Genomic DNA, 144,179 nt, shown 5'->3' with positions numbered 1-144,179 from the left:
AGAAATTTTGCATTGAAGATTACTGAATTGATTTTCACCGCTTGCCCCATTAAGGTAGAAGTAGAGTTGTGTTACTGGAATTAGTATAAGTTCTGGGCATCTCAGAAGGCAGATAGGGTTCGAGACAGAAAAACTGTGTCAGCTCTGAACAAGGTGAGCATGTGCAGAAGCCCAGTCTGCTGAGAGATTGTTTGCTAAAGTTCCAAAACTCCCTGCACGAGACTTGGAAATTCCGTTACACTCTCCTACCAAAATGATCTTTCAAACGTTTCATTCATCCCATTCATTCAATGTACAATTCACATTTTTACTTGTATGCAAAAGAAAAACTATTTCATTTAAGGACTCCCTTTGGTTGATTGATTTTAGTTAAGAATGTACATGCACATGAACTAATGAAAAAACGCTAAATTAAAACCCCACCAACCACGTGTAAGCCACTCACGGTAATTTCTACACGTCTCTCATTTCTAAAACTCCATTGAGGCTTACACCCTAATATTTTGATTGATTATTGACTGATGAACACACTCATGACGAGCTGCTTTAATTGATTGACGAACACGCTTATGATGAGCCCCTCTTGATTGATTGATGAACATGCTCATGACAAGCCCCTCTTGATTGATTGATGAACACGCTCATAATGAGCCCCCTCTTGATTGAACCTTGATTGAATATGTTCGTGATAAGCCATTTTAATTAGCACAACAGCAGTGAGTTCTGTAGTAACCCCCCCACAAAAGAGTTACTCCTCTCGCACTGAGTGCCAGAATTGATTGTTCAAGAGTTCTATGGAACACCCCCCCCACACAAGGCACCTCAAAGGGCCTGGGTATTTTGACTGATTGATTAATTGATTGATGATTGATTTAACCTACAACCTCTACACTATAGCCAGTACCGTCTGTGTGCACATTATCCTCGTTCATTGAACAAAACTTGAGCTCTCTGAACACGCACCCTGAGTGCCATTTAAAGAAGTGCCAATGCCTGTGCCTGTGCCTGCACTGTCTAACTCCGAAGCAACATATCGCTCATAGAACACAAATCCATCATGGAGCTTGGGAAGAGTGCAGGGCTAAAGGGAATGAGCTCCACCAGTGGGCTGATGAGCAGCTTAAGCTCCTGAAGGAGGAACAATAACAGAAAATGAAGAAGAAAGAAAGAAAATGGAAGAAAGACAAGCAGGAGAGGAAGAACAAAGACATGACCTTGCCCTCAAAGAGAAGGAACTAAAGATTGAGCAAGCGAAACAAGCTGTGCTGACGCCCAAGTGGGCACTCCCTCGGCCAGTCCAACTCCCTCCATGAGTTACCATTCCTTCCTACCTCTCATCCATCCATTGGTCCCAATGTGGGCTGAGGACGAGCCAGAAGCATGGCTTGATCACATGGAAGACCTCGTAACGACGTACTCCCCTTCTGCTGCTAAAATCGCCTTGCTGCTCACTAAACACCTGGACAGCAAAGCCTTGGCCACATTCCGTGCCTTAGATAGAGGGCACAAGGGCGACGTGAATGAGGTACGGCAAGCCGTGATCAAGGCGTATGAGATTATAAGAGGTGCAAAAGAAACGAGCAGGTAAAAGTGAACTGCTGCTTTATTCAAGGTCCAGGCGGATTATATAGCGGCTGACTGGCGTTGGGCCATGGAAAACATGGAAGCAAGGGTGACCTGAGGTCAATAACAATTTTAATAAATAAATACAGTGAACGAATACAATTTACAATGTAAAAATAGACAGAATTAAAGTTGAGTATAATCCTGATGCCTGCGAAAGAAGAAATACATGGCACATAGTTGATGGACAGATAAATAATTACATACACAGTTTAAACGATTGAATTTTACGTGACCTGGCCCGTCAAGTGTGAGGAATTGTAGGTACAAAGAAAATGGGCCATCATCAAAGAAAACTTGCTTAGCGGGGACTTTATAAAAACAACATGATCAGCAGAGACTGCACAACATGGCTTTACAAATACTCCCCGCCTCCCCCCCCGCAAGACGTAGGTAACGTCTGATTAGTCGGCATATCTGCTGGGGCGTTGAAGGGTGCCCCGGTTGCGTGAGGACAATGGAGGGATGTCCTGTGTGCGAGGGTGGCTGAATGTGGGTGTGGGTGGCCTTTTCTGGGGGCGGCCGCGTTTCCGCTTCTTGCGAGGGCCCGGTTGCGGCAGTGGCTGTGCCGGCGGAGGGTGTGGTGTGCTGACGGCTGTGTCCTCCTCCAGGAGGGCGGGCTTGACCCAGTCGATTGACACCCAATCATTCCTCCAGTGGAGTGCGAGCAGGAATGCCTTGCTGGTCCGCTCCAGCATGCGGAAGGGCCCCCTGTAGGGCCTGGTCAGTGGTGGGCGGATGGCATCATCTCTGACGAAGACGTGGGTAGTGGAGGCCAGCCCGTGCGGCGTGAAGGTGGCCGATGTCGGTATATGTCCTCTTGTAGGGGGCAAACTTGCCGACAATTTCTCGAAGCCTCTGGACCGATGGGTTGTGGCGATCCTCTGTCACTAGTTCGCCCGGGACCACGAGGGGCTCGCTGTAGGTTTTCTTGGCTGCGGAAGGGGCGCCGTCGGCCCTGGGGGCGGTTCTCAACCCGAGGAGGACCCACAGCAGATGGTACTTCCAGTCCTCGGCGGTACAGCGGGCCATAAGGGACCAACCTCAGGGACCTGTGAAAATGCTCGACCAAGCCGTTGGCGGCTGGGTTGTAGGCCGTGGTGGTGTGATGAGCTGTCCCCAGCAGCTGGGCCAGGGCGGACCACACCGGACAGGAAGGCGGGCCCTGTCGGTCGTGATGTGGTCAGGACGCCGGCGCTGATCCAGCTGGAGAGCAGGGCCTCAGCGCAGGTGCTGGCGGTGGCTTCTTGCATTGGCGTGGCTTTGGGCCACCTTGTTGAGCGGTCTGCCACCGTCAGGAGATATCTGGACCCACCTGACTGGGGAAGGGACCCGACGACGTTGATGTGCACATGGCGCGGAACTGCGGGAAGTTAACCCAGGATTTGGTGTACGCCCCACCTTGCTGGTTTGGCAATGCAGGCACTGTCTCGCCCAGGTCCTCGGGTCCTTCTGCACCCGTGCCAGACAAACTTCTCTGACAGCATTGGCCTGTCGTTCTGCCGGAGGGTGTGACAGGCCGTGGATGATGCTGAATACCTTGGCGGCGGGGAGGCTGGCACTAGGGGGGCTGACCAGGTGCTGACGTTGCAGAGGAGATTTGGGCCCCCGGGTTCGAGGGGCACGTCCCTCCACTTTAGGGACGTGATGGCGGTGCGGTAGGCTGGGGTCTCTGGGTCGGCGGCCTGCTCCCTGGCGAGGTCTTCGTAGTTGATTCCCAGCTGCACCGCATTCAGCTCGACTCTGGAGAGGGCGTCCGCTACAGGGTTTTTCCTGCCGGGGAGGTATTTGATGGAGCAAGTGAACTCGGCGATGGCCGAGAGATGCCGTTGCTGCCTGGAGGACCATGCATCCCCTTGCTTGGTGAAGGCGTGGACCAGCGGTTGGTGGTCCGTATAGATTGTGAAGGGCAGGCCCTCCAGGAGGAACTTGAAGTGCCGGACTGCACGGTACACTGTGCAGAGTTCCTGTTGAAGGTGCTTTAGTGGGCCTCAATGGGGTTGAACTTCTTGCTGAAGAAGGCGATGGGCTGGGGGGGCGCTGTTTATGACCTGCTCCAGGACAGCACCACAGGCGACGTTGCTGGCGTCCGTTGTCAGCTGGAGGGGGGCGCTGGGATCCTGGTGGGCCAAGGCGGTTGCCTTGGCGAGGGTGGCCTTTGTCAGGAGAAGGCCTGCTGCTGGCTGGGTCCCCACAACAAGGATTTTGGTCGGCCTTTCAGGGTCTCCATCAAAGGGGCCGTGGTGTGTAATGATTTCGGGGATGAACGCCTCCCAGTAGTTCACCATCCCGTGAAATTCTTGGACGGCCTTGACGGAGGTGGAGATGGGGAACCTGGTGACGGCTGCGACTTTGGATGTGAGCGGACGGACGCCATCTGGGGATACCTTCGTGGCCCAGGAAGTCGGCTTTCTGTACGCCGAAGGTGCATTTGTCAAAACTTATGACAAGGCCGTTCTCCCTGCAGGTGCCTTTGGACTGCCCGGATGTGTTTCTGGTGCCTTGTGGGACCTGGAAAATATAAGGATATCATCTGCCTCCGTAGCAGACAGAACTTTAGGTCCCCAGGATGCTGTCCATGAGCTGTTGGAAAGTCGCCCCAGCGTTCCTCAGGCCGAATGTAGAGAAGGCAGAGCACATAGGACCGGAAAGGCGTGATGATGGCAGTCTTTGCATATCCTCTGGCGTGACTGGTACCTGAAAAATAGGATTTCAAGAGATCCAACTTAGTAAATATTTTGGCCCTGTGGAAGGAGGCCATGAGGTCCTGTCATGTTCGGCAGGGGATAATGGTCAGGTTGCACAGGTTGAGTCGCCTGTAGTCGCCCAGGGTCTCCAGGAACCATCGGTTTCTGCACCATGTGGAGGGGGAGGCCCACGGGCTGGAGGCCTTCTTGCAGATTCCCATCCGTTCCATTTCAGCGAATGCGTCCTTGGCCTCCTGAAGGCGATGAGGGGGAAGCCTCCGGAACTTCGCATGTGCTGGGGGGCCCTTTGTTTTTATGTGGTGATATATGCCATGTTTGGCTGGGGCCCCGGAGTTTTGGCAGAACTCGGGCCTGAACACATCAGGGAACTCCGTCAGCAGCTGCAGTACTGGCGGGGGCGGCAGAGCAGATGGTGGGTGCCTTGGGTCTCGTTGCCAACAGGGGGACTGGCAGAGTCTGTATCTAGGAGGCGTTCCGACCAACGCGACTGCCAGCCCGGCGCGCCAGGAAATCCACATCCAGGAGCAGGGTCCTAACGTCCGCAACGACGAAGTCCCAGGAGTACCTCCAGCCAAGGATGGAGATCGACAGGGGCCTGGTTCCATAGGAGAGGATGGGGGACCCGTTGGCGGCCGTCAGGGTGGCAGCCGGGTCCGGTTCCTGCTTGTGGTCCTCTCTAGATGACGGGAAGATTGATCTAATGGCCCCCGTGTTGACCAGCATCATCCTGCCGGAGACGGTGTCGTGGACGTGAGAAGCCTATTGGTTCTGGGCCCCAGGGTTCTTCTGAACCATGGCGACCTGTCCTGCTGGTTCGCCACCTCCCCCGTTTTTGAAAGGGCGAATGAACAGGGCGGCAGGCAGTTCGGGCGCCCTGCTGAACCGCCTGTGGTAGTGGCTAAGACCCAGGGAATTCCACCTGCTGGGAGGCGCTGGGCGCCTCCCTGGTGACGGTGTTGACCTCTTCTTCTGCGCCCTCCTGCTGGATGGCGCTGACTGGGAGTGTGGGTGCTGGTCTTCAGGGGCATCGAGTGCAGAGCCAGGGCCTGGAATTTGTGTGCGACCTCCGGGAGGAGCTGACGGAGGAGGATCTCCGGCCGACAGGCTTATCTCATGCTTTTTTTTACTGCCGTCGGTGTCTGGGATGGTGAGGAGGTTTTGGATCATGCCCCATGACTCCTGACGCTCTGATCCTGCCGGGTTGATGGCAGGTCTAGGGTACGGGCGCCCGCTCGGCAACCAGCTAGGGGAGCATGTCTGGAGGAGGGTTTTCTTCAGGAGGTGGTAGGTAAGGGGGGCATGCGTCAGACACCCACAGGATGAGCTTTTACTGTAGATCTCTCCGGTGAATTACAGGGCGTTGAGTACTATATCCGCCTGCAGCACCTCATCGTTAAGATCCGCAATCCTGAACTGGCTCTCGACCCAAAAGAACCAGGCCGACGGATTCCCCTGCGTAAACGGGCAGCTTTATGGACAGCCTCTGGCCTGGGGATTGGCCACGCTGGGCTGGGGAGAGTCAGGGGTGCAGGCAGGGGTGTGGAGGGCGCATGAGAGCCCCGCGCCGGGAGGGGGCGTGGGTGATATGGTACTCGGGAGGATAGACCTCCGAATCCGACGAGAGTCAGCATGCCCAAACACTGGTTCAGCGCCGTGATTAGTCCGCTAAGGGCGAGAGTCGCCGTATGGGTCTGCTAATGGCTTGGGAACCACTCCAGGGTCATCACTATAAGAGGTGCAAAAGATCCGAGCAGGTAAAAGTGAACTGCTGCTTTATTCAAGGTCCAGGCGGTTTATATCTTTGACTGGCATCGGTCAGCGGAAGACAATGGAAGCAAAGGGTGACCTGAGGTTGATAACAATTAATAAATAAATACAGCGAACGAGTACAATTTACAATGTAAAAATAGACAGAATTAAAGTTGAGTATAATCTTGATGCCTGTGAAAGAAGAAATACGCGGTACATAGTTGATGGACAGATAAATAATTACATACACAGTTTAAACAATTGAATTTTACGTGACCTGGCCCGTCAAGTGTGACGAATTGTAAGTATAAAGAAAATGGGCCGTCATCAAAGAAAACTTGCTTAGCGGGGACTTTACAGACAACATGATCAGCAAAGACTGTACAACATGGCTTTACAAGATCACATCCAAACACCGGAGACAGCAGTGGCGCCAACTCCTGAAGGAGGCAGGTCAGACCTGGTCTGAATGGGCGTATCATAAGACCAGAGCCTATGATCAATGGTTGGAAGCCCTAGAGTGCAGGGACTTCCAAACCTTGAGAGAATGGATGCAGCTTGAGGACCTCATGCCCTATGCCCCTAACAACCTAGTGACATTCCTGTGTGGGCAGCATCAAGACTCTCAGCACCTACTGCACCTCGTGGACAAGTGGAACACATTCCACCCTGATTTGAGTTCCCTGAACCGAAGATCCACCCACAGAGCAACGCCTAAAGGTTGCAACGCCCAAATAATGGCACCCTCGGATGCCAGCATTGTAAGAAGAGTGGCCATTCCACCGAACGGTACCACTCCAAGGCCAATGTGTCCCTGAAGCAACCCTCCAAGCAAGCTGATGGAACCCCTCCCAACATGAAGTCTGCTCCCAGCACTGCCACATCCTCCTATAAGGTCCGTCCAAAAGCCGCCCTGGGTTCTAGGTCTTATCGCCAAAATCGACGCTCTCTGCATAGACTGTGGTCAGAAGGGCCATCGATCCGCCACCCTCTGAGGATGCAAGTACTCCCCTCCGAAGGCATTTGTAAATCTTGCCCTAGGTGGCCAACCCGTTGAAGGGGCAACCATAACATACGTGCTTATTGCACCCCCTGACAGCTCCTCGCTGCCCCAAGAATGGCTGCAGCTAGTTGACATGGGTGCGTCGGTCAATATCATTTCTAAGGATCAGGTGCCCCTGGATACCATTATCAACGAAGATGAACAATTGAGAGTTGGCTGGATGAATGACGCAATCTGGCCGCAAAAGCGAACACCTGCTCGGGGTGGTTATGTAAAGTCCCGGCTCAACGCGTTCTCTGTAATGAACATCCCGTTTTCTGTGGTGCCTTCACATTCAACTCATTATTATGAGTTGTATATTTTATTGTCTGTTCAATTGACCATGCATTATTATGTATATGCAACAGAGTATTTTTATATTTTTCCAGACACCAGATCATTATGTTTTAATCATTGTGTTGTTTTGTAGAGAAATAAGTTTGGACTCAGGTCACATGTAAATCTTTTGTACCCTGCGGTCTCTGTGTTATACACAGACGTCTGCACGCCGCTTTATAAGTGGGTTGCTTCATCAATAAAACCAGCAGTACTTGTCTTCCTGCTCATTATTTCGAGATCTCTCTCACAGTGGTGACTCCTGAGTGGTTCCCGGAACCCATTAACGGACCCAAACGGCGACTTAGTCTTGGCCCGATGAACCAACCCACTCCCCTAACGGACCAACTGAGGCGCTCTAACAAAGCATTCGGGCATTACCGACCCTCGTTGGCAAGTCACCGGTGTCACTAGTGGACTCACACAGCACGCTCCCAAGTGTGTATTGTCGCGAGTATTCCCTCACACTCCAAGTGAGAGCGCAGAATGAGCATGGACACAGACATTCTCAACCACATACAAATTACCGCGAACTTCTCGGAGGCAGACGTCTCCCTTGCGTAACCCCCTCCCACGCGCTCCTCCACGCCGGTACCTGCACCCCGTGGGATGATCCCCCTGACAGACCAACCAAAGGCGGCCCTCAGCATAAGGCTGCTGTCATTCACCCATCAAAATGCAGCGTCCTGGTTGTACAGGGTCAAGGGGCAATTCAGGGTAGCAGGCCTAACCGACGATGTGTTGAAGGCGGATATCGCCATCAACGCCCTCCCGGAGGAGATATACAAGAAGATCGCCCGTGGTTAATGAGGACGCCGAGCCCTGCCACCTTCCAGGAGTTAAACCACTCGCCGAGACCTGCTCCCTGCCGGTCTCCAGAGAGCTGCCCCCTGCCCTCGACCTCGCCCTCAACCCCAGCAGGAGGAAACCTCTTGAAATGCGGCATGCCCTCCAGACCTCCTCCTCCCCCGAGACTGACAGCAGCGGCAGGCGCAAAGAGATCAGCCTGTCGAGGGAGATCTTCCTGCGACAGCTACTACCAGAGGTCCGTGGGCAGATCACAGAGGCGTACACCCGGCTGGTCGAGGACCTGATCAACACCTCGTCAGTTAGGCCTGCTACCCTGAATTGCCTCTCAACCCTGTAGAACCAGGACGCTGCATTTTGATTGGTGAATGGTGGCAGTCTTATGCTGAGGGCCGCCTTTGGTTGGTCCGTTGGGGGGGGGTCATTGTGTGGGGTGCAGGTACCGGCATGGAGGAGCACGCAGGAGGGGGTTGCGCGAGGAAGGCGTCTGCCTCCAAGAAGTTCGCGGTAATTTGTACGTGGTTTGGAATGTCTGTGTCCATGCTCATTCCGCGCTCTCGCTTGGAGTGTGAGGGAACACTCGTGTCAATACACACTTGGGAGCGTGCCGTGTGGGTCCGGTAATGATGCTGGTGACCTGTCGACGAGGGTAGGTAATGCCCCAACGTTTTGTTAGAATGCTGTAGTTAGTCCGTTAGGGGCATGGGCTGGTTCATCAGGCCAAGACTTAGTCGCCGTTTGGGTCTGTTAATGGCTTCCGGGAACCACTCCGGGGATCACCAATGTGAGAGAGGTGCAGAAATAATGAGCAGGAAGACAAGTACTGCTAGTTTATTGATGAAGTGATCTGCTTATAAAGCTGCATGCGGACGTCTCTGTACTTCACAGAGACTGCGGGTACAAAGATTTACAGGTGACCTGAGGTCAAACTATTTCTCTACAAAAACAGGACAGGTACATACAGAAAACATAATAATTAATAACGTCTGTTGTGTTACAAAAATACTCCGTTACATATACATAATGCATGGTCACTTGCACAAACAATAAAATATACAATTCACAATAACAATAATATCGTGTTCGGTCGACCCTAGGTCGAATGTGAAGGCACTGCAGAAAACGGGATGTTCATTACAGAGAACGCGTTGAGCGGGGACTTTACAGGCTCTGCCAACCCGCCTGCGGCATCCACCTCCTAGTCACAGGGTAGGAACTGATAAGGGCACAGAAGGAAGACCCTCACATACGAGGCCTCCGAACTGACGCTCACATGACAAAGGAGGAACTTATGGGTCCAGAAGTTTTAGAAATGAGACATAAGAAATTATTGTGAGTGGTTACACATCGTTGGTGGGGCTTTAATTTAGAATTTTTCCAGTAGGTCGTATGCATGTACTTTCTTAACTAAAATGTGCAGAACATGGAGTTCCCTACATGAAACAGTTTTTCTTTTGTGTACAAAGTAAAATGTGACCTGTATAATGAATGAATGAGATGAATGAAATGTGTGAAAGATCATTTTGGTAGGAGAGCGTAACAGAATTTCCAAGTCTCATGTTGGGAGTTTTGGAACTTTAGCGAACAATATGACACTTTTCATTCAATCTTTCAGCAGACTGGGCTTCTGCGCAGGCTTGCCTCGTTCAGAGCTTACACAGTTTTTCTGTCTCAACCCGTATCCACCTTTTGAGATGCCCAGAGACTTATACTAATTTCGGAACAAGACTCCCGCTACCTCAATGGGTTGCACATATGCAAAATCAATTCTGTGATATTCAAGGCAAAATTTCTACTCGTGTAAATGAACTGGGGAATTCCATATTAGCAAGACCGAGTGTTTCTAACTCCCTAACTGGTTACTTACAGTATGATCAAACCTAGATATCCTGTTGTTCCTAACTGTGGTTACCAGATTTGGTGTTCCTATCTATTCAGACTCCAAATTCTCCAGAAACACTTATGAGGGAATCATTCGCACTTTCCCTTCTGTTAAAACTTCACTGCACTGCCTAGCTAAGTCCTATCACTTAAGAAATGCAAAGTCGCTAACATGCAATAGCAGCAAACTCGTGTGATTGGCAACTCTTTGTCTGGTGGCTGATAGCACTTCGTACTCTTTCTGTTTCATTAATGGTCCTATCAATGGTATGACGTGAAATTAAATACTTACGCCGTGTACCTTTCTGTCCGATTATATGCATATGATGGCTCTTCGATCAAAAATCAGGTTTGTCTCAGTCTTGCAATATTCCTCTAGCAAATGCTAATTAGGACATTGCAAATACAATCTTTTGCACTATATACAACGTGCAAATACTATCTTTTGCACTATATGCAACGTGCAAGATATATGTTAGGCCAAGTCGCCAGGAGTTACATGTGAATGCGGGCTCTTGAGTTCATTGGCACAAGGAGAGAGGAAGAGAGAGCAAGAATCACAGTTTTGAAGAAAAAGAGGTTTAAGATCATGCTTGGGGGGCAGGGGGTTATTAGACAAGGAATAGGTAAACTCCAAATTTGGAGGGTCTAGTTGACCTGACAGACAAAATCTCTGTGCTCCTTGGTTATTCGTTTTATTCTAATTTTAGGCTTTGTACGAGATATGCAAGTGCAATCATGCCGTCTGCATCATCTTGTAGCATAGCTTCCAAAACAAGTAGCCATATTACGCCTTTAATTGGTCGAGCATGTCTGCCTAAGCAGGTCACTTGCATCAAATTACTCCTCGTCTTACTCTGTTCCTCTGATGTCTTATTCAGTTAAATAAAGTTTACAAACTTCTGCACTGGACATTAATGGCAATGGAATTACGTTAAATGTAGAAAGGGTTGACTATTACTCAAAGTCATATGATCAGTTGTTTTTACAGAGCAGCAGTTGCAAAGTATTTAATTCTAACATCTTTATGAATTTACACTATATGTTAAGTGCCACTGGTAATGGCTCGATCAATCACCAAATACACAATTATGTGATGAGTCTTAATCATACAGTCTAAACTAACGTTAGTTGGTTAAGAAAATTTATTCATTATTTTGTTAGTTCAGTTACATCAAGATTGCAAAAATCATGCTGTTAGTTTTGCCTTGAGGAGGCATCAATTTGGGTATACTGTGTGGGCTTATGTTAGGGGATGCCACGGTACTCAATGTACCTGGCACTGTGCCACGTGGCATGAGTGCCTGGGAGCTGAAGGCTCAACAGTGTTCACGATTGCAATTTCATTAGCATCAAGGAAGGAAGTAATCTCAGGGGTTATGTTCAGAAATGGGAGGCCTGGGCACTGCTCTCTGGAAGTAGGGCAGGCTACTCCATGGCTCTGGGTTGTCACTTTTTTTGTCTGGATAGAACATTGCCAAACTTTTTGTCAGGGTCTTTGATATGCTCTGTTTTCCAGTTATAGTCTTGCAAATCTAGGCACCAGCACATTAAGCACTTGGCTTCAAGGTAGTGGGCGAACCTGTCAATATGGTTAGGCAATAGGCATTGCCACTTTTGCTCTTGATGTATTTGACGTATAATATTCGATGACAATGTCCTTATAGGGGACGCTAACGGAGGGTATGTTTCTCATAGGAGATGAAAGCCCTCACCGACTTTCTCATGTCAGGCAAGAAAAACTTCCCCGTCATGGCCTTAAGAATATGGGTGGCCCAGAAGTGTCCGATCCTGTCATGAGCCAGTTGGAAGAGCTTTGGCTGCAGGGCATGAAGTACTACCACCAACCAATGAATCACTTGGGCTGGCTCGTGCCATCCCCGGATTACCTGGTAGAGTATGTCGTCATCTATCACAGGACCCTGGTGTTGGGATTAGTGGATTAATGCCCACCAGCATAGCCAGACACCATTAGCGAGTTGAAAGTTGATGCGAGAACTGACCGGACTTTCCAAGGCTTGGAGCCAGAAATTAAGGTGTGACGCCATATGGGAATCGCATGGCCCCAACTCCCATCATGCATTTATGACCCATGGGTCAGACCCCATAAAAGGGAGCCGCTGACTGTGCCTGAGAGAGACCAACTAGAGATTCCGAGAGGGAGACAGCCTATCTCCTTCGCCCCTTGACCTAGCATCTGCCAGTCATACCTTTGCCTGCTCCCCTCCTCCAAGCTCCACAGTCCAACATCAGTAGCCCACAGAGACATCCTTGAGGACAAGACAATGTTAGACATTGAGATTGTAGGTCACCTTTCCTTCTTCTATTACTAATTTCCATCATAACTTCCTTTTCCATACCTGGAGTGATATTCGTGACCTGTTGTTGATTTATTATTTTGCATTGATGATAGAAGTGTTATTTTTGTGCTTTTATTTGAGCATCCTTTGTTAATATTTATGAGAGGAATCCTTTATCTTCAGCAGAACCTCTTCAGTGCCAAGATCCATTCATCAGGCAACCTCTTGACCAAACCTGACGCTGTGAACTGATTCTGCCCCCATTGTATGCTGTCATCACGCCCACTAAGACAGGCGTGTTCTTGTGGAATCTTTCTGCATCGAGTGCCAAGAAGGCCCTCTCACCCATAGAAGTAATTCAATATTGTAGACCCACATTCAGCTTGCGTTTTGTCCCCTTTTAAAAGTAATTTTAGTCAAGTATTTTCTCAAGTATCACCCATTGCTGTAATGTATCAGGACCCTAGTGGGCCACCACAACCTTGAATTTATTGTCAATATATTACGGTCATTATCTTGAGATTTTCTCCTACAATTACCTGTAGAATTGATTGATTGAATGATGTTGCTGCATGCGGAAGCATGGTCAGATGCGACCATCCCCCACTCCTTGTGCCAATGAACTCAAGAGCTGCATTCACATAGCAATATATATATATATATATATATATATATATATATATATATATATATATATATATATATATATATATATATATATATATTTATATATATATATATATATATATATATATATATATATATATATATATATATATATATATATAATATATATATATATATATATATATATTATATATATATATATATATATATATATATATATATATATATATATATATATATATATATATATATATATATATATATATATATATTATATATATATATATATGCTGTAAAATATATATATATATATATATATATATATATATATATATATAATATATATATATATATATATATATATATATATATATATATATATATATATATATATATATCCTGTATATATATATATATATATATATATAGTATATATATATATAATATATATATATATATATATATATATATATATATATATATATATATATATATATATATATATATATATATATATATAATATATATATATATATATATATATATATATATATATATATATATATATATATATATATATATATATATATATATATATATATATATATATATATATATATAAATATATATATATATATATATATATATATATATATATATATATATATATATATATATATATATATATATATATATATATAAATATATATATATATATATATATATATATATATATATATATATATATATATATATATATATATATATATATATATATATATATATATTGCTACATGTGAATGCAGCTCTTGAGTTCACAAGAGTTAGGATGGTCGTGATCTGACCATGCTTCTCCATCATGTAGCAACATCATTCAATCAATATATGTGTGTATATGTATATGTATTTATATATATATATATATATATATATATATATATATATATATATATATATATATATATTATATATATATACATATACACACATATACACAGGCAGTCCCCGATTATTGGTGGGCTCGGTTGTCGGTGATCCAGTTTTACAGCGCTTGTTTAGCGACAAGATTTTTGGTGCCGATTTTAGCTTATCGGCGCCAATAATCAGGTATTGACACCGATACCTGGTATCGTTGATCTTCACTCATCGTCATGCCTTCAGAACAGAACCCAGCCGATAACTGGGGACTGCCTGTATGTATGTATGTGTATAACATATTCTGTGACCAAGCTCATAACTCAATTTGCTAGTAAATCTAATCAAATTTCCCTATTAAAATGAATGGAAATATTATTAATCCATTCCAGCCCCACAAAAACACACCAATTTTTGTTGTTACATGTTTTTATATAAGAAAAATGTACTTTATAAATAACAAGTATCTAAAAAAATAATACATAATAAAAGTGAATGTAAAGAAATAAATTGGTTCTATTAAGTTTACTTTACCTTGAAGATCACACGAAGTCCATAACACGCAAACCTTGATCGTGTTTTTCTGTGATTTCACGATTCATATCCAAGGTAATCAATCTTTTCTTCTTCTCAGTACTGGTCTTAACACTCACTTCCTTAGGACCCACGGTGAAAACTAAGAAATGTTCTAAAATACAGGAGCACAGTGAGAAAACAGAGCAAGAAATGCTACGAGATGCTGTGGAGATGCTCGCACAGTAACATAACCACATGAATTGAATGAGATCACTCGGCTAGAATCTCGGTGCTGGAATGGCAGATGCATTGGGAGATGTCTCCCAGGCTCTCTGGCTCGTAACTCAAATCTCGGCTCATTTCTTACAGTAAAAAATTACTCGTGCACCGGCTTGTATCTCGGAAAACTTAGTACGTTGGTTCAATTGTAAGTCAAGGTTTGACTGTGTATATATATATATATTATATAATTTAATGTATTTATAAAGGTGTAAACTAATTTATACCATCACACCCCATTACTATTAGTAAGTAGTTTAACCAGATCCACCTACATTAAGTGCTACTGTTCATGTGTAGACAAATTACATTGAAAAGTTTCCTTGCGACCCATCTCACTAACTACAATGACTCTCTCCAGTCATGGACAAGTCCTCCCTAATTATATCTACCTTATATTTCTTCACACTTTCTCTGGATTTTGACTGTCATCCATTGTTTAAAAATGCCCCAACCAAGAAGTCTCCTCCCATCTGAATTAAACATAAATCACATCAGATTTGGCTTACTCACAATCTCAAATCTGCTACTGGGAGACCACTGTATCCCAGTGGTCGTTCTCAAACAGAGGTAAAGAGAGCTCCACTTCCAGTGTTGGGGGTAGCACCCCGGGGATTAATCAATTCCTGTGGGTGGACTATTAGTTATGACATTTCTTATATTTACTTGATTTGATTTATGAACTGTGCTGTCATATTGGGTACTGGGACACTTTCAGCCATCCAACGCTTGACAGCGATATGAGGAGGTTGAAATGGACAAAGTAAGACTAAAGAGATGCAGGTAGAGGGAAAGGGACAATGCACCCTTTGTAAAGCCTATACTGTGCCGAGTGAGGTCCATTGACAGCACTACGTCTCTACGGGAACATTTTCTGATGCATGGCACTGTATTTATAAACTGACAATTAGGAAAAGGTCAGTTTCTCACAACTCTCATCTGAGTCACTGGGATTTTAGATTAGCTATAAACCTTTATTATTTATTTCAACAGCCTTTGAGGATTCTTGTTTTTAAGAGTATTCTATAATCTTTAGAAGTTGAAAGTATCAGACACAAGGCAAAAGAAAATGAGACAAATAGACTTTAGATTGATTTATTGGTTGCCATCATTAGAACATGTTACATGGATCATCAAAACTAAAGTCGGCATATGAGTCTAAATATATTAAAATATATCTCAGCCAGTTTAAAATGAATTTTAACTCTGTAAAAGAAGATTTTAAGAGATTAAAATGCTTAGTTCTTAATAATATTATTATTCTGGAACTGCCACAAAAAATCACATTTTTCCCTCTGCACAAGTACAGTACTGCTTGAATTTGTTTAGAATATTCAAGCTTCTTGTTTTAACTTAACGTAGAATATCTTTTCCCAAGTTTGTGCAAAAATAGAGATTTCAAAAAGCCCAGAACTGGCAACCAGAACCAGAACCAGGGTTTTAAAGGATGGTGCGGACAATGGACTCCGCCTTGTGTTGCCCCTCGTTTCATTGGCGGGCGAAGCAAAACTTTTCTTGCAAAGAGTTTCACTCTGCTGATATTATTATTTGGTGTTTTATTATCTATGTAGTTGTACTTATCAGATAACAAAAAATTTGTAAGTAAATAAAATATATAAAATATAAAACTGTCTACCATAGAATAATGAAATAAAATAACAGTTGAACTAGCTACGTCAAAAAATTTTCATATCTTGGATATCAGTCAACACTTTCTTCATCAAAGTCCATTTATAAACTAATCACTGGTATAAAGTATATACTGCAGGTCACTTATGTCCTAATTGCCAAGAAATAGTTACAAAAATTCCTCCTTATCACTACATTAATAGTCTTATCACACTTTAAATACTTCATACTTCTCATTCAACCAATCACATGACAACATGAGGCGGAGTCCCTCGCAGTGTCTCCAACGTCCTCCTCGACGACTACTGCGGGTTCGGGTCTCTCGCAAAAACACATCTCTTTTGAGAAAGGAACAAACGGAGAAATCTCATTGTTAACAGAAAGCTAAATTCTGTCACACAGAGCCTGAGGATGAAGCCGCAGTGCAGAATAAAGGCAATAATTCAAGGACAATATGCTTAATACATTACACAGGACACACAACACGAGATTAAAACACAATAAATAAAAAAATAAACCTGGGGCCTTCCGAAATACCCTAAACAAATGTTACGGTCATTTACAAACACACTATTTCCCAATTACCAGTAGAGTACAGAGCAACAACAGAACCTCAGATAATCATACTAGACCTCCAGAGACTACTCCAAGAATAACCAGACAACCGCACTTACATTGTAGCAGCATCTGCTCGAGGATCCGCTACATCCTCCCTAGCTACATGGAATTCAAAGGTCTAAAAGATAACATGCACATATCCTTTGGGAAGAATCTTAATAAAGCTCAGCAACATAGTAGTTTAATGTGTGCAACTCTTCTTAAGTTATCACTTTTGTTTTGTGTGTGTGTGTGTGTGTGTGGTGTGTATGCTATAGTGTAAATACATACAATACGTAAAACATTAAGAGACTCAAGGGTGACAATTTGTTCTAAACTGAAAAAACAATGTCTTTCTGAAAGCAAACCACAGGAAACAAAGAAAACAGGAGACACTACAAATGCTCTCTTGTTACTGCAAGTCTACGTCTAATGGGCAATACCTAGGTAAAATGCTTGTCAGATACAACAATATACTTGCCATATCTAGTGTAGTTGTTACAAGCATGAACTGTTCTAGCTATACCGCATGATGTATTCTTTTGTCAACTATTGTTCAAGTTATGGAGAAAGGAAATAAACTAGTACCATTTAATCTGTGACCATCTTGGTAGATTTAGCATTAGTATGTAGATAATTCTTCATTTGTACACCTATCAAAGGCAGGTCAGTACTAGATTACTGCATTTTCTAATTGCAGGTCTTATAAAAAGGCCTGTAATCTTAATAAATCAAACTTTGATAAACACCAAAAACTAACAAAGTGAATACCATAACATTCTTGACTATTTATTTTCTCAAGACAATAAAATGTTCCAAACATGGTTCACACTAAGTGCTTCATTATATTTAATTATCACACGCGTGCAGCCTGATATGCCTAACCTCGTTTGATGCCAGAGGACATTGATCGCCAGTCACAGGACTGAAAACTTCATGTCTGTTCCAGCCATCATCGAGTCAACATCTCATAAAGCAGACCTCTCCTCTCATGAAGCGTCTTCAAAGTTATAACTATTGCACTGCGTTTTACCCAAAGAAAAGTAGTGTTTCTCAGTTTTATCACAAACATCGTCGTCGATGATTTAAGGATTATAATAATATATGAATTATGTACTTCAGTAAACTTAATGCTAAAATATGTAAAGTCAAATAAATATGATGCTATTGTCTGCACGCATCCCCTCATTTAATATTCTTAATCTTTTGCTTGTTATTTTCATATTGATAGCCCTACCTATAATTTTTTGGTAGCATTGTCATCCATGACATTTAAGCTACGATATGCACTGTTAAATGCTAAATGCACTGTGATGTCATGTAAGGAATGAAAGCATAAATTTAAATTTAAAATTTCATGTTTATTACACTATACATATTTTAGCATAAAGTTTACTAAAGTACATTATTCATATATCATTATAATACTTAAATCATTGCTTGATGATGTTTAGTGATGAAATTGTGAAAAACTACTTTTCTTCGGGTAAAACCGAGGTGTAATGAAAGTCAAAACTTTTGAAAGACATATTTTATGAGGAGAGGACACAGCGTAGATGTCAACTCGGTGACGGCTGGAACAGACTGACGAGTTTCCAGTCCTGTGACTGGCTGATCAATGGCCAATCAGGAGCATCGTAAAAGACGGGGTTAGATATGAGATGCACAGGTACTGTGAATTGATAATAGTAAAATACCAAGAAGCCTATAGCTTTTTGGGCAGTCATGTGAACTTTTTAACTCGACTGCACCTGCAAGCATTTTAGTTGGTAGCTGCTCAAATCAACATTTCATTTACCCTTAGATTTCTTTGATGTTGGGAAGCTATACTTGACCGTTCAGTGCCACTGATCTTCAAACATCAGATGTCCTATCCTATAAAACTGATACGAATTACTATCCTAAGTTGTTATGTATCACAGTAATGACATTATCAGTTTTATTCTTTCACATCACTGTCAAGTTATAAATTTCCTTCAATTTATATGTATCAAGATTAAGTAAATGCCATTGTGGGATCATCAATCTTAGGATGGTTCTAATAAAAATGCACCTACGTGAACTAAGTGATCTTCAAATTTCTTTTCCAAAAACTATTTAACAAAAATCATAATTTCACTCCTTCAGCTTTTCAACAACTGGATTTTAAGCAAAAATGCCACTAAACATTCTTGGGATGCTGCAATAACCACAACTAAACAACAATTTCCTGAAAGTAATTCACAAGAAATAAACTCTGAAATAATGGGAAGTGGTCACAATGCTACCATTTTGTGTTCAATAGCAGACACAATTAAAACTTAGCTTGAAAGAACACAAAACATATAACCATCCATACACGTACAAATTTCTTGGTCACTGCTATCACAATGGGTTCAAAATAGTTTCTAAAAAGGTAAAAAGTCAAAGACCTGCATCAACAAACAGTAAACTATTTTCTGACATCATAAAAATAGCAAAAAACTCTTTGCTATGTTAGCCTTAGAAAATCCTTTTCCATGGTTACACATGAAATTTAGAAACCGATGGGTATACAAACAAATTACAGGTAGAGCTTGCAAGGTGGAAATTTGGTACACAAGACCAGTAAACACTATGGGTCTTGCAACATCACTGCCTCTTCACCAGCTCAATGACAGCTTTGGTTTAAGCTTAATGGTCTAATTAAATAATGATTAAAAAATTTTAACAATTTAGAAGAGACCTACAACAGCTCAAGTTTGAGAGTGCAACAAGATTTTCAGGAAATACCAGATGCCAATGTATCTACCAATAAGTTTACAATAAAATGACTTAAACAAGTGCAAATAACCTTCTCCAACATCCTTGACGCTAAGATTATCATTTTTGCTGTAAAACTTTGGAAAATGCATTTTGCATATATCTTTGCTACTAAGACTGAAATTATGCCTTATAAATAAACTACATTGTACTTCACTAACTTTCATTCTGCACTGAGAGGTTTCAAGTATATCAAATATCTCTACATTGTAGGTAAACTGTAAAATCCTAAAATGTACATGACAAATATTTTTCAATGATTCTAAAAAAGATATTTCAGTGATCCCAATATTTATCTAGAGATAAAAAATATCTGACAATAACAGACCAGGCAAAGTTAATTCTCAAATGCAAGAGCACAATAGGAAGTAACTTGGCAAAGGTCACTAAAAAACGGTTATTCCCTATGAATATAAATATTCATTCAGCATCTACAGAAGTTTTTGATTACAATCAATAAAAAAGCTCAAATATCTGACAAAAAAAACCCTAAACTATTAACAGCATTATGACACTGGAAACAGTATTGCCAGAGCTTTTGAAATATGCCACTAGTACACCATAACCAAGTGGATTCAAACCTTGCCAATATTACTACACATACATAAAACACCTCTCGTAAGCTAAAGCAAACCGACTTTTTACAATATAATAGTCATTTGTTATACTGTATATGATGATAGTTACACAGCACTTGTATACTGCATAATTTTAAAATATATCCTCTAACAAAAATGCTTCCTTGGTCAAACTTGGTCCACCTTCACTCTGTCAGAGGGAAGGCAAGATCAAGAAACATTTTTCTGAAATTGTGAAGAGCCTTTTGTATTGTGGGACCAGCAGAGAACAACACTCATACCATGGCTCATTTTGAAGTCAGTATGACATCTCAGCTCATAACAGAAAGGAAGGGGGAGGTCCATCTCATACTGCAAGTTGAGAGGGCAAGAATAATGACTGATGAAACTCAACAGATGATCAAGGTAAGACTGGGGAGGTTAAAGCTCATCATCTGTTGAATTAGCTCGTAAGTTGGAAAAAAAAAAATTTTTTTTGCAATCTTCTGTTACAAAAAGATGACTGAAACTGTAATGAAAGCTGATGAAAGAAATTAATTACATTTACTTTTAGTTTCTGTGGTCAAAATTTTTGTGGTCACAACACTACTGTCAAATTTATTATAATCTATATTTTACAAACAAACTGTTATGCAGCCCTATGAGAGTTACTTAGCTCAGTGATCTAGTTAAGCTATTAATAATAATTGTATAATAATGTGCAACTTGAATATTCCCCCAAATGTTCTCATAACATCTGCCTCAGCGCTGAAGTAAAATAGATGATTTAAGAATTCCCTGCATCATTCTCCCCCCAAATTCTTCTTCTATCAGGGAAACGTAGTCCTACGATCCCTTAATAACTTAAGCAGCCAACCTGCTAAAACTTGCAGAGTTAGTAAAGGGACATAACCATTAATACCACAACATGGTTTCGCAGTATTTCTTCCAGATGCAATCAAAACATGGTTATTCTGCTTTATTCAGTATCCTTGGCAAAAAGCATTAAAGTTATGCAGTCACATCCACTAGTAGTTTACGAAGCACTAGTAAGCTACCAACAACAATGGTCACAAAAGTTTGAGGAGACCACTGAGCTACACTACTTGGCTCATAGGGCTCGCTTGAAGGGTATGCTCTTGAATAAGGGTGGAAATTGGAGAAAGGTAAGGTAAAAGTGGGAAAGGACAAACAGAAATAGATGAACATTAAAAGGTTGAGAGCAATGCAGTGAGAACCAGGAAGGGATGCTGCATAGAAGAACCTGTAGTACTGAGTGCACTTCACAAAACTCACTGTACTGTAAGTGGTACTCTGCCTCTAGCATAATGCTCTTCAGATAAAAAATAATGTTCATATGAAAATAATTACCAATCACTTAAATAACAAATTTACAATGATAGTAACATCCTAGTGGCAAACTTCAAAAAAAAAAAACAACTAAACTGTAATATTCTTTTTTGTAATTATCTATATTAAAACACTACCAAAACAGCATACAGTACTAAGAAAGACAAAAAAAAAGGGGAAGATATGCATTTCAGAATAAAAACAACAAAAAAATTCAAGCAAAAGCCATACATATAATCATGAAATTTTCCTTTTGAACGTACATAATGAACAGATTATACATTAAGTAACTTAAGACAAACTCAGAGCCTCAAGAAAATGCTTCATATCTCGATCTCTGGCAATACTGTGGCCCATATCACAGATGACACAGCAGAACACTTAAGAAGTACATACAACACTACACTAATAATATAATTATGATAATAAAAATGCATCAATCATCCTACCCTACTGAGACTTTCATTGTTGCATTCTTTGTACTGTATTCGCCATCATTTAAAGGTACTCAGCAGAAACAATCCACCTTCCAGCAATAATGATCTGGCAGTGATGAGGAGCCTTTACCAAATTCTTTTGACATACACACTCGTAGTAGTAGCTTTTGGTCAAGAAGTACACTATATTTATTACTGTTTAGCCCCAACTAGCATTCATGCACAAAAACATGCTTTCTTTTCATGAAAAACCTGCTGAGTCCTTCAAATGATACTGAATTAAGATTCCTTTTATGGTAACCTAATGATCAGACATCACCTTCACTATGTGGCTCCCTGCAATACATTAACACATTCTCATAAGACGAGACTTCTGACAACTCCAGCAAATGTCACCTGACTTTTCCTTGTATTTCTTGAGCTAATAACATTAGCCCAGACATTCACAAGACAATCAAATTCTCATCACATACACATAAATCTTCCTTGCACTTGACTAAAAGAACAAAGGTCAATACTTGAGGAAAAAAATCAAATACTGGGCAAGACACACTTATGGGGGGATCTCTTGATGAAGGAATATCATCAGTAAGCGTCCATAATGAGGTGACACTGATAGCGCAGCATTAAATAACAAATGTTCTCTCAAAGGCCCCTTATCCAATGCAAGTAAATTAACTAAATATTTCAGTACATATCTTAACAAACCATCAGTAAAAAGTATTCACATGTTGATATTCATCATGCTATAAATGTAAATTTTATAATGGAACTAATGAAAAAATGGCCATCCAAAAAATAAGCACCACACTGATTTGAGGATGTTTCAGTAAGACCTTACATATATATTCAAAATTGTTTAGTAAAGTAGACTTGTAAATTCTTACAAAGATTTCATTTGGACCCACTGACAAATGAATATTAACAAATAAAAACCAAAATAATAAAAAATCTTTCTCAATGGTAGAATCTGGACATAATCCTTTATATAACTTCTTAAAAATGCTCTTAACTTAAGCTTGTAAACATTACAATACATGCAATTCTTGCTTTTATTAAGCACTCTTCTTCCACCTCAAGATCTGGTAATGTATTTTTGGAAGACACACACTAATGGTGTTTATCTAATGTCTTGCCATAAAAAATATGCTTTTTTCAAGCTTAAAGCCTGTTTATCTTCTATCTTTAAATTAAGTGTGTAGTGAGCATTGCCTTTCGGCCAAACAAATAGTGTAAGGCCTCCAAAATAAAGACTACATTAAAAGCTAATTAATGTATTATCAAAATGACCCTAGGCCATAAGCTATGTTATAAACTTTCATACTCTTGACCTGTTACATTTCATGAGCTTCCTAGCTTAGCTCATATATACTGTTAACTGGTATATATATTTAAAGTAAAGAGGCAATAGCTCTTACAACACCAATACGTAGCTTTCCTTACACACAATCTTTTTAAAAATCTATTAAAAGAACACATTCAAGTATTAAGAAGTTTGTCCCAAAATACCTGAAGAACATGTAGTTATTTGCAGCAGCTTTTTTCACTTTGTACCTGACTTCTAATAAATACCACGGAAATGTTAACACTTAGAAATAACCCTCAAGCCATTCTCTGTTCATCTAAATTTTGAGAATCACTCTCCTGGATTATTCACCAGCGATGGCATATGCAATATGAAAGATATCATTAACGTAACCATGAAACATTACGTCTTCTCTACAAAATTCTACATAAAAGAACCTCCTCAAATTCACTTTGTAATACTGCCTTGATGAACGAAGTTTGCCAAGCAATCTTTACCATACTAAACACAACTGAGGGATAAATGTTTAGGTCTAAGTAATAATAAAATCTTTTAAAAACCTCGATTTAAATGGGTCTTAATCTGATTTCCAAACACACTGAAAACCATAACACAACAATTATTAGAAGTTTTTACCTCTTAGATACCATTACTTCATATTACCTTAAAAATAAAATGCCTAACGATACACTTTAAAAAGAATTATATGTCTAATGATACACTTTAAAAAGAATTGCAATGGAACTCCAACGAAGGTCATAGCACTAATGTTTCTATTTTAACTGATTGAGACACCATAATATCCCTTGAATTTGTCATACATACATCATCCCCTCACTACCTTGTCAACCATTAAAGGACAAGAAAATCCCTAACTCTACCTGACTATACAAGTGTGCCACATAATACCATTTTTTAGAGACCATTCCCAGCATTTATATCATACAGGACATACCTACACCAGGTAAAAAAATGTCTGGCTCTGCATATGATCTGTGAGCAATCAAGAGTAATCCCATGTGAATATTCCAAAGTTGGAGCAATTTTCAAACTGAGGCTACATACCACAGTTAGCATTACCTAGTTAGTGCCTGCAACAACTGAGTGACCAGTCAGTACTGCAAAAGTTGAGAATTTAGCTGTTGTCTTGTTTAAATATCCTTTATTTTATAACAATTAACTACTGAATAACAAGAGGAAGTTTTAGCTAGGTGTCTTTTTATTTTTGATGCAATTAATAATGAACAGTCAGGTATTACTTCCAGAGAAGAAAACTGCCAGCATAACATACAAACACGAGTCATGAATTTGTTAGTGCTCCTTGATTAGTAAAACAGCAGTTATAAGGAAAAACAATAAAAACACTAAAAATACAAAAGGAGAAATGGCAAAAAACTTCAAGTCATGGCAGAAATGCAAAGAAAGACTAATATAATCAAGAAGGAACTCAGAAGTAGTGATGTAGATGACCATAAGTAAGGATATCCGAAAATACGTTGGGTATTTGGCATTAGAACAGATAACATTGAACAAAGTGTACTCTTACATCACCGGGATGAAAAAAGTACTGCAGGGAGAAGAAATAAGTTTCTCTCCTGAAATTATGGGAAGTTTCTTTGGCCAAATGGAATTTAAATATCTTCTCAAAAACAACCACAATTTCACACTTTTAGAAAGAAAGGAGATCAAGAAGTAGATACATAAATAGGGAAAATCTTTTTGAATGTGTCAATGTGCAAAAATAGCGTATCAACAATTGTTGCTGCTACAATACTAACAACTTAGGCTGGTGAAAAGCAATAGGGCACCAGCAATCATTAAAGACACACAAAATGCCTTAGGTGTCCTGGAAAAATATAATCTAGTTCCTAGTTCTTACACATTTACCAAGTTGTCACTGCTCCAGGCCACTGTTCACTCTTTACACCATAATTATTTATTGCCTGCAAAGCAAAACAATATAGAATTAAATAACAAAAACATAAATTTTTTAATTTTTTTCTTGCATGACTGGTCATAATTTAACAACGACGCACATCAAAATACAAAAACGCCATTCTAATGTCAGCCAATTATTCAACCAGAGAGAGATTACAGCTTACCTTTTCTATAGTTTCTAAATCTTGACGCAACTGAGTTTGTATCGCTTTAAGGGTATGTAAAGGTAATTTCTCTAAGTCTGTATGAGGATGGAGAGCCTGCACGTAGGGTCCTAACCGTCCAGCTCGTAAATCTTCCATTTCTTTCTGCTGTGCTGCTATTTTGCTTACATACTGAAAGACAAAATGTCAAATCAAAATTAACAAGTAACCATTTAAAAAAAATACTTAAAAAATACTACTAGTACTCAACTTACTCGGATCCGACTTAGGATATTTTATACCTCTCAAGGGCTGGATGGAATGGTTTGTTTTAATTACAACTTTCAGATTCCACCAGACAGATTCATTCTTTAAAATGTTATAATTACATCAATAAAAAATTATTCTGCATTTCAATAACTGGTTTCCTTCCAAAACTTTTGTGTTCACTATTGATTAATTTGAGAATTCATGAGGGCTATTCATCAAATATCCATGGATAAGAAGTATCATCACTTTATACCATTTCAGATATGACCTCTTTTTACTATGAAAAATAACATTGTCCAACAATGGGTCTGATTTATTTTCATCTGCTTTCATCAGAATGATTTTTTTATAAAGTCTGACAAAAATAGCTACATTTGGTCTGATCATAGTAGCTGCAGCTCTGAATGTTTTATTAGCATCTTCATTTCCTTTAATGTTGACAAGAGCTGTTATCAGCCTCTTCAATATTCACATTTTTTCCATCAGCTTCCTATAATTAAGGCACATGCAGTACTACTAACTAACAACCATTTTCTTTTACACAGAGACTGAAGAGTTTGAGATGACTTCATATGCAAGACAAGGACTAATTACATGGCGCAGATTTGTATGAATCAAATATAGGTTTCCTGCATAAGAAAATTTTATATTTTTTTATCCAAAGACCTCTCATCTTAAAACAACACTGTGCTTACTATAAAAATGCAAAACTATCCTCTGACTAAAATGGAAATTTAACAATCATATGCTTCATTTGGAAATGCACTGACATCAAAAATAGTGTGCCATGTTCAAATTTACTATATCAATTTTAGGAAAACTTTCTTATTCTTACAAAGTTTTCAGAGACCTTTGACTTGACAAACGATCACTCTCATCTGGGTACAAGAATGAATTACCTGACATTTTAACAAATTAGCGACTGAGAACATAAGGGTGCTAGAACAAAATACAAACCTTAGCTCTACTTGATGCTAGTTCTTCTCTTAATCTCTGTACCTCAGTAGAGCTTGAATTGCTACTAGGGGTAAAAGATGTCACAAGAGGTGACTGCGATAAAGGATTGCTTAGTGGATTACGGGTGTGAGGTGACATATTTGCACCCAGGTCAAAGAGACACCCACTGGCACCGCTAGAGGAAGCAAAACATCCACTCCCACTTAATTTTCCAACACCATTGGCACCTAGAAAAGCTGAAGCTCCCTGCAACAAATGTAAGTATATATACTTATGTATAAAGTATGCAGTACAAATTGTAGAACAATGTAAAATACTGAAAATATAATCAATCAGTTATAAAATACCATCAGGAGGCATGTGGAAGAATAATTACAAAAAAATAATACAATAACATTCAGTAGCAGAAGAAGGGGTACATGGGAAATTACTTTATTCACATGTTCACTAGTAAAGGCGCACACACACACAAAGTAAAACTTGGGCTAAGGCTATGTTGTTTTATGGATAACTTCTCTAGGTTGTTTTATGGATAACTTCTTTAAGCAACAAAATAACATTTTTAACAATTTGTATTTTTCCTAGGTATATAAACCAGACCGTTTTATTTAGGAGTATCTTTCAGCGTGAGCTGGAAACCTATCAAAACTTGGTAACATGATACTTACCTAGGTGGTTACCAGGTGGAAAGGGGGTGAACAGGGTTTGTATACCTGGGAAACATATAAGTTTTTATTCAAAATTTGTTATTTGTTCCTAATATACGAGTAATAGAAACCAACACCTTTCATGTAAAAAATTCAATCCTTAGAAGGTGGTCAGTCTCCTGTAATTTCCTGTAACTGACTGGAGTTGAAAGCCACCATGGAATTTCCATGATCTTAGTTGCCTTGCATACATAGGAATGACTTGTAACCCCGTTGGTCCAGTAAAAAAAATAAATAAAAGTGGACCAGATCAATAGGGCCCTGGGTCTGAGTGCTCCTTCTAAAGCAAAACAGGTTACTAGAGCAGGAATGCTTCAGAGAACCATGATGTCTTCAGCAGGAGACTTATGTGGAAGGCAGTTTAATTCCCCCTTGTTATATGAGAGGACAGTGGGATGCTTCCCTATTCCTGACAGAGAATAGATACCCAAAGTGTACTCACCTGTAACGTGTTTGACTCTGGCAAGTACTTTGGCCTGGATGCTGCTGCAGAGGGAATAAGGGGTTGGATCTTTCCTCTTTGACACCTTTCAGACTTACACAAAACCTTGGATACAATAGATGAGATACTGACCCTCTCCAAAACCAGAACTCTGGTGACCAGGACTTGTTGGGCAGCCACCAAAGGTCCCAAGGAGAATTTGTCTAAGGACTTGTGGGTGACATCCCTCAGGTAGAATGAGGTAAAGGAAGTTTAACATTGCCAAACACCTGCCCTCATGAACTGGAAAACTCGAAAAATTCTTTAAAAAAGCAGCAAAGCAAGGGACACAGTGAGGGAGACCAACCTTCTTGGAGGAAGAGGCATTGGCTTATCTGATTGCTCCAAGTAGCCATAAAGAAAGGGTGTTCCTAGATACCTTCCTGTGCCTACCTATACTAAAAAAAAACAGGTGACTAAAGTCTTTTCACATAGTACTTAACAGCATGCAATGAGCAGAGCAACACCCTCATCCTGGTCAACATCATCTAAGTCTCGAAGGGAGGGGGTCATGAAAATTTCGGTCCTGGGTTTTAGCCACTAACTCAGATACAAAGGAGAATGAGACAGACCCCCATACTTCCAAATGCCTGGCAAGATGGGACAGGCCATGCAAATCTCCCACCCTTTTCACAAAAGCTAGAGCTATGAGGTCACAGACTTAAAAATAATATCTTGGCCTGAGGACCAAGACAAGGACTCGAAAGGTACCAGGGCGCCACATCCCACTTGTCGGACTGCATTCCAGAGGAGAATAAGCCTGCTCAAAACTCCTCATCAGCATAGACAACTCCACTGGGAAGAGAGAGGTTTACCCAGTATGAATCAGAGCACCAGACCTCTACTGCAGCTACTGGGATGAGCCTGTCTTGGCGAAGGTAGCAGAGGGCTGCGATCTGCAGATGATGCCCTGACCAGAGAGGTTTCCCCTCTACATCAATTGTGGATGGTCCATTTCCCCTCCTATGCATCTGAAAAGTGGAACTCCCTTTAAAAAGTTTCTGTTGTCCAACCACCAGGCTAAGACCTCCCTTACTGCCTCACTCAGAGGGATGAGACTGGAAGGAGGATCCCAAGAAGCATTCCAGAGCCACTTCAGTCGTCACTGAAGCAAGCACATATGGCATCGGGTGTGAGGCGCACAAGCTTTTCTAAGGAAAACAGATGACCCAACACCACATGCAAAGCTGAACCAGTTGCTACTGCCAGACAGGAACTGTGCCGTTACTTCCCTGAGATTGCTGTCCCTGAGACTGCTGATACAGGAGGAAATTGAGTAAGAGGGTTAAGTATTAACGTCATAAACGGAGGGAATAAATGACACAAGGTGAGTAAATGACTGAACAACTTAACCCTTAAACGCTGAAGCCCTATTTATAAAACGCTCTCCGGTATGCGGCGTTTGGGAGCTAAGGCGTTTAAAAAAGTTTTTTCAAAAATCACAGCACGCTTAGTTTTTAGATTCAGTTCATTTTGACCCTTTTTCTCATTGCCTGAAGTTTAGTATGCAACCATCGAAATGAAAAAAATATCATTATCATATATAAATATTGGAATATATGACAGCGAAAAAACTTCGTATATAACCATACAAATCGCGCTGTAGGCAAACGGTTAAAGCTAACAGTTAATTTTTTTAGTGTATTGTACACTAAATTGCGATGATTTTGGTATATAACAGATTGTAAAACGTTTAAGCAAAACACAGAAAATATTATCACAAAATGATGCATGAATTCCTGTACGGACGTAAAAAAATTTTTTTCAAAAAACCACCATAAATCGAAATATTGTGCCAGAGACTTTTCCAATTGTTTCAAAATGAAGGAAATTGATTGAATATTACTAGATTGTAAGTTTTTAAGCTTACAATTGCATTTTTTGACCATTTCGATCTAGTTAAAGTTATTGACCGAAGGTTGATTTTTTCTATTTATCGTTATTTATATGAAAATATTTCAAAATGGTAAAAGCTAAGAGCATGATTTATTTTTGTTGTATTCTACATGAAATTACACACATTTTGATGTATAACACTTTATGTAACGAATAATATAAAATGGCGAAAAAAATTACGACAAGGTGACTCAAGAAATGCTAGGATTTTTAGCGGAGTTAAACGCGGATGGAAGGAAAAAGTTTTTCAAAATTCACCATAAATCGAAATATTGTGCCAGAGACTTTCCGTTTGTTGCAAAATGAAGGTAAAGGATTGATTGTTACTAGAATGTAAAATTTTGGCTTACGATTGCGTTTTTCAAGCATTTCGATCGAGTTAAGTTGACCGAAGGTTGATTTTTTCTATTTATCGTTATTTTATGAAAATATTTCAAAATGGTAAAAGTTAAAAGCATGATTTATTTTTTGTTGTATTCTACATGAAATTGCGCACATTTTGATGTATAACACTTTATGTAACGAATAATATAAAATGGCAAAATAATCACGACAACGTGACTCAAGAAATGCTAGGATTTTTTGCGGAGCGAAGGAAAAGTTTTTTTTAAAAAACTCACCATAAATCGAAATATTGTGCTGGAGATTTTCCGTTTGTTGCAGAATAAAGGTAAATGATTGATTGTTACTAGAATGTAAGAATTTTGGCTTACGACTGCGTTTTTCGAGCATTTCGGTAGAGTCAAAATTGACCGAATTTTTAAATTTTGTCAGTTATCGTGATTTAAATGAAAATATTTCAAAACTGTTAAAAGCTAAAAGAATGATTTATTTTTTTGTATTCACATGAAATTGCTACATTTTGATGTATAACACTTTATGTAACGAATAATATAAAACGGCTTGAAAAAAATTACGACAAGGTGACTCAAGAAATGCCAGGATTTTCAGCGAAGGAAAAAATTTTTTCAAAAATTTACGGATGCCCCTCAGGACCTGATGCTTCTAGGGGTCGTAAAGGCACAGGATGTGGTCCTTGGTCCCCTTCGGTCACACGCGGGCCCGACAACACGGCAGCTGAGAAAGCTGGGTCATCTTGGAGTGCTTGGTCCTCTCCAGCATCCCAGTCTAAACCCTTCGTCTCACACGCTCACTACTGCGACAGGCAGTATCGCGCTTTCACGGTCCTGACGACGTTGGGACATCTCTGCAAACGTCCTGTTGCCTCACAAATACGCAAACATGAAAAGTTCTGCAAAACACGGATGCATCAAAAAATCGCTCTCGGATGATGCGCGTGATGCTTTCTGGTACTGGAAGGAGGGTCGGCGCATGCGGCGTCTGGGTGATGCTTATAAGCAAAACAACAGCTTGATCCGTGAACTCCCAGCATCCTCAATGGCGTGATTTAAAACCTCCTTCGCAAACTAGGCCTATAATTATTTTTTCACGAATATTTAAAAAAAAGCATTTTTAGTCGCGTATGTTTAAGTCCATTTGACACCCAACAGACAATTTTAGTCGACGTATGGTACGTCCAGTAGGCGTTTAAGGGTTAAGTACTGATAAGTAGTTAAAAAATTATTGAAGTAATTGGAATACTACATCTAAAATCCCTAGATAACTCAACCAGGTCACGTCACTGTCGCTCTTTCCAGTTGAGGATAATGAGTGAGCTAGCTGCCACAAGCTTTCAACTCCACTGAATAAATCCTTCGGAGAACACATCGCTTTGAGAATGTAAATAATTTTGAGACAGGCAGTAAAGGGCAAAGACCAACACCCTGAGATATACTTTGGTTCCCTGGCAGAGGGGAAGACCTTCTGATACTGGCCAGTTCAGGGAATAGGTTACACGTAGATGAAGGCACCGACACCTCTCTCGTGCAGAAAACCAAAAAAGGTCTATCACTACAGGGGGAGCCACAGCTTTACCTACAGTATACTCGGTCAAATACCTGATACAGTCCAACCTCTTCAATCTGGGAACCTTGGGACCAGGCCACTGCTGGACCACAGAAAATGCCGGAATATAGAATACACCCCTAAAAAATGAAGCCCATATGTACACATTATCTTGCAAGCTAATTCCACATACAAATAGCCTAGTTACTGACTTAGCCTACTACTTGGCTAAGTTCTGATCCCACTTTTTATAATTTTATTACTCATATATTTTCACTTTATCATTTTATAACTTCATAATGTATAATTTTCTTTAAAATAGTGTACTTTATTCCCCTACCTTGTCACTACACAGCACCATACACACTATATATACTTAAAAACAACAAACAATAGACTTTACAGTACTGTGAGGATGTAAAACCAAATGTTTCTGCCTTTTTTTTTTTATTTTTTAACTTCACAGTACTGTATACATATATGTAAGTTACTGGAACCTAGGTTATTTTAAACCACTGGTTAAAACCTTTTGTAAATGTGTAGAGCAATATATTTATTGATTAACACAATTATATTAATTACATTCCATTAACTGTTATTAAATTTATCATGTATTTTATACTGAGTTTGCACTTTGAATATGAGATACTTTTGGAAACAAGATGAAACATGCTGAGTTCTATAAGGCATTAAAATCAACCCATGAATACTTGTAAAGAGAGAGAGAGAGAGAGAGAAAGAGAGAGAGAGAGAGAGAGAGAGAGAGAGAGAGAGAGAGAGAGAGAGAGAGAGAATTACACAATCTAAACTGTTACAACTGAACGAACAAAAAAGCAAGATCTAAATACAATACTTAATCATTTTATTGTTTTACTGGATGTGCAATACCCATTGTCCCCAAAACACTTTCTAATTTACCAGTTATCTATTGCATTAATTTCCTTGGCTTTGTTTCTGCGTGTGCTGTGTGTGTGTGTATTCCCATTCCTCCCACTTCCCTCTCCTCTCTCCCCTCCAAAAACTGGTTTAAGCAGGGTGGTCCCTATACACCAAATGGGGCCCCGCCTCTCCCCAGGACCTCACCTCCCATACCCATACCATACCATTCCCATACCTTCCAGTCATATACAAACATCATAAAACATGGAAAAGGGATGAATGAAGGGAGGGGGAGGGGGAGGGGGAGGGAAGAGGAATGGGAAAGGAGGAAGGGGGAGGGGATAGTTGTTTTTCCATCCCTCTTCCCTCCTCCCCCCAACTTTCCTTCATCCCTTTTCCATGTTTTATGATGTTTGTACATGACTGGAAGCTATGGGAATGGTATGGTACAGTATGGGTATGGGTATGGGTATACATATGGGTATGGTATTGGTATGGGTATGTGTACAGGTACGGTACAGATATGGGTATTGGTTTTATGATGTTTTATATTAAATAAAATGTGTTGAGACTGAGTGCTATTAAAAAAAGGTTTATAGATTTGTAAGGACAATTTTTTTTCTCATAAATGTAATGTTCAGGCTTTTCAAATCAAAATACAACTTGCTTGACCTTTAGAATTTATTATGAAGTGTTTAATTAACCTCATGTGGTAACTATAAACCACCTGCATTCCATTTAGGAGCGGAGGATGGCTTCACAGGATCCTGGGGTCTTTAATAGTTGGGAGAAGAGACATTGTAAAATCCAAAGGCAGCTCTCCAGGAATACTTTTAGGCCGATTCAAACCCATTGACAGCTGCTCCTAAAAATTCAGTTAAAAGTATATGACCATAAGGTATGGGTATAAGTGTGGGTATGATAAGGATACGGGTGTGGTAAGGATATAGGTATGGGTATGGGTAGGATACAGATAGTGGTATGAAGGCGGTATAGGCATGGATATGGGTAAGCAGGTATGTATGGAAATGGATATGTATGGGTATAGATATGGGTATGGTTATAAGTATGATACAGATATGTGAGTGATAGCGAGCATCTGCTAGTGACTGAATGAAAAGTGATTAAGAACTAAATGCAATAGTTAGTCTTTTGTTTGTGAGTATGGACAAACAATACCTTCAAGTACTGTACTTTGTAACTAAATTTACACTGAGTTAAATTAATATGTTGATTACATGTAAACTGCATACCTGTAGGCAACAGCATTAATGTCTGTCTACTTCCTAACCCTCCATCTCTCTCTTGCACTGTGCATGATTATCTTATAACAAAAAAAAAAGTTGCCTAATTATGTTTAGCGTTCAACATACTGCATTACCTGTTTACCAAAGGTTTCAATCAACGACATAAGGGTGTATAAAGTTGATTCATGATAAGTTTTGGACAAGTAGGATTCGTAAGATTCCATATGTCATACCACATACATAGTAATACAGAATAACTCTGGGAGGGAAAGAGAAAAGGAAGCAAATGCACAGCACGTGTATACTGTAGTTTAGCTCCAAGTGATGCATAAGTGTACTTATATACATGCACACATACATGGTGTATCTATACACATGCACGCATACAAAGACGGACAGGACAATTAAAGTTCTGATGCAACACAGCTGGGCAGTTTGATGATGATACACTATTTTGTAAACTGTTCAAGTTTTTCACTTCATAGGTATTTCAACTTCATAAAAGCTTACTTAATATTGAAGTAATTTTGTTTACAAATTTAAGCACTTGTAAATTCATTGCCACTACCCAAGTTATCCAATGGAGGCAGGGAGATGGATGGGAATAAGAAGCAGAGGACACACAAGAGCAGCCAGTGAGAGAACAAAATTTTTATGATGCAGTCATGACATATCTTTCTCAGCCACTCAAAAGCGTTAAACAAAATGACGTGTAATGACCTCACTGCTTCCAGCTCAATAGTAGCCTAAAAAGGTCCTCTGGCAGGAAAAGGTCTCCACCTAACCCTTCCCCACTCTAGCCCTCCACCTGTAAGCCCTGATGTAGCTAATCCCTCTACAATACTCTGCCACTCAAAAGTGATAAACAAGATGGACATATGGATGGTGATTTTAAAAGCTGCTTTGCCATTAAACTACCCTAATAGCCAAACGCGAGAAAGGCCCTCCCAACTCAGCTCCACTCCCATATGCTTACCCTGACCTTCCCTCCTCCCATAATACCAGCTTCTCAGAGTGCTCATGACTGGAAACAACGTTACTATCATCTTTTCCCGCGAATATCCGTTGTGGTCCGTAATTTCAGACTACTACTTATTTAAATATCTATCAATATGCTTAAGCAAAAGCACAAACTGGTGACTGGTCCAACATTCTGGGTAGCTGGGAGCCTTATGTAGCCTATATTACAAGGTGATTTTAATAAACCGTTTAGCAATGAGTCCTTACCTGATCCAAAGAATTTTCTCGGTGTAAAGAAGACTGCAAAAAAGAATGGGGGAAAGCTGGTGACGATGTTGATGAAGAATTATTTACTAAACCACTTGACCTATCTTGAAAACTTGAACCCGGAATATTAACAGGTGCACTAGATCCTAATAAACCTGTCAAAAAAATATCATCTTTAAGCAGGTGTTTGAAGTTATACATTTATCAATAATCATAAGCAACAGCAGAAATAAGTAAATGGTGATCATCAATCTTATCAAAGTATATTTTAAAAAATGCTGCCAGATTTTTCTCAGAAAAAAAGAAACTTTACACCTAAAAAAGAAACAAAAATTCCTGCTAATACACGAGTGTTTCATTCTGCTAAAAAAAAAAAAAACCTGAAATATTTCACTCTACCCAAATTGCGTATCAATGCATGTTTCCAATATCTGCAGTGCACTATACTGTTATATACAGTCCACTGCCTAATCATTAACTCTAGAGTGACTGTCCTGAATGGCAACATAACACTGAGGTCCATGAATCTGTCAAAAATATCCATAAAAAATCAAAATGTCTCAAATACATGGAGTTCAATTTTCTCCCACTAACTCAGTAGTGTTATTTGTCTCTAGAGGGCAAACTGCAATAATTAAATGGGTAGAAACAAGGGCCATCAAACACACACTACAGCTTTTAACATCTTGACAACAAGGCAACAAAATAAACGTTTGAAGCATTGAAGCAACTTGTATTTTTTCTGGGTATGCAAACCATAGCCTTTAATGCGGAGGGTCTTTAGCAGGCATGCATGAACTTGGAAATGGGTATGCCACAGTGGAGGTGGGGGGTGACTAAGGAAATACCCCTACTCTACTCACTGTACCTGGTCACTTTTTCCTTTGGCCACAGAAACAATACAAGGTGGTTGAGGTGGGTCAAGGTCACAAAAGGCTTTGGTTGGTATACATAAAAAAAATATAAATTACTTAAAAAATCTATTAATTCCTACCGGGGATACAAACCATTGCCTTTTATTTGGAGACACACTTTAAGGGGGGTTCAGTCCCCCCCAACTGACTGGAGTTGGATCCCACCCAGAAATGTTTCACTCCTGGTTGTGTATGCAATCAAGGGAGACATGACTCCTTAACCTCCTACCTATCTGGCATAATGACTGACCAGAGTAATGGGGCTATGTATACATGAACATTCTGGTGAAGGAGTAGTTTGGAGATCCATGGCATCTCCCTTAGGAAACTCCATGTCAGTGGGGAATAAGCAGTTTATACAAATTATTATCAAGTGATGAATTTAGAATAAGTTCTACTAAATCTCTTGTTCCTCTTGTTAAACTAGAATTGGTTGCTTGTTATGTGCTCACCTGTATCTCATCCAATTGCTTTTGCAAGTGGGGAGGATAGAAGGAGTCTAAATACCAACATTCAAACTCCCTAGATTCACACAATGCTTAAACATTCACTTAGACTATACAATGCTTAAGTACTTGCAAAGACAATTCTCTGTCTGAATGGAACTTGGGTGACTACAAAATTTGTTGAGCAGTGACCACACACCATAAGAAGGTACCCGATAACTTAGGGGCAACATCCCTCAAGTAGAATGAGGTAAAGGTAGTCTAGAATGAAAGTTCTTACAATAAGTGAGGGAAAGGTCCAAAGAAGAATCACAGGCTCATTTTATTACCTTAAGAGGCCAGGAGAGGGTGTTCTTGGAAACCAACACCTTATGCCCACCTTTACTAATGAAAACCTATTACACACTGGCCTCAAGAGAGGAGGTCCTTTTCAGATTGTAATTCAACGTGTGAACTGGATAAAACATCATCTTGTCTAAGTTTTCACCAACAATGTCTCGCTGGGAAGGAACCAAGAAACTTGAAACTCCTGTCTGAAACTGATACGTGATGAACAAGGTATGACAGACCATGTAACGTTCCCACCCTATTTGCCGAGGCCAAACCCAAGAGGAAATAGTCTCAAGTTAGGTCTCTGTCCAAAAAACTGGACAGAAGCTTGAGGGGAGACCTTGTAAGGAACTCAAGGACTGAGAAAAAATTCTACTCTGGAGAATGAAGCTCACATGGAGGGCACGACTGTTTGCAACCTCTGAGTAACACAGAATTCCAACAGAGTGGAAAGATCTGGTCCTTTTAGTCTGAAGTCTGAAGACCTGTGACAAGGATAACATTAACCTCCTAATCTAGAAACCAAGAGAAACTTGTCTCGGCGAAGGTAGGTGAGGAAATTGGCAATCCAGTGATCAGACACTGAACAGAGAGGTACCCTTTATATGAAACCAATTACCAAAGATCCTTGATACATACTTGTACAGGATTGGTTAAGGTATCCTGGCATCTACCTTGCAGCCATGAGAAACCCCTCTCTTGCAAAAGATGCTGGATAACATCCAAACACGAAACCTAAGAGTGGATTTCCTGTAGACCCGCAAATGCAGCTGACACATGATTGTAGGCCATAGGGGTAGTCTCTTGGTGCCTTGACCAAGAATGTCAAACAGATCTACACACCACTGAGCCTTCAGCCAATGAAGAGCTCCCAAAGCATTCCAGAGCCCCAGGAGTGACAACACCCAATCACCTGCAAAAAGACTGAATTAGGAATGACGTCCAGTTTGTCCCATGGATGATGGAAGGCATCTTCCATTACTGCCAAAGAGTCCTGGACTGGCAAACAGAAGACTGGAAACTTTCTGTTCAATCTGGTTGTGGATGAACTGAGGGTTTAAGGACCATTCCATCCTCATGAACTAACTTTGACAACTGACTTATTCTACCAGTACGTTCCTTTTGCCCAGAGTGTACCTGGCTAACACCTTGACAACTTGATGAACCCACCCAATCACGTATCAGCACTATCAAATGATGGGATCAAAACACCGTTCCCCCGATGTAATGTATGCCACTATAGTGGTACTGTCACTCATGAGTGCCAGTGAGTGTCTTTTTAACTGCTCTTGGAACTACTGTAGTATCAGCCATGCAACTAACATTTCCAGAACAATTATATGCAGACAAAGTTTGTCCTGAGGTCATGCCTGTGAAACACTCTCCTCCTAAGGTGTGTGCCCCATTCCTTCTTTGATGCATCTGAGAACACAAAGCATTCTGGTGGAGGGGAGCTTAACAAACTCCCTTTAGGAGTCTGTCGTCCATTCACCAAAACAGGTATTCCCTGACTAGCCGACTCAGATTTTCTAGGGACGACAGATGCCCTAGGACTACATGCCAAAGACTGTCCCTGTTGCAACGAGAACAGTGCCTTTGGTTCCTTGAGCCTACTTACACAAGACTCCACTGGGAACACTGTCACCGCTTGTCAATCCAATAGCATGCCCAGGTATTTTGACAGCTGCTTGGGGATGAGATCTGACTTCCCCCAGTTGACCTAAAAGAAAAAAAGTCTGTTTCTGTCCTATAACTGCCATTCTCTGAAGAAGTTAGAACCAACCAATGGTCCAGGTATTGTTGCAACTGAACATCCATTGAATGAACCCAGCTGAGACTAAAGCAAATACTCTGGTAAATATCTGAGGCAAAAAGAAAGATGCCAGTCTTTGCCCAATATCAGCCTTTCTCTGGAAGAAATCGGGACCATGGATAGCGATATCAGTGCAGGAAAGGAATCCCGTGATTTTTTCCAAGACGTCTTCTGCGAGATTAGCCTGCTCCACCTGTTTGAATACAGCTCCCATTGACCAATCGATAAAGCTGACAATCTCTAGGCGCTTGAAGAGGTTCCTGGAAAAATGTTCTACATCTAGGGCAGAAAAGAAGGTCTTGGCTGCCTCGAATGAAATGCGTCTTGAGGGGTCCACAAGGGAGCCGAAGTCCCCTTGTGCTGAAATTGCGGATCCCAGTGAAGGAGAAGCTCCTGTGCTGTAATAATTTTGCCTCCTTTTCGACAGCTTTGAAGGAGGGTACGCAAACGACGACTTACCCGAGGACCTCTTAGCTTCCAACCACGCCTCTACCTCTTTTAATGCTTTCTTGGAGGCGGTGGAGAGTACCAACTTGGGAAGTGAAGTGGCAGGACCTTGTTTTCCCAGACGCAACGTAGAAGTCGGAGAAGAGGGGGCTGTCGGCTGAAAATGTTGCGGGTACGACTGCAGCAGAAAGCTGAGTAGAGAAGCGTGACAGAAGAAGGCGCCGATTCACCTGGGCCTTCCTCTTCACCAGAAAGAATCGGTTCCGTGCCCAGACCGTCCAGGAGTTGAGGAGGAACGACTTCTTTATCCTTGGGAATACCAAGGACTTTGCGGACTACCTTTTCTAGCTTCCCTTCCAACAGAATAGACTCCTGGGAGGGCGAGGATGTAGCCAAAGGCGCAGACACTTCGTGTGTAGGAGGAGGAGTAAGAGGCCCGGGCACTTGCGGCGGAACTTCCTGGAGAGGCCTAGGCCTCTTGACTGCACTAGGTGACCTGGGAGGAAGCGTCTGAAATGTATCTTCTTGATCGGATCCCCACGCTGAGCAACCAGGTATAAGGCTGGCTGTCCTTTTCTTGAAGAGTTTAGTAACCCTAGGGCAGGAATTATCCAAGAATGCCTCTTTAAGGGCCGAGAGGTCTGATCCCACTAGATGGCGACGGGAGGAGGGGATCCAAGAGCTGGAATATGAAGAGACTGAAGATGAACTGCTGCTACTCTCACCTGAAGAGCTTAACCTTAGGTAGTGCCGCTCGACTGCGACTGCCTTGATGAAGCTTCTGGGGACACCATCCTGCGATGTCGGCGATGGTGAGAAGATCGACGCTGCGTCGATGGATCACTTTCACGCCTCCCCTGAAGCTTTTCGATGCTTCAAGGCGAGTCAAGCTTACTACTTCCGCCACCAGGACTAAGGCTTTCCTGTGCCTTAGAGGACGAGCCTGCTCGTGGGCAATAATTTCTGACCTTTTCGCCAGCGCCGACTGTCTTCTAGCCTCAGAAGGCGGCGGGACAGATGCCTTTGCTCAAAAGATTCAGAAAAACGAGCAGACTCGCCTGAAACGCGATCGCGAACAACCACATTGTTATCACCAACACCAACACTGACGTCATCACCAATGCTAACGCCCGGACTACGGTGCGAACGCACTAAACTTAAGACCAACTCCATGAAAACCGTTCATTTGCGCTTCCATTTGATTTCTGAAAAGAAGGAATTCTGATTTATCAGCCTCGAGGCTGGGCTTGGCTTTAGGGAAAACATACTGGGAAGCTGGTGAAGAAGAGGGGGAATATGAGAGGGGGGAAAGAGCAGCGGTAGAGGAGGGGGTAGGAGAGGAGGAAGGAACAGCCGGTAGAGGAGGTGACGCCAATGCCACCACCAAGAAGAAGATAGCCTAGCTTCCTTACGCTAAAGGCTTTCCTATCCCTATCCCTAACCAGCTTTATCTGATGGGAACTGTATGTTTGCCAAAACTCCTGACTCCATTCCATACATTCACTGCATGTTCTCCTGGGAACACTCTTGACCCCTACATGCTGTACACAAAGAATGGCGATCGTATTTAAGTTTAACTAGTTTGGCGGAGCACAAATTCCCTGCGCAAACTCTGGATCCCGAGAAGCTTGAATCCGACATAGCTACGAATTCCCAGAGCTAGGCTAGCTAGATAAATAAACAGGCAATTGAGTACTTCACCAAGGAGAGACGCCACAACTAAGTGCAAGCAGACAAAGGAACCCAAACAGTTTGAGGCAGACGGACGCGCGATGATGCTCCCAATACGCCGAGAATGAAACTGACCTGGGTTTATGGGTATGTCTCCTGCCACGCTACCCCCACCGGCATCCGGTGGGGTTGGGTCTCCCGCCAATTGTATCAGCGTGTCGATTTTAAAGAGATAAAAGCTTTTACAGTGTTTTGGTAAGTCATTATAATGAAAAAATGTTTTTCTCAGTTCTGCTGGTTGCGGGTCTCCCAGAACGTTTGTCACTATCGACTTTTTGTCTGCCACCTTGAAAACGTCTGAACCACTTGTAAACTCGTGCGGCTCATATACTCCTCTCCATGCACTTTTTGCAATTTTGCCTAGGTCTGTGTGCAGGTACAGCCAAGCTTTTGGCAAAATTTCATGCAGAGTCTCTGTTCAACTTTCTCCATCATAGTCAATACGATGACCACACAATACAGATGTTCCTTCCAAGCACTGCTGCAAAGAGGGGACTTGAGCTAGGATGCCAAAAACTTAGTGTGCAGGCACAGTAGGGTCAAGGTCAACCTTGACCCCCTAAAAACTTAGTAAGATAAGGACCTTACCTCCAGACATCAACCTCCTTGAAAAGTTTTTCTCGTTGTGAAACAGTTTGTGGAAAAGCCATAGCAACAGACTCCAAAGTAGTTGACTCCTGAGCAGGATACGCAAATCCCACCTGGGACATCCTTTCCAAAGGGAGGTCTTGGGCAAACTGAAGAGTCAAACTGCAGAAGAGTAGCCTCTGCATCCTCCAGCGTGTGATATCCCCTCTGATGGGAAAGTGGTGGGGAAAGAAGAAATAAATTTGCTTCATCCACTGGAGGTGAGGGACCTGCCTGGTCCACAGAGCACGTTGTTCATCTCCTCCAAAACACCACAAGCAAACTGTACAATGGTAACCTGACCAAAGACTGTGCCTCCTGAGCTCACCTAGGAAAAGCTCCAGTGACAAGACTATGGGCAGGTTATTAGTCATGAATCAGCTCAATAATCTTTTGGAAATGTTGCTCCAGCTAGCCATCCAGGGGTTTCAGAGAAGAGAGGCCCAAGGAGAAGGACCTTCAGGCCCTACTGGCTCCCATGACACGAACTGCACCCTTGTTAGTCATTGAGGGAATCATGCCTGACTTAAGACTCCCTCGTTTGCTCCCAATGTCATACTGAACAAAACAAGCTTTTTGTCAGAGAAGATCTAGGAGAGTTACTTTCTAAACAAAGTTTAAAAAGCTAAGTTTGGACCCTCCCACTCTTAGTCTTGAAAATACCAAAGAAGATGACATACTATAGCAGAGTACATTTACCTCCTCTCTCACCCTTCTCAAACACCCATGGTGAACCACATGCACAAAAGGTGGAAGCAATTGGACACCTCTCTCTGGAAAAACAGCTCTTGGATTGCCTGCGTTCCAGAAAACGTAGACCCCCAAACAAGAGGATGGTTTAGACAAGCAATGATTAAATACCCTGCTGTTTGAGCATGCAAGGCCTGGAGACCTAGCAAGCTCAGATCAAACAGGTTGTGGTTGCTTATCCCCACACAAATCCTTAAAGGTAAACGAAGCAGAGCTACCATAAGCTGTCATGGGCACTTGGCCAGCAGACATGCATGTGATGGGCTGGCAGAATTAGCATACTCATCCTGATGAGTATACACATGGGGGGATGAGGAAGGAAAAGTCCTCTTGCCTATGTAGACACTCCCAAGAGAGACCTTTAGAGGTACAACAACAACCCATAAGCAATCTCCTACATCACTCCTCTCTTAAACAAGGCCTTAGAATTCCCCTTCTTTGCTTACACAGCAAAGGGTCTACGAACGAGGAGTATACATAAATTATATATGTATATATAAAAATAAAAGGCAAGGAGGAGGATGATGAGAAGGAATGACGGCTGCATTTCCTCTCTCTCTTCTCACGAGCAGTGCTTGATTTCCACACCAGTGGCTTGGTCAAGGCTAGAACTACAGATATCGACAAAACTTTTGAAGGAACAGCTAATGCAAGACCCACTACAATGGAAGGATCCCCTTCCTTCACAGAAACAAAGACATCAGTACAGCAGCCACAACACATACAGTATCAGTAACAGTTGTCATCTGAGATGCTGGCTTGGGAGAGAAACACTTTTTCCCCTTGCCCAGTTATCAAGAAAAGTTGTTAATGATGGACTACCTGGAATATCCAGTGTGGGCCACATCTTTCTCAAGTCCTCAACTGCCAACATCTACCTTGCTCTTCATCATTACCACTGAAGAACAAAGGAACTGCTGGATGACCAACCCAGGCAGCACCTTCGTCTCCTGAGGATAGGGCATGAACAAGTCTCTCTGAAGTAGGAGAGCTAGCCTTCCCAGATGAGGAAACTCTCTCACGAGGTGGTGAAGGAATGGAAGCCAGGGGAGGAACAAATCTAGATGGATCCAACAGCATCCCCAGTGGTGTATACCTGCCCCCAAGCAGCAGTAGCCAATGTCTTTTGTTCTTCTTTCATTTTCCAAACTTTTCTCCTTGAGAAGACCAATCAGCAGATTCCTCAAAAGGGGAAGAGGGAACATACATCTTTCCCTTACAAAACAAACAATACTTATGTGGGTCTACTGTGGTCGGAGATCTGAAGAGACTGTGGTGCTGATCAAGTCACCAACATTAGCGCTGTTCAAATTTAATCTGCAATGACAAAAACAAGGTAACGAAGATACTAAAGGCAAAAAAAACAACAACAGAACAGCAAGCAAAATAAAAATAAAAATAAGACAGTAGCAAGCTATTCATCCAAGTCCAATGGTCACAAAAAAAAGGAGCCGAGTGATAATTCCGCTTTTGTTGCCAGCTGAAGAAACAGTAACCAGATAGCGTGGGTAGAGTGGGGGGTATTTCCCGTTCACCCCACATCTCCATGGTGTAACTTTGTGCACAGCATGTGCACTCAAGATCCTTCACATAAAAGGCAATGGTTTGTACCTCCAAACAAACAAATAATGTTACTTCATATTATAATGTAAAGAAATTACCAACTGAGTGGATGTGTTTGCATTAAGAATTTCTTCCCATTAATTATAATGGTGTTAACCGCAACCAAGAAAAGGATCTGTGATTCACTATGACAAAATAAATAAAACAAACTTGTACACTATGACCTTTTCTCCAACACAACATTCATTCTAGTAACAGGGACAATGCTATCAGAAAACATTAGCTACATGAACATTCTAAACCATCACACTGTTTACTGTTCTGATTATGAATTTCTTATTCTTACTATCATACAACATTCATAAGACTAACTTCAAACCACTGTATTCAAGTTCTGACTAGAAAAACCTTCTAAATGTTCATCTTCAAAACCAAAGACATTATCAGTATTTACACATTATCACCACTGACAGGTTTACTGGCTGACTGCAACTAAATCTTACTTTTGAATCTCAGCAATGAACACTTCTAAACCATTTCATTTTTATTTTTACCAATAATTTCCTGAACTTCTGCATAAGCTGGTTTTAAAATCATAATTATACAAAATTATATGCTAAACATATTTTCAAGAAATTAGATATCTGCAAGAGCCTACTAAATATTTTCCTATGATTCTCTTTTTTAATTTGAAAGTATTTTTAACACAGAAAATGTTGGGGCCCTCAGTATAACATTTCTCTACCTACACCTTGTTTTTCTGACCCAAGCAAACATATTTAAACTTATATCAAAACCTTATCCATAAAGACAACATTCCTGTCACTTAATTGTGTTGCTAAACTGCTTAAAAATTAAAGACAAACCCACTCCTCCAAATATATCTGTGCTGCTAAATAACCTTCACAAAAACCCAAATCCAAGAAAAATTGAAGCTAGAAAAAACTAGCAGGTTTTGCTGTGGCCTTATTCTAAATAATCATAAAAAAATCTTACCTGAATTAGCTAAACCAGTTGATATAGAATTACTCTCTTCTAAATCTCTATCTAAACTTGCTGCGATGTTTAAAGGTTCATCTATATTTAAATCTTCTAATGCGCTGCCTGTTAAAAATGGAAAACACCAAGGTTAGCTCTAGTGGTAGCAGGCAAACTAGTGTAGATGTGAAGAGGAGGCTGACATTAAGTTATATTCATCTTAGTTTCACAATTCCCTTTCACATGGCTGGCACACATACACACACACTTCTACTCCTTCTATCACACATTGCTGTACAGTGAGTTTAATCATCAATATTTTAGTTATATTGATATATCAGCAAGTATTCTCACCTTTCCTCTCTTTCACCACCTTGTAACTAAGAGCAATGATTGAAACTTATTGCAAAAATGAAAAAATTTGAAAGAATTTAAGTCTTATCACAGAAGACAAAGCATATTAACCATAAAACATTTGACATCTACGACATAAAAGAGCAATAATGTACAAGACCCATGAGAATTTGCAAACCCTTGTTTATCATATCCAACAGTTCCTTTACTTTATGCACATCCATATGCACATATGGATATAGTCTTTTTCAGTAATTTAAGGTACATCACTGATATTAACACAAACATTCAAGGCATGCATTAACTTCTATTAAGACGAGGTTGTCTGAATATCAGAACTTCTTATGAATAATACTGTATTTTTTAACACAAACCATTTTTTTATGCAGAGCCAAATAACCAACTGGAAAAAAAAGTAAAATGTCCGGATGAGACATACAGGTTTGCAATCTCTTATCCAAAACCGTCAGGGCAAGCTGTGTTTTGGTTTTTAGATTTTTTTCGGATTTCGGAACTAAGGGTTGCTCCAAAACACACAAGCACTTTTCATTTCTAACAATAACATTCTGTAAACCTAAAAAATATGAAGCATCAAAATAACCACAATTTGCGTATATATTCATGTATCATCTGATCTCATGCATCATGCAATCCTTAAAATTTTGTCCAAAAACATGATTTCATCACATATATACATAATATTATGTAAAGTGAGAGATGCATTTCCGGTAGATTACATGAGGATATACTTAATGTAGAGTTTCTTTTTTTGTCGATTGTACTTGGCTAGGCTTCCTGTTCCTGGCTTGATTTCGGTAGATTTCACTGATATGGCTTATGTAAGTTAGCTTTAACTAATTAATAGGCCTTTGAGCAAAAGTTCAGTAGGTTAAAAGCAAATCATCATACACTCAACCAGGCTTACCAAACTTGTGGCTTGAGTAAGAATTCATTACCATTTCTTGTAGTTAAGAACCAATTGCTACTGCATGTACAACACTGGAATAAACAACAGTAAGTATTGACATAAAACAACTGAATCGAGAAACAGCCATTTTCCGATGTTAGTTAGCGTAACTAACACACGTTTATTAAAAGATGCATTTCAGTTGTCGACTTGCTTTTTTTTCAATGTAACTCCATAAATGAAAATACATTATATTTTTATTTACCTGTCACGCAATGAGAAGGTGTTAAGAAAGTATACCAATAAATTTATGCTGAAGGTATTATGGCTGTGGCTAAAGAAACATACAATAAGCAGGCTGCAAAATGCTTTGGAGGCAAAAGCAATGTCTGCAGCTGGCAAAATCACACATACTTCATTTAATCTACTGTGTTTATAAATAAAGTGGTTCCATTTTTAAAACCCAGCTTTGATAATTTACGAAAGAAATGTATCTCTGAATTAAGTTTCATCCAGCAACTAAAGACACTGATGACATCAGCAAAATGCAATCAGCTGATGATTTTAAGAATGTAAACAGAACCAGAATGCAACTGGCGCAGATCACTCTCTTCATGTTTTTTTTTAATACAATAATACATACAACATAACGATTTGCAATAAAACAAAGTTTTATTAAAATTATTTTTTTCTCAATACAACTATGATTCGACTTTTGTAACTCTCTCTCTTATGCCCATGATGATGCTCCATCCACCACTACAATCTACCAGTTTTCAGAATTCTGGGTGAAGGATTGTAAACCTTCACTGACATAAACAACTGAACAGAGACACAGCTGATTCCAATGTCATTTACTGTAACTTTAAAGCATTTATTAGGAGTTGTGTTATAGTTGTTAAGTTGTTAAAACTTGCCGATTCTCAACAGTGGCTTCCCCAAGTAAAAATAAGATACTGTATGTTTTTATTCATTATTCAAACAATGGAGAAGGTCTTAAAAAAAGTAACACTAATTAAAGCTGCAGGTTATAGCTGCAGCTGAATAAAACGAAAAACGGGCATGCTGCAAAACATTTCGGAATAGGCAAAACTGATGTCCACAACTGGCGAAAACACACTTACTGCTTTTAAAATTCAAGTAATCTGCACGTTTTAAACCAACTTTGTTAATTTTTAAGGAAAAGTATCGCCGAGATTTTGAGAATGTAAACAATATCAAATGCAAATAGCAATAGATCAGAATGTTTATATTCTGTAATATCACTAACAATATGACAATAATACAAGCAATGCACTGTAATTGGATACAGCTAGCAAAACAACTTTTATTTAAACCATCATTATTATAAATATAGTTGTACTGTTTGACTTTGAAAATGATTACTTTTCTCAAAAAATATTTCGGTTTTTAGAATTACGGACAAAAGATCGTAAACTTGTACTATCATTTAACGGTGCAGTAATAAGCTGTTGGATTTGTGAAATCTATCTGAAATGGATAATACAAAGGTATACCTTTCATGATTCCAAACAATTTAAATTGCCACACAGTATTTGTTCCCAAATACAAAAGCTTTCATCAAAACTCTCATGTGAAAGGCCTATCTTTACGAATATTCAAGTAAAAAAAACCTGACACTTTTATGCCAGTTCACCTAAGGATGATAAAAATTCAAGCAGTGCACATAATCATTACGTTGCTACAGACAACCACAAAGCAGGTACCCTCTTAATTTACAAGATAGATAAATCATAAACCTATCCTTAATCTCTCAAATGTTCATTATGCCTGCATGGTCAGCAGAAATTCTGCAATCAAACTTAGCTATCATGGGCAGTGTGGGAGGGGTAAGGGTAACACACATCATTGTCAGATCTCAATTAAAATGACATTTTTATAATAAAATAAAAGTTTTATATATACTTACCAAGTAATTACATAACAATAGTTTCCACTTTAACAGCAGATTAGATTCAAAATTTGTGTAGGTGATCAGCCCATCCCACTAACGGAATATTGGAATGACCTAGCAAACAATTCTCAATCATTTAAGCCTATGTCCATCAATCAGAGGGGAGGAGGGTGGGCTCTGATTCTGTAATTGCTTGATAAGTATATATAAAACTTTATTTCATTATAAAAATGTCATTTTTATATAAGTAACTTACCAAGTAATTATACAGCTGAATCCCACAATGACAGGAGGGGGATACATGGACATAGTATTCTACTCCAAAAACATTAAGTCATGTAATGAATTTGAAATAGAAAGTTGCTAGCATTGAATACAAAGCTTGTCGTTCCTTATTAGTTAAGAGAGCCTGCAGTATAAAACTATAACTGGTTGACGCTCAACTTAACCTGTAGTGGCATGGTGGTAGAGCCAAGGGTCACCTCTACTTAAGTGAGGGCTTTGTAGCGAGGAGTACTCCGATGGCTACTAAGGCATCAGTGGAAGTTCTGCAGCTAAGGAGTTATCCAACAGTGCCTTTAATAGTGCCTTTGCCCTGGGCACAGTACCAACGTAAAAACAGTCAGATACACTGTCACCTACACTGAAATAACACCACAACCCATCCACTGAGAGTGGTGGGTGCTCCAGGTACTTTGTACCTCCTGGCTCCTAAAAAAACTCTATACCTCACCAGAAGGTGAAGAGATAGTAGGAGAAAATCTTATGTTTCCTTCTGCCATACCATGCCAGTCACTATCCTTTGGTGCTGCAGATTTTACACACTACTTAGCTGGCACCAGTCTGGAGTTGGCAGTCTGGAGTAGGCGCCAGGCGAGCTGTGGACTCTCGCAGATTGGTACAGTTTAAATATCACTGGTGCCAGACTGTAGATGGTGCCAAGCGAGCTGCTGGGAGATCACGAAAGTCTTAAGCTCTAAAGTTGGCGCCAGACTGTAGCTGGTGCCAGGCAAGCTGAGCACCAGGGGAGCCCAAAGCTCTGGGCGTTCTATAACTGGGGCCAGACTTGTAGCTGGCGCCAGGCAAGCTACCAGCTCGAGGCTCTGGAAGCTCTAAAGCTGGCAACAGACTGTAGCTGGCACCCAAAGAGTTGGGTGCCAGCAGAGCTATAAGTTCAGGTTTCATTTCTTCAGACAGTAAGATGTGCAGGACGATTATACTTCCAGCAGGTCGATGCAGAATGGAAGTAATGGCCATGTGTGCCTGTGAGACATGAAGGATGATATACTTCCAGTAGACTGATGCCAAATGGAAGTAAGGGACATATGTGCCTGAAAGCTGAAAGCTAAAGGAGTAGAGGCTGCTCTGATAACCTTAGCTTTCACTAAAAGCAGGCAAAGTTGTTGTTCTGAATCTGAGTGTTTCAGATTCAGGACAAAGGACAAAGCGATCTTAATCCAAGGAGAGGGGTTCTTGACCAAACATCAAAGGACAAGAAAGCCCTCTAGATTATCAAGTTCTGTTCAGGTAAATACCTAAAAAACTCCAATTGGACACAGCGTTCACTCTTTTCGTTCACTCAGAGTTGGTGAGCGCTCCTGGGTGCTTGCAAAATGTACTGGTGTCAGGCGAGCTACACACCAGGCGAGTTAGGAATTTGGGAGCTGACCAGAGCTCCTGGAAGCCAAGGATGTCCATTAAGCTTTAAGGATCCTCGTTCTTGGTTAAATTCAAAGGAAAAAACAAGGATAACACATCTCTTGCTTCCTAGCTGGGTTTGAAAAAGGCTTACAAGGTCTTTGAAATGATAATGAAAGATCCAGGTCTCTGTGCTTAACCAGAGATAAGCATAGATCGGTACCTCTTCAAGGAAAGCGAGAGAACCTAGATCTTCTCAGAAACAAAGAGGTAATCTGCACCAGGGTCAGAGGTGTCTAAAAAGAAGAGACGAAGAATCTGAGACACCAGCTTAGGAAGAGGTGACTTCGGAATCTTGTAATAGCCTCTGCAACACGTCTTGAAGACTCTTCGAAAGACAATCCTATGGACAATCCAGCGTCTGTCTGGGCAAGAGTGGACCCCTGTGGTAGTATCTCTGAAGGTTGGTTGTCTGAGGAGGCACAGTTTTGGGGAAAGATCTTGAAGAGTCCACCAGTAACTGGAAACTAAGCCTGAGACTGTTCAGCACTTCCTCGCCCATGTAGAAGGTTCCTTGAAGAGGCAAACAGATTCTGACAACTCGGGATCGAAAGGCCATGATGGGAAGGACAAGCTTCTGACGGCCCAGTACATCCTTCAATGCTCAGTCCCTGATTAAATCAAATGAAGAACTCTGCTGATTGGTCGAGAGGAAATGCTGGATCCAGTTTCCCTGCTTAAGTAGATGTGTTAGGACTGAGGTCTAATCCAAACACACTACCATAGAGCTAGGGTCATGCAGTACTAGGACCATAAGAGTAACACTTTAGATCTCCAAAGTACAAGTGAGGTTCCGTTCTTCTTGGGGACCGACCCCTGGACATCTTCCCGGTTCTTCAAATGGGCTCCTTTGACCTAGATCTGAGGTGCTGAGATGACTGGAGCTAAGCTCAGCAGAAGAAGGAATTCCCTTGCACATGTCATGTTCAGGCAGCCACCACTGGAAATCTGACTAAAGAAACCTGGGCTAAGAAACAACACAGAGGTGTATGACAGTGTTTTCCTGTCCTGGTGAAGGTTACTGTTAAGACCCTCCGAGCCCCTTTTCTTCCAAGATAATGAAGTTAGTCGACATGTAAAGACTGAAGTAATGCCCAGACAAAAGGGGAAGTCAAACACAGGAAGAGCTAGTAATCGGGAGGTCGAAGCAAAGACTCCCGATTAGGAAGCCCTGTCCCAAAAGGCAGAACTGAAAAAAACTCTCTGGGGTTCGGATGGGGATATGGGAAGACAGCTCCCTGCATATCCAAGCTCCTATCCAATCGCCCCGGTGTATGGGTGAAAGAACTATCTGGATTGTCTCCCTCTTGACCTTCATCTACTGTCTAAGAGAGAGAAATGAAGCAGCCCATCGCCAGGAGGAGCGATAACCCATTGCAACTGTGTGAATCTCACAGTAGAAGAGAGCACCATAACAAAAAAAGCAATTATAACCCGCAATTAACAATTAATCTGCTTAAAACAGGGTCAAGTGGTCCACAGTTAAATCCTATAATTTACAGGATGGGTAGAAACGGTTAGTTTATCACAGGGTATAGGGCATAAATATAGTATTTACAGCTGGTTTTCTTCATTAAGACACTGATTGTCATACATAAACAAAGGAAGTCTCTTATTTCTATCTGCTTCAATATCTTTCAGTTTTAATAAATACCTTTCCTATTTTCTGAAATATATGTCCTGCTTAATTTCACAGTATTACTGACCACATATACAAAATACAAAATTTTGCAAAGAATGAAGATTAAATTTGAGACAAAACGCAACTGTGCAGTCAGGGACATTTAAGCGAAATTCAAGAAGCTGAGAAGGAAAGGAGGATTATGCAAGATAACTAATGATGTGTACCAACACAAGAACTGACTTAGTTTTCCAGAAATATGGCAACATTTGTGCCAAATCTCTCTCTTTCATTTCATTATTTACAGGTGGTGTAAAACATACAACTGTACTATAAATGGTTTAAATCTATTAGTATAATCTATCTTATGACCATCTTTTGGTTTCATGATTAACATTCGTATAAAATGAACTATCCACCCATCTGTTTTAAGCATTGGCACTGCAGTTTTTTTCCCCCTAAACCTCCATGCACTACCACAATAGAGTGATTTGATTATAGTGGGGTGGGTTGGAAGTAGCCGGGCCTCCACACACACTGGAGAGTACGTTTTAAAACATTTCTTATGAAAATATTATTTTTATAAAATTAATTTTTATATATATTTACCAAGTAATTACATAAATATAGTTTCTAACTCGTGCAGCAGCTTAAGTACAAAATTCGTGGTAGCGCTTCAATTGTTTAGTGTAGGTGACTAATCCCGCCCACTAATGGGAATACCAGGAACGACTTGGCATACACCTCATTCTGTTCGTGCCTTATGTCCATTACAGGGGAGGAGAGTGGGCTCTGATTCTGTAATTACTAGGTAAGTATATATAAAACTTAAATTTCCCACAAAAATAACATTTTTATATACATAACTTAGCAAGTAATTACATAGCTGAATCCCACATTGACAGGAGGTGGGATACATGGACATATTCTGCTCCAAAACATTCGGTCATGTCATGAATTTGAAATAGAAAAGTTGCTAGCACTGAAAACAATGCTTGTCATTTCCTTATCAGTTAAGAGAGCTGCTGCAGGAGAATACTGCCTATGGTTGGTGCTCATCTTAACCTGTGGTGGTGTGGCAGAACAGCCGTGGAGTGCCCCTACTTAAGTGGGAGCTTTGCAGCAAAGGGGTATTCCGATGGCTAGCAAAGCATCAATAGGTGCCCTTGCCCTGGGCGCAGTACCAATATACAGAAACCAGATAATACTGTCACCTACACTGAAATAGAACCACAACCCACCCCCTGAGAGCAGTGGGTGCTCCAGGTATCTTGTACACCTCCGGTTCCCCAAAACCCGATATCTTACTACAAGGTGAAGAGATGTTAGGATAAAATCCAATGCTTCCTCCCATGATACCATGCCAGTTACTAATAATGGTCTCAAAGTACTGCAATATTTCAACACAGTTTTAACTTTCATTAAAAATAGTGAGAAGCGAAGGTCTATTACACTTAAGTAGGTCGATTGCAGAATGGAAGTAAGGGGCATATTGTGCTTGCAAGCTAATGAGGTAGAAGCTGCTCTGACATCCTTAGCTTTCACTTAAAGTAGGCAAAATGCTCTCCTGAATCTGAGAGAGGTCTCAGAAATAAAGTCCACTTAGGATGAAGGACAATGTGTTCTTAGTCAGAGGTCGTAACGGGTCCTTGCCAGAACACTATAGGTTACGGATGGCCCTCTGCTTTTCTGGTCCTGCTCAGGTAATACTTGAAAATCCCAACTGGACAGAGGGCTCTCTATTCTTTCTCAGAGCCACGGATTCTGTAAGTTCTTAAGGGAGAAAGAGTGGATCCAGGTCTTGGATAGGTCCTTGTTCTTGGCTAAAACCCAAGGGTAAATGAGAAAACCGTGTCTCCTTGTGAAAAACCTACTCTCGAATGATCTTGGATCTCAATAGTACATTCTAGCAAAAGCCAAGGTAGCCAGGAAGATAGCCTTCCGGGTAAGGTCTTTTCCGAGAAGAGGAGCGTAGTAAATCAAAAGATGGACCCGTCAGTCACTTCAACACTAAGTCCAGGTTCCATGAGACTGGATTTCCTTCCTTGCTTGGACTAGTCAAAGGCTTTAATGAAGTTGCTAAAAAACTTAAAAACCGAGTTAAACCAAAGCTCAAAAAACCCTTAAAGGAGAAATACAAGAGATTCTAGATCTCATTAGATTATTAAAGAAGCAATCTGCAATTTAGGTCACAGATGTCTTGAAAGGAGAGATGTAGAGTCTGAGACACCAGCTACATAAAATTGCTCACTTATTCCGTTAGATGAAGCTAGAAGATTGACGTCTGCATTTGCAGTACAGGTAGTGCTCGAGTTACGATAATTCACCTTATGATAATTCGATTTTGCAATGGGGTTAGGAATCAACACCGATGACAATAATTAGAAAATACTTTTAAATTTAGCGCGAGCACAGGCAGCAAGAGAGACCAAATTACAATAGACCAACTTCTTTTCCTCCCTCTCTTTATTCCATCTTCTAGTTAAAAAAGTAAAAGAGAATGATAAAAGTATTGTTAGTAACGTTATACTCTTGTGTAAATGCATACAGCTATAAACAACTGAACGAGAAACTGTTGTTTTGTTAATAACTGAATCGGATAACAGCTCTTTTGCTTGTATTTCAACCATCATATGGTAATAAACAATTACCGTACTTATGTTACAAATGACGTTAAGTATGATAGAACTGATATGTTTTTACATTTTGGCAAGGAAATATACTGCATAGTTTAATCTGCAAGTCATAGATGAAGCTGAGAAAACAATGTTCAAGCTGCTAACGACTATAAATTATTGTGCATTGGCAACATGGATGAAACTTGACCATAAATAAAATTGAAGAGAAAGTATTTTAATCAAAACTACTGGGCATGAAAGAACACCCATTACTGTACTGCTGTTTTCACACCGATAAAAGATAAATACGTAAAGCTCGTATTATAATGAAATCAAGAGGAAATAGCGAACGGAATCTTATCTTTTTTTTACACAAAACAAACATGCCCCCACATGGCCAGCTGCCAACGCCATCTATAAGAAAAAAATAGCTAAATTAATTTCACGAGACATATTCAAGTTATACTTCGACTTAAAAACACTTCGTATATTGAGAAATATCGTTGTCCCATATAAATAAAGTATCTAGAGATTCATTTACGCTAACCAGAAGCAAGAAAAGCGCTCTGAACCGGGTTAAATGCGGCGAAATAAACTTACTGTGTAATCGATTTCCAAACCAAAACACTGATCGCAACTCATAATACAAAAGCAATATGAGAATATATACAATATTATTGGATACAGTGTAGTAAAGCATAACTTTTTAAAAGATCCATGGAAAAGATGCACAATTGTTATGTTGATGTTTGTATAATATGATGTTAATATGTGAATATAGGGTACAGTATAATGTAGGCTAGGCTACCATATATGTATACGATAAACCAAAGTGTAGGCTAAGCCTTGTTTGTTATTCACTTTCTCTTTACACCAAATTATCATAAGCCAATCTGCATTGAACCTGCAGAATTGGCTGACATTAATAATTACTACACTGTATGTGTATAGAGTATACTGTACTGCGTAGTGTAGGCTAGGCTACCATATATGTAGAGATGTTACTGATTACCCTAGTGTAGGCTAGGCTATATTCGAGATATGATTTTTTCTACAAACGATGGGTTTTTTGGAACCTAACCCCATTGTAAGTATAGCAATACCTGTAGCCCCTACAGTACGTCTGGGAAAAAACCCTTTGTTCTGACAAGCTTCCCGACAGTCTGAGGCCCATCTGGATAAGAGCAAGCCACCCTTGGTGGTATCTTTTGAAGTGAGGTTGACTGAGTGGACATGGATTGGGGAAGGAGCTTTGTAGAGTCCACCAACAACTGTGACAGGTTCGGAAATCATTTTTTCATGGGTCAGGATGGGGCTATGAGGTCATTGTAACAATGCCATGAGCCTGAAACTTGTTCAGCACTTCCTTAACTATGCTGAAGGGTAGAAAGACATGGGGGTCCAAACTGGACCAAATTTGCAGCATGGAATCTGCTGCCCATGCTAGAGGGTCTGGGGTTGGAGAACAAAAGAGAGGAAGGCAAAGGTTCCTTAAGGTGGCAAACAGGTCCAAAGTCGGCCTGCCCATAGATTCCACAGATCCCGACAGACCAGGGGATTCAAGGTCCACTCGGTGGTAAGAACAAGCTGCTGACAGCTCAGTTCGTCTGCCAGAACTTATTTGTTGGCCTGAAAAAATCGAGAAACTAGAAAACTCCACTTGATCATCCTCAGTTCTCTTGTTTGGTGGAGAGAAAATGAGTGTCTCCTTGTTAATGTAATAAACGTTAGGACTGTGGTCTGGTCTAACTGGATTACAGTCTAGGAGTGAACTAGGGTTGAGAAGCACTGAAGCCCTAAGCGAACTGCTCTCAGCTCCCTGACATAGATATGAAGGTTCTGTTCTTCCGGGACACGTCCCCGAAAATTCCTGGTTCCCCACGCAGGACTGTCTGGTTCGTCTGCCTTGAAACTCCATTCTTAGTTCAGACAGCCACCACTGTAGGTCTGACTCGAATTTGGGGGCTTTGGAAAAAAAATGACAGGCAGCTGTAGCAACCTGTTTCCAGTTGGTCTGTGTTCAAACCTTCAAGCATTTTTCTTCAAGGGATCACTAGCACAGTCATCCAGGAAAAACTGTGAATCATGGCTAGGAAGTCAAATGTAAGAAGACTTCTGACAGCTGTGCAGACACGTGGATATCTGTGCGGGCTTGACTTATCTGGATTTGATAATGCCTCTATGGACCTTACAACACCTGCATAGACTGAAAACACACGCGGAACTGTGCGTGGTCAAAGATAAAAAGGGGGCTGGGGCCATGCAGGCTTGCTGACAACCCTGCGGACTAGCAAGCAACTGAGCGAACTTGCAGATCATCGTGCAGACCCACAGACAACTGTGCGGACAAGCTGCTGACCCTGCTGACTCTTGACAGCCTTGCAGACACGTGGACATCCATGCGGACTTGACTTCTTATTTGGACTCGATAACGCCTTGCATGGACTTGACATCAACTTGTACAGACCAAAAACATATGCAGAACTGCCCATGGCAGAAGCTAATATCTGGCACTCTTATAAAAAGCTTGAAAAGTCCATAAGAGACACAAAAGCCTGGGCACGGGATAGCAGTGCCTGTGTCCAAAACCAGGTGTGACAAATTCTTCTGCCATCAGAAACAATCCTAGATGTTCAGTGGCGGGAGCTTAGTGCTGGCTAGATAGTGCTGAGTGCTCTGGAACAGGAGTCGGGCGTTCAGGAATGGGTGCCACTAGAAAGCACTGGTCCAAGGGGGTTCATGGCAGTTTCTCTTCTTGCTTGGAGCCCAAGTAGTCTTTCAACCAAAGAACGCTCAGGAGAGAAGGTATTGTCATTCCAAAGAAAGTGACAGAGGGAACCACAGTGAAACTGCAGGAAGGCTGTGAGATGAACCTAGCCTCCTTACTGCTTGACAGGAAGCAGAGAATAGCAGCCATCATCTGTGTGTATCTCCAGTGGCCGATGAATAACCAAAAAAGTTACGGTGCTTACTGTCTGCACCGGAAAACTCGGAACTGGATGAAAACTAGAGGAAGAAATGCAAAACTTTCATATGAACTCTGTCTAATTTAACTAAAGTCTTGGTGGACGACAGCATCCCCAGTAGACTCGTCCAGTAATGTTCCGAGTAAAAAGAAAAAAGGGGCTAGAAATTAGTGGACCATCTGAAAGTAGCTGTGATTCTCTTGCCAGACATAAAACCCAAAAATTCTGAGTTGAGACCAGCATTCAAAATGCTGACTCTTGCGACGGTGGTTGTGTTCTGGGGAAGAGGTGATGTAGGTCTGTAAGCGAAAATAACAGGGTTGATTGTGACTGTGTGGTTCTCACAGTAGTAGGGGAGCACCATAACTCTCTCTTCTTGAGATTCCAAAGAAAAGAGCGGAAATCTCTAAAAACCATCTCAACTGTCCTTGTCCGCACAGGACAGGACTAAGAGACAATCCATGGCAATGCCTCTCAGTAAGCACTTGGGAATCCTGTATCTTCTTAGCCCACGCTCCTGCTGCCAGTCAAGAAAAAACCTTACTTCAAAAATCTTGACAAGATCTTCGATAAGGTCTAGCTCTGTCGAAGCACCAGTGGGAGGAAAGTCCAAAGACACTTGTCTTGCTCCCTTTCAACAAAAGTCAAATTCGCCAACTCCCTGAGAGACTTCTTGGAGGATGAAGAAAATGCCAGAGGCGGGAGCTTTCTTCAACAAGCTCATAAATTTGGGACACAAAAGTCCGTCTGCAAAGGACAGGACTACGAGACATCAATTGTTGCTAAAAAGGGAGCAATGTTGGCTCAACTTGAACTCTAGGCAAAGGTGGAACAGACTGAAGAGAGCCAAAACACTTGTGAGCAGTCTGTATGGCGCTTAGAGGCAGGATACTGATACTGAAGAGTTGGAGCCGAGCGATCAGGGACTGGCGCTGGCCACTTGAAAGCCGGAGCCAGGAATTCAATTGGAGACTGGCACTCAAGAAAGAATAACATTGTGTTCTTAGCAAAGACGGGCACCAGACACTAGTAGGCTGGCACTGGGGACGTGAGAGTGGGCAATGGGAGCTCTGTAGGTTGGCGCCGTGTACTAAAGAGGGTGCAGAACACCAGGGAACTGGTGTCGGGCTTTCAGGAATAGGCACTGAGAGAACAGGAACTGGCGCCGGACACTAGTAGGATGGTGCCAGGTGCTCAGGAAGATGTCAATTTGACAAATGATGATAACACTACACACCTATCAAGACGCCTTTCTAGTGGATGTCTAACACTAGACTTCCATCAAGACGCCTTTCCCGTGGCTTTCTGCCGATACCTGGAAAAGTACTACAGGTTCTACTGAGGGGGCAACTACCCGGGGGCAAACCCCCTTGGACTTCCTTGGACCACCAGTATGTCTCCTCCCAGGTTTAGGGGAGTATGGCAGGGACTTTAGGTCTAGGAGATCCAGTGGGCCGAATAGCCACCTCCTCCACTACACATCCATCAAGACACCTTTTCAGTGGCTGTCTGTCCATACCTGGGAATGTGCAACAGGTTTGACCATGGGGCAACTACCTGGGGGGACTTCCCACCAGCCCCCACTGGACTTTCAGTATGCCTCCTCCCAGGTTTAGGGGAGTCTGACAGTGACCTAAGTATAGGAGAACCAGCGGGCCAGATAATCACCTCCACTGCACAACACTTCAATGTTACAAGGTTAATTTTCTGTTAACCTACACACAGGACTGGCAATGGCGTGGGAAGGAAGCGAGGGAGTCAGGTGCAGGAGAAAATGGATAAAAGTAGGAGGGCTAGTAGCAGGAGAGTGAGAGAAAGGAAAAAAAAATGGATGTGCGGAGAGTTGGCACCATGCGTTGGGGCACGAGACCGGTATCTGGGTGCTCTGTAACTTGGCGCCAGGCTGTAGCTGGCACCAAGTGAGCTGGGAGCTCAGGAGCTGGTGCTGGGAGCTCAGAGCACGATTATCAGCTCTCGAGAACGCCTCCTCTCCTTAAGCTTATCCACCAAACCATTAAGCACAAAATCTCTCCTTACTACATTCCTCTTAAAAGGGGGGGAAAAAAAGTGAAAAGATAATGACAAACTTGAATCAGATCTCAATAATAGCAAAAAAAATAAAAAACTTATCCTGAAAGCTATAGGCTTGAAGGCTACTCGCAATCAGCAGTAATACTTCACCAAATTCTGGTTATACAACCGGCAAATAATGAACAAAGCTGCTGAAAACACCCATGTTTACATCAGGCACAGCAGAAACAAAATGAGGTTGCCTGCTAAGTTGTTCTTGGTATTCCCGTTAGTTGGCAGGACTAGTCACCTACACTAAACAACTGAAGTGCTACAGCGAATTTTGAATTTAAGCTGCTGTGCGAGTTAAAAACTAACACTATGCAATTACTTGCTAAGTTACATATAACATGTAATTTCACAAATATAACAAACCTTGTGCACAACTGCAGCACTTTTATTTACTAAAAGTGCACAATAATGAATTAGCCTAACAAAACCAGGGTTCCATAGAGGCCACCCAAAAGATTTGTTCTTCAATGATCACTACAGTAAAGTAATGTTGAAATAGTTTGAGTGGACATTAGGTAGTAAGAGGTCAACAGGAATGAAGAAAATTCCCAAAACATTATGGTGTATTGGGCACTCTGAAACCAGTAAGCCCCTTAAAGGGAAGATGAGTGTCTAACACAATGCCAGTGACCATGTTTTTCTTTCACCATCTGCATGTCTTGTGTGTGAATGAAGCTATGCAATCACCAGCTGGTAACTGAGGCTGATTGGCTGTTTTCTGTTCCAGTGACAGTCCATAAACTGCATGCTGTAGAATGTCTTGCCTAGCTTGCCATGATGCACAACTACCATATGAGAAGATACAGATAAGACTTGGCACAATGAATAAGACTTGTTCATTACAACCCACAAACTTAAGATGCCTTATTCTGTATACTGTAGTGCTATCTTGGTCACACCAACCTGCTAAAGATTGAACATGATGTTCCCACTAAGTATGGCCATACTTTCTGTCATCCTACATCTGCCCTCATTCCATTGTACAACTCCATAGCGTCAACAGCTCTTCTTGTCTCTATCCTAGTTTGCCTTTGTTAACATGATACCTTGCACAAGGTTTATTCTTGCTGTGTGACTGTTTCCATACCCTTGCTTCTGTGTTTTCCATATTTTCAAAAAAGAATTACACACTTGTAAATATACAAAACCACTATGGAATTTGAGTAAGTACCCACAGACTAAGTTCAGTGTAGGGCAGGGCTTCATTTTCCTCCTCTCTTCTACTTAGAATGTTAAGATATTTTTGGACTTTGGTACTAGTTGGAATAATTTATAATGTTCCAGTAACTTTCACTGTACTGGGCAAATAATTTTTTCCAACTTGTCAGTTAATGTTCAATTTTATTTATGTAAGCCAGATGCATGCAATGTACTTCTTTGAAGAAGATCAATTATACTTATTAAGAATTAACCATTCTGGTCAGCACCATGAGTTTATATTTTGTGACCTCTGTGGCCCAGTTAAAATTTCAGTAATAATAACTTATCTCAAAAGTTTTTTTTTTTTTTTTTGCTGGCAAGAGAGCAAATGTTTCATTTTGTTAACATTTTTTATGGTCCTTACTTTCTGCACCATGAGCAAGGCTGTTAATCTTGGAATACTCTAAAACTTAAGCAGTGTGCTGCTTTTACCTTCACTGAAGATAAACCATATGGATACACATTGTTTAAAACATAAATGAAGCTCATAAATGGTAATACCGATGGGCTGAACAAAACAAAAGGTGATCCAAGAGAGGCACGTGTGTATGCCCAATATTTCCCACCCTGATTTTAGGCTATTATTAGTAATGGATTTTTGTGGAGGGTTAATTTTGTTAAAAAAATCTCATACACGGTACCTCTCCAGCAATAAGTTTGCTTTGAAGAAATAAAGTTCGCTGTATTTACACAGAGTAAAAGTACGACACCATTCCACAATAATTCTACTTACAGTACATGTACATCACTTTACCAATCTTTAACCATCTGAAAGGATCCTGATTAAAGCCAAGTCTTTGATGACAACACAAAATCCTGTAACATTACCTGTTTACAAGTTTTACATTTATAATCGGATTCAGAACAAGCTAACTACTTGTGCAATCTGCTATTCCAGTGAAATGCATGGTAACAAAAGTATTTAAGATAGGAAGAGAAAGATAATAATATAATTTAAAGTTGTGCAAGTGTTATGGATCTCTACACTCTTCTTGGTTAATGAAGAAAATTAACAATTTTCATTCGCTTGGGTGGATCCAAGAAGCCGATACCTTTAAATTTAAAAAGATGCTACTTACTAAAATATAAAATAAAATACCAATTCTACTTACCAACAACAGACTCAACAGTATCACTAGTAGGATAGAAGGGTGGTGCCAGTGGTGACACTGTTGATGACAAACTAGAAGGTAAAGACGACACAAATGATGAAGACGGAGTTGCAGGTACTGAGACTGGGAGACTGACAACAGGAGGCTGACTTGGGATCATATTAGATAGGAGTAAATTTTGTTTCCTTTTAGCTTTTTCTATAGGGTCTAAAGTTTGGTCATTGTCAATTGCTGCTAACTGTTTCTTGAAGGCTGATTCCCTATCCTCTCGTTCAGAACCTGGAGCCTTATTGTGGTAGGAACTAAGAGCTGCCAAACCTACTCCAGTTCCACTACCTCCTAAGCTGCTACTTAGCCCTAGTGTTTCCGAAGATCCACTTAATGTAGTACTTCCGCTATAATGCCTTGGTTTACTTCCTATTGGAGCTAAAATTGGGGCTGGGTGGCACTGACCATTACCAAATACTGAATCGGAGTTATTGCTAACACTTGTACCCTGTAGGAAAAAAAAAAAAAACTCATAATACACATTCTTCAAAACAAAAATCTGCATTAGAATTAAAAACAGCAAAACAGACAGCTCATTAAGTACCAACTAAATAACATATCAAAGAGAACACTAAAAAATGAGAATAATAGTCATAACAGGTCCTTCACGCACACAGAACTTACGTGATTAGATTTACAGATTTCTATAGAATTAGACTGAGATGTTATTGTACATGATGAGGAAGAGTGAGAGGGAAGATGGTTGTCTGCTGGAAGAGCTGATTGCAAAATATCTGCTAAGCTAGTCCCAGTGCAATTTTCACTTGCAGCAGTTTCTCTGACTTGAGTCATTTCCTCTGAAAAAAATTAAAATATATTACTAACACTGCTAAATCCAATGAGACCATACCCAATTCGGATTTAGAAAAGACACTAACCAAATTAATAATACTATATAATGGTTTTCTTTAAAACAAAATATGACATATGCAATTTCTTAGGGAAAAAAAAATCAAGTCCAGTAACAGTACATTAGCTGACTAGTTTCAAGGTTACCCTTCAGTAAATTATCACACCATAAAAATAATGCTATAAGGTCTAGATACAGCAATCAGTAAAGGAAATTATCCTGTGAGGTATAATATCAAATTCAGTCATGGATTTCACAATAGCTGTATTTCTCATGCATTGTTCAACTCTTTCAAAAAACAGGAAAATTTACAACTGTAAAACACAGGAACAGAGGACAGTTTTACACACATTGACACATGGTTTAAACATGAATTAAGCTGTAAGAAAAAATAAGGTTCTATAATGAAAAGTCAAAGCACAAAACCGATTGTCATGATCACTTCACAGCCACATAATATATAAAATTCAACGGGCAACAACAAAACTAAAGTGAGAAAAATACCCTTACAAACTGCTTTTGGTGCAAAGTACAGCCCAACCTCTCCAAAACTACTTACATTGATATATGCCACATATCCTTATCCAACAAATCACAATACTTCTACCCTTACAGCGCAAATAGGACACACAAATGAACATCATACACAGCATCCACACAACCTTAGGAAGGTTTCATCTATATACCAAACGAGTGGCTGTAAGAATGAGAGAGCAGGAAGCAACTCACGGTCTAGATGGGCAAAGGCACAGAAGGCCCCTCTAGGGCAATAGCCATTCTGCTGAATATCGTTGCATTTTGTTGACTTGTAGATTTCAGGATGGAATTGTTGTTCGGTGCGGGTGTGACAATACTGGCAGGAATCTCCATTATCGCAGTTGCTGGGCTCCCCCCACTCATCCCCATGTTTTACATTAGGACATGCTGTGGATCTGCAAAACGAAAAAATCAAAGGATGGGTTCTTTTTATCGCCTACCAGTAATGTCAGAGAATACTTGTAATCAAGCACACTAATTATCACTCTGTACCAATACCAAAGAAAAAAGTCATTGCATATAATCAAATAGGGGTCAGATAGCTTCCGAAACTGGTCTTCCTTACTATAAATTTCTTGAAATCCCACAGTCAATGTGGTACACAAGAGCACATTCACAAGACTTACTCTCAACACTGACAGCACTGTTTTTCACCTAAATTTGTGACCTAGTTATGCTATTACTGTTACTACAATGTATAGCAGTTTAACCAGGCCAATAAATTAGATTTCTATATGTTTGTAGGGCTGGCATATCAGTATTTTTCTCTAATTAGTAAAAAATTAGGCCAAAGCAGAGTTAAGGATATCAGCCAGGTTTGAGGAATGCAATGTTGAAGAGAACCTTTAATACTGACATCATTGTGGGGCACACAGTAAACTATAAATGGCAACCTGTTATAAGGATGAAACCCTGTAATTGTTCAATTTTTATGAAGAATCTATAACTTATTTTATTTTTAAAATAACATTATGATGACTGATATGATTTTTAATCTTCTTATAAACTAAGTAATTTTTAATCAGCTCAGTGGTCTGGTAAAACTAAGGTATACTTAACTTAACTTCTCTAGTGTAACAAAGGAATGGAAGCTTCTTCATAAGACTTTGAGTGAAAGGTCAGACGACTGCTCAAGTTCTTTTGTAACACTGAACTTCGAGAGAGTATTTACTCTTCTGTAAAACTGTCAAAACTAATTACAAACTCCTGTAAGATTTTATGCCCCATAATTATTTGAGAAAAATCACACAAAACTAAATTCTAAAACAGTCACAGTATCAATGCTTCCTGAATAAGTATGATTCACTCACCGATATTTAAATTTCTTTGGAGATCTTCTTCTATCCCTAGAATTATGATACTGAGGACACGCATAGCCTTGCCGACATAATCTTGGAGGACGTTTGCATTGTTCTGTCTTATAATTTGCTAAAACATAACTTGTATCTGTAAAACACAGCATAAAAATACATGATGAAATATATGACATAACTACATCTAGGCAAAATACTGCAACATCTGATTGGCATAACCTCAAAATACAATTGTTTTCCACTAAAACCATACATTTTTATTAATGAAGAGGTCACATAATGAAACATACCTTGCCATTTGGGATCATCATTAACCATATTCCTTTCTTTATCCAAATTATTTGGTCCCGATCCATTCAATCCCTCCTGTTCCATCATTTCTAATACCTGAATTTCACGTATATCATATACTGGTGGTCTGAAAGTGAGAGAAACACAATACAGATTTGAGTTCTACATGGTCATAAAACAACAGGCGTTGCATCCTCCCATTTATTTTACTGGTAAACCTGATTACCACACTTGTCCAAATAGCTAAACTCCAAACATGGTGTTTTAGTAAGATTCTTATTGCTGGGTACGCTTCATGACTGGAAACTGACATTACATCCAAAGACACAATACAAAATATATAAAATTCTACTTTTAAACTTGAGCACAAGGTACTTTCAAGCCTTACTAATATCATGTCTATACTACACCTAATGTATCTGATATGCATATGGAATAAAATAATGTCCTTCCCAAAAAATAAGAATTTTTTCCAAAAGTCCTGAAGCATTTTCACTTACCGAACATCCTCAACACCATGGGCAAAAGCACAGTGTGGACCATTTTTAACACACATTCCTCTGGTATCAGTGTCATGAACACACATCCCAGTTTTATAATATCTTAGGTGATAACATGTGTCACCTGCAGTGCGATCTTGCATCTGAGCCTTTAGAAAAAGTGACACTAAACCTATTTTGCACGAATATTTTACCGTAATAAACTAAATGTATAAACTCTTCAGACTTTCTAGTTTGTTGTAAAGAGTATAGTACTGTAGTTCTCAAAAACACCAATCTCATAAGACACCATTTATATCAAAGAAATACAAATGAAATCAATAAGAAAACATTCAGACAACAAGCTTAAAGTGGTGTATTTAATATTCCTTTCAGTTAAAACCAGGGAAATTATTAAATGCAATTAAAAATTCACTTCTGCTTAAATACACTCAATACAAACAAAAGATCAACAACGCTGGTTTACTGCAGTTACGTGACTAGTGAGAACACTCTTCAATGACTAGTTTAGCAAAAAAGCTTCACAAGTAGTAAAATCACAAATTTTTTACCTATTTTATATTATTTGGAATAAATCTCACCTATTGTTAAAGACTGCTATATCTTTGTGCTGGGAGATGGTCAGCATCCAAAAAAAAAAAAAAAAAAAAGTTGGCTGGCCTGGATGACACTAGTTTGCTGTTCTCTACCAGGTGCATAAACGAATGTTTAGTTTTCATTATAATTCTTATTGCCATAAGTCAGGATGGTAGCTGATGATTTGCCAGTTTCCGTTGGCTATTTTTTCAAGGTTTTGTGAGTTTTTTGTTTATTCACTCAAGATATCTTCGACCGACAGCAGGAACATAAGCATCAGGAACATTTCTTGCATTACCAAAATGTATTCTATAGAATTTGATACACAATGTATTCTATAGCGTTAGTTACGCAAGCAGTTTGTGCTGGTTGTAGGGATCACAGGAGATGTGTACTTATATATATATAGGAAGAGGAGAGAGTCAGATACTGTAATTAAGGAAGCAATAAATGAGACAGGAATAGACCTTTTACTTCCCTTCCTGCTTCATCGCCGGCTCCTTCATCTCCTACTTTCCTCTGTCCCCTACTCTCATCACTACCTCCTCTGTCTAGACCTGATCCTACATCCTCAGCTCAGTCTTCTGCTCCTTCTTCAGCTCTGGAAAAGTATATTCTGGTTCTGAGTAACCAATTCACATTCCCCCCCAATAATGTACATTCTTTTTCAAAGTCCTCTTTGAGAGGAAAAGTTATTCTCTGGCTTACAACACCTGCCTCTCATCCGACTCAAGTGGTTAGGCTTTTGGCTCTCTCACCAAAAGATTATTTCAGAAAGTGTAAACAGCTGCACCAGTTACCAAACCTGCCTTCATCAGACTCCAGTGGCAGGGAGGTTAGCTTAGGCTCCGCTCCTAATTTAAGTGAGAATAACAATTATGATATGTTCAGCATTCTTCTGTTATTTGTTCCAGTACTGATGACAATATTGTTCAATTTACTGTTAAGCCTATTCCATCAATGTCGGTACCTCGGTCTCATTCTGTTCATTCCACTCCTTTTCTCCTGTTAATCTATTTCTTCTACCAGTAATAACAGTTTCTGCTGTTAGTGGCTCTTCTACTTTTGCAACCTATAATGATCTTTTTTTTTTATTTTGGCTTCATTAGCAGGCACCCCTATTAAACCTAAGGAATGCCACTTTACTAGCCTTACTGGCTTGTGATTTCTCTTCTGTTGACAACTTGGTCTTGTGAGGAAACTATGAGTGAGGCAGATGTGTCAGCTATTGCTGGCCCTCCTCCCAACCATGCTCTTCAAGTGGAGTTGTCAGTGTTTTCTCTACTTCCTGTTGGTGCTTCCAGTGTGGCAAAACAAGAGGGTCTGTTACTATATTTAGTGGTGACTTACAAGTCACCACCTTCTCCGCTGTTTCTTGGTCCCTCAGGTAAGGTGCATCTAGAGGGTGTGCTTCATATGCTTAGGGATATATCTCTTATATTTCTCTGTCACCTCTCAGTACTTTAGGAGCAGCATCACAAGAGGTTGTGCTTCATAAAATCCGTGGTGCTATCTCACTACTTTCTCCACTGTCTCGTGAAGCTTCAGGAGAAGTACCACATAAGGTTACATCTTCTGCTGCCTTTTCTTTCACATCACCTGGGGTTTTTGTTTAACGCATCAGTTCTGCCACTCTGTTTCATTCTTTTGTCCTGGAGGAGGAGGAACTTGGTTTAGAGTCATCGTCTTCTATGTTTCCAAAGTTCATCATTCACGGTGCTCCCCATTATCCTCAATTGGTTCAAGAGATGGATCTAATAAAGACTAGGTCTCTGTTATACTCAGGTTTGCTAGCACCTGCCTGGTCTGTTGAAAAACTTACGCTTTCACTCTTGGTTAGAGCACAATTAAAACATTTTTTCTTGCATTCTTGTGTATTAGGCATCGCTCAAGACCATCATTGGCAAATTTATCAAAAAAATTTTAGACAAGTCAATACCCGTCAAAGATCATTCCTAAGCCCTTTGTTTTTTATCATACTAAAAGAAGACATTATAAGTGTGCAAATGAGGATTCTGGGAACGGTAACAGAAATTCTCTTTTACTCATAATGGTATTTTAAAAATACACACATTACGTCAACTTGATGTCTACACTGCAGCAAAGCACATACTACTTTATATATTTATCAGGCTGTAGTCAAGCATTTCACAAAAAATTAATAATTGCTCTTATTATAAAAGAATGTAACTTTTTGCTTCTCAAGTCTTTAAAAGGTATGTTAACCTTCTTTCTTAACATGTTGCCCACAACATACCTTTCTTGGAACTAGCCGTAGCACCATAACTTCATGCTCTCATGGCCAGTATGATGGTGGCAGCCAAATGATAAGGATTATGGCTGTTTGTCTACCAAAGGACAATGGTAAGAGGCAAAGAAAGCCTTGTTACACATGTGGTCCAAAAGGCAACATATAGGTGTTTTTTCTAAGACCAAATGAATCACCGATGGCTCAAGGATCCTTTGGTCACTGGTGGCTCAGATGGCAGTACCAATGAAATATGTCTAAAGTTTTTTCTTTTGTCCTCCAGTGGTATACAAAAATATTGTACCAACAATTTCTAATTGTTGCTGGTACTTTTCAAGGTAGCTTCCTGTAAATGTACAGTTTTAGGTACCATTAACTTTATTTTTGCTGTTAAACGTAATGATAAATGTATATTTATATAACCATATATATTATATTATTTACTGAATATATATGTATATCTCTATATATATATATATATATATATATATATATATATATATATATATATATATATATATATATATATATATATATATATAAAACAATTTATATAAAAATAATTTAATTGAAAAATTCACTCCTGGCAAGGAAACTAATAAAAGTATGGTTTTGTTTTGAGACAGAATATTTTACAGCAATATACTGCCCCAATAAGAGACATAAGCATGACCTGAAAACATACAAATTTTGCACAATAGATGGATACACATGGAAATTCACGATCTACAAAGAAAAAGGAGATATAGCACCTGGATTAGCACATGCAGAGTATATTACAATATCAATAATGGAAGGACTTCTCAGGAAGTCATGACACTGTATAATGACAATTTCTACTCTTCTGTAATTCTGGCTAGATACCTGTTGGAAAAATCAACATATGTATGTGGAACACTAAGAAACAAAAATATGTTCCTAAAATTTTAACAGACAAGAAGCTCAAAAAAGGTCGAGCCACAGGAAAGCAGAACCCTGAAGGTGTAAAAAATATAAAATCGAGGGATAAGCATGATATTCTTATGCTAACAAGTATTCCAGAGCATGCAGCAGAACTAGTCAAAACTGGCAAAACAAATCAAGATAGAGGAAAAGAAATGCCACAGTCTATCTTGGACTATAATGCAGCCAAAAATGGACCTGATTACTCAAGTCAAATGTCTACATACTACTTTCCTCTTCACAGTTAGAAAATGGTACAAGAACGGAGCTTTTGAGTTGCTCCTTGGAACGGCAGTAGTTGATGCATTTGTACTTTACTAGAATTATCGTGCAAGGCAACTACTATCAATAAATACATTTCACGAATCACCAAAAAATAAATTTCATGAATCTTTAGTCCTATCCCTCTAGGCAGAAGAACCAAATTAAAGTATAAAGGCTGGAAGGGAATCTCAATCCATACGAGGCAACAGATAATCTCATGTTTTGACTGAATTGGAAGGGCAATGTCAAGTTGAGGAAAAGCTGCAGAGGATGCTACGTGCTGCTCAGTCAAAATGAAAGCATGAAGTTGCAGCATCAAAAGCCATGAATAAAAACAATATGTGGTCCATGTGAAGGAAGCCTCATTGATGTCCATCATGTTTTTCAAGAAAACAATCAGATGAATATTAATGTGCTACTTGGGTATGTCTGAAATGTTTGTCTCTTTTTCTATAATTTAAAAGTTTTCAATAACCTAGCTCTTTATTTTTGTTTATTTACAAGTACACATTACCAAGAAGACAGTCAATATATTGTTATTTGTATTTAAAAAATCTATCATTAACCTTTCACTTTAAAGCATAAAACTTCAGGAAAATCCAGAAATGTACAACCACTGGTACGTACCAGCAATTAGCAGTTTGCATTGGTGTTACACATGGCAGGTGTGTTAAAGAAACTGTAAATTTTCCTTAAATACCACAACCACTACCACGAGTGTCATGTTTAGTATCATCCCAAGGGAATGAATGTTAGGACATACAAAAGGTGTTGAATATCGCAGTAACAGTTACTTACAGATAGATTGCTGTATGATTTCATATTAAGCATATGAAAAAGAGAGAAGCACAGCATAAAATTCCATATCAAGTTGTGGTATGACAACAATGAAAAATATTAAAAATTCCAAAGCAAGTCGTGGTACTAAAGAAAAATACCAAAGAAACAAGCTATACATTTAGGCTTATTTACATCTGAATAATGCAATGCAAACACCGGATAAGGCTATGCTAGCCTATATAACACTGAGAGTTAGCACTAGAGCCACGACTTGGTAGGCTAATAAGCCACCGTAAACCATTGAGAGAAGCAGATATTTCCTTGCATTGTTACGGACAGTAGCGAATGTCGATTCAATGAAACCACACCCGATAAGGTGGGAGAAATTTCAATTACAACCCAAGGTAATGACGTGGGTGTGGAAGTTTCTGCGGGATGCACCTGAGCTGGCCTTGGCTTTGTTTACAAACAACCATCGGCCAACCACTCCCCCTTCTCGAGCTCTTTGTTCTCGTTGTCACTTCTACTACATTTCCGAGGGCATTTTGCATAGAATTTCATTCTTTTTCACTCCTACAGGTTCTCACTGGATGAAAGGATGTTTCGAGGTATATAACGTAAGACAAATTATCGATGATATACGCTAAATTAAGTATTATTTAGAAATAGACGACAACAAGGAGCTACGTGACTTACTCATCCCCATCGGGGCAAATGCCCGTGTTTTCGTCGAATTTGTTGCAATAGGCATCTGGAGAATAATTAAAGGTCCCATCTCGCTTCCGCATGGGCCGCCTCCTACGCTGATTTAAGAAATGCCAATGAAAACACGTATAGGGCCGATGCTGTGTGCATTTGTGTTGAAGGAAGAGAGTGCATTGCTCCACTCGGAATTCCTTTAAGTATCTGCAAGAAACGAATAGAATCAGCACTAACATCTACACTCAGTCTATTCTGCATTAAATTTCCCACCTATTAACACTATTTATCATTGTTATCACTTTCACATACGTGTAATGAATGGGTTTTTCCGTCTGAGTCGCCCATAAAGCTTTAGTGTCTTGCGACTTCATTTTGTTTGTTTTCATGCGACTGCGCACACCTTTTGCGCAGTTCATGACGTCACAGAACTGCAGACAACTGTAAAACTAATGTTATTTTAATTTCATGAAGAGCTGTTTTGATACCGCATATATTTAGGCAGATAATTGAATATTTTATTAATTTTATTGAACTTTTTAATGGTATTTGAGCAAAATAAAATTTTTATGATCTCAAACGAAACAGGAAGACAATACTTTTTTGTAACCCAAGGGGCGGGAAGTGATGGAATTGCGTCTCTGATTCACATTTTGCCCTGTATAAATGGAATAACTGTATAAAGTCTCTAAATCCTAATGAAACTGTAGTTTTTAATAAGTGCATGATGCTACTGATAAATATCTTACCTTACTAGCAAATATTACTGTGCGAAGACCTGATAATACATTGTTGTGATTTTAGCTATAATGTCATTTATATGTATTACCACCTCGAAAAAGGCATTTCATCTTTAGAGCGGTGTATGTAAACTATGTCCCGTCATCGTCTATACAGATCTACTTGTTTGTATCATTCCAGACTAATTGCTCCAGACTGCGATTCCTTTGTCTTTCTAATCGCTGTATATTGTTGAAGCATAGGTTGGCAACAGCAGGTCACTGAGTACATCAGTTGCCAACCATTCATTAAATAAGGTTTTTGTTGCTATCTTCCGTAAACTACAGACAACATCGCCTCTATTTAGCTCCACGAAAGTATCGTTTGGGGTGTGCGGTTACCGAGGTAATAAAGGCACTGACCTATACATGCGAATAGTGGTTGGGAAAACATTGCTCACGCTCGAGAGATGCCTTAAAGATGCATGGCATAACAGAGTTCCTTCTGTAATACCTGACTTTGGCAATGACCTTCATTCTCAGGACCTACCAGACGCGCTAAATTTAGAATGGCCCATGGCCTTGGGCCGGTTCTCGATTTAATGACATTTGTAATTTTTCAAGTATTGTTGCTTGAGCTTTCACTGAGGTAGACGGTGACCTTTTGTTTTCATAGCAGCAGCTGTGCAAGCGAGAAAAAATGGGGCACATAAATTAAATGCATCACTTAACAGGATATGCCAGTAAATAGTCCAAAAAGAATGTGTTGAAATGCAAAATGTTAATAGGCCCCATTTTTTTTTTATAAAACAAGGACCTGAAACGTAGTAGGGGAGACATTACCATCAAGCTGGTCTTTTTTTTTTTTTATTCTTCACCGTAGTAACAAGAAATGTCACTTGCATAGGTCTTGGGCGATATGACATGCATTCTTAATTACGAAGACCTGAATCTCACTTAATCTTGTGAGGTTTTGGTCATTATTATTATTATTATTATTATTATTATTATTATTATTATTATTATTATTATTCAGAGGAGAAACCCCTTTTCATAAGAAAAAGACTACGGGGGCCATTGACTTGAAATTCAAGCTTCCGAAGAAAATGGTATACATTTGAAAGAAGTTACAGAAGATAATAGGGCAGCGAAAGAAGAGACCAGTTATTAGAAAATAAAAAAAGGATATACATTAATAAATGATAAATAAATCGACCAAAATATAAAATATTATTAAAACAAGATGAATTTTTTTTAAAGGCAGTAATGCATTGCATCTTCGCTAAAACCTTTGAGATTCTAATTACACAGCATACGCAGGGAAACTTCCACAATCCAACCGTGCGAAGAATAAGACCCCTTGTAGCAGCTGGGTACCTGCGATGCTCTTTTAGATTAGACATGCCATTTGCAAGAGGACCTTGAGAAGGGTTTTGAGTGCGGAGCAATTCAAATAGATTTCAGTGTTGCTTTAGATTTAGTAATTCATAAAGAACTTATTTATAAACTTCAGAATCTTGGAGTGGGTGGATATGTTTTGCGATTACTTCAAGATTTCCATACAGGTAGGCAGCAGCGAGTTGCTGTTGATGGTAGTTCCTCGTTGGAAGAGTCGGTAGAGTTGTGGGCTAGCACTCACTAGGCCCGAGTTCGAGTCTCCAGCCGGCTGATGAAGAATTAGAGGATTTTATTTCTGGTGATAGAAATTCATTTCTCGCTATAATGTGGTTCGGATTCCACAATAAGCTGTGGGTCCCGTTGCTAAGTAACTAATTGGTTCTTAGCCACGTAAAATACGTCTAATCCTTCGGGCCAGCCCTAGGAGAGCTGTTAATCAGGTCAGTGGTCTGGTAACCAGCCTTAGGAGAGCTGTTAATCAGCTCAGTGGTCTGGTAAAACACGTCTAATCCTTCGGGCCAGACCTAGGAGAGCTGTTAATCAGCTCAGTGGTCTGGTAAAACTAAGGTATACTTAACTTACTGTTGATGGGACCTACTGTGTTTGGTGTTCCACAAGGTAGTGTACTTGAGCCACTGCTGTTTTTAGTGACATGGAGCCGATTAATAAATGGTGTAGTAGGTAATACTTCGAGGCTGAGCTCCAGTATAACGAAAACGCTATTGATTGATAGGTCTCGTACTGATTTTCCACCATAACTTCCCCTTCAGGTGGATGGGACTCTGCTGAATGAGTCTGAAGCTTTAACTATGCTTGGTGTAACTTTCGACTCGCATCTTACTTTTTGCATTTCAACTCATTCTTTTTGAACTGTTTACTAGCATATTCTGTTTAGTGACAAATCTAATTTATGCCCTCAATTTTCTTTTTCTCCTGCACAGCTATTGCTATGAAAACGAAAGGTCGCCCGGCATTGGCGCCCGCAGCATATTTTCCTAAGGAGGTGGGGGGGGGGGAATCTTAATACATTCATGGATAGTTTCCGGTATCAAGCAGACAACACTTTTGACCCTTTGAACTAGCGGGTTAATACCAAAAACAGTATCAGCGCCTGCATTTCTTTAATGAGTAAAGCAATTATATATATATATATATATATATATATATATATATATATATACATATATATATATGTACATATATATAAATTTTTTTCCATGATTTCAGGGGTGCAAGTGGGGCCCCCTCGCCCCTACGTGCGGGCGCCCATCATGGGTCGCCGTCACTCGGAGATTACCCTATCCACCTCTGTGAAAGCTCAAGCAACAATACTTGAAAAATTACAACTGTCATTAACTCGAGAACCTGCCCAAGTAGCGGTTAAGACTTGGACCATCGACGGATAGTCTCTTCTTTGTCAATTTTTCATAAGTTGTATTCGAACAGAGAACTTCGCAATCCCTGATTCCCTTTTCCTTCCGAGAGCTACCAGATTAGCTGAACGGCAGCACCAATATGCAGTAAATGTGCCCTGACGATGTTGTGTTATTAGAATCTCAAAAGTTTTAGCGAAGATGCAGTGCATTACTACTTTAGAAAAATTCATCTTGTAGTTTAGTAATATATTTTTTTTATATTTTGATCGATTTATTTATTTTTCATTAATTTATATCCTTTTTATTTTCTAATAACTGATCTCATCTTTCTGTGCTTCCTATTATCTTCTGTAACGTCTTTTAAATGAATGCCATATCCTTTGGAAGCTTGAATTTCAAGACAGTGGCCCCTGTAGGCTTGTTCCTTATGAATAGGGGTTTATTTTCTGAATAATAATAATAATAATAATAATAATAATAATAATAATAATAATAATAATAATAATAATAACAATAATAATAATAATAATAATAATAATAATAATAATAATAATAATAATAATAATAATAATGTATACATTGACCAAACGTATCATGTGCAAACATCAGCCATTCTGCATTCCATTCACGATTCATTTTCTTAACCCATAACTACTATCCTTCCTCAGTTTTCTTACATCATTCCATCCTTAAAAGTATATTAATCAGCAGTGAAGACTAATTTTGATGCCAAACCGACATACTCTAACATTGCTCTCAAAACTCTTATCTGCAATACCACACATCCCCAAAACGATTCATATTGCCACTGTTAATTGTGAAAGTAGAACAATTCAAGCAGCTAATTATGCCTCTGCTCACTCAAGCAGTGAAACAAGGACCTAGCGGACAGTGGCGTCAACGCAAAAAAGCTCCCAAGAAGAAGAAGAATATTGATAGCAGTCGGTGCTGCTTTGGCTTGTTATCTACAAGGAAAAAGTATCTACACCGTACAATTTTTAAACCACCGTATGGTAAATGTATAGTAGACGGCTGCACGAAGATATCGTTTATAAATGTAAATTGTCGACCATACCATATAGAAATGGATGTATATAATATTTTGATCTCCTAGGGCCTAGTACTAAACGTGAAAACGAACAAGAGACAGTGAATTTTTCGAATGATACCTACATAGTAAAACATAATAACATATATAATATAGAGAGAAAATGTAATTCAAATATCAAAAAACTTTCTATTAATTATATTCTATAGCTATGAACTGTAGATCGCATACCAAAGTAGATTCATGACATGTAGATAACAGCCAAAGTAGCACCGACTTCTGTCAATATTCTTCTTCTTCTTGGGAGCTTTTTTGCGTTGACGCCACTGTCCGCTAGGTCCTTGTTTCACTGTTTGAGTGAGCAGAGGCATAATTAGCTGCTTGAACTGTTCTACTTTCACAACTGACAGAGGCAATATGAATCGCTTTGGGGGTGTGTGGTATTGCAGATAAGAGTTTTGAGAGCAATGTTAGAGTATGTCGGTTTGGCATCAAAATTAGTCTTCACTGCTGTTTAATATACTTTTAAGGATGGAATGATGTGAGAAAACTGAGGAAAGATAGTAGTTATGGGATAAAAAAAGTCACTTCCACGTCCTTCCTTTAAGTAGCGAGAGAATAAAACACGCAGTTCATCTTGAATCCAGAATATAACAGGGACGTTTCATGCAAGGTCTAAAGAGAGAGTTGTATTTCCATAATATTTTCAAGCAACAACTTTAGTTCATGCTTATTATCTTCCCAAACTGCCTTAGAAAATTCTATTGGGATTCCGTCTAAACCAGGGCATTTACTGTTCGCAATGGTACGCATAATATCACGTATCTCTCTGAAAGATATATTCTCACGAAATATATCATCAGAATAAGTAATTTTTTTCTACATACTACATAAAAAAGTTTTAAAGTTTGGCATAGTTACGTCACAAATGTTTTTCCGGTAAAGTTTTTGGTAACACCTAAACACATAATGTTCAATGGCCTGGCTATTTGTAAGAACAGTACCTTCATCAAGATTCGGAATTATGTTCCGTTCTGCTACTATTTCTGTCATGACCTTTGCACTATTTACTGCTCTTTACTGCCCAGGAAGGTAAGAGGAGGCTTTTTTCCCTTCAATCGTGTCTTGAATTCTCGGTCGTCTTTTAACCCCTTCTAATATCTGAGATTTTAAATAGTTTATTCTGTCTGACAATACTAATGTCTGCACAATCCGCATTTCCTGACACGTTAAGTTTCATGTATTGTTTCCTTAGTTTTGCTTCGAAATAACTGATGACGCCATACTTCTGCCTACTAATCCTTTTACCTTCTCTAACAAAGAATTGCTTTATTTCTGGTTTCACCAGATCATTCCACCAATTACTGACACGATAGAAATTCCTTTTACGCGTTTTCGTTCTCGGCTAGCACTTTGCTGGGTCTGCGTTCGATTCTCCGGCCAGCCAATGAAGAATTGGCGGAATTTATTTCTGGTAATAGAAATTAATTCCTCGGTATAACGAGCTTAGGATTCCACAATAAGCTGTAGGTCCCGTTGTTAGGTAACCAGTTGGTTCTTATCCACGTAAAATAAGTCTAATCCTTCGGGCCAGCCCTAGGAGAGCTGTTAATCAGCTCAGTGGTCTGGTTAAATAAACTAAGGTATACTTAATTTTACGTGTTTTCGAAAAGGTCCACAAGCTCCTAAACTTTTCTTTTTTTTAATTTCCTCGTCTTTTAATAGTATAAAGCTTCCAAAATGAATTCCCAATACTAATGTTTGGATTAATCTTAACTTTGCAAATGACAGCAGAATGATCAGAAAATGACACAGGTAGCATTTCGCTTGAAATTACATTGTCTTTGGGCGTCTGGCAGTACCTAGCAATGCGCACTACCGGATCCCGGGGGAGGGGGAACCTGGGCACTTGCCCCCCCCCACTCCCACCCCAATGAAAAATAATGACAAAATAATAATAGTGAAGATTTAGATAATAATAACATAAATGAGATATGTAAAAATGAGGAAAACATCTATTATAGAAATGATAATAAGATTTTGAGAAAATAATGATAATAATAACAATAATCTTGATAATAATAATAGATACGGTATTTGCTGATAGAACAGGTAATTGCTGTCCATTTCATAATTTCTACTTAAATACCGAATGATATGCTGAAGAAAATATATTATACTATGATACGACAGAATTACGTCATGTAGGCTAAAGACAGCTTTTCCAGTAGCTTTTACAAAAGTCACCTATCCTCTGTCTCTTTTATTGCCAAACCAGTAGTACTTGCAAAATTAAATACGTAACTATAAGATATATATGTGTGTATATATATATGCATGTATATGTAAACTGGAGTCCATCCCCATGAAATTTTTCTGGATCCGCTATTGTCAATGCGCGAACCAACCACAGTTTGGACGTCCATAAGTATACTGGGGTTCCATGTTATGCATAAACCATACATCATTAAATCTAAGGGTTCTAATTAATCTGAGAAGTGATTTTGTCACGTTTGATTCATTATTATTAGAATTGTCTCTAAGACTCAAAACACAGTTCCAATCACCTCCCATAACAGTGTCTATTATCATACCGTAAGTAGTTTGGCAATTACTTGTCAGAGATCTTACTGCCATTCACTTCACCATGTACAGAGCATAATCTAGAACCTCCGCTTCTTTCAACTTGCTTTATTACAGATTCTAAAGTCTTCTTAATGAGAATACAGGTTCTACCCTTGAGACAAATGGATAGATTGAAAATTATATTATACCTGTCTGACAAAACCTCTAAATCTTTTACATCCTTGACATTGTGCTCTGGGACTAAAAGAATGTCTGTTTTGTTGTAGGCTAGATGTCCTTTAAATCCTGTCCGTATCAAGATAAGCCATTTTTCTTTGGGGATACTCAAATCCGGTCTTATAATCGCTGTGGAAATCCCGGGATAACCTTTTTGCATCACTTTTAGTTTGCTGTAGAAGAAAACAGTTGAGATGGTTTTTTGTCTGTCCGTCCGCCCTCTGGTCTGAAAAACTACTGAGGCTAGAGGGTTGCACATTGGTATATTGATCATCCACCCTCCAGTCATTAAATATACCAAATTGCAGCCCTCTAGCCTCAGCAGTTTTTATTTTATTTAAGGTTAGCCACGGTCGTGCGTCTGGCACCACTATTGGTCCAACAACTCGGGCCATCGCCGGGCTGTGGCTGAAAGTTTCATGGATCGCGGCTGAGAGTTTCATTCAGCATAGGGCTGTACAGAAAGCTCGACTGCGCTGATGAAACTTCGGAGCATTTTTTACTTGTTTATGTTGTTTTTACGTGTCACTGTACACACGTGCTGGAGTTTGCTCACAATGGATATTTTTTTCCCCTTTATGTAGCTATGCAGTTCGCATAAAATAAAAAATTTGTGAAAGCACTAAGAAAAATGCAAAAACTATTAGACCTATAATATTTCAGTTAGATGCGCCTTTTATTTTTGAAACTCATTTATTTTCATATTCTATAAAAAAAGTCTTTTTTATGTCATGTATTTGCATTTTCTTATTACTTTCTTTTATAATAATAATAACAATATTATTATTATTATATTATTATTATTATTGTTATTATTATTATTATTATTATTATTATTATTATTATTATTATTATTATTATTCAAAAGATGAACACTATTCATATGGAACAAGCCCACAGGGACCATTGACTTGAAATTCAAGCTTCCAATGAATATGAAGTTCATTCGAGAGAAGTAACAGAAGATAATGGGAAATACAGGACGAGGTGATAAATTAGCAAGTAAATAAATAAATAAATAAATAAAAATGTAAATAAATTATTAAAATAAAGAGGAGAATTGTATTAGGGTAGTCATGCGTTGCATCTTCTCTTGAGCTTCTGAAGTTCCAATCGCACGACATCCTCAGGGCTGGTGTTCCACAGTCCAACGATGTGAGGAATCAAGAACTTCTGGAACTGAGAAGTTCTACAGCGAGGCACATTTACTGCATATTGTTGCTGCTGTTTAGCTAATCTGGTTGCTCTCGGCAGGAAAAGGGAATCAGGCATCAACTGTGAATGTGAAAGATCTCCATTAAAATACAACTGATGAGATGAAAAATCCACTCTATCTAAAAGAGATAAATCTCTGGCAGAAGCAAGGACAAATGACCTAAAAGAGATTGCATTGGTTTTGTGGCTGTTAGAAAAAATATGAGGCCTAACTTCCATGCAGCATTTGCTGAAATTTTTCATTAGATGTTTCTCAAAAGTAATTATTTTCAGAGCTTTTCAGAACTTTATGAAATGATCCTTTGCTTCATATAAATCCTAAAATTTCCATCACTACTTCAAATCTTTTCAAACTTGCGGGATTTCTTCCAAACACAGAGGTTCATAATATTTCAAAAGGAACATTTATGGCAGTGGTCTAATTGTGTCAAAGGTGGATCAAGCGCTCTTTCAAAATGGTACCTTAAGAGAACAATCCTCAATTTCTTCTTAGGTTCATTAGCCTAGCCGTCCCATAAATTACCCGTTCTAGGTTTATTATTTAAATTTCAATCGAAAATAATAATAATGATAATGATTTAAAAGCGAAATCGATTTTAGCGTGACAGTCTACTTTGCTCGACACCACCCATTCCTTGTTTGACCTTTTAACAAGGATGACTATCTGATATTGGCTAATGATACGTCTGCATCAGCGCACTGATTCAGATCAATGGCCATTCTTGTCCTAAATTTGTCGTACTTGTCGGTTGGGACGATGATAATGATTATCCTAGTTGCAACGGAATTGCACGCCGGGTGTGTCCCTATGATGATGATGGTAATAACTGAAAAAATAAATTTCACAACTATTTGCCTGTAATATATTACAAAACTGAAGGATCTTTCCAAGGTAGTGACCACCAGGGGTTTTAACCCGGTATGTATCCACCTTTGCGTGTGTTTAGTACAAACCTATTGGGGATTACTGTAAAAGCATAAACAAAAGACTGTAAATATCATAAAGATAATGACCCCCAAGAAATATTAGTCCTAGATGCCGACCCCGAACTTTGTTGGGGGTCCCTGTCTAGGAAAGATCCAAACTGAATTAAAATAGACACAAGTGGAGACTTTCAAATACTTCCAAGTGCACGATTTGTAATTTGACACGGACACGCAATTATGAATTTCGTCAATATAAGAATCTAAGTGATCTTTAAATATACTTTTTCAGTGTGCAACAAATAGTTCAGGCATAATGAACTACACTTAACTATCCTGAAATCGGATCTTTCCTAGATAAAGACCCCCCAGCAAAGTTGGGGGGTCGTTATCTAGGACTAATATTTCTTTGGGGTCATTGTCTTTACGGTATTTACAGTCTTTTTGTTTTGTGTTTTACAGTGTCCCCAACAGGTTCTGTGCTACACACGCCGCAAATGGATACCGGTTAAAACCGCAAGGGAATCACTATCTCGGAGAGATCCCTGAAATCTTCAAGAGGATAATACAAAGGAAGAAGTCCTTGGTGCATTTTTTTAAGCATGATTCAGTCGCAGAATTACTCGAATTTTATTATTACTATTATTCAGATTTTGACCTTGATTAACCCTGATGGTCGCTCATCATTCCCACGCCCCCCATCCACGCCCCAAAGAAGGAAAAATACGCTGGTCATTCATGTCAGCCGTACAGACACGGTCCAGATAGTTCTATCTATAGACCGTGCGCACAGATAGCTTTAAAAACATTTACGTATACTTAAAATTTTATTACAGTTTCTGTTTCCTTTGCTCTAGAGAGAGAGAGAGAGAGAGAGAGAGAGAGAGGTTTACTTTGTCATAAACCTGAATATCCGATAAAGTTATTGTAATTTTAACAGAACTGTTTGCTCAGTTTTCTCATCGTATTTACTAATACTTTTTATTGTTATTTTATTATATTCAAAATTTTGCTCCTGTAGAATTAATCCTTTGTTCTTCTTACAACAGTGCCTCTAAGTACCACCAAAGGTTGGTCAGTTATTTTTTATCTTTTTTGCTGACAAGAAACTTAAAATAACATATTCATCCCTCCAAGAATTGCAGAAAATAATGAACACACAAGCAGACAGACAGACACGCACACATGTATATATATGTATAGATGTATAGATAAACAGGTAGATAGACAGATGTATATATATACATATATTATATATATACATATATATGTTATAATATATATATATATATATATATATATATATATATATATATATATATATATATATATATATATATATATATATATATATATATATATATATAAAGCCTCGATAGCCCAGTTGGTAAGTAGCAACCACAGACTTCATAGAAGCCTGGCGAGGTTTCAATCCCTTGGCACGACCAGTCGCGGAAACTTTGCTATCCGTGTAGACATCCGGGATTACGTATGCCAATCAACAGGATAGGTTTGCTGAAAGCAAATGGATCTTACAGACTAATACACACATAAACCAAGCCCTCCAGCATCTTCTAAAAACATAGCAGACACCTCACCGTCTCGAACTCAACCCGGACTACGCCCAGTTCTCTCGTGCTGCTGGGAGAATGGGAGGCCGAAGGGGTTTCGATGTACATGTACACATTCGTTCGGGGTCTAGCGATGTCAGGCAGGACGGCGGTCGAGTTCTGAAACCTACCCCACCGCCAAATCAAAGTCCTTCAAAGAAAGCACCGTGCTTACCCCATATAAAAATGGGTATAAAAGCACGTTAAACGAAAGAAAGATATATATATATATATATATATATATATATATATATATATATATATATATATATATATATATATATATATATATATATATATATATAAACGATCCCAGTCGGTTTCACGACCGGTTCCGACTTCTGGCGTTCGAGTTCGGCGCTTTTCAAATATATTCATCAGAAATTATTTCACAACTGACGCATGTTCCAGGGTTCGACCGCGATAAATGCACGCCGATCGACGGAAGAAATATGGCCCAAAATGGCAGAATAATCATAATTTGAAAGGTTTTTGATGTAAAACTCAATAATGCAGTTTACATCGTTTTCAATACGCAGAGCATTAAAGTAAGGTTTTCTTATGATTTTGACGATTTTCGACGATGTTCCGGCTTACGACGATTTTTTCGGGTTCTGACGAGCGCAAACGGAACCCCGTCGTAAAGGAGGCCTGTATATATAACTGAATCAACGAAAATATGGAAAGCGATGAATACATAAATAAAGACAAAATCCATGAAGGAAAGAGGAACAATGGAGAGCTGCAAGGCCTTTCGACTTATCGTCCTTTACATAGCAGACTGAGGAGATATAAAAATAAATGTACAAAGAAAGCTCATATAAATGACAGATGGGGATTACAAAGGAAAAAATATATACCTGGAATCCACGCATATGAAGAATTAGCAGAACTGCCAAAACAGGATTAAGTATTTAAGAGGTTTTACAAAGGATTAGGCTCAACCATTCAGAAGCAGGGACAGGACAATCAAAAGATCATGCAGGGAAGGTGACTGACCACCAAAAAAATTTTATAAATGTACAACTCAATAATTCTCTTTTTTATTGGTAAATAATAACAATTTTTGCAAGGTGAACAATTTTTACAAAGAGATAATACTAAACATACAAATACATAGAAAACATATATAAGGTAACTAATTTGTAATTAAGTCAGTGATTTTATCTTTAAGGTCATTCTTGAACATCTTCCTAAAACAGGGGTCCAAATAATACATGCCAGGGACTAAACTGTATAATAGCAGAATCTAAAAGATTTCGTGAAGAGAAATCTTTCGATCTGGCAGTCACTGAACTTTCAGTCCAATTTATCCTGTGAGAGTTTTCACTGATGACGGAGAAGTTCGTCTGGCACGGCATACAGAAAGACGTGACAGCCTGAGCAAGACAACGTATGCAGTGTCAGACAAGTAAAGTGGGTCCCAGCCCACCGAATGAGGTGAGATTTAACCGAAGAGGCGCTTTGGGCATCCATACGTCGTGTCTGACCTCTTCAGGCTATCATCAGGAGGAGCCAGATGCCTACTGACAGTCGTCGACCGCTCCACCAGGTGGCCCGAGCTACGCCCATGAAAGCCACCTCCAGTGCATGCGTGGAAACTCCTCTCCAGCTGGATCAGCCCGGTTTGGTGTCCCAGATGACATAACAACAGACAGTCCTCTTCCTGTCTGAGCTGTAAGATCGCCACAACGCGTCTAATAGGACCACTCACCACAGAGTAAAGTCCCCGCTCAACGCTTTCTCTGTAGAGAACATCGCGTTTTCTGCAGTGTCTTTTCATCGACCTAAGGTTGATCGGAATATATATTTGTCATCATAATTGTAACCTGTATATATGTTGTCTTTCTAAACAATCATGTTTTATGTACAAGTAACGAGTTATTTATGTTATATGTCAGACATTGTTGATCACTATGTTCTCTGTATGAATCTGTCCTGATTTTGTAAGGAATTAGTTTGACCTCAGGTCACCTGTAAATATTTGTACCAGCGGTCTCTGCAAGCTATGCAGACATTCGCATCCTGCTTTATAAGCAGCCCGTTTTCATCAATAAACCAGCAGTACTTGTCTCCCTGCTCATTATTTCGCACCTCTCTCACAACAGCACCACTGCCTACAACCCTGCAGCCAACAGAATGGTGGAAAGGTTCCACAGGTCTCTGAAGGTGTCCCTCATGACTCGTTGCTCCTCTGAAAACTTGAAGTACCAGCTGCCCTGGGTCCTCCTTAGGTTGAGGACCGCCCCCAGAGCCAATGGCGACCCCTCCTCAGCGGAAAATCTATGGGGAGACTCTGATAGTCCCGGGGGAACTCGTCGCAGAGAACAGGGACGACATATGAGTGCAGAGGCTCTAAGACAGAGTTGGAAAGTTCGCCCCCTGCCAAAAGACATTCACCGACAGGACCTCCCCCTTCATGCCCCCCGGGCTGTCCTCCTCCACCCCCGTCTTTGTCAGGGACAACGCCGTATACCCACCCTTCACTAGGCCCTACAGGGGATCTTTCCTTGTACTGGAAAGGAACAAGAAGACATTCCGAATATCCATCAATGGGAGGGAAGACTGGGTGTCAATAGATCGTCTCAAACCCGCATTCCTGGAGGGGGCAATGAAGGTGGACCCCAAGATCTTCTGCAGGATACGGCAGCCCCTCAAACAACCTTGGTCGCAGGAAGAAGGCAAGGGCATCCCCGGAAAACCCAGAAACCTGATGGAAAGGCACCCCAACAAACCACTGCAGAGGACATCGGGGAAGGCGATCACCCTCTCCAGTTGACATCAAGAAAGAGAGGCCTGTAAGAGACCTCATCGCGGTCTTTCGGCCGCACGTGTGTGTGCGTCATCCATCGGAGGAAACAAGACATAAGCAGGAACATCCCGCTTTCTCTCTCTCAAGGAACGCAACTTCTACCATACAATATTTCCGTCTGTTTCTCCCTAACCATTGTTGTCTCGATTTATGTACTGTACAATCACCACTACTTGCATTGCCATGCAAGCATTCCAATCATGTATTCATAATGTTCCGCCAAAACTTCTGCACCAAACTGTATGTATGTTTCTGTGAAGACGCCAAACGTCTCGCCATTTCACATATATTATGCTACTGCATTGTATTCATTAATCTCTCTCCAATCTCATGCAATCTGCCATATGTGGAATTTCCTGGCCTTTCCATTGATATATGTTTTATCATTGTACGTTTATTATGTCTCTCACAATCGCCATCTGTTTGTCTGCCGACAAACACAGATGTCTGAAAGATTACCTCTGTTTTGCCCTGTCTGTGTGTAGAAACTACTTTGCGGCTCGCACCAGCCAATAGCCAGCCAATAACAACTTCTGAAGATTAAATCTAAAACAACAACATTCATTCACTCGGTAAGGAACCACAAATAAACCAGACAACACGTCTTGGGGGTGGGGGAGTACTGTAAAGTCCCCACTCAATGCGTTCTCTGTGGAAAACATCCTGTTTTCTGCGGTGCCTTTGTAAGAGACCGTCGCCCCGACGCTGTCTCTTCCAAACACACGTGTGTGTTCGTCATCCATCGGAGGGGACAAGACAAGACAAGAGCATCTCGTATTCTTTCTCTGAAGGAACGACACTTCAACCATACAACATTTCCGTCTGTTTCTCCCTAACCATTGTTGTCTTGATGTATGTACAATCACCACTACTTGCATTGCCATGCAAGCATTCTAATCATGTACTCTTAATGTTCCACCGAATCTTCTATATCAAACTGTATGTATATTTCTGTTTGTGAAGACGCCAAACGTCTCGCCATTTCACATATATTATGCTACTGCATTGTAGGCTATTCATTAATCTCTCTCCAATCTCATGCAATTGGTCATATGTAGAATTTCCTGGCCTTTCCATTGATATATATATATGTTTCATCACTGTACGTTTATTATGTCTCTCAATATCGCCATCTGTTGTCTGCCGACAAACTCAGATGCCCGAATCAGTACCTCTGTTTTCCCCTGTTTGTGTGTAGACACTACTTTACCGCCCGCACACGCCAATAACATCTTCGAAGATTCTGTACATTCACTACCTGTGCCTACTACTCAAATTCTTCTTTTTCCCCATCTGTTGGCCTCTCCCCACTAGCCAACACTCACTGCTATCATAATTTTATCCTCATCTGATGGGTACCTTAGGGTTCAAAGAGGTTGCAACCTTGCTTGTTAAATCTTTTCACTTCAAAAATCACCCCACAAAATCACTTTCATGCACCATAATAAAGTTTTCATCTAACACCCATCTCACAGACTCATCATCAACATAGAGTTGCAGGTTGCTCTGAGCAGAGCCCGTTCTGGCACAAGAGCCAGCTAAATCTGAAACAACAACAACAATGTACATTCATTCAGTAGGAACCAACAATGGAGCCAGTCAACACCCAGCCAGTATGTCACTCAATCCCGTCCTTACACCTTTCCACGACCTAAGGTCGATAGGAATATATATTTATCTGAAGTGTATGTTTGTCTTTCTAAAAACAGCATGTATTATGTACAAGTAACAAGTTATTTATTTCGTATGTCGAACATTGTTAGTCACCTGTTTCCTGTATGAACATGTCCTGTTTTTAAAGGTAAGTTTGACCTCCAGGTCACCTGTAAATCTTTTTGTACCAGCGGTCTCTGCGACTACGCAAACGTCCGCATCCCTTTATAAGCAGCTAGTTTTCATCAATAAATCTTGCAGGCTGCTCTAGAAGCAGAGCCCCGTGCTGGCACAAAGGCCAGCAAATCTAAAACAACAACATCAATAAATCCTGAAAATCACTTTCATGCATCATAATAAAGTTTTAATGTAACCTAACCATCTCACAGACTCATCAACATAGGAGTTACGGGGCTGCTCTAGGAGCAAAGACGTGCTAACAAAACCAGCTAAATCTGAAAACAACAACAACAATCAACAAATCAGCAGTACTTGTCTTCCTGCTCACTATTTCGCACCTCTCTCACAGGTCCACTTCCTTTTTCTTGACCAGCAACGGCTCACTGGCAACACCAATGTGAGCTGAGTGCTACACTGTTCGACCATAGCAGCCATTTTGCACAGGCGTTGTCTGCGCATCTTTTTCTTTATTTGTCACTTCCACTGCTATATTTCTCAGCATCTTTATTTTTAGGTCCATCAAGCTATCCTATTTTTTCATATTTATAGTTTAAGTTCATACAGATAATACGATCAATAAAAGCTCTCTCAAATAATATTCTTACTGTTTATTTTTAAACCCTTGTATCATTAATTTAGTTTTGATATACCTAAGACTGCCTGAGATACAGTTACCCAGACAGTTTTGGTCAGTTATCATAAGTGTATCCCTGTACTTTCATTCAATCCTCTTTTTGCTTATTTTGTTCGCAATAGTTGAATATTCACGAAACTGTGACAATAAGATGAAGTCTGATGATATCAGAACTTGTGATGGCATTACTAATATGTTAGGTACATTATTTTACGCGTCATTTTGATGTTTAAATATTTTAAATGTGAAACGTGAAATATAATACGCTTGTTAGACACAGGATTGCGTTTTATATGGTTATATTAGGACTACAATCAACAAATGGCTACCACACCATTAGCATAGTACATGTTAGAATTAATATGAATTAGAATTTTTATGTAGAAATTCCAGTTTTATCTTGCACCATTGAAGACTTTGTATGAAATTATGAGACATACGTGGCAACATCATAATAATTTCATCAGACATGTGACACAAATCTAGTTTTGATAAACTAAGCGACCACAACAACGATCACAGTTTGGAGTATTTTTTGGTGACATGGTTCAAGTAAAATCTATATTTTTCTCAAAGTTATAATGCATAGATGTTCAATGGCTATGCAATAAACTATTTTAAAAAATGTGTGTGATTTATAAGTAACTAGCTTCATCCAGCTCCGAATTACCTGTAAAGACGAATTTCAGAGGTTTCTCAGTGTTGGCGTGGAACTGTGAACAGTGTCTTTTCTTATCGGTAAGCTGCAGTAACTTGAGTAATCGAACGATAAGAAGCGGTCCGGATGCACATAAAGGATGTTATACTTGGTAAACTAGAGACGACATCAGACGGTATATCCTAAAGTGTGTTAGTTTTGATGTTACTTCTGTGACATCAGGTGAAAACAGAAGTAACCTTATTCGAAGGTAAGGGCAAAGCTGCAAATCCGTTCCATTTACAAGTCGAGCGAACCATATTTTTTGTTATAGTTTTTGAGTGATTCAGACGATTTTGACATTTTTGTGCTTTGTAAATACCCTGTTAACTCATTACGTTATACAGTAATGGAGACGATGTGGCGGGAGTGTGTGGTCCTAAGGACCGCACTAGGGTTCTTCCTCTCACACGAGGGCAGTTCCATGCTGGCACGACCTAGTCTAACGTAAGCCAACCAACTGCCTGAAATGGAAGTGAAATTAGTAAGAATCACAAGAAAACCATCACAAGACCATTTGGTATACATGAAGCCATACAAAGTTAAACCAAGCCAAATCCAAAAGAAAAACCAAACGATGTGTTTGGTGGCCGTGAGTTTCATACTTTATTGACATGAAAAAACCTCAGTATGATTAGTCTCGGTTAAACCTAAAGTTGAACAGAGTGGATATACAACCGTCCATTAATGTAACCAAACATGCCGAGTGGGGGATTATAGGACGAACTTCAAACTGAGAATGCCCTTTGCCTTCATTAAAACCCAACAGAGTGGATATTTCTTGTGTTAAAAGTATCACGAAATGTAATAACTCTCATGATCATTAACTTCCTTTCAGCAGTAGTAAAATGAGGTTATGCTAAAGAGCAGAATAATAATTACTGAGTATGAAATGGACCTTTTTTATCCATATCTTTGTTAGAAGTAAATTCTAGATTATCGCTAAAATGCAAATTTCAGGACTGAATGATTCATTTTGAATATGTTAAAAACATAAAAAATGTATTAGCAGATTTGAGTTGCTAATAGAACAAAATATGTGTTGATGATGTGAAATGGCAATTAGCCTAGATGATTATGATAATAAGTTAAGTATACCTTAAAGTTTAACCAGACCACTGAGCTGATTAACAGCTCTCCTAGGGCTGGCCCGAAGGATTAGATTTATTTTTCGTGGCTAAGAACCAGCTGGTTACCTAGCAACAGCTTATTGAGGAATCTGAACCACATTATAGTGAGAAATGAATTTCTATCACCAGAAATAAATTCCTCTAATTCTTCATTGGCCGGCAGGAGACTCGAATTCGGGCCTAGCAGAGTGCTAGCCGAGAACTCTACAGATTCGTCCAACGATGAACTATGAGTATGATAATAGGTTACATCCTAACCTTACCTGGTAATTCTAAGTATTAGCTCCGCCTGTTTTTACCTTGGAAACTGGTTTTTCTACACTTTTAGGGCTTCTGATACTGGCGGTGGGTTAGTTTGTTGTCGGCCAAATGAAATATCTCTTATAGAGTGTTTAGTACTGGCCCGGGGCGCGGTTATGCGTTAACAAGTTATTGCACTTGCTGGATGGGATATGAATCGTTTTGAAACAGGCGTGCCCGTGCTCTGTCTTGTGAAGATCGGCGATGGAAACCCCTTGTTGGACGGACTTCGGGGTTAGTACAGGTTATTACATTTGTCGCGACAAAAATTGAAGGTAAATCCAATTAGCAACCAAAAACTGTAGAAAAAAAGTCTGGTTAGAAGGAAATCACTGCCGCGGAGCTACTACTTAGACCTACCCCTTACCTTCCCTAATCTAACCTAACACAGGGTGATGTATCTTACCTAGACTCTCATGTTTCACTAAAACTATGCAAGTACGTACTACACTTATACATTCTGATGCTGCATCCTCCCTGACTGGGCATCACCTATAACAACTAAAGTTGGAGCTAAAATAAGTTTCAGTTTGATATAGTTTGATATCTATCATTGTTTTGATGGAATGAGGTTTGTTTCCTATATTTCATTCCATGTGACTCCATTTTGTAAACTAGAATTTGTAAACTATATGCAAAACACAAGAGAAACAGGTAAAAAAATGTATAGCTCATGTCACTCGTGTGTGTAATCACTGGTTGCAGGGATGCATCTTAAGGTACACAACCTAACTAAGGGTACAATTTTGTATATAGCCTGAGGCTTCACCCACTCCTAGACTTTTCTTAACCCTTAAGGGATGAGCATCATCATATGAGTATCTGTAACAGGTTTTGAGTGATGGACGGGCTAACTCATATGAGTCTTAATATTACGCACCATACAATTTGGATAAATTTAGCTTGAAAGATGTTCATAGCACTTCAGTGGTCGATAAATGACTTATGACAACTGTGTAGCTCAGCACAGGATAGCGGGGGGGGCGGGCCGGCGATTAGTGTGCCTTGAGACTTGATGGGGGAAATGTATTGCCCTTCTCTATCCCATGACATCTTTTTATGTATTTAATCATAAATATACCTAGTGATTGCTGTTGGTTTTAGTTCTTGTCTTTTATGATGGTATGTCAGCTATTATTGTAATTTTGCAAAGAAAAGTGCAAAGAAATATTAGAAAAAACATGTATACCTCACAAAAGTTACTGCATCTCCCCATCTCATTAAATCTAAATATTTTACAACAAATATAATCAGAATTTGTTACTGATTTTAGTTCTTATCTGTTATGTCATTGTGTGAGCTGTAATTATAATTTAACAAAATAAAATAAAATAAATTATTAGAAAAAACATGTATAACTGTAAAATTAGCATATTTTTACGAATGTCTTGTAAAAGAGGCCCCACACTGGGTTGTAAATATTTGTTAAGAATAGAAGAGAAATCTTAGAACTGTAATAGATATTTGATAAACTGTAGATTTAAAAGTAACCAGTATCCAGATAGGACTGAGGGCCACTTAGACATAATGTAGTAAAGTTAAGGTAGGCTATGCGTACCATACCCCATGGTGATCAAAGCACAGCTAACATTATTGAAGACTAACAAAGATATCCCTGTTGAACCCTTACAGCCATTTTTGCAATTCATTATTGCCTACTGAAAACTTAGAATTAGGGTATGCTAGGCTTAGGCTATGCTAGGTGCAGTTTGTCATGAAAAATGTAAAATACAGTGCTTTTGGCAAAATGGGATTTCACTACAACCAGTTAAGATTTCACTGCCCAGTAGAGTGGGTTGGGTTGGATACAATGCCCTAGGATGGGTTAGTTTAGGACTGATAGGCCAGTATGCAATTGAGGTACAACAGCACCTTAAGAAACATGCTGAACTCGTGTCAGTATTGTATGGCTGTGCACCCTGTATTGTGGTAAACTAGGTTAGAATGTATTAATGCATCAAGCAAAACTTTGCAATTTCTGTGCATTATCAAGGAGCTTGGATATGTCTTGTGTCTTTACAAGATACATTCAGTTTAATTTTTTTTTATTTATTTATTTTTTTTGGAAGCAGGCACCATGGTGATGAAGATGGTCAGGTTGCTAATCTTAAAAGAAGTGACTGTTTCATCTTTTAAATTATCAGGGCAACCCTGAGTCTGGTGAATGGTTTTGAAACACTCAAATAGACTTTGATCGTCAGCCATTGTTAAACTATCAAAAGGGTTTGAATTGGAAATCTTTTAGACATTTGTAAGAAGGAACAATTAGTTACTGTACACTGTATGTACATATTGCATTGATATGCTACATGCAACTGTAACAAGATGTTTTTTAAGTGTGCTGCTGAGGGAAGGTACATTGTATATGTTTCATGAAAATATCTTCCCTTACCTCTGAGCTGCTTGTTTAGCAACGAGATTTCTTTATTTTTTACAAAATCTTACCGGATATGCATCAGCTTTCAGATTACTTATGCACACAGTACTGTATAGGCTAATACTGCTTTTCAGTCAAATGATTACCATAAATATTACCATAAATGCTGTAATTGTGGTGTCTTATTGATGACAGCATTTTGATTGATTGACATATAAAAAGAAAAATAAGAAAGTATTGGAGATCATCTTCAAAACATAGGTGAGGGTGTTGTTAATGGGATTAGACTCATCATTAAATACAAGTGGACATTTGGGAAATTGTTATAGATGACAGTGAGGTAGTAAGACACAGTACAGTCAGGAACTGTGTTAACAAAAGAGACGAGTGGTGGAATAAGGAGCTTGAACTCTGCTCACAGTGCTTATCACGGCACTGGCTGTTCCCAGCACTTGTCTTAGGTATGCTCCTATGCTGTCTTTTCCCACCATCAGGCTGTTTTTTTAGCACTAGATTTTGGTATTCCCAGCATATATCTACTGTCTTTATCATTAATTTTACGTTGTGTAATACAGTACCTCTTCAAGCCCATTATGCTGTCAGTTTAGTGAGCAATAACTTTCACAGCTAGCTAGCCTTGGTTATGTTTGTGATCTTGAATTTTATATTTTATTGGTATAAGAAGTTTAGTATGATTAGATTTTCTGTTAAACCTAAAGTTGGATAATGTGGATGAACAGCCGTCAGTTAATGTAACCAGACATGCAGAGTATGGGATTATAAACTTTAAACTTACAATATCCCCAGTCTTTCACAAAACCCAGTAGGGTAGGCATTCTTGCATTACAGGTATTGTTACAAAATTTTTCAGTTCCTGAAATCATAAACAATTTCAACTTTGTTTCAGGGTTTGGTACAGTATTTGTGCTAACAGACTATGAAATACAAGTTGGGACAGTATGGATGACTTAGTACCTTGTGAACACCAAGTAGCAGGATGGCACAATGGTGCTCTTTCATGTGAGTATGAGTTCTCAGAAGTACATTAATAGACATTTGAATAAATAAGGTTACCAAATGTAATGGTGTCAGCTTGCCTGCCTTATTCTCAGATATTTTACTATGTACCATATTAGAAAGTGGAGGTTGCATGTTTGATATTTTTAAATGATATGAAGATATTTTCATGAAAGAGCCTGGGATACATATATGGATAGGTTATACAGTAGCCTATATCCTTTCACACTGCTTCAAAAAGTGCTTGCATTTTGGGATTACAGTGGGATTACAGTCTAGTTCAGAAATAAAATTATAGCACTATGTTGTTAATAACCCATGTGATACTTTGTACAATTGAGCTTCGAGGTTCTCAAACTAATAAACTTGTAGACTGCTTTTGTCCGCAGATTTTGTAGCTTGATAATTTGCAAAATTTTGTGCATATTCTTGAAACTACGCTGATAGCCTATTTAAAAAGGAAGTAGCCTTCAAAATCCAGAACATCAGTATGTATATGGATTGTATCCACAAATGCAGTACTGTGTATGAATTATAGTAGATGCAGTTTATTCAAGTTACTACAGTGTTTTTAAATATTTTTAAGGCTAAAAATTAGATAACTGAATGCAGGAGTATGTTTTTTCCCACAGGTGTATTGAAAAACATGAAAGGACAGATTTTGAAACCAGTGAAACTTAATGCAAATCCTACCTATGACTCTTCTTTGAGTCAGCCTATCAAGAAGGATAATGAGAAGGAAACATATTGTGAAGGTATGGCAAATCTTTGGATTTAAATAGACATTATTATATATGAATAACTGGAAATTAGTGCATCTTAGAGTGATCATGGAGTTTCATAAGTTGTCTATATTTGTGAAGAGGTAAGAATTACCAGCATAATAAAATTGGTGTACCTAAATACCTATTTATTTTTTCTCCCGTAAAAATAGAACTAATCCCTGTTTGTCGGGATGAAAGGGAATTTTATGAGAAAGTAAGGTCATCTTCCAAACCTGATGATGTAGCTTTAATGACCCTGATTCCAAAATACTATGGCTGTCAAGAAGTTAAAAAGGAAGACGGCAGCTGTAAGTACCTGTGTTGGACTTATGTATTTGTATAACAAGGCACTTTCTGACTCATCCTCTTTAGTTGAGCACCTCAAGTATTTATTAATGCATTTAAGGATTTGTGTATACAGATTTGAAAGAATTCTGAATAACAAAATGAATTATTCATTGTTGTATGAGTGGAATGTATAATTTTTGCAGGTATACCTCACCTGATACTTGAAGATTTGGCTTATGGAATGGTTCTTCCGTGTGTTATGGATATTAAAATAGGTGCCTCACAGGACTACCCAAATAAGGGGAAAGTTACTAATAAGGTAATTGATATTATGGCACCATTATGAAAGTAAATACCAATGTAATTCACATATGTGTCCTAGGGAAGGGTTTTGTAAAAGTATACAGTAGATGGTGATGTCTGATGGCAAAAAATGATTTTTAGGGGAAAACTGAGTTCCTTCTGTATCTTTTTTGCATGCTTCGTTGGCATTTGTTTGCATTATTATTATTATTATTATTATTTATTATTATTATTATTATTATTATTATTATTATTATTATTATTATTATTATTATTATCATCATCATCCATAGCATTTTTGTCATGTACACTTCATTCATATAAAGTTTAGCTTATTGTAAATCTCCATGGTTTCATGAGCAGTTAAAACCTTCATCGAAAACAAACTCATAGTCTCAAGACAAGGTGTTTAGAGAGAGAAAGAACTGATAATTCCACCAACAGAGAGAGAGAGAGAGAGAGAGAGAGAAAGTAAATTTTAATCAAACAAAGTTCATTTGAAGGTAGCCAGTCCCATCAGTCTGTTAGTAATAATATTAGCAAATATTAGTGAAGTTTGCATACATGCATTAGCATTTTAGAATATTAGCATAATTTGTTATGTTTTTTACAGTCCAAATATGCAACTCAAGACTCCTATGGCTTTTGTTTAACTGGTGTACGTGTCTTCCATCCAATAAAAAGTCAGCTTACTCTTGATCTTCGTCCTGATTCTTGCAAGCAGTTTACAGCCAATGAGGTCTTTAATGGTTGGTGATTTTTGGGAACTTCAAACATTGTTCTACAGCAGTTTTGAATTAACAGGCAGTGTTTTAGTCAAGTTATAATGGTTATATTTTTCAGGTTTAGTTGAAGATACCATATTATCTAACATGTTATACTCTTTAGGAATTATTTTATTGTAACATTGATTAATAGGTTTCTCATTTCATTGTTATATTTTTCCCTCATATCTCAAAACCTTGGAATCACCTGGTTGTGGGAAGTATAGTCGCAACAGAGCTGCATACAGATGGAATACATTAAAAAGTGTTGTTTTCTTTTCAGCCTTGGAAGTATTTATTCAACAGAGTTTCCCGTTTAGCAAACAGTTATGCGAGTCTCTGATTGAAGGCCTCCTGAGTGTTAAAAACTGGATTCTGGAGCAACGGAGCTATACGATTCGAAGAGGTTCCATTCTTATTCTGTATGATGCCAAGGACATTTCAGATGAATCTCCACCAGCTTCGTTGGCAACATCTTTCATAAATGGGAAAGATGATCAAAAACAAAAGCCTAAACTGTTGAAAGTTAAGGTGAAAATGATAGACTTTGCTCATGTGTTTCAGGCATTTGGCGAACAAGATAATAATTATCTTGTTGGGTTGAATAAACTGATAGATTTTTTCAGTAAGTTCAAGTAGCAGAACTAAAATAAGATTTACTGGTGTTTGCATATTCGCAATTTAATCGTAGGAGTGCTTTCAATGAAAACATAATATGCTTTTGAGGCCAGTTTTGTTTGTCCATAATAGAAGTGCATACTTTTTGAGTACAAGATCTAACTTTTGTGAGTTTATATGGTATATTCTGAATGGAAGTACAGTACATATTGTATTTATAATTTTGAAGGTGTAGATATTTAATATTATTATACTGATACTTTTTAATGTGTTGGAAGTTTATAATAAACAGTATTTAATAAGAAGATTGACACTCTTAGATACAAAGCAGAACCAAAGAAAACCTTTTGACTTATGAATTATGATATTAGAATATCTCTGGCCAGGATTGTAAGAAGAGAGTGTGATGAAGAATGATTATCACTAAGTTGTTAATTAATACCAAAGATCTAGTACTGTAATTATAAAGATTTTTACTGTGAGTTGAATAGGGAAACTGGTGCTTTACCCTGTGTTCTGTAGTTGTACATATTCACTTTGCATAATTATAACTAGATCTTAGTTTGTATAACTGTCAAGTGTTCCTGGGGTCATTTTTATCTCTCTGGGCCAGTCTTGTGAAGGAGAGCAATTTTGCCTTCCCATTGTCATATGTAATTTAAGGTTTGTGGAATTTGATTCTGTAGATGTAGTTTCTGTGGCTATATTCTGTTTAGTAAGATAGAGAGGTGTCATTTCATGCTGTGTAAAATGGTAAAATGTAAGTATGTAATCTTAATGCAAGAGTTACCATAAGCCATTTAACTTTTTTAATAATGGCAAAGTATTCTAATGTTATTATTTTTTTAGTTTAGAATCCTGTAATGTGATTGTCAGGGACTACAGGGCAAAGGTAATTGACTTGGCTCATGATAAAGATAAACAGAGCTGCATGTTTTATTCTCAGTTTTGAGTGCAGTATTAGTTTTTCTGTTCTTGGCTTGTTTAAGGATAGTACAGTACAGTATAATGATAATGATATTGTTGATAGTCAATAGCTTATGGTAATGATGATAGTCTTGTGAAGACTTTACTAGAAAGACCAGACAGAGGGTATTTGGTACTGTATATAAGTGTAATTCAGAGGATTATGTCTTTAAGTTGTTAAGGATTGTTGTGAAATTTTCAACCAAAGGAATGCAGTTAATGTGCATGAATGTGATATGTAGCTTTTTAAGAAACTCAAATACTAAATGAACACATTGTGCTTAAGGAAGTTGAAGCTTTCTGTGATTTGTCATTGTTAGTGCTTACAGTGCATCACTATATTATATGAACGTGTTGTTTCCAGATTAGATGTGGCCTACTCCTGGTAGCCCAGTGAATGTAAATAACTCTCTAATACAGTACTCAGTCATGATATGAAAACAGGTTGCCATTTTCAGGTTAGATATTGCTGATTCCAGGTATAACTCTACATGGAAGCAGCCTATCAATGTGGTTGTAACCTAAAAGAATGAATTTTTTAGGTAATGATAATGAAATGCATGTTTCATATAAGTAACTTACCAAGTAATTACATAGCTATAGTTTCTAACTCGCTCGGCAGCCTTTTTTTGAAAATTCGTCTTAGTGCTTCAATTGTTTTGTGTAGGTGACTAGCCCCGCCCACTTGGGGAACACTGGGAACGACTTAGCAGACAACCTCAGTTTGTTTCTGCCGACTCTCTAGTAAACATCGGGTTGTTAGCAGCAGCTATTTTCATGGTTTTCAGTTCTCTTTACTGGATTTTGGTGAAGTATCACAGTTGTATTTTGCATAGCCTTTAAGCTTGTTCAGGTTATTAGTATCGTTAGGATCAGGATAGTGGTACAGTATTACTAATTATGTCTGATTCTAGTTCCTCTAGTTTTCGCTAATGCAGCGGAGGATGTAAAACCAGATTGACTAAATCTTGCTATGATTCACATACAATTTGCAGTAGTTGTTGGGGCCAGGAGTGTAGTAGGGAGAAAACTTGTGCTGAATGTAATGATTGGGATGAGAAAAAGTGGAAAGTACTTCGATCTCACCTAGACAAGTTAGAAAGGAAAAGGAAGAGGAAAGTGGTCTCTAGAGCTGAGAGACGAGCTTCACTTAGCCTAGAAACCACTCCTAAACCTAATTTAGAAAGTCCTGCTATTCCTTCTTCCCCTATTCCTGCCTTTTCTCCTGTTACTAGCCCTCCTACTATTAATCCACCTACTCCTGTGCCTGGCTCCCTTGCTTCCGATCCTAATACCATTGCCAGTCTCAAAGCTAGGTTTGACAAGAAAATTAACCTTGTTGTTAGAACAGTGGCAGAGTTAGGGGCGTCATTGCATGTGTTGATGAGTAAAGTGTACGCAGAAAAAGTGACAAGTGTCAGTGTTGTGCAAGTGGAGGAGGTGGCTACTTGTCCTGCGGTTCCCTAAATGAAGGTCCTTGTCCTGTTCCCCTGAACCTGGGAAAAGACATACCATAAGTCCAAGGGAGTCCGGTGGGGTTTACTCACGGGTAGTCGCCCCATTGGTTGAGTCTATTGCATGTTCCCAGGTATTGATAGACAATCACTGGAAAGGCATCTCATTGGATGTGCACCAGTTGTCATCTAGTTCTGACAGTTCCAGCCCTGACAGGAAGCACTGTAAACGCTTTCTTGATTTGTCATGTCCGCTGAAGAGACGTGCAGATGATGTTGGTCGCTACTCTCTGCTTCGTGTTAAGCGGTACAAGAAGGCTAGTCTCAACCCACAGCATTCCTGCAGTTACGTTGTGGACCCCTCTGTCCTTGCTTCAGTCCAGCATCTGCTTTCCACATGGGACAGTCTGGAAGCCTTCTATCCTGAGTGCCCAGCTGTTGAGCACCAACGAACCCTCTCAGGCACCTGTCATAATCATCCAAATGCCTGGCTCCTCTAGAGCGCTCGGTGCCAGGCTCCTGAGCATCCAGTGCCAGCTCCAAACACCCGGTGCCAGCTCCCAAGACCCTGGCACCAGCTCCCGAGTGCCCGGCGCCAGCGCCCAAGCTCCTGGCACCAGCTCCCGATTGCCCAGCGCCAGCTCCTGAGCGCCCAGCACCAACTCTTCAATTCCAGTCTCCAGCTCCTGTAGATCAAGATGAGCCCTTAAACAGCAGTTGGCTGAAATAATGAGCTTACATAAGAAAGTTCCTTCTGTCTCAAAGCCTGCTCATGATACTGTACGACCCTGTCTCCGGTCTTCTCAGAAGAGGAGTTTGAGGAAGAACCTGCTCCTCCTTCAGCCTGTGCAGCTCTGCTTCAGTATCTGCTGGCGACCTTTCCCTCCTTTTTTGTCCCAGTTGCCCCTGTCTTGCCTGCATCAACCTTTCTGATGAGGAGTCATCCAGATGACAGAGCTAAGCTCCCCAAGATGGTGCTTTTTTCATCTTGTAAGAAGGCTCTCAAAGAAATTGAGGATTGGCTTTCTGCTAAGAGGGAGCAAGAAAAAGTAACCTTCACCGTCTCTCCCTCGCACTTAGTTCGTAGGAGATATCTTTCCTATGTCACTGGGGAAGCTCTTTCTTTAGGAGTCGCTGCCTCCTCCCAAGGGGACTTCTCCGGCCTTGTTGACTCTTGCCGTCGTTCTGCGTCCTCATCGGCGAAGATGATGTTTTTGTTGGTGGAACTAGACCACTTTGTTAAGGATCTCTTCAAGGTGTTCGAGGTCTTTAGTTTCTTGGACTGGACAGTTGGAGCACTGGCCAAGAAGATCAAAGACTTCAGTGACTTAGTGGGAGACATTGCCTCGGACTGCCTGGGAGTTCTGTCCTGCGCAGACAAGGCAATTGCAGATGGCCCTCTTGAGCTCGCTGCTCTTTTCTCCTTGGGACTTTTAAAGAAGAGAAAACTTTGGTGTTCCTTTACAACTAAGAGTCACTCAGACCTAGAAATCGGCTCTTTTGTTTTCGCCATTTGATCTTGATCACCTCTTCCCTCAGGACACTGTGAGGGGGAATTGCTTCAGACCTCCAAAAGAAGTCTATTCGGGATTTTGTGTCTGAGTCTTCTAAACGCCCCAAGGATTCGTCTGTGTTGGCTCCCAAGATGGCTTCTCCACTCCAGCAGCCCTTTCGTGGAAGTAAGCCCAAGTCATAGCCTAAGTCTCACTCCAATGCCCGCTTCTCAGCCAGATCCTCCAGAAAGTTCTCAACAAAGCCTGTGCCTAAGAAATGAGGAGGAAGTCCTTCGTGCACCAGTGGGAGCCAGACTTCTCGAGTTTTGGGGGAAGTGGAAGATCAGAGGTGCAGAACCTTGGATTATCAAGGTTCTGAAAGAGGGCTATGCCATCCTGTTCTTGAAGAGCCCCCCTTTAGTCACTTCTCCCGTCATATTGCCAGCCTATTCAAGAGGCTCAGTGAAACATTCGGCCCTTTTGGAGGAGGTCTCCTCCATCATTCTAAAGAGGGCCATAGAAGAGGTCAAGGGCATCAACTCAGAGGGCTTATACAACTGTCTTTTTTGTGGTTCCCAAAACATCGGGGGTTGGAGAACAGTCCTTGATGTAAGCTCCCTCAGTTTGTCTGGAATATGAACTTCAAGATGAAGATGAACCATTCAGTCCTGTCATCCATTTATCAGGGCAATTGGATGATAACCGTGGATATGCAGGACGCATACTTCAACATCCCCAGCCATCCAGATTCCAGGAAGTATCTAAGATTTGTCTTCCAGGACAAAGTCTTCAGTTTCAGGCTCTGCTTCAGCCTCTCTATGGCATCTCAAGTGTTCATTCTGTACCTGGACAACTGGCTTCTTTGATCCCCTTTAAGGGAGAAGTGCACGAAGGACTTGCACAAGATTCTTCTCTTCACAGGAACTGGGCATTCCCATCAACTTCCAGAAGTCCCAGTTGACCTTGTCACAAGATATCCTCTATTTGGGGATGACTCAACTCTCGGACTTTTCGGGCTTATCGGTCTCCCAAGAGAATCGCCAGCTGCCTTCAGACTGTCTACAATTTTCTATCCTCTCGTCTTTCTCTGCCTGTCATTGGATGAGCCTGCTGGGGACTCCCATCCATCAAGGCATTTTTCAAGCTGGGCAGTCTGCATATGAGAGTCCTTCAATTCTTCTTCATGGCCGACTGGGACAGGAAGACAGCTGGACACTGCATGTAGTTCCTATAACTTGGGGAGATAAAGTCATGGTTTGGCGATGGTGGCTGTCTGAAGAGGAAAGACTTTTCCTGGCTTCTCAGACTCATTGGATCTAGGCTGGGGAACCCTTCTAGGGAACCAGGAAGTTTCAGGGAAGTGGTCCCTGGAAGAACAAAACCTTCACATAAATGTCCAAGAGCTGAAAGCACTTCACTTGGGACTTCAGTCTTTCTTAAGCATCGTCTACAGCAAGACGATGGTAGTCCATGTGGACAGTACCATGGCCTTAACATACATCTGAAAGCAAGGCAGCACTCATTCCTTCTCTCCCTGCCAGGCAGCAAGAGATCTTCTGTGGGCGGATCAAAATCAAGTGATGCTGGTCACTCAGTTTATTCAGGGCAAACTAAATGTTATGGCAGGCAAGTTGAGCTGTTGGAAAGAGGGCCTTCCCACCAAGTGGACCTTGGATCCCCTAGTCTGTCTGAATCTTTCAAGACTATGGGGCAGACTGACATTAGACCTGTTTGCCACCTCAAGGAACCATCGCCTTCCTCTCTTTTCTTCTCCAGCCCCGGACCCTCTAGCATGGGCAACAGATGCTTCTCCGCCCTTCAGCATGGTCAGGGGAGGTGTTGAACAAATTTGGTTCTCATTGCAACGTAATTATGACCCTCATAGCCCTGTTCTCGCCTCTGAAAGAGTGGCTCCCAGACTTTCTGCGGTTGTTGGTGGACTTCCCGAGACTCCTTCCCTAAAAACCATGTTTACTTAGACAACCCCACTTCAGGAGATACCACCAAGGGTTATCCGCTCTTCCTCTGACAGGCTTCAGACTGTCTGCAAGCTTGTCAAAGTGAAAGGGTGTTCAAGAGATGCTGCAGAGACATCTTCAACACAATTTGTGGACTTCCTCCTTTATCTGAGGAGCTCTAGGAATTTGTCATCCTCCACCATTAAGGGGTATGTAGCTATGCTGAGCTCGGTTTTTAAGCGTAGAGGCTTGGATCTTTTGTCTAATTCAGATCTTAATGACCTTGTTAAGCCCTATGATACGTCCAGGCAGAAGAAGGACAATATGGTCTCTTGGAACCTGGATATAGTGTTGAAGTGGCTGACAGGTCCTTCCTTTGAACTCCTTCGTTCCACTTCCCTGAGGAACCTTAGTCGTAAGACTCTCTTCCTTGTGGCTTTGGCTACTGCTAAGCATGTTAGTGAGATCGTAGCCATCAATAAAAGGATATGATTTTCCCTAGGAGACGCAGTTTACTCCTTTACCCAAGGTTTTTTAGCCAAGAATGAGGACCCATCCAAGCCCTGGTCCCATACTTTTACCATTAAGAACTTAATGGACATCCTTGACTCTGAGGAAGAAGAGAGAGTTCTTTGTCCTGTTAAAGCCCTGAGGTATTACCTGAACAGAGAGCCATCCAGTAACCTCTGGTGTTTGGTTAAGAACCTGTCTCATCCTCTCTCTAAGAACGTATTGTCTTTCTTCCTGAGGGACTTAATGTCTGTGGCACACTTAGATTCAAGAGGATATTCTGCCTACTTGCAAAGTGAAAGCTCACTTCCATTCTTCAGTCGACCTACTGGAAGTGCAAATCTATCTTCATGCCTCACTATTTGAAAGAAGTTGAAACTGTGTTTGAAAATTACTGTACCTGGGGCCCATTATCAGTGGCTGGCATGGTATTGTGGGAGGAATCATGGGAAGCATTGTTTTTCTCCTACTATCTTTTTGCCCTGATGTAGGGTTTCGAGTTTTGGGGAGCTTTTGGGTACACTGTATCTGGAGTACCCACGAGTCTTAGTGGATGGGTGGTGGTCTTTTCAGTGCAGGCAACTGCATTGTCTGGTTGTTTTTTATGTTGGTACTGCACTCAGGGCAAGGACACTTGTATATGCTTTGCTAGTGATCTGGCCTATCTTCCTTAAGTAGAGGCGACCCATGGGTCAACCGCCTTGCTGCTACAGGTTAAGATGAGCATCAACCAGAGTCAGTATTCTCCTGCAGTAGCTCTCTTACCAGGTAAGGAAATGACAAGCATTGTATCAGGGCTGGCAAAATTCCAATTTTAAAGTCATTACCATTCCTTAATGTTTTGAAGTAGCATATGTCCATGTATCCCACCTCCTTTCAGTGTGGGATTTAGCTACGCAATTACTTGGTAAATTACTTATACGAAAACGATATTTTCATAATAAAATTAAGTTTCATATATAACACCAAGTAATTACAAAATCAGAGCCTGCCCTTCTCCCCTCTCATGGACATAAGGGCACAAACAAATTGAGGTTGTCTGCCAAGTTGTTCTTAGTGGGTGGGGCTAGTCGCCTACACAAAACAATTGAAGAGTTGCCGCGAATTTAAAAAGAAAAGTCTGCGGCGCGAGTTAGAAACTATTGCTATATAATTATTTAGTAAGTATATACAAAACTGAATTTTATGATAATATAATTTTTCCAGGTTTCTGAGGAAGTGAAGTAGGTTGCATTGACCTGTTTGTTATTTAATCGTTCTTTTTGAAGTTGGTTCATGTATTGTGAAATCTGAAAGTATATACTGGTATTTATGAGGATCTGGGTAGACTATTATCCATTTATCTCAGATTCTGAAAATTTGGAAAATTAATTAGAAACCAATTTTGTATATTTCCCCAAAATTTCTATAAGTATGCTAAACTTTCATAATACTATGTATGCCTAAAGCTTCAGTAAGTTACAAAGACATTGTTGGTAAGACAACACTAAATGGTTTTTCTAGACATGTGTAGCACTCAAACTCTGAGATAGCTTCTGTGACATTTACACTTTGCTGTTGAGTGTTGCATAATACAGTATATCGTAATATTTAGGGTAAAGAATTGATGGGTGTGCTGTGTGATGAATAGTGTTTGGCAAGACTCATGTAGGTAATACTTCAGTGCACATCAGTAGGAAGTATACTGTCACTAGGTGAGGTGGTGTCAAAGTTAAAATGCTATAGAATATGCTGTAGAATGTAAGCTGAATGCATAGAAATTATTTAAAGGTTGTAAACATTCAGTAAAGGTATGTAAAGTCTGAATAGAGTTAAAATTGGTTGTTATTAATATTACATTATAAAGGATGTAACTTTTAAGTACCACAGTATTAATTTTTTGTGTATGAACCCATTACCATACTTTCGCTTAGTCTGAATGGGGATAATGGGGCAGGGAAACTCAAGCGATAGTTTTAGACTACAGAGTTGCAATTCTGGACTCTTATTGGTCTTGCCTAAAACGATTATTTTAAATGAATAGAGATAAAGTTAAAGAAGTAGGACAGATAGGGAACTGATGGAAAGTAAAATGTTAGAAAGTTAGACAGGACTGAAGATTAGACACTGGGAAGAACTCGCGGTACATTCTGCAGTTTACCCTGCAAAGTATATTGTAGGTGGTACACTCTTGGGGATTATGGATCATCTGTACAGATTTTTATTACATTTTATGGTTAAGCTTTAGATATTTGCAAGTTCATTCAGTATGTTTGATTTATAAATCTTGGAGTCTCCTGAAATAGAATTTTATGTACATGTAAACCTTTGAATTGACAACTTATTTTTCTTTTAATATCATCTTTATCGTAAAGGAATTCAACTACATCTGTGAGAAATATTTCTAGACTCAAGCGAATGACTGAAGGTGTTGCTTCTAAGAGGAGCAGAACTGGATTCTGGACAAGCAAAGTTCTCTAGTTCAAAGTGAATGACTTAAAAGACAGTGCATTGTATCCTGGGTCTGAAGGGTCATTGCCTGGATTACTGGTTACAGTGAGTCACATATGCTCGAATGTGGGTCTTATTTTGTAACTTTCCATGTAGTATGATTAAAGATTACTGTTGAATAATAACTTGACCAAATAAAATCCAGACTTTAAAGGATCCATTTGGATATACTATGGTATTTCCTTTCACTTGTGGAGCAGATATTCATTCTTATGCTTTCATGGTACATCTTTATTCATCAAACAGGAAATTGTCTGCTGTGATTCCTAGACTTCTAATTATTTTCCGAAAAAATCTGTTGTATGCCTTGACGCTTCATAATTTTATGATAGAACTTTATATACTGGAGCAGTATTTGTGGCACTTAATTTTTTCCCAGTTTTTTTGTACAAACAGTAGTATTCTTGCTAAAACTCAGCTACTTTATTTTACGAGCCTGTTTGGATGTCAAGTGTTTCACTTGTATTGATTGACAGTAGTCAGGAATACTGTGCAAACATTGTAAAAAAGTAATAGCATTCATTTGTGATTAACATGAGAGATTACTGCAGCACAGTACCTTGTACTGTACAGTATTCTTGCTGTCTCTTTTATCTTTTAGTGCTGTTATCTTTCCCTTTTTTGTAACTTAGTTTCATTTATCTGGGTGAAAGACGTTTCGTTTATTTATATCATACTTTGAATATCAGCCACTTTAAGATAAAATGCTAAGGAAGGATCTTGTCTATTTTTGTAATTATTAGAGAAATACTCGTAAGTGGGCCCACAGACTTGAACTCAGGGCATATAACATTCCTTTAGTCTGTGAAAATGTAAATACAGTATTGTTTGTATTTTTTGGCTCTATATTTATTTGGAAATAAAATATGTAAGACATTCTTTAATGTTTCAGATATGTGAATTTGTCTGAATACAGCTCTTGACTATGAATGTAGTTTTCTTGTCCATTTTCACAGCAGGGATTATGATATCAATTTTTCCTGTGTTATTGCACATGACCATCTCATGCAAGTATGTAACCGTTGATGCAGTCATTCATGAATAAAATTTGATTATTCCTGTATATTGTAAGTTATGAAAGTAGCCTACCTTTGAAAAGACACGTTTCTTTCTTTAGAGTATTATAATTGTAAATTTCTTTTTGGACAGTTTCTTACTTTAGAGTATGCCCTGTTTTAATGCTTTAGTGAGTTTTCCATAAGGACTTCCATGCACAAAGCATATCAGTTAAGAGGTTTCGGAGGCAATAATTATTCCTTCAATGAGAAAAGATTTACTAGCAGTCAGGGTATACTATTTTTAAGTAAAATATTATGGACCACATGAAGGAAATGGAGTTACATTTGCGTCTGCTAAAATTCAAAAACAAAAGTAGAATATAATAGGAAGATATGAAAATGGTTTCATTATAACTGAATAAAAGGAGATACAGCGAAACGAGGCCGTTATCATCTGTAAACAGCCAATAAGTTAATTTGCATATCACGTTTTATAGTGATGTATTCTTTTTGAATAAAGTTTGCATTTCAATATCCCAGAGCTGAATTTATAACAGTTTGGCAACATGATACTGTTATTGTATACTGATCTCACAATATGAAGTCTCGTAGATGGTCGGTGCCATTAGGAGACCTTATATAGTGGTGGACTATGGCATCACTAAAGGATGTTTACAGCAACCTTCCGGCCCTCAGCTGCACCCACGATTTGGTCTTTTACTCTATGTACTGTATTTATTTCCATCCCCGTTTTCCATCACTTCTTAGTGCAACTGTGGGTTTTTTTTCTATTCCACTTTAAAATCCTTGTACTTCATCTCGATTTTCTTGATCTAGGCTATGTATCTTCTTGTCCATCCACTCTAACTCCATCTTTTCGCTGTCATAAGCGCTGAAAGGTTGATAGTGCCCCAGTGTTTGCCTTATAGCCTAAATTTTATCATTCATTAATTCATAAAGACTATATTTACACATACTTTAACGATATACAGCATTGTATGTGAGTTTGTTACATAAAAAATATTACATCCCTTCCCAGCAGGGGCGTCATTTTGGGGGGGGTGTGCAACTGCCCCCAAGACTCAAGTTGTCCCTCCCAATGTCAACTTGCCCCCCCCTCACACCCCCAAACCCCAAGAAGTAACAGCAGCGGGTTTTCCATTATTCCTACCGAAATTCAAATGTGTCACCACATTAAGTTGTATCTATCTGTCTATCTATCTATCTATCACACACAATGTTTGTTTGCCTGCCTATTATGCTGAAATACCTTGCTCGCCAAACCATCTTTGCCCACCACCCCCCAAACAAAAATCTGAAATGACGCCCCTGCTTCCCAGTGACTTAATGATAAAGAATACAAATCGAGTTTCATGCAGTTCTTACTTGCCCATCGACTACAGGCATCTGAAAGAATGTACGGGAATTTTAAGTGTTAACGTCAGAAAGTACTTTAATCAGTGTGCCACAACAATCCACTGTCACATCTAAAAAAAAAAAAAAATCAATGGGTTAACTGTCTAAATTTTTTTGTCTGAAAAATTCTTGGTTAAATTTTAAACATTTGCTGGGAATATCGAAATAATTTGGCTTGAACCTTGAGCTCTTATTTCAAGCTAATAGGAAGGAAGATAAATTCGTCAGGTATGTTTGTGAGACTGAAGGTGCAGAATTTAGCACAGCACATATCGTCACTTCCCGTTTATTTTCAAGATGCTTTGCAGAATTTTAAATGAGCTTCCGTTTCAGATATGATTTTTTTTAGCCAATTTATTTTTGTTCAGAATTTGTACATAGTTCTGTAATTGTTTGTAGTTTCTCCTTATAATTATTATTCACCTTGCCCTAGAGGTCTTAATAAACATTTTCCGCGAATAGGTAACTATTGACTCTTAACGATTCAACAAGACCGTTGTGTCGACCGGCGTTAGTCACCGACACTCAACCTACTTCTGTTTTTGTCCTCATTTCAGTAGTGAATGTGGGCCATGTAAGAAAAGGACAGTAGGGCATTTCCTTTCATCCACATGGGTCAAGAGGGCAGTGTAAAAAAAAAAGTCACGTTTAAGATCTTGCACGTTGCTTCGTTCCACAAAGTGCTAATGTTTTCGTCCCATCATTTTTTACAAGAACGCAAACCAGGCCTATAGTAAAATATATTGTCGGGACTAGGGCAAGGAGTGAAATGACTGATGAAGATAGCACAATCTTACAAGGTAAATATGCTTTCAATATCTGTTTTCTTGTTTATCCTTACTCTATTTTTTTTTCAAGTGTGAGAAATGAACCGATAAGATCGGGTCTCTTGGTTGTTGCCATGAGGACTCAAGGAACTGACACGTGATCAGGTCAGCGGGAAAAATAGTAGATATAGTTATCTGCAAAAGATGTTATTATTTTTGGCTAGTGGGGTAGATCTCAGTTACGTAAAAAAATTCTGTGAATGCTCAACGAATAGGCCAAACCAATTGAGCTACGGTATAAGACTGCGAGTTTTTTTATTTTTATTTTTTAAGATTCATACCATACCAGGCTAGAAAGATTAACGCTCAATCGAAGTCTTATTTTAAGCCTATCTTTGCAGTGTAGCTTATTTTATCGTAGCTTGGCAGACTAACTTACTATCATAACCCCTGATAAGATCACACAACAACACCAATAAGGGTGGGTGATGAAAGATGCGAATTCGTTTTTATAGGTAATTTTAATTTATTGTATAAAATAAGTTACCACATTGGGTGAAAAACAAAATAAGTTTGGGCCACCACAATGATAGATTATTATATTTATATTTGCCATTTAATTCTTAACTTGGTAGAGAGAGCGAGAAACTACGATAAATTGGCTCTTCATTACATGAGACCGAGCGATACATTGCTGTAGGTCTTCATCCATCACATTTTAAGTCGTTTCGAAAACTATATACTTTTATTTGATTCAAACCGAGGAGCCAAATTGTTATTTAGACCTGATTTAAGAGAATCCGACAACACAATAGAAAATTGTATCCGTTAATCTCACACTAGCATCTTGACTTTAATGTTCAAATTGGTCTTTGTGGCTGTTCGTCAGGTATTTGTCGAACTACACTATTGCGTTTGAGCGTTAAACTGATTTTTTTTTTAGTGAAGAATTCAGTTTAAAACTACTGATAAAAATGAGGATATTTTTAGGTAAAATTAGGTCGGGGATAAAATAGGCTACGGTGGTACATTATTATTATTATTATTTGTTTGAAATTTACTTTTAAATACCTTGTACAGATATGAAATTTTGTTAAACAATTCGATGAAGCTTTGAAATCAAGTCATATCGAAATTGATCAAGTTCAGTCAGTACGTTAGCCGTGTAAGGTAAACCCTACAAAGCACTTCAGGGTACAATCGTATCACTATTTTGAATGGACGAACCTACAACTGTAGAGACGACGCCGATGCCGCCGCCAGACAAAGACGAGCATATAAGTTATTAACCTCTTAATCTTAGAATGATAACAATAGACTGATAGTGTGTACCAGGGCTCTTGTGTTCAAGTAGCCTATAACTGTTATCTCATCTTCACTAAGGTCCGATTGAATCCCTAGCCTTTTCGCCGACAAATACCAATAACTAAAAAAAATAAATAAAAATGTTATGGAAAACACCGGAATGAAATTTTGGGAGAAACATATTTTACATAAGTGTTACGGAAGAAGGAAGTAACACAAGGTGTGGAATATTACATGAAAATGTATTCCGAAAATCAAAATCGGCAAAGAGTCCCTATTGGTAAGTTGGACATTGGCCCTCCAAGAGTGTGGGAGAGTTTGATTTGGGGAATAATGAGGTTGGACACGTCTTCGGAAAGTTGGGCAGTCCAATCCTGATGAGTTACTCCCTGATCACCAGACGAGAAGAACGTACAACAGTATATCTTAGTGGGTGATCTAGTGCTCATCATCATCAAAATAATCATTCAGATCAACCGCCGGGAACATCATCATCATCATCATGCCTTGCGTCTCCACCGGGAGATGATAGGTTAAAATGATGTTTTAGGTTTGAATTTACTTCGTGATAAAGATATTAAGAAAAAAAAAAACGGCGAACATAAAGACAATAAGTGTTTCTTTTGAGCATCATGGCGAGGGCGCCGGTGTGGTTAGGAGGGCTGCTGCTGATAGCCCTGGTGACAGCCGGTAAGTCCATTTCATGAATTTTATAAAAGAACATGTGTTATTCATCCTCTTGGTTACTCACATTTTTGTTTTAAATGCATCCTCCTGCCGTTGGGTTATAAATGCGCATATCCTTTACTAATGCATTTTCCGTGGGACTTTAAAAGAAGACATAGGCCTAATTGTCTGCCTAACGACTTAACTGAACTTGACCTGCATTTGACAGTAAATGTCATAACTATACAGTGATGTGCAGCCTTTTACTTCAGAGGCTTTTTGCATGGTTAATTCGGCGAACCAACCGTCCATAAACTGATTTTAAGTTTATTGCATATATATATATATATATATATATATATATATATATATATATATATATATATATATATATATATATATATATATATATATATAAGTTGGCGTGTCAAATTAACATTTGATAATTTCCATATTTTCCTTCTGTCTGTCACGTTTCTAGCAGTTTTTGCTGTGCTATTTTTATTCATACCAGAGTGCCTGATATAATTTAAATAGCAATATATGGTGTGTCCTTGTCCATTAATATTATGAAAACTGATTGGTAGACACGTAAACTCGATCGAATTGCACCCCAGTGTTTTTCCTAGATTTTATGCATATGCGGCCATATTGTAACATGGTCTACTTGCCTATATTATGCAAATCATTCTTAACTTGTACACACTCTTATGCATGCAATATTGGAGTCTTGGAATGGCGTCTCAGAGAGCAAGTGGATCTGCTCACTTTCAATCTGCTCTGTTTAATTTGTTTTATGCGGTCTCGCATGCATATTCATACCATAATACCATTTTTTTTTTTTTTACTTCGGCAAATTTGTTTGGTTGAATTTTCTCTGTGAATGCGAAATACATTTAACTTTGGCATACTGTAGGTTGCATGTAACCCCTTTCATATCGGTTTCGAACACATGCAAACTTATACAACGTGGATTTGTGTTTGCGTTTTGGATTTAAGAAACGAGGCGACTGTCACCAATACTATCTCACGATCTGATACCTATGTTCTTGATGCCAAGATATGCCGTAAATGTTTACTTGGTAGCGATAATATAGATATACTCATTTATGTCTGGTTAGGAACGATGAATTTCGCTGTACGTAGTTTAAATTCATTTCCGCAATTATCTTGATGGTCTGCAGTACTTCAGTAGAATACTTTTATGGTTTACGATGGTCGGTTTGTTGAAATTTGAAGATTTTGTGTAACTTATTTTGTATTTGGTAACTTTTTAAAAGAATAAACATCTGTTAAGAGTAAATGTACGATTACTTGTCAACCTTAAGTTTAATAAATCAATATTTATATCGGAATTATGATAAAATGTTTCAGGAATTAACTTTTCAATGAAATGAAAAGGGTAATTTTCGTCACGTTTAGACTTATGGATAGCATGCAATTTTATCTTAGACTTATGAAAAGATGCAAAAATTACTGTATTAAAAAGTTTTCGGAACCGAATCAAGAAAATAAAGATTAGTTATAAGAGAGGATTGGCAGATTCAGTCACAGGATTCAAAAGCTTCATTCCTTATCTGTAGATCAACAACATGGCTGGACTGCTCTTGAGTTCTGTGTATACTCTGATTTTGTCCAGCTAACTGAGGATCCCACGCATATTTTTGGTAATAGATTAGACCTCATATTCACAGGTGTTCCAGCTGTTGTCAAAGTCCAAGGTCTGCGAGTATATAGGCACTTCCGACCATTCTGCCACTGAGATGGACATGTCTGTCAGTCAGTGTATTCCTAATGCCACCATTGGAAAAACGGTCTGGCTGAAATCTAGAGCCAATTGGGATCGCATTATTGAAGCTTGTTAGACACTTAATATTTCAGACGCTGTATCAGATCCAGATCCAAAGAAGTTAAATGAAAATAGAAATTTTAGTAAGGTATGCCCCTAGGAAGGTCATCAAATTCAAGACAAATGACCAGCCATGGTTTGATGATATATGAAGACGAGCTTGCCATGACAAACAGACCAAATGCAACACATGAAGACGAAATTGTTCACGAGAAATTACGCCATTTTTGTTGAGTCCCCCATGCTGCGAATAGAATTTACATTAATTCCATAAAGAGAATTTTCATTAATTCCTGAAAGAGGAAACTTGCAGGAATTTCTCAGGCTCATCTTTAGTGGGCCAAATAATTTCATCATCTATCTTTGTGTCAGGCTCGTCTTCCATTCCACCACTGCTAACAGATGATGGTAGATTGGCTACTGGCCCTAGGGAAGAGGATGAATTACCTCATCGAGCATTTCAAGCCAAGCAATCAGCTGAGGATTTCCCTCCCTGATACTTGTCATCCAGAACCTATTCTTACAAAATTTGCATTTCGCTCCAGGGATGTTAAGAAAATTCTGGATAATCTTGATAGCTGGGGTGGAGAAGATCCCGATGGTTTCTTCCCTTTGTTTTTAAAAAAAGGGTTGTAGTGTGTTATCTCCGGAGATTACTAGGTTCTAGTAGTATCTTGACGGATAAGCGCAAGCTTACCAATACAGTGCCTGTGCCAATGAGTGGCTCATCTGCAGACTGCAGTAACTACAGGCCAATTTCTGTTCTTGTGCTCTTCAAAGTTTGTCACTATGTATATGTGGAATCCAAAGGATTGTTAGCTGATAGTCGACATGCCTAAAGGAAGCACATGGGTACCTGCGATACTCTTTCAGATTTGACACGCCATTTGCAAGAGAACCTTGATAAGGGGTTTGAGTGCAGAGCAATTCAAATGCGAAGGCGGTTTGGCGAGCGAAGCAAGCCTAATCACCTGTTGGTTTTTTTTTTTTATTTTGAGCTATTTTATCTGCTTTTTGAAGCACATAAAATGGATAGATAGATAGACAGATATAACTTAATGTGATCACACATTTGAATTTCGGTAGAAATAATGGAAAACCTGCTGTTACTTCTTGGGGCTTGGTGGGGTGAGGGGGGGGGGCAAGTTGAGGCTTGAGGGGCAACTTGAGTCTGGGGGGGGGCCAGTTGCCGCCCCAGGCCCCCCTAAATGACGCCCCTGGTCACAAGGCACTTATTTATAAATTTCAGAATCTTGGAGTGGGTGGATGAATATTAGGATTACTTCAAGATTTCCTTACAGGCAGACAGTAGTGAGTTGCTGTTGATGGGATCTTCAGTAAACCAAGACCTATTGCGTCTGGAGTTCCACAGGGCAGTGTTCTTGGTCCACTGTTATTTTTACTGTATACAAGTGATATGGTTGTTGGTCTGGAAAACAAGATTGTTCATTATGCTGATGAAGAACACTTATGAGAAATGTAGCTGCCCTTAGCTTCAGTCGTGACATGGCGCGGATTAGTGACTGGTGTAGTCGGTGGGGTATGAGGCTGAGCTCTAGTGAAACAAAAACACCATTGATTAGCAGATCTCGTACAGATTTTTCAAACCATCCTTCTCATCAGGTGGATGGGACTCTGCTGACTTAGTCTGAAGCTTTAACTATTCTTGTTATAACTTTTGACTTACATCTTACTTTTGAGAAACATTTAGTGAAAGTGTCAGTAAATGCCACACTGAAGTTAGGTATTGTATGTAAGGCGCCATATATTTTATAAGTGATAAAATCAGTGCAACCTGTTTTAGGTCATGTGCCCTTCCTTTACTAGAATATTGTTCTCTGGTGTGGATGTCTGCTTCTACCAGAGTTTTATCTCTTTCCGTTAGAGTGGTTTGAGGTGGTAGGTTTCTGTTTCCTAACATTAACAGTTATGACATGGACCATCGACGGATGGTCTCTTGTTTGTCAATTTTTCCTAAGTTGTATTTTAACAAATCTTTCACATTCACCATTGATCCTCCTTTCCTTCCGAGAGCAATCAGATATGCTGAACAGCAGCACCAATATGCAGTAAATGTGTCTCGCTATCAAAATTCTCAGTTCCAGAGGTCCTTATTCCTCGCACTGCTGGACTGTGGAACAGTCTTCCTGAGGATGTGCATTGGAACTTCAAAAGTTCAAGTAAAGATGCAACGCATTTTTACCCTAAAACAATTCTCATTTTATTTTAATAATTTAATTAAATTTTTATCTATTTATTTTTTAATTTGTTAATTTTTTTCTTTTCTAATATCTGATCTCTCCTTCCTGTGTTTCCTATTAGCTTCTGTTTCTTCCTTCAGATGAACACCATATTTTTGGGAAATTTGAATTTCAAGTTAATGGCCCCCGTGGGCTTGTTCCATATGAATAGGGCTCGTGTTCTGAATAATAATAATATTTAATAATACCGTGGGTGTGTGTGTGAAAATAGAAATGCCCATCTAGGTAAAGGAAAGGGAGAACAGGATAGTGTCATATTTAGTAATGTCTCTACCCATTTTCAAACAATAATGGATGTGATATTAAAAAGAGTTTTTTAATCACAGAAAATTATGGGATATGGAGTTCCATAGGTTTTGGCTAGGTCCGAATGATAAAGAGTCCTCTACTTAAGAATAGGATGCAAAGAGATATGATCAGTCTTATCTTATTTCCTTCATTATTATTATTTTTATTAAAGCCTTGAGCTGATTTCGATTCATTTTGCCTTGTGAAATCATTTCTTCAAATAAATAACAGCAGCGATTCATTTTGTAAATCATAATAACAGACCATTTTGTAAATCATAATAACAGCAGCTTCAGGTACCTGACCATTTAACAGTGATGCATTCTAGTTTTTACAGTTGATTGTTACTACTCATATGATTAAGAATGACAGAATTATGATGCGCATACGTTACTGACAATTGGCATTTGATTTCTCTCTGGTACAGGCTTTTTCTTGTCAAATACACTTGAGATTTTCTCAGCCTTTACAAGCATCATGCACATGACAATACCATTTGGTGTTTTCTCTGTCCTATATGCGATAATGTCAGTCGATCAGGTGGTATTTGGGTAGAAAAGCAAAAGGATTGTCTCTGCTTATCCAGGTTTGGGATATTGATTTTTGTATGTTTCTTTCAGTGTGTTCACGATACTTGCAAGTGTTGCAAGAAACCTTCTGAGGGCTTCACAGGGAGAAGCCCTTCCCCAGAGAGAATTCAAATACCAATGGTCATTAAGATAACCGCATCAAATTCTGCCATTTTTAATCATGCAAGAAGTACCAACTTAAGGAAGTATGTATTATTTCAAGGGACAGATATCTGAGGCTGCTTTGATTAAGAAGACTTAAAATAAAATTGTTCCATCTCAGGGGTCATGGAAATCAGATGAGACTGAAAACATCATCTTTCTTGGGTCTTCTTTCAAGAGGATGAACACTTCTTATTCCTTGAGCTTAACCGAAACCTATAAAAACCCCTGTAGCTTATAATTTTTATGATCAAGAGTTTCCTTCTTGTGTAAACTGTGCTCCTGTTTAAAAACAAAAACCATAATTTGTTCGACAAAGTGTAGTAGCAGTACGCCTCTTAGAGCAAAAATTTAATAACCTACTCTTATTTCTGTAACATATACATCACGGGCATTTTTCAGCTTCATAGTACCCTGTTTTTACTGATGTTATCAAGAATTTATACACCATATATATGCATATATTTACATATATTTATATATAATGTTTATATATATATATATATATATATATATATATATAATATATATATATATATATATATATATATATATATATATATATATATATATATATATATATATATATATATATATATATATATATATATATATATATATATATATATATATATATATATATATATATATATATATATATATATACATACTGTATGTATCTACTTATATACATTTAAGGTTAGACTTTCAGTATGATAATTCAGTCATAGCCACAGTGACAGCCTAACACAAGATTAATTGAGTTTGAGAATGAGCTTCTGAAGAGGGCTGATAAGGAAGGGAGAGTTTGTGAAGAGTGGTATCACTGACATGGGAATGGGGGAGGGCGGGTGGGGAACTCGAAGGCGGTCATAAGTGAAAAGGAGAAAAAGAGACTTTTTGGACATTGCAAGAGATAGGAAAAGGAGTAGATGCAGGACGATCAGCTGTTAGTGGAGATATGCTGTTCTAATAAGAAAACTGAAAATCGTTCACTGAGAGGAGTGAAGCCTAAGGCAATGAATATGGCTGAACGGGACCTAATACCAGACTTTGTCCAGTACACTCGTTGGACCGATTAAAACAAGATGCGCATGCGTGTTTGCTTCCAAAATGAAGGTTAGATGCAAGTGTTTAGAAAAAAAAAAAAAATAGAAGAATGGCGAGTGTTCGTCTGCAAGTCGGGAACCAAAGAAGGATGGCAACAGACCTGTAGACGCTTTCCGTCATTTGAGATTTTAGAAAGTAATGGACTCGACTCAAGGAAGCGATAGAAAGTAGAAGGTTTATAAGAGGACGAGTAACAGAACGAATTATATTCATCCAAAGATATAGTGTGGATTTTTTAGCGTATAGAGAAATAGTATTATGAGTTTGGAAGAAAGGGGGGAACAATCTAAATTGGATTTGCTGAAGGTTTTTCTTTTTTTGGAAACTGTCTATGAAGGAATTGTTAGAGGGCGATAAAGACAGATTTTTGCACTTCCTCTGTACATAGTAATTATTATTAACTTCAACAAGTTTTGATTTGCACCGATTCTGCACAGGAAAAGCCGATGCGGATTTAGGGAGAGAGAGAGAGTGTTCACAGGAAACGGGTACGTAGCCTTCTGTACATCCATCCCCCAATGACACGGGTGGTCACAAGACGAAAATCAAGAATGATAATTCTAAGTCATGGCGCTGGGGTCGGTCAAGGGTTACAAAGCAGTTTAAAAAAATAGAAACTGACTTGTGTTTGGGACTGTGGAAGGACTACCCACGAAAAACACTATTACCGCCCGATAGGCCTTTACTTTAAAACAGTCCACAACACAATAAGGTTATCAGTCAGTTTTCATAAGAACTATTTTTTTGTGGGGAGGTGAGGGGTGGTAGCCACAGGCAAACATCCAAAAGCACTTGATTTCTAAAAAATATCCAAATATAAGTATCCATCAAAATAGAGATAAGGAGACCTCCCACAGATGGCTCTTATGCCTAAGCTCCTCATAGTTTTACGTGACTATGAGGAATAAACATCACTGAAATAGGGTAATGCCTTTACCAGATTATCTCTCTCTCTCTCTCTCTCTCTCTCTCTCTCTCTCTCTCTCTCTCTCTTCCGTATCTTGTCTCCAACCGTCCCAAAGGAGAAACATGTTTATTTTTAAATGAGAAGAAGAAGGAAGATCGACCCATCAAAGGAACATTATACCGCTCGCGATAAGGTTGTTTATCGGGTTATCTGCTTTATCCAGAGTGCATCTCTCGCTCCCGGTTTCTTTTTCTGTGGGTTCGCTTTGGTCCTCTGATATCATCATCATCTTCTTTTTTTAGGAAACATGAATTTCAGTCACTTTTTTCATCGTCTGAAGATGAGAACACTCCAGACTGAAAGATAAAATGAGAAATGAATTAGATAGGCTTTGGTTATATGCTTGATATTGAATAAATTCATAAGCATAGCAGATTTCTCATTTCTCTGCTCAGTATGACGTGGCCTGTCAAGAGGGATTTTACCAGAAGGTACAAAGTTTCGTTCGGGACCCTTCCCTTCTCCTTATGAATGATCAACTAAGGAGTTTCTTCCCTGGTTTACTGGTACAGTCTGAAAATTCACAATTAATACCACGTAACTCAAAGGAGATGTTCATTAAATATTGCAGGAACCTACTAGTGAACAAAATTGATGTGGGTAGCTTGCTTGTCTCAGCCGGCTCATGGCTTTCCAATCAACTCCCCACTACGCCATACTAACGCTGGGATACTACATTGAAAAATACGTTTATTCATTAAACTTCTGCGCATTCCAACGCTACAGAATATTTTAGACCGTAAATTCAACGAAATCTATACACATGCGTGAAACTGTGGGCCTGCACAATATGTGAATGCCAGAGTTCTAATTTCTTAAACCCCAGAAGTTCCCGATTACTGTTATTATTCAGAAGATGAGACCTATTCATATGGAGCAAGCCCACAGGGACCATTAACTTGAAAACTCAAGCTTCCAAAGAATTTGGCGCTCATTTGACAGAAGTAACAGAATGTAATAGGAAATACAGGAAGAAGAGCCCAGCTATTAGAAAAGGAAAAATAAATTAACAAATTAATAAATAAATTGATAAAAATGTAAGTAAATCATTAAAATGCAAGGAGAATTGTTTTAGGGTAGTAATGTGTTGCATCTATGCTCGAACTTTTGAGGTTTAATTGCACAACATCATCCGGGAGACTTTTCCACAGTCCAACGGTGTGAGGAATAAAGGACCTCTGAAACTGCGAGGTTCGAGCGCGAGGCATATTTACTGCATATTAGTGCTGCTGTTCAGGAAATCTAGTCACTCGGGGCAGGAAATCGGGGATCAGTTGTGAATGCGAAAGATCTCAGTTAAAATTCAGCTTATGAAATACCGACATCCAGATGATACAGCTAAAACTGAACATAAAATTTAGGCCAAATGCCAGAACCTATGAGGTCATTCATGTTGAAGCAACTGTTAGGTGAGGGTGGAAAATAAAATGGAGAATGTGAACGTAGGTATAGTAAAAAGAAAGACTGGTTGCAGCAAGGGGCCGAGGGGACGCTGCAAAGAACCGTACAGCGTACTATGTGAGGATCACTAATGGCACTACAGTTTTTCCCTACGGGGAGTAGGCTACGTAAAGTTCTGATGTTGGAGAAACATTATTTTTGAAAGATTAACGTCTACGTGGCTCTGCTCTTGTCCTCAGTTTATCCAAAGGTCTATTTCAAGTGAGGGTAATGATGCTTTAGGAGTGGGTTTGTAATTCTTAATGTATTGGACCGTTTTGTAAACAAGTGAATTTTACGTCTGGTAGATTTCTACCTTTTTATGCAAATGACTTCTCAATAAGAATTAACTCGTGGACAGATGTGTATTTTTTATTATATGTATTTGTGATTAAGCACAAGAATGTGTTTTTAGGTTTTCTGAAGTGATTCCTGCTACAGTAGAGTCCATGGGCTCTCAACCTGGTGCCTCAAGTGCAACCTCTGTGCTCTGATTGAACAAGAAGTGCCGAATTTAAAATATCCTTCCTTTTTCTTTTTTATATGAATATATATATATATATATATATATATAATATATATATATATATATATATATATATATATATATATATACTGTATATATATATATATATATATATATATATATATATATATATATATATATATATATAGTTATTTAGTTATATATTTAGTTATATTTTTTACATATCAGTATAATCTGACTTAAGAGGTAAACGTATTACCTGTGAATCAGTGTGTGCCGCTAAGCACTATAATGTCCATGAAGGTTATGCAAAATATGCTTGATTGGTGAATGTCAGTAACTTTGAATAAACATCCAGTGTAAAACTAATATTAAATCTGAATTGGCACTAATTTAAAATTGTTGCCACCTTTAAAAACGAAGATTAAATTTCACTTATTAATCGGACTGCTTAATCTCTGCAAACAGTAAAATTATTGTGGTGCAAGAAAGTTATCCAGAAAACTGGTGGGTGCTCATCAGCTTAGAAAGTTTGGGAACACCTGCAGTAAACGATTGAGCATCTCAGTTGTTTTTGAGATTAAGCCAACCTTGTGCTGTCACGGGCTCTAGCTCCTAGAGCAGCCCGTAACTAGGTTGATCTGTGAAAAGAGAAAAATGGTTCTCTGGCGGTTAATTTATGAAGAAGAAGAAAGAGATAAGCAGGTTTGCTGGTCGCAGCCCTTTTGAACCCAACGGTACCCATCAGTAGGAGAGAAGAGGTTATGGTAACGAATCCTGTTCAAGTTGCAGAGGTCTGAGAAGGAAGGGGAGAGAATTTGAAGGAAAGAGGGCTTCTCAGATTCCCTCAAAGAAAACAATTACATTTCGCTTACGTGACGTCATTAAGCAGTCAGTTAAAGCAGTTGGGTTAAGGAAGTTCTGCTTCAGTCCGTGGCCTTTGCTTACACTTCTGTGATAGGCCTCTTCCTCTGAAACAGGACTCCAATCATTGTTCTTAACGAAGGGAAAGGAATATTAAAATAGTGTCATCTGAAGATTTATGTAAAAAAAACTCATTCATATTCATGTGTACGCGTTAACACATCTTGAGGCTCTATGTAACGAATCTGTCTAGCTTATATTCTCCAGACATATGAAGAGAGGAGACAAATGCCTCTGAAACTGGTGAAAGGTAATCTCAGATAATCGAATTTGCGGATTAATGTATTTATTTTAAGTTTGGCGTGTTTCTTTCTTGATTTAGCACAATTCTTTAGCATGATTTTAAAAATTAATTAATGATATAGTTTCTTTTATAATAATGCGTCATTTCTAGTTTTTCACAACATGGAGAAATAACAGAGAGTAACTTAAATACTGTTTTGGTAGTGTAAAAAGATATTTGGAGTGCTGCTTAGGTCTAGATTTTTGTAACAACTGAACTGTTTCCTTTTTATTTCCAGAACATCCCTACGTGTGTACCAACACTTGCAGTTATTCAGGTAAGATTCCTTCTGAGTTACCTCCCTGGATGTGAACTATATATACATTATTATATATATATATATATATATATATATATATATATATGTGCTTAGAGTATGTACAGTATATATATATATATATATATATATATATATATATATATATATATATATATATATATAAACAAGAGCTGGATTGAAAATAAGATCGTACTTTGAGCATGTGAAGCTGCAAGTAAAGAAAATTTTATATATGTTTTAATATTTGAGAAAACATCATAGGCTACCATTTCTGTTTATTATAATTTCTGGAGTTATCTATTTTATTATGTTAACTCTCATTTGACTTTTTATTCACAATTGTTGATTCGTATCTATTGTCTTTCCCCTACTTGCCTCAGGCGATGAGCGCCCCGGTATCGCACATACCAGGGAGGTCAACAGTACAAATATGAGTACAAAGGCGAGGTCATCACGAAGAGTAGGGTCACAGCCGATGAAGAATCCAAGATGGCAGTTACGGCCGAGGTTATCATCTCGGCGAGGACGGAGTGTGACCACAGACTGCAGGTCAGAGGCTGTCATGAAATTGCATATGAGAAACAAATGTTACTCTATTATCTTTCTATCGATCTATCTTAAAAATAACGGAAGCTGAGCCTTGTTTTTTTAATGGTGATTTCGTAATTTTTTTTAATACATCTCATAACGTATCTCAAACTTATGCGCAAGAGAAATAAAAATGAAATTATTGGCTTCATGATGTAAACACGTAAATAAGCTTAGTCTCCCCAAGCTGTCGTTCTTTATCATGAATCATTTTAGGATTGACAGAAAATGAGTAATTGTTGCGAAAACGTAGGAGAGACCATATCAGTCAGTCATCCGACGTCATGATCGAAAAATATATACCGTGTAGGGGTAGAGCCGTAAGTGCACTTCACGTGGCGCACTGTAGGCATCATTAAAGGGTGTTTTCAGCGTCCCTTAACTGCACCCATTGTTTTAGTCTTTTTCCTCACCTCCATTTCCACTTGCTCTCTTCAGTCTTGCTGTTCACCTACTCAGACCCCCCTCTTTTCATAGTCTTAAGAACTAAATGGCCAAAAGTGTCCCAGTGCTTAGCTTGACTGCCTAAATTTCATAAATTCATAAATCAGATCTAAGAATATTTGATTAATAATTAATTAATTAATCTATCTATCTATCTGTCTATTTATTTATTTATCTATTTATTTACTTATTTATTTAATTAAATTTAATTAATTAATTATTTTTTTATTTATTTACTGAGACGTTCTACTGAACACTAGAACAAACAATATTAAATCTCAAGGTAAAATGCCGACAAATTTTGTTTTGAACCAACAGATCATGAACTTCATGGTCGAGGATGTCCCTGAGGAGGAATCGAAGTGGTTCAAAGAGGCCGTTGAGAAGTACGACATGCATTACAGGTTAGTCAGGCACGCCGGTTACCCTCGGTATTAACCCCGGTATGTATACACCTTGAGTCACCTACTCCGAGGTGCTAGTACTAAACATGGCGGAAGCTCCTTGGTATGCAGTGTTTAGTACTAGCACCTCGGGGTTCAAAGTATTATGTACACCCATTTCTATATTGCGTGGCTGACAAATTAAGAAGTAAACGATATCTTCGTGCGACCGTCTAATTTACTCAGCATGAGTGTACTCTGGACTTTAACAGAGGTAGATACATACCGGGTTTTAATACCGTTGCTCTCTTTCCATTGACATCACCTTACGATATTAGTGGGTGAAGGGAGGGCAGCTCGAGTGATATAGGCGCCAGGTGAATTCCATCCTTGTTTCTTTGATAGGAAATGGCTCGTATTTCGCGGTGATCAAGTGGTTCATTACATCAGTTACGGGAGAGTCTTGAACTAGAAGTACTTAGGATTATGAAAATAGGTATTTTCGAAGCTTAACTGTTCACTTTGAAGAGATCGTGATACTTTTAAAGTAAACGAAACTTATTTAGATTCATATTCTATAATAGGAAGTTTCTAAGGTTTATTATATGAAATAGCACAAAGAAAAACTAAAAAGGATAAGTGATCAATTCAAGGTCATTCACAGTGGTATGTTTGTATTTCCATATTTAGCCACCAGAAGGTTGAAATAAGTATTAGATAAGTTATTCAGTGTTTTGAAAATAACCCTTTGTTGATCAACACGAAGAAATTGACCTAGAATGAATGAATGCACAACGAGTTACCAAAAATCTTAAATAACCTTCAGATAATGCATTTATAGATCTGCACACTGGAACGAATGTACTTGATTTATATCGTTCTTAGATCATAAACTCAGAGAAAATCCACAGTAAATCGAATGTAATTTCCCTTTATCCAGCTACCAGGATGGCTGGGTCGAGTACCTTTGTCCCCACGACGACGAAGACGTGGCTGCCACCAACTTCAAAAGGGGGATTCTGTCGGCCATCCAGTCCTCCGTCACGAATGTCGTCGAAACCAAGGAGGTCGTCGTCCAGGAGGTAAAGGCCCCAGGAGCGCTTCCAGTTCAAGCACTCATTTTCTTTCTTTTCTTTCATGTTTGCCAATTGTTTTATCTTATTTTTCTCTCGTTTCCTGTTTTTTTTTTTGTCTATTGTAAAGTATCTTTTTTATTATTTAACATTTTAAGGGCAACGTCAGTATTTGTGTCGCATCTTACATTTTTAATCTATTTTAATTGGTGGCGGGTGGAGGGGGGCTCTAATTTGAAAATGTTTTTATCAGAGTCTGAAGGTGCAATCAAGACCTCTTACTCCCTTTTCCTTATTACTACACTTTGGACAAAATCCCGAGCTTGCACAGGGCTGGGTTAATCCAAAGCAACGGCCTGAACATAAAATAAAAAAAAAAAAACCTTGCAGAGCGACGTGTCCGGCGAATGTGAAACCCTGTATCAGCTGAGTGGGTCTGGAGACATGACGTTCAACAAAACGAAGCTCAACTGTCGGTACAGTTCCTACCTCCCGCGGATCCTTCACGAGCCCTACATGTCGGCGGATGGCAATGACAACGTTTTGCCATTTTTCAGGTGAGTTGAGGTAGTGCCATAGAGTCTCTCTCTCTCTCTCTCTCTCTCTCTCTCTCTCTCTCTCTCTCTCTCTCTCTCTCTTTCTTCAAGTTTTTCATTGTGGCTTTATGATCTTGATCTTAAATTTCAGAGTAATTGTGATGCACTAAAAGAACTGGTTGCACTTTTTCCGCCTGGGGTATGTTGTGACGCCAGTTTTAGTAGACAAAAATCAGTCAATCCTCCCTTGGTAAATTGTTCGTTTTCTTTTCTCAGGAGCAGGAAAAACTGCATCATGGAGATGAGTCAAGGAGTATGGAAATCAGTCACGTGCAAGGAGGAGGTGGAGGTTGAGGCACCTTTCTCTGCTTCGACCGACGCTTCCATAATGGCTGCCATGGCTGTGACTTCAACGCTCTCCCTTCAGTCTGGTCCTGAGCCTCTCCAGGGGAACTTCTCCAATGGTAAGATGGTCTTTCAGACAAAATCCAGTGGGTTGCTGGATGTTTAACTTAATATAGTACCTTAACTCTCTGTTTATGAAAGACCTGATGTCTAATGTGACACAGTTGGGAAGGTCAGAGCTATAAATATCAAGTCTATATATATATTATATATATATATATATATATATATATATATATATATATATATATATATATATATATATATATATATATATATACATATACTTAAATCACCCTTACACGGGATTTTATATATCAAACACACCACATGGAAGGAATGAAACACGGTTGTAGATCCTGACCGGTTTCGGCTTGGTTGCTAACGAAGCCATTTTATATTTATTTATTTATTTATGTATATGAGTGTTTGTGTTAAGCGTGTGTCTATGCACGCAGAAAGACCAATACTGTACACATAAGAATGATGTCGTTGATTGGCATCGCCTATTTGATTCTTGCCTCGTGCAGGTGACCGGCCGACTAGGAGAGAGTCCATCAGAATGGACCTGGAAGGGGCCCTAGAGTCGTCCGATTCCAGGACGAACAATATCACGGATGTGGTGGAACAGGTAAATAATCTATCTCGCATTTCCGTTAACCATTGTCACTTTAGCAGACTTTCAGAATATTTGTGGGGACAATTTCAACATCTAATGACAGATGAGGGAACGTGTGTTATATTATATATATATATAGAAATACCAATATATATATATAATAATGATATCGTTGATTATATTGCCTATTTGATTATATGTCTCGTGCAATTGACCGGCATGATTTATTTATAATCTTGAGGAGAGATGTCCATCAGAATGGACCTGGGGAATATCCCGATGGGTCGTCCGATTCCAGGACGAACAATATAACGGATGTCGTGGTCGCATCCTTAAGATACTTATCCAACTCTCGACATTTCCACTTCAAATACAGTTCGGCATTGACATACCTCTCTTTGTAAGCTCAGTGGTACGTCGGCTGGAGTTGCTGGAAGTATTTGACGAGGGGACAATTTCAGTACCATCCATTCATCACTTACATGAATTCCCTTCGGTTTTAATTCCTCATCGGGATATTCCTATAGCTGTGATTTGATATTGCTTGATATAGCTTATATTTATATATATATATATATATATATATATATATATATATATATATATATATATATATATATATATCAGCTGAAGCCACAGGAAAATCTTGAAAAGAAACGACAGTGTTAGTACTCTCGTGTAATTAACACATCTTCGGTGCATAAAGATGTTCCCCAAAGATGTGCTAATTACACGAAGGTACTTGGTACTCTGACGTTTGTTATCCAGCTTTACCTGTGGCTTCAATTGATCTATATATATATATATATATATATATATATATATATATATATATATATATATATATATATATATATATATATATATATATATATATAAATAAATATGTGTATGTATAAATATATATATATATATATATATATATATATAGACATATATATATATGTATATATATATATATATATACAGATATATGTGAATGATAAAAACTCGAAACCTGACACAAAGCTTTTATAAATTTAATAGATTGGGGTGGTGATGACTCAGCTTTCCGAGTCTATTGACGGCGAAGCCTCGCAGGTGGAGGCAAGGCCTTTCGCCTTCTCCAGCCTCCTGAGTCTCGTCGGAAGGGTTCAGGATGACGATGATTTGGAGACAGTCTGGCAGGCGAACGTTGAAGAGAAAACGCGCAGGTAAGTCTCTGTTCCTCTGGTGTTCATTTCGTGAGGAGTGATCGTGGGTGCCTGAGTATGTTCATGTTTGTTTGCGTACAATTTTTGCACGTTTGCTTTGTATGTTTGTGTATGTTTGTGTGTGTCAGAGAGAGAGAGAGAGAGAGTGAAAAAGTTGGATTTTTGTACTATTTACTAATCTTGATGCGGTACAGAATGGTGCGCCATTACACTAGATACACCCCTCTTCAAAATTATCTGCTTTCATTTCACGTATGTTGTGTCATGAAATAATGTTAAGTTTGAAAACAAACTATCACTTGCTATTTGTGAAAGAATGATAGGATTCTTCTAAGGTCCCTCGCCGTTTTATATCTTTAGATACATAGATCCATTTATCACTTGAAAAATTCCCCATCGGAGATATTCCCGAAGTAGTGTGAATTGGATATTAAACGACATTTGCAGCTTCATGATTGTATATAAATCACGGCTTGATAAAAATTTCATAATAAGAGCTGCGTGTTCCAAACGTACCAATGAGATATCATGGTGAAGGTGGGTTAATGCCGAAGCCAAGTACGATTTCCCCGCTCTCGACGGGTAAATAAGTAGACTACGGCAGATTTGGCATTAATTTATACCTCTCTTGGTGGCTGAATGGTTTGACCTCGAATGGAGTCGTTGGAAGTAACTGTGCCGAGGGATCGAGACCCGTCGGTATCGATCCATTTATCACTTAAAAAAAATTCCCCTCCAGTGATAATTCCCCATTGGAGATATTCCCGAAGTAGCATGAATTGGATATTAATTAATGACATTTGATTTTTATCAGCTTAAAATTTTCATGATTGTATATAAATCATATATATATATATATATATTGACATATATATATATATATATATATATATATATATATATATATATATATATATATATATATATATATATATATATATATATATATATTGACCATTTTTAGTTTTACATTTGGGGATGGAAAATGGAATGCAGATCACGTGTTTTTGTTAAAGACTTAACAGACAAGTTTTCCTGATGAATGAAGCAATACAATACATGACTCATTCAACTTGTTATCTACAGAATATACAGAATCCTTATTGTAACTTTCAAACACTATTTATAATCACAAAATTCAAAGACTAAAAAATAAAAAGCACTGTCTGGGCTTTATATTTTCTTATCATCGATCATTCAGCAATGTCATGATTCGGTTCTGTTACTGTTCTTCTATGATTGACAGCTTTTGCCATTCTCTTCCTGTTTCTGTTTTTCCTGCATCAGATAACCTTTCTTCTTATAAGAGGTTTTGTCTTGGGCTAGAAAATGTATAGGTATATACACACACACATATATTTTTCATGATATTGCCTTGTAAAATGTATATCTTTCTGTGATCTTTGATATATTTACTGTTCTAGTTATCATGTGTTCTGTGTAATGATAATTGTTGAAACATTGTATATGGTGTAATGTCAGATCTCAAAAGATTTAGTGATTTAGATAACTTAACAGAGTAATTTAGAACTGGTAATACATTTTAATAATAACGTGTATGTGATCATGCATTTTGTCTCCCAGCAACGTGTTCTGTACCCGTGATTTCGTATGTCGTGTTTTGATTCAGTTGTCATCGCAAAAGATAATACGTTAACAAGGAGGAATTTCAGTCGAGTTGTTTAAGAATTTGTCTCATACGAGAAAAAGACTAATGATTTCACAATGTTTCTGGAAACCAACTTTGGTTCTTTGTCTTGTAAGATTGCACTGCTCTGATCATGTATTGCTCTAGCGCATTAGTTTTGGCCCCAAAACGTTTTGCTCAAGAAGTGATGTCATCTAATTGTTTCATTTCTTGCTGGAATCGAAAAGTTTGCTCATTCTGATTTCAGAGACCATTCGTTTGATTCCCTCTCTCTCTCTTTCTTCAAAAGAGAGAAATCATTAACATAAAATATTTGTGTGGTCACTAGTATTAATCTTAGCTTTTGAGATCTGAATGTAGGAAAAGCATGTAATGGCGCCTAACAAAAAAGTGTTTGTTTTTTTAATCTCAAGCAGCTGCATTTTAGGTTATTTTGCAAAAGTTTTCACAAGATTGTGTAAGGTAAAGTGAATTTTACTTATTATTACCATGGTATAATAAGGTTTATTAAGAAATTTTTGCCTTAGTGAAATTGTTGTTGGTATATCTTTTGTGTATTTCTGTGTGTTCTTGTGTTTGCACGATTTTTCACATTTTATATATTGGTGATTTAATATTTATTTACTTAACATTTATTTAACATTTTAAACATTTCTTGATAATTTAATGTTGCATACTTGATTTAATTTTCATTTACTAAGATTTTCTCTTCAAATCTTTAGCAATTCTTGATAGTTAGAATTTTTCTTGATTAATTTAATTTCTTGATAAATTAAAGTTTTTGTGATTTAGCTTTTGTTTAATAATTTAACTAAAGAATTAATTAAATTTTAGGTTGTTTTTAAGTAATAGCAAATTTCTTCAGATTGTGAATTCTAATTATAAATTTTGAATTTAAAAATAAATTTTTGTATTTAAAGTTTTTTAAAAACAGTGTTTCATTTATTGACCACCAGTGAATAGGATTAATAATTTGCATAGGCAAAGTGATAAATATGTTTTGTTCCTTTAGTTTTGCTGAAGTGAATTAGGACCAGGGAAACAGTTAAAGTTGTTTGATGGATGATGCCCTTTTGCTCTAGTATATTTCTTGTTTAATTGTTGATACTTCACACTTGTTTTGATCAACTTAGTTTGATTTTTTACATGATTAATAATCTTTTTAAGGGATCACTGATACCTTTAGAGTACTCAGTCGTAATTTTTATTATTATGAGAGTTCAGGTATCTGGCTGAAGTGAGGTCAAATTTTGAATTCTGTGAATAGTTGTGTAATAACCAGGTACTTGGAATACTTCAGAAAAAAAAAAAAATATGTATATATATATATATATATATATATATATATATATATATATATATATATATATATATATATATATATATATATATATATATATATATATATATATATATATATATATATATATACAGTATATATATATATATATATATATATATATATATATATATATATATATATATATATATATATGTATATATATGTATGTATGTATGTATGTATGAAGCCAGGAGCAGACACTGAAACAACAAGCAAATTGGAGTAACGGAAAGGCGTTCTTTTTTCTTTATCCATTTAATGATGGGGCGATGTTTCGTATCTCTTGGTACATTTTCCAGGCTGAAAAAGCGATGAACTTCAACAGTAATTATGTACAAACAGTAAAAGGTATACACATTATATACCTGTTAACACCATGTTAAAGGACAATTAAAAAAAACTCTACTTAAAAAACACTTAAAAGATATTTAAAAAAGTAAAAAAAAAAAAAAAAAGGAGAACAGAACAGCAGAAGAAGGCCAGGGCCAACACGAAAGGCAAAAGACACCTACCCACATCGGTAGTGTAAAGCAGACTGACACAGACAACCAATGCGCTTTTCATGCTGAAGTGATTATCCTCACTGATTATTTTAAGAATAATTACTACCCACCAGTGATTGTCCATAGAGCTCTCAACAAGTTGATTAATTTGAAACTTAACACCCAACCTTTAGTCCACAGTGCCCCAAATTATGTTTGTATGCAAGATTTCCTTTTTTACATGACAACAGATTTCGGAAAAAATGTATCAGGCTATTCAACGGACAATTACCCGCTCTTAATCTTAAGTTAATCCCAATAAACCCACGAACCATTGGATCTCTTTTCCATGCCAAGGACAGGATTAGTCCCTTGTTTACTTCCGGTGTGATTTATAAATATAATTGTCCTAGATCTGATCTTGACACTTACATTGGCTGTACACTACCAGGAGGCTGCTCAAAGTCCGAATCTCCTCTCATCAAGGAGTTAGTTTTAGAACAGGCTGTCGATTATCCAATCCCGAGCAGTCCAGTGTAAGAAATGACAGCAAAATTTGTAAGCCACATATACAATAGATGCTAAGGATTTTAGTATTGTGGGGAGAACCCGACACGTAGAAGAATTAACCAAACTTGAATCTATTATGATTAAATTAACTGTCCCTGACCTTAATCACCAATCAACTACCACCCAGCTGTTCATCGCTTAACGTACCTGCTGTAGCCTCTCTGTTTATAACCCACCCCCCCTCCCGTGCATTGGTTGTTTGTGTCAGTTTGCTTTACACTACCGTTGTGGGTAGGTGTCTTTTGCTTTTCGTGTTGGCCCTGGCCTTCTTCTGCTGTTCTGTTCTCCTTTTTTTTTAATACTTTTGTTAAAATATCTTGTCAGTGTTTTTAAAGTAGTCCTTTTTTTTTTTTTAATTGTCCTTTAACATGGTGTTAACAAGTATATAATGGATATACCTTTTACTGTTTATACACAATTACTGCTTAAGCTCATCGCTATTTCAGCCTGGAAAAATGTATCAAGAGATACGAAACGTCGGCCTATCATTAAATGTATAAAGACAAAGAACGCCTTTCCGTTACTCCAATTTGCCTATGTATGTATACACGCACGTAATCAAGTCCAGTTGGATGAGAGACCTTAATGTATTTTCTAGCCAAAGACCTCATCCGGTGCACTGCAGGCATTACTTAAGGGCCTTTGCAGCGCCTCTCCGGCCCTTAGCTGCAACCTCTTTAATTCCTTTACTGTACCTCCGTTCATATTCTCTTTCTTCCATCTGACTTTCCACCCTCTCTAACAGTTGTTTCACAGTGCAACTGCGAGGTCTTCTTCCTGTTACACCTTTCAAACCTTCCTACTGTCAATTTTCCTTTCACTGCTGAATGACTTCATAGGTCCCACCGCTTGGCCTTTGGCCCAAATTCTACATATATTCTATTCTATCTGTAAATGAAACCTGAGGGGATTAATTTTAGCTTTCTTGAGATCCTCACGATAACTGAGCCCCTCGCCAACTGCGTCCTTTTCAGAGGATTCCTGCTGGACGCCCTCACGCTATGCGAGAGCGAGTACTGCTTCAGGCTGCTGGCCAACGTGTCGCTGAAATCCCCCGATGTGATGTCCCCCACCAGGGTCAAGACGTGGCTCACGGGAACGCACTTCTTCAGCGACGTCCATCCAGAAAACATCAACATCACGATGGTGGGGGACGAAAGGATACTTGTCCTCGTTCATTTTCTGAAGTTTTGTTTGATTCTGGAATTTTTGCGATGCCCTATGAAATGGTTGAAACATTTGATGATAATGATATTCATTATCATTATATAATTTATGATAACAAAAATCTTCGAGGCTGTTTAATGAGCTGAAAAACCACGAAATGTTAGATGAAGTTTAATAATAATAATGATAATGAATATGAAAAGCGTTCTCATACTATGCACAGGGAACGTGAGCTTATTTATTATTATTGTTTTTTTGTCATGAAATTGTATTTAGCACTTTGTGACAGAAATGACTGATTGGTATAATTGTTCTAGGAACTGCTTGATAGCCTGGAAGGTGTAGAAACCCATGTGTTGATGGCTGCTTCGACCATGGTGTACAAAGCATGTCAGGTTGACCCCGAGAACTGCCGTGATCATGCAGAGTAAGTCTTACAGCTTTATATTGTATTTTGACTCTCTCTCTCTCTCTCTCTCTCTCTCTCTCTCTCTCTCTCTCTCTCTCTGCTTTTCACTCAAATACATGCAAGCATATAATCTTTCTCTCCCGCAAAACACACAAATGCAGTCTCTCTCTCTCTCTCTCTCTCTTCTCTCTCTCTCTCTGTGCTTATCACTCACATACATGCAAGCATATAATCTTTCTCTCCCGCAAAACACACAAATGCAGTCTCTCTCTCTCTCTCTATATATATATATATATATATATATATATATATATATATATATATATATAACAATTCTAATAGCCACAATGCCCTCTTAATATCTTCTTTTTATATGCTTGTAACTAAAGGGAAGAATGAAGAGCCTGTGACGGCCGGCCATGCGGGTTACATACCCGAGTACAAGGAGGTCATGCCTTCTCGTGGTTAGGTGGGCAGCACCTATAACTCTTTCTCTCCACCGTCAAGGCTCTTTCATTCTTCCCCTTTGGATATCGGCTTCTGCACAAGCATATCCAAAAAGCGCAGGAATTAGCTCCTTAAGAGGGCATTGTGGCTATTAGAATTACATATGTGTCTGGTAAAAGTGACCAGTAGATTCTGCATATATATATATATATATATATATATATATATATATATATATATATATATATATATATATATATGCTTATCACTCACATACATGCAAGCATATAATCTTTCTCTCCCGCAAAACATACACAAATGCACACATGCTTTCTCTCCCTCGTTTTAAATTGTTTCAATTCACTTTAGTAATCCCTCTTTATAAGGTCAGCAGGTCTTCACTTAAGTTGCCCCTTTTGTCATTTCACATATTTCTTTGTATCTTATGAAGAAAAGAATTTTCTTGCCGCGTAAATAAGCAGTTTATGAAACAGAGACACATGCAAAATAAATAAATAGGAAGATAGTGCCCAGGACTGACGAAGCCTCTGAAGACAGATGGTCTATCAGAACCAGCACTGATTTTCGATGGAGATGCTCAGATTCAAATTCAGTGTTTTCACAAAATACCCGTGTTTTTCATGTGTCCTTTAAGTGTGGGCTATGCAAGAGTCTTCGTTTCATGCCCGTCAGCCTATACATCTGAAAATAGCGCTGAAGAGTGCGTGAGACAATTGTTTTCCTCTGTAAGACTTACTAGTACCATCTCAAGCACCACGGAGTTTTATCAGTTAAATTCTATCTCTTAGGCCGTTTCTGGAATACGTTGAGAATGCGGTAGGAGATTCCTGTGGCCTTGGAAAAGGTCCTTCCGCGTGGGAGGAAATCCGGGTGGCTTTACGTGCCTTGTCCAACGCTGGAATCCAGCCCAGAAAGGACTTCTCCAGGAGATGCTACGGCGTAAGTATATATTTAATGGCTGAGGTCATTATTTGCCGTTGCTGCCATGTTGTTTTAGATTTAGCTGGGATATACAAGTTTACATTTAATGACTGGGGTACATAAGTTTATATTTCATGGCTGAGGTCTCTATCTGTTGTTGTTGCCTTGTTGTTTTAGATTAAACTGGGATTTACACCAGTACAGACTCTTAGCTCTGAAGCTGTAAGGGAAAAAGACGTGAGGCAGCTGAAGACAGAGTCTTGGATAACCTGAGCTACTCTGCCAGCAAGGCACTGGAATAATGTCTTTAGACGTTGCTTGTACAAGCACCTGAAGTAGACTGTTACAAAGTCATTGTTTGGAAGGAATATGTTTTATTTTTATTTCAAACGTCAAGCAAACAGTTAGGTTATTTTCTGCTGATTTCACAACCAAAGCAAGACTGATTTTGCAAAGGTTCATCGTCAGTAATACATACACACACACACACACACACACACACACACACACACACACACACACACACACACACACACACACACACACATATATATATATATATATATATCTTGAATCGGGGATATTCCCGAGTAGCGTGGATTTGATATTAAGCGATATTTGTAGCTTCATGATCGTATATAAATCACGGTGTGATAAAAAAATGTCATAAAAAGAGCTGCGTGTTCCAAACGTACCAATGAGCTATCATGGTCGAGGTGGGTTAATGCCGAGGCTAAGTACAATTTCCCCGCTCTCGACGGGTAAATATAGTACACCAGATTCGGCGTTAACTTATACCTCTTGATAGCTCAGTGGTTAGCGTCGACTGGATTCGCTGGATGCGCGTCTGTGTCGTGGGATCGAGACTCGGCAGTGCCCGTCCATTTATCACTTATAAATTCCCCTTCGGTGATAATTCCCCATCGGGGATATTCCCGAGGTAGCGTGGATTTGATATTAAGCGATATTTGTAGCTTCATGATCGTATATAAATCACGGTGTGATAAAAAAATGTCATAAAAAGAGCTGCGTGTTCCAAACGTACCAATGAGCTATCATGGTCGAGGTGGGTTAATGCCGAGGCTAAGTACAATTTCCCCGCTCTCGACGGGTAAATATAGTACACCAGACTCGGCGTTAACTTATACCTCTCTTGATAGCTCAGTGGTTAGCGTCGACTGGATTCGCTGGATGCGCGTCTGTGTCGTGGGATCGAGACTCGGCAGTGCCCGTCCATTTATCACTTATAAATTCCCCTTCGGTGATAATTCCCCATCGGGGATATTCCCTAGCGTAAGATTTGATATTAAGCGATATTTGTAGCTTCATGATCGTATATAAATCACGGTGTGATAAAAAAATGTCATAAAAGAGCTGCTTGTTCCAAACGTACCAATGAGCTATCATGGTCGAGGTGGGTTAATGCCGAGGCTAAGTACAATTTCCCGCTCTCGACGGGTAAATATAGTACACCAGATTCGGCGTTAACTTATACCTCTTTGATAGCTCAGTGGTTAGCGTCGACTGGATTCATATGCGCCGTCTGTGTCGTGGGATCGAGACTCGGCAGTGCCCGTCCATTTATCACTTATAAATTCCTTTCGGTGATAATTCATCGGGGATATTCCCGAGGTAGCGTGGATTTGATATTAAGCGATATTTGTAGCTTCATGATCGTATATAAATCACGGTGTGATAAAAAATGTCATAAAAGAGCTTGTTCCAAACGTACCAATGAGCTATCATGGTCGAGGTGGGTTAATGCCGAGGCTAAGTACAATTTCCCCGCTCTCGACGGGTAAATATAGTACACCAGATTCGGCGTTAACTTATACCTCTTGATAGCTCAGTGGTTAACTGGATTAACTGGATGCCGTCTGTGTCGTGGGATCGAGACTGGCAGTGCCCGTCCATTTATCACTTATAAATTCCCCTTCGGTGATAATTCCCCATCGGGGATATTCCCGAGGTAGCGTGGATTTGATATTAAGCGATATTTGTAGCTTCATGATCGTATATAAATCACGGTGTGATAAAAAAATGTCATAAAAAGAGCTGCGTGTTCCAAATTCCAATGAGCTATCATGGTCGAGGTGGGTTAATGCCGAGGTTAAGTACAATTTCCCCGCTCTCGACGGGTAAATATAGTACACCAGATTCGGCGTTAACTTATACCTCTCTTGATAGCTCAGTGGTTAGCGTCGACTGGATTCGCTGGATGCGCTGGTCCTGTGTCGTGGGATCGAGACTCGGCAGTGCCCGTCCATTTATCACTTATAAATTCCCCTTCGGTGATAATTTCATCGGGGATATTCCCGAGGTAGCGTGGATTTGATATTAAGCGATATTTGTAGCTTCATGATCGTATATAAATCACGGTGTGATAAAAAAATGTCATATATATATATATATATATATATACAGTACTTACATGCATGGAAAGATACTAAGTGACTTACTAATTTTATGTAAGTCTGTATTGAAAACTTGTCTTGCCTTTTTTTTATCCCTTCAGAATAAGATAGATAATGACTGATTCGCGATGACTTAATATGCAGTAATATTTATTTCTCTATTTATTTTGGTATTTCACAGAACAAGAAAGTGGTAACCAACTTACGTGTGGCTGCTCTGCAAACGTACAGGCGCTCAGGCTGCCCATCAGACACCAAGACTCTCTGGAAGGTAAGACTTGTTGCATTAAGAGAATCAGTCAAGTCAGCTCCATGAACGTCGCTTGCTGCTTCTTAGAGATATTTATAACCTTCTCTTGTTGCATTATCTTGATTTATTTATTTCCTCGTCTGAGTTTGTCTATTTTTCTCTTCGTGTTCTTTTCCTCTTTCATAACGCTTCACTGGAGTTGCAGGCTCATGGATAATAATGGTCCATGGAGTTGCAGTATTTTGCTTTCCAAATACTGATGCAGTTTTGCTTACGAGACTCTTGATAACGCCCTTTTAGGGCAGATTTAAAATGACGGAATACACATTTCCAGCAAAACTTTTGCCTCCAGAATGAAGCTGAAAAGACAAACGTCCCTGTCTTTAATTCTTCAAGACACCTGGAGAAGTCACCTCTGTTCAGGCAATTTCGCTACATTTTCAGATCCTGGAGGACGACACAGACGACACTGAAGCGCGCATCGCTGCTTACATCGCCCTGGTCCCTTGTGCTACAGACGATCCAAAATTTTTCCTACGAATCGAACACCTTCTAAAAAAGGAAGAGGTTAACCAAGGTAAGGGTTTAGAAAGGTGGCGACGACAGTTTGAAAATCAAGTATTGAAAAAGAAAGGGAAAAATAATGGTTTGAGAATTTTATGCTCAAAGTTTTACGTTGAAGGTAGTGTTCTCTCCCCACGCACTTTATATATATGTATATACTGTATATGTATGTATATATATATATATATATATATATATATATATATATATATATATATATATATATATATATATATATATATATATATATATATATATATATATATATATATATATATATATATATATATATATATATATATAATCATGAAAATATTGAACGTAATTAATGTATAAATAAAGACAAAATCCATGAAGGAAGAGAAACAATGGAGTGCTGCGAGGCCTTTCGACTGTCGTCTTTTACTTAGCTAAGTAAAGGACGACAGTTGAAAGGCCTAGCACGCCATTGTTTCTTTACTTCGTGGATTTTGTCTATATACAGTATATATATATATATATATATATATATATATATATATATATATATATATTGTGTGTGTTTGTGTGTATAGAATCAGCAAATAATGCAAGATGTAAGATAATTATATATATTCAAATACATTAAGAATATTAACATAAGTAACAAAAACACAAGTTATTGTTAATGCATGTAGACCTGGACTTTGGACCAGGTAGTGCAGTAATTCAATATTTTAATCTTAGTCTTTACATGCGCAAAACCATCACTACTCTATATATTGTCTACATCTTGTGAATTTTTATAATTGTTAGTAATCTTCATATATATATATATATATATATATATATATTTTTTTCTTCGTTTTTAACGTGCATTTTTTCCCATTATTATATATATATATATATATATATATATATATATATATATATATATATATATATATATACATATATATATATATATATATATATATATATATATATATATATATATATATATAAATAATATATATATATAATATGTATAATTATATATATATATATATATATATATATATATATATATATATATATATATATATATATATATATATATTGACTAGCATTGCCGTTTCTAGAAAGTCGAATCTTGAATAAGAACAAGATGGTTAACAGAAACTTTACCATATCCAGTTATTTATTCCCATAACCAACACTTTGGAAGTACAGTAGCCATCATCACTTCCACAAATAAAGTAAAAAATATGTCCACCAGGAGTAAGACTAAAATGAAATATAATAATAAAGCATTCTTTTAAAAAATAATGAGTATACATCAGTAAGCTTAAAACTTAATGTAAAAGCAAAATTGAGTATGCATCTATAAGCTTAAAATTTATTATTATATTCCATTTTAGTCTTACTCCTGATATACAGATTTTACCTTTGTTTTTAACCCTGATGATGGGTATTGCATTCCCAAAACGTTGGTTTTGGGAATAAATTTATTACTAGATATGCTGAAGTTTCTGCTGACCATTTATATATATATATATATATATATATATATATATATATATATATATATATATATATATGTATGTAATTGTAGTAACCACAATGCACTTTTAACTACTAGAATGTATCACCCTTTTTAGGGTTGAATCCTGATACGGACAACAGAATTACCTCATGTTCTTGCATTCGGATCTAAGGCTTTGTGGTGACAAGCGCATCCAAAAGGTGTGAAGAATTCAAGAAGTTAAGAGGGCATTGTGGTTATTACAATTACATCCGACGAGTAGATTCTATATATATATATTTCAGCTTAAAAAGCAGTGAAAACGATTGCCCACTTGGCTACCATGGTGTGGGTGGGTCTTTTTCAGCTCTAAGAAATGTATCTGAATTCGACAGGTGCATGCATGCATGAGCGGCAGTACGGAAAATTTAATCGAAGAACCTGACTTATTATGGAAATTATACTTAAGGATGATACGAGACTTCATTCATTATATATACATATATATATGTATGTATACATTATATACACTATATATATACATATATCTACCTATTTATCTATCTATCTATCTATCTATCTATCTATATATATATATATATATATATATATATATATATATATATATATATATATATATATATATATATTTATTTATATTGATATTATACCTTAACACAATCACGCACATGATAGTCTATACTATTAAAAAATATACAAACCAAATGTACTAACATAGACACCTGATGTTTGGTTTTCGACCTCCACTCTTTTTACACTTTCTTCTCTCTTCTTTCCAGACTTTAACTTTTTTTTTTATAAGAAAAGGAGAAGGAACATAATGCTCCTATCTATCCCAGTCATGACAGAGACATAAAGAGATTTGTTAAAGTGTTATCTCTACTGTCGTATGTGTAGTACTCTCTCCACCTGAATTTCCACCTGGTCTAGGTCTTTAATGCTCTATCTCCATAATTTCCTGGGTCTTCTTGCTACTGTTTGTCCTACTATTTCCATATCTACTATATTTCCTGACTAACTGCTCCTCATCCCTTCTCGCCACATGCCTAGACCATCTCATTCTTGGAGATTTCATTACAGCAAGTAATAAACTCTTCATTTTTTTTTCTTCGTCACAGTTGGGTCTTACATATGGACACATATCCAGAACTTGGTTGGTCAACCATCCTCTAGCTATTATAACAGAGAATTGTCCAGGCTAGCAGCTCATCATTCTCTGCAGGCAAAGTTCAGCACCAATGCTTTCCGGACCTCAAGGAATTATCGCTATGCTCGCTTTAATGAAATTGTAAGCATTTCTTTTTGTAGTTTTCCTGATGAATTGTCTGTTATGTTATCCATAGTGAAACTCATTGATTCAGTTACTGTGGATCAGTTTTTTTTCCAGGCTAATTACTCACAAACTTTTCACTATACTCATATTTTATGAGTTCTGTAATAAGAAATGAAGTATAGAACTTCACTAACATTTTGTCTTTTGGAAATACTGGATGAAAGGTAGACCCTTGATGATGAAAAATTGCAGAAGGATGATATGGTAGGATGTAGAAAATTTGTGATACTCACTTCTGGCCCTCTTTTGTAACCCTAACAGATGAATATAGGCGGTAGTGCTGAGAGTAACATTATCTTCACCCCTAAGTCATACGTCCCACAACAAGCCTCCGTGAACCTCACTTTAGAAATGGCTGAGAAGAGTCTCAACCTCCTTGAATTTGGAGGCGACTTCAGTGGCCTCGAGAGATACATCGAGAGCTTCTTTGGGAAAGATGGATACTTCAAACACGAAGGGATACAAACCCTGCTAGAGAGCATGAGACCAAAGAGAGAAGTCCGTGAGGAGAAAATTCAGGAGTTCCAGAGGCTTTATGACCAGGCCCAGACAATGAATGAAGAGGTGGAAATGGTGGAAGGGGAAGAACCAAAGGCTTCGTTTTTTGTCAGGGTGTTTGGCAATGAGGTTTTCTACGTGGATAACATGTTAGGGCTGAACCCCTTCCAGGTTATCCAGAGCCTGGCAAAAGAATTCACCTCCCCGAAATCATTCAAGGTTGGTCAGCACATACAGTTACTCTTTTTCTAGTATGGAGTTGGTGGGTGTTTTTTTAAAGCACCTAAAAACAGATATTTTTATTCATCTTTATTGAGAACCATATAGATTTCATGGATATTTTGGAATTTTGTATAACACATTGTAAGACGGCTCTTTCTTTTCCTGTTAAATTTCAGGTTATTGATCAGGAATATGTGTCGACAACTCAGTTAGGTTTCCCTCTCAGACTGAGGGTAAATGCAACAGGCTCCATCTCATTTGAGCATGAGTTGAAGACCGAAAAAGACGAATCCACTTTAGTCTATGAAACTAAGATATCAGCCTCAGCAGTTCTTGCTTGCGACGAGTCCCTTGTGGTTGACGGTTATGGTGCTTGGAGTGGAGTCAGACGCAGGTCCAGTAAGACAATTCACACAGATTTGGGTGGCAAGATTGAAAGGAGGCCTCTTCAACCTTTTGGCATGCAGATTATACTTGCAAAGCCAGAGATTGCTAAAGTCAGTTCGTCATCGCAAGTGGCCCTTTACAAGAATGCAGAACAGGGTTGGTGTGATGAATGGCAAGCTGCGCTAATCGAGGACCATGAATATTGCTCTTCTGAGCTATTCAAAAGAATTTTGGGCTTAGAAGTATGTGCCAAATCAAGCTTTGGTACCCACACTGTTGGTCAGGAGTCCTTCCATGGTGAACCTTACAACAGTGAGTTCACAGTTTCCAAGAGTGACACATTTGCCTATTACCAGTTCTATTTCAAGATTGAGGATAACATATTCGAAGCCATTTTCGAGGCTCCGGGCTCTTCCATTCAGAGGAAAATACATTTTCTCGTGAACCTTGGGCCGGATGGCACAGGGGGATACATAGTGATACGGGGCATGGGTTATGGCCTGCAAGGTCAGTATCAGTGGACGGAGACCTTGAAGGAGTTATCGCTGAAGTATATGGAGGATTCACTGACCAAAGGCGGCATAGAGATTTCGTTACAGAGCGAGAAGGAGCGCTCTGGTTTCCAACACACGCCGAAGTTTGTCCTCACCATAGGCCCGGACGTCTACTCAGCAGAGGGAAATCTTGCAGTGAAATCCAAAGATGACGAATTTAAATGTAAGTGTTGATGTTGAATAATTACATGATTATGATAAACTACATTACAAAGCAATAAAGTGTGCAAAAGAATTTGCACATTTTACTGTAAGAGGTATAAACTTTTAATCTCAATAAACCTGTTTTAAAATATTTTTCAGTAAGAACATATTTCTTCCATCCCTTCCCATTTTCCTGTTATCTTTGGGCGTGGGCTACAAGAGAGTATAAGGCTGCTTGCCTTATGAATCTGCACTTTTGAAATACAAGTATCCAACAGCTACTGACTGCTTGTTTTCCCCCTGATCACCCTTTAGCCTCATGGAAGATTGAAGGGACGCACTACAAAGTGGACGGAAGGACACAAGTCGGCCAGTACTTTGGTTTGGTGGAAGGTAGCCTGAACAGTGACCAAGAATCAACCGGTTTGCAGCTCAGAGCAGAGTATGGAACGGATCGTGAGAATTCCCACAGCCTTTCCCTCAATTACGACGGAGCAAGCAGAATCGAGCAGTCTGGAAGGAAACACTCGGGACACATCTTCCTCGAGGTGAGCAAGAAGGGAAATGTGAACCATTTGTCTCATATTTGCTATATTTTGCATGGAGCGAATGAACGTTTACATCGAACATCACTGCACACGGATATACTTTCTAATGGGAACACCTGTCTCCACCAAAACCACAGTTACATCTGTTAGACCATACCTCACAGAGTGTAAGGACTAGTGCCAAAAAGTCTCCCAAATCTTCTCTGCCTTCTCTCTTTTTCTCTACAGAGTATTGTTTTTGGAATTAGACTGTCATCCATGCTTTTCAAGGTGGGCTGCCCAGTGGTGTCTTTTCCCGTGAAAAGTGGAAATAATGCAAATGACATGTATCATTCTTTTCAGACTACCCAAGGCGAAAGCAACGTGACGCTTAACTACGAGTACAGTCCCAGCAATTTCCATGGCAACGGGAGCCTAACCTTCCAAGGAAAGCAAGTAAGATGATGATTCAACTGTCTCTCTCTCTCTCTCTCTCTCTCTCTCTCTCTCTCTCTCTCTCTCTCTCTCTCTCTCTCTCTCTCTCTCTGTTCTGTCGCTAGCTTCGTGGTTGAGCCACACTCATTTAGTTCTTCCCCTCTCGTTGTCTTGCTTTATTCGGACCTGGGCTAAATGAGGAGGCGAGATTGTCCAATCTGTCTCGGGGTTTAAAAAAAAAAGTCCTCTAACGTATAAATGAAACTTACTTTTGTCGAACCAACCTTTGAGTTGTTAACTTTGTTCAGAACATTCGCTTTGTTTGTTGGACATCAAACCTTTTATAAATTTATACAGGTAAATTAGAAAGTAGATAACTGCTTTCCATGTCTTATCTGCCTGTCTGAGATCGTGCCCAAAAATGATAGACGGGATGTTGGCAGCCAGTTTTGAGTATGCCCACGTGGTTTATATTAAATTTCCATGGTCATAACCAACAAAATATAATTCAAATTCATGAAGTTGATTTTTCTTTTAAATTGAAGAGGGCTGTGAAATTAAATGCTGTCAAAATTTTTTTTCACCTAAATAACTATTGTTGTTAATCAGTTTATTATCATAAAACAACCACTCAATAAATCCATCAGTCCTGGAGATGACAGATTCAGTCTTGGCTATACGGTTAGAATAAACAAAAATGTTTTGATACAACTTTTGCGTTGTAATATGAGCTTTAAATTATTTGAACTTTTTCATTTCGTAATCACGAATAATTTTTGAACAGCCTCTGAACGAGAGACTCGATCACAGGTTTTGGTAAAACCCCGAATTATTACCATTATATTTTTTTGTTATTGCTTTAAAATTCCTCGCTCCTTTGCTGTAAGTTTTTTTAATTTCCACTCCGTATTCATTAATGTATTTATTCATTCGTGGTTTTTTTGTTTGTTCATTTTCAGTTATTGTAATTTTTTTGCCCTTTCTTTCCTAGTTTTCTCTTTGCTTCGTATTATTTTTCTTTTTTATCACGAGCAGTCTGATCCAAGGAAGGTTGCTTAATAAGTTTGGGGCCTCTTTGGTTTGCTGATTGTATTAAGGATGATAACACTGGCCTTCGAGATTGGCTCTTACTGCTAATGCTAATAACGGTAACAGTAATTTATCTTGTCAATAATGAACTTCACAGTTTATTTAGGAACAGGTGCATAATAGGGGAATCACTAAGCATTAAGTTACTTAATCTAACATAACTCAACGTAACAGTCATTCTTACCCAATAGGGGCCTTTTCCCCATGAACTCTTGCCACCAATTACAGTAACTTTACCCCTCCCCCAACCCTAAACAATTAACGTAGCCCACCACCTCCCCCTACCACAACCACCACCACAACACCATAAACTTTTCATTGCAAATTTAACCCCTTGTTCATCGCAAAGAATGCTTAGCAATTCCAAATACTTTCCGTCCATTGGCAGGTGAGCTCGCAGATAGTAACGAAGAACTTGAACGACGACGACGGTCGTGATTTCCAGGTGACTCTGAGCTTGGTCAGCCCTCAGTACGATATTGACTACCTGGGAGAGCTGGTGTTCAGGGTGAGTTTGGCCTAGTGTTCATTTTTCTCATGAATCAGCGCTCCGGTGGCGTTGCACGAGTCTGTTGTCACTTTTACCGCCAATATTGCCCTATTGGCTGTCAGGTCTTGGAACTGCTTGCAAAAAGACCACAGAAAACCAGCTCACTTGAATCGTTTCATCACTCTTGCGTATGAGCGAAAAAATATATGGCTTTAGTTTTGCCACCCGTGTTTACTACTTAGCGCAAAATTCGGCGGCTAATGCGGCCAAAAAAGATGACAGGACACTTACTCTTGTGACTACATGTACATTTAGTAGGAGAATGATCTTCATCGTCATCATAATTATTCCACTGCTAATATATGTTATGCTTGAAAGAGATCCCATGGTCTGTAAAAAAGGGGAGAACTATTAGAAGCTGTGAAAAAAGTTAATGTAATTTAATTTTGTATTAATTAACTATTCAGGAGTATTCATGACTAATAGGAGAATATAAGATCCACTAGGTTAAACTTTGATAAAGAGGAATTAATAACAAAAGATTTAATAAAAGATTGAGTGTTTGATGCATGTTGCATATCTATGAGGGGAAATGTAATGCCTTTGAATAAAAATTAGTTGAGTGAATTGAGATGTAATTGCAGCGAATGAGGATTTTAAATCGGAATAGTAACTCCTTGTTTAGAATACAGCACCGCTGTTATTTTATACCGAGATACAGAGTATAATGCAGCATTTCTATGAATTGAAGAGAAATGGTGGATTTGCATTATTGACAAATATTTGTTCTACCAATTTCACGACATTCATGATTTAGTGTACAGCATTCTAAAATTAGTCATTGAAAGTATATATATAATATATATATAATATACATATATATATATATATAATATATATATATATATATATATATATATATATATATATATATAATATATGAAATATATATATATATATATATATATATATATATATATATATATATATATATGTATATATATAGTATATAATGTATATATATAATATTTATATATACATAATGTACATGATACATAATCATATATATGTAAAAGAAAGCATTATGGTTAATAAATACTACAAACGTATCTGGTAAAAAGTGGCCAGTATTCTAAATATATATTCAGTATATTTCAGCCTAAAAAGCAACGAACAATTAAATACTTGGCTATGATGGTGAAGGTAGGTCTAATCCAGCTCTAGGCAACGCAACCTGAAATTTGACAGATGTAAGTGTGTATAGGAATTACATACCTTTCTCTGTGGCCAGGTGATTATCATTACCTCGTTCTGATAGACCGGACCCGAGATCGATTCTTGTCGGGCATTAGAATATCTTCATTTCCTTCTTCATTTGGACCCAGGCTTAGTAGTGACAAGCGTTTCCAAAATGGGAAGAAATCCAGAAGTGAGAGGGCATGTAAGTAAAGTATTATATATATATATATATATATATATATATATATATATATATATATATATATATACATTATATATATATATATATATATATATATATATATATATATATATATACATATATATATATATATATATATATATATATATATATATATATATATATATATATATATATATATATAGATAATATAGATAGATAGATAAATATAAAATTTATAGAATCTTCAGGTCACTTTTCACCAGATGTGTATATAACTGTAATAGCCACATGCCCTCTTAACTTCTCGAATTCTTCGCGCTTTTTGGACACGCTTGTCACTACAAAGCCTTTGGATCCAAGTGCAAGAAATATGAAGAAATTACAATGTCCGGTAGCAGGAAACGAACCCGCTTCACATAATTTCTTGCACTTGGATCCAAAGAATCTAAAAGTTATGAGAGCATTGTGCTATTACAATTATTATATATATATATATATATATATATATATATATATATATATATATATATATATATATATATATATGTATATATATATGTATATATATATATATATATATAATATATATATATAGGTATATATACATAATATATATATATATATATATATATATAT

General features: G+C 38.7%; 4 protein-coding genes across 6 annotated transcripts in view; 3 read left to right on the top strand and 1 right to left on the bottom strand.

Moving 5' to 3' along the window:
• Positions 1-24,656: 24,656 nt before the first annotated feature.
• Positions 24,657-70,643, bottom strand: LOC136851300 (RING finger protein unkempt homolog). 2 transcript variants are annotated; one of them, XM_067125299.1, is made up of 13 exons: positions 70,523-70,643; positions 70,208-70,417; positions 64,702-64,844; positions 64,201-64,328; positions 63,908-64,043; positions 62,790-62,992; positions 61,835-62,007; positions 61,163-61,658; positions 44,708-44,815; positions 35,091-35,245; positions 26,749-26,994; positions 25,543-25,713; positions 24,657-25,383 (listed from the first exon to the last, which is right to left on the bottom strand). In XM_067125299.1, exons 3-13 carry the CDS (start codon positions 64,842-64,844, stop codon positions 25,324-25,326), a joined length of 2,019 nt encoding a protein of 672 aa, XP_066981400.1. In that variant the 5' UTR covers positions 70,208-70,417; positions 70,523-70,643; the 3' UTR covers positions 24,657-25,323. The 2 variants fall into 2 exon arrangements, with proteins under 2 accessions (XP_066981400.1, XP_066981401.1); XM_067125300.1 differs by lacking the exon at positions 44,708-44,815 and having other exon boundaries at positions 70,523-70,614.
• Positions 66,481-68,715, top strand: LOC136851019 (uncharacterized). Its single transcript, XM_067124993.1, has 2 exons — positions 66,481-66,664; positions 68,459-68,715. Exons 1-2 carry the CDS (start codon positions 66,481-66,483, stop codon positions 68,713-68,715), a joined length of 441 nt encoding a protein of 146 aa, XP_066981094.1.
• Positions 70,644-87,074: 16,431 nt separating the features above from the next.
• Ipk2 (Inositol phosphate kinase 2) lies at positions 87,075-96,395 on the top strand. Of its 2 annotated transcripts, none has more exons than XM_067125297.1 (7): positions 87,075-87,489; positions 91,993-92,105; positions 92,735-92,857; positions 93,037-93,174; positions 93,358-93,473; positions 94,071-94,206; positions 94,505-96,395. In XM_067125297.1, the coding sequence occupies exons 2-7, from the start codon at positions 92,045-92,047 to the stop codon at positions 94,858-94,860; spliced, it is 930 nt and encodes a 309-aa protein (XP_066981398.1). In that variant the 5' UTR covers positions 87,075-87,489; positions 91,993-92,044; the 3' UTR covers positions 94,861-96,395. The 2 variants fall into 2 exon arrangements, with proteins under 2 accessions (XP_066981398.1, XP_066981399.1); XM_067125298.1 differs by having other exon boundaries at positions 87,337-87,489; positions 92,715-92,857.
• A 12,433-nt stretch (positions 96,396-108,828) lies between these two features.
• Positions 108,829-144,179, top strand: part of LOC136851018 (uncharacterized) — a 115,969-nt gene continuing 80,618 nt past the window's right edge. The window contains exons 1-22 of the mRNA XM_067124992.1: positions 108,829-108,886; positions 110,446-110,583; positions 112,811-112,891; positions 119,441-119,479; positions 119,871-120,031; positions 120,833-120,918; positions 121,838-121,979; positions 122,361-122,527; positions 122,783-122,970; positions 123,442-123,542; positions 124,557-124,723; positions 129,740-129,911; positions 130,250-130,359; positions 131,598-131,748; positions 134,326-134,415; positions 134,839-134,971; positions 137,560-137,729; positions 138,036-138,491; positions 138,671-139,598; positions 139,895-140,127; positions 140,470-140,562; positions 142,019-142,138. Of these exons, the coding sequence (XP_066981093.1) occupies positions 108,829-108,886; positions 110,446-110,583; positions 112,811-112,891; positions 119,441-119,479; positions 119,871-120,031; positions 120,833-120,918; positions 121,838-121,979; positions 122,361-122,527; positions 122,783-122,970; positions 123,442-123,542; positions 124,557-124,723; positions 129,740-129,911; positions 130,250-130,359; positions 131,598-131,748; positions 134,326-134,415; positions 134,839-134,971; positions 137,560-137,729; positions 138,036-138,491; positions 138,671-139,598; positions 139,895-140,127; positions 140,470-140,562; positions 142,019-142,138 (3,984 nt within the window). The remainder of the gene's footprint in view (positions 108,887-110,445; positions 110,584-112,810; positions 112,892-119,440; positions 119,480-119,870; positions 120,032-120,832; positions 120,919-121,837; positions 121,980-122,360; positions 122,528-122,782; positions 122,971-123,441; positions 123,543-124,556; positions 124,724-129,739; positions 129,912-130,249; positions 130,360-131,597; positions 131,749-134,325; positions 134,416-134,838; positions 134,972-137,559; positions 137,730-138,035; positions 138,492-138,670; positions 139,599-139,894; positions 140,128-140,469; positions 140,563-142,018; positions 142,139-144,179) is intronic.

The sequence above is a fragment of the Macrobrachium rosenbergii genome, chromosome 23 (genome assembly GCF_040412425.1).
Source record: "Macrobrachium rosenbergii isolate ZJJX-2024 chromosome 23, ASM4041242v1, whole genome shotgun sequence".
Lineage (NCBI taxonomy): Eukaryota > Metazoa > Arthropoda > Malacostraca > Decapoda > Palaemonidae > Macrobrachium > Macrobrachium rosenbergii.
This window is presented reverse-complemented; position numbering and strand designations above follow the sequence as displayed.

What these genes read in the sequence shown, in the direction of transcription:
- LOC136851300 (XM_067125299.1), bottom strand. Translation starts at nt 64,844, where the DNA reads ATGCAAGATCGCACTGCAGGTGACACATGTTATCACCTAAGATATTAT. An exon ending in CATGGTGTTGAGGATGTTCG is followed by an intron (nt 64,329 to 64,701) that starts GTAAGTGAAAAT and finishes TCTCACTTTCAG; the next exon opens with ACCACCAGTATATGATATAC. An exon ending in ATTTAGAAACTATAGAAAAG is followed by an intron (nt 25,384 to 25,542) that starts GTAAGCTGTAAT and finishes TTTGCTTTGCAG; the next exon opens with GCAATAAATAATTATGGTGT.
- LOC136851019 (XM_067124993.1), top strand. Translation starts at nt 66,481, where the DNA reads ATGAGTGAGGCAGATGTGTCAGCTATTGCTGGCCCTCCTCCCAACCAT. An exon ending in GCTGTTTCTTGGTCCCTCAG is followed by an intron (nt 66,665 to 68,458) that starts GTAAGGTGCATC and finishes AAATTTTAACAG; the next exon opens with ACAAGAAGCTCAAAAAAGGT.
- Ipk2 (XM_067125297.1), top strand. Translation starts at nt 92,045, where the DNA reads ATGGATGACTTAGTACCTTGTGAACACCAAGTAGCAGGATGGCACAAT. An exon ending in GAAGGAAACATATTGTGAAG is followed by an intron (nt 92,858 to 93,036) that starts GTATGGCAAATC and finishes CCGTAAAAATAG; the next exon opens with AACTAATCCCTGTTTGTCGG. An exon ending in TAAAAAGGAAGACGGCAGCT is followed by an intron (nt 93,175 to 93,357) that starts GTAAGTACCTGT and finishes TAATTTTTGCAG; the next exon opens with GTATACCTCACCTGATACTT.